Below are 144,179 nucleotides of genomic sequence, written 5' to 3'. Positions count from 1 at the left end.
GTGCCGGCCGTGCCGTGCAGCGGGAGTCTTGTCCACCGGCTCGGAGCTGACCGTCCCGCAGACCGAGGAATGAGTCTGTCCGGAAATGCAAAATTGCATCCCGAACCCCTTGGCGGCTGTCCTGGGCGAATGTGTGCTAGCCGCACTGAAGTCCGCATTCCACATGGGCTGATCGGGGATGGCGATCCGACCACACGGGTGACTGGTCACAAGCAGTGAGTGCCGGCCGTGCCGTGCAGCGGGAGTCTTGTCCACCGGCTCGGGGGCTGATCGTCCCGCAGACCGAGGGATCCGTCTGTCCGGAGCGGCGGCCGTTCCTCTTGAACCACTAGGCTCCGGTCCTGCGTGAGGTGTGTGCTAGCTGCACGGGGGTCCGAGTCCATCACGGGCTGATCGGGGACGACGATCCGACCACACGGGTGACTGCTCACAAGCGGAGTGAGAGCCGGCCGTGCGGTGCAGAGTGTAGCTTGGTCCGCCGGCTCGAGGGCAGACTGTTTTACAGACCAGGGGATCAGTCTGTCAGGAGCAGTGGCCATCCGTCCCGAACCCCTTGGCTGCGGTCCTGGGCGACTTGTGTGCTAACTGCACGGTGGTCCAGGCCCCGTCACGGGCGGATCGGGGACGGCGATCCGACCACACGGGTGAGCGGTCACAAGCCGTGTGGGTGCCGGCCGTGCCATGCACAAGGAGGCTTCGGCCGTGGGCTGGGTGGCTGACCGTCCTCCATACCGGGAGATCAGTCTGTCAGGAGCGACGCCAATTCGTCCCTAACCCCTTGGCTGCGGTCCTGGGCGACTTGTGTGCTAGCCCTTCCGGGGTCCGGGTTGGACGGATCCGTTCCGGGCTCCGGATCCTGGATCGGGCGGATCGGGGACATCGATCCGACGCCAGTGGTCAGAAGCAGTGGGTGCCGGCCGTGCTGTTCATCGGGTCGCTTTTCCACCGGATCGGGTCTGACCGTGCCGCATACCGGGGGATTAGTCTGTCCGGAGCGGCGGACGTTCCTCTGGAACCACTAGGCTCCGGTCCTGGGTTACGTGTGTGCTAGCTGCACGGGGGTCTGAGTCCGTCACGGGCTGATCGGGGACGGCGATCCCACCGCACGGGTGACTGGTCACAAACAGTGGGTGCCGGCCGTGCCGTGCAGCGGGAGTCTCGTCGACCGGCTCGGCGGCTGACCGTCCCGCATACCGAGGGATCCGTCTGTCCGGAGCGGCGGCCGTTCCTCTGAACCACTAGGCTCCGGTCCTGCGTGAGGTGTGTGCAAGCTGCACGGGGGTCCGGGTCCGTCACGGGCTGATCGGGGATGGCGATCCGAACACACGGGTGACTGATCACAAGCGGAGTGAGAGCCAGCCGTGGTGTGCAGAGTGTAGCTTGGTCCGCCGGCTCGAGGGCAGACTGTTTTACAGACCAGGGGATCAGTCTTTCAGGAGAAGTGGCCATCCGTCCCGAACCCCTCTGCTGCGGTCCTGGGCGACTTGTGTGCTAACTGCAGGGTGGACCGGGCCCCGTCACGGGCGGATCGGGGACGGCGATCCGACAGCACTGGTGAGCGGTCATAAGCAGTGTGGGTGCCGGCCGTGCCATGCACAAGGAGGCTTCGGCCGTGGGCTGGGTGGCTGACCGTCCTGCATACCGGGGGATCAGTCTGTCAGGAGCGGCGGCCGTTCCTCTTGAACCACTAGGCTCCGGTCCTGCGTGAGGGGTGTGCAAGCTGCACGGGTGTTCGGGTCCATCACGGGCTGATCGGGGACGGCGATCCCACCACACGGGTGACTGGTCACAAGCAGTGGGTGCCGGCCGTGCCGTGCAGCGGGAGTCTTGTCCACCGGCTCGGGGGCTGATCGTCCCGCATACCGAGGGATCCGTCTGTCCGGAGCGGCGGCCGTTCCTCTTGAACCACTAGGCTCCGGTCCTGCGTGAGGTGTGTGCTAGCTGCACGGGGGTCCGAGTCCATCACGGGCTGATCGGGGACGACGATCCGACCACACGGGTGACTGCTCACAAGCGGAGTGAGAGCCGGCCGTGCGGTGCAGAGTGTAGCTTGGTCCGCCGGCTCGAGGGCAGACTGTTTTACAGACCAGGGGATCAGTCTGTCAGGAGCAGTGGCCATCCGTCCCGAACCCCTTGGCTGCGGTCCTGGGCGACTTGTGTGCTTGCTGCAGGGTGGACCGGGCCCCGTCACGGGCGGATCGGGGACAGCGATCCGACAGCACTGGTGAGCGGTCACAAGCCGTGTGGGTGCCGGCCGTGCCATGCACAAGGAGGAATCGGCCGTGGGCTGGGTGTCTGACCGTCCTGCATACCGGGGGATCAGTCTGTCCGGAGCGGCGGCCGTTCCTCTTGAACCACTAGGCTCCGGTCCTGCGTGAGGTGTGTGCTAGCTGCACGGGGGTCCTGGTCCGTCACGGGCGGATCGGGGACGGCGATCCGACAGCACTGGTGAGCGGTCACAAGCCGTGTGGGTGCCGGCCATGCTGTGCAGAGGGAGTTTCGTCCACCGGCTCGGGGCTGACCGTCCCGCAGACCGAGGGATCAGTCTGTCCGGAACTGTGGACTTGCATCCCGAACCCCTTGGCGGCTGTCCTGGGCGACGTGTGTGCTAGCCGCACTGAAGTCCGCATTCGACATGGGCTGATCGGGGACGGCTATCCGACCCCACGGGTGACCGGTCACAAGCGGCGTGGGAGCCAGTTGTGCTGTACACAGGGAGGCTTCGTTTGCCGGCTCGAGGGCAGACTGTTCTACAGACCACAGGATTAGTCCGTCAGGAGCAGTGGCCATCCGTCCCGAACCACTAAGCTCCTGTGCTGGGCGATGTGTGTGCTAGCTGCACGGTGGTCCGGGCCCCGTCACGGGCGGATCGGGGACGGCGATCCGACAGCACTGGTGAGCGGTCACAAGCCGTATGGGTGCCGGCCGTGCCATGCACAAGGAGGCTTCGGCCGTGGGCTGGGTGTCTGACCGTCCTGCATACCGGGGGATCAGTCTGTCAGGAGCGGCGCCAATTCGTCCCTAACCCCTTGGCTGCGGTCCTGGGCGACTTGTGTGCTAGCCCTTCCGGGGTCCGGGTTGGACGGATCCGTTCCGGGCTCTGGATCCTGGATCGGGCGGATCGGGGACATCGATCCGACGCCAGTGGTCACAAGCAGTGGGTGCCGGCCGTGCTGTTCATTGGGTCGCTTTTCCACCGGATCGGGTCTGACCGTGCCGCACCCGGGGGATCCGTCTGTCCGGAGCGGCGGACGTTCCTCTTGAACCACTAGGCTCCGGTCCTGCGTGAGGGGTGTGCAAGCTGCACGGGGGTCCGGGTCCATCACGGGCTGATCGGGGACGGCGATCCCACCACACGTGTGACTGGTCACAAGCGGAGTGAGAGCCGGCCGTGCGGTGCACAGTGTAGCTTGGTCCGCCGGCTCGAGGGCAGACTGTTTTACAGACCAGGGGATCAGTCTGTCAGGAGCAGTGCCATCCGTCCCGAACCCCTTGGCGGCGGTCCTGGGCGACTTGTGTGCTAGCTGCACGGTGGTCCGGGCCCCGTCACGGGCGGATCGGGGACGGCGATCCGACCACACTGGTGACTGGTCACAAGCAGTGGGTGCCGGCCGTGCCATGCACAAGGAGGCTTCGGCCGTGGGCTGGGTGTCTGACCGTCCTGCATACCGGGGGATCAGTCTGTCAGGAGCGGCGGCCGTTCCTCTTGAACCACTAGGCTCCGGTCCTGAGTTACGTGTGTGCTAGCTGCACGGGGGTCCTGGTCCGTCACGGGCTGATCGGGGACGGCGATCCCACCACACGGGTGACTGGTCACAAGCAGTGGGTGCCGGCCGTGCCGTGCAGCGGGAGTCTTGTCCACCGGCTCGGGGGCTGATCGTCCCGCATACCGAGGGATCCGTCTGTCCGGAGCGGCGGCCGTTCCTCTTGAACCACTAGGCTCCGGTCCTGCGTGAGGTGTGTGCTAGCTGCACGGGGGTCCGAGTCCATCACGGGCTGATCAGGGACGACGATCCGACAACACGGGTGACTGCTCACAAGCGGAGTGAGAGCCGGCCGTGCGGTGCACAGTGTAGCTTGGTCCGCCGGCTCGAGGGCAGACTGTTTTACAGACCAGGGGATCAGTCTGTCAGGAGCAGTGGCCATCCGTCCCGAACCCCTTGGCTGCGGTCCTGGGCGACTTGTGTGCTAGCCGTTCCGGGGTCCGGATTGGACGGATCCGTTCCGGGCTCCGGATCCTGGATCGGGCGGATCGGGGACATCGTTCCGACGCTAGTGGTCACAAGTAGTGGGTGCCGGCCGTGCTGTTCATCGGGTCGCTTTTCCACCGGATCGGGTCTGACCGTGCCGCATACCGGGGGATTAGTCTGTCCGGAGCGGCGGCCGTTCCTCTTGAACCACTAGGCTCCGGTCCTGAGTTACGTGTGTGCTAGCTGCACGGCGGTCCGTGTCCTTCACGGGCTGATCGGGGACGGCGATCCGACCACACGGGTGACTGGTCACAAGCAGTGGGTGCCGGCCGTGCCGTGCAGCGGGAGTCTTGTCCACCGGCTCGGGGCTGACCGTCCCGCAGACCGAGGGATCAGTCTGTCCGGAACTGTGGACTTGCATCCCGAACCCCTTGGCGGCTGTCCTGGGCGACGTGTGTGCTAGCCGCACTGAAGTCCGCATTCGACATGGGCTGATCGGGGACGGCGATCCGACCCCACGGGTGACCGGTCACAAGCGGCGTGGGAGCCAGCCGTGCTGTGCACAGGGAGGCTTCGTCCGCCGGCTCGAAGGCAGAGTGTTTTACAGACCAGGGGATCAGTCTTTCAGGAGCAGTGGCCATCCGTCCCGAACCCCTTGGCTGCGGTCCTGGGCGACTTGTGTGCTAACTGCACGGTGGTAAGGGCCCCGTCACGGGATGATCGGGGACGGCGATCTGACCCCACGGGTGCCCGGTCACAAGCGGCGTGGGAGCCAGTTGTGCTGTACACAGGGAGGCTTCGTTTGCCGGCTCGAGGGCAGACTGTTCTACAGACCACAGGATTAGTCTGTCAGGAGCAGTGGCCATCCGTCCCGAACCACTAAGCTCCTGTGCTGGGCGATGTGTGTGCTAGGTGCACGGTGGTCCGTGCCCCGTCACGGGCGGACCGGGGACGGCGATCCGACAGCACTGGTGAGCGGTCACAAGCCGTGTGGGTGCCGGCCGTGCCATGCACAAGGAGGAATCGGCCGTGGGCTGGGTGGCTGACCGTCCTGCATACCGGGGGATCAGTCTGTCAGGAGCGGCGCCAATTCGTCCCTAACCCCTTGGCTGCGGTCCTGGGCGACTTGTGTGCTAGCCGTTCCGGGGTCCGGGTTGGACGGATCCGTTCCAGGCTCTGGATCGGGCGGATTGGGGACTTTGATCCGACGACAGTGGTCAGAATCAGTGGGTGCCAGCCGTGCTGTTCATCGGGTCGCTTTTCCACCGGATCGGGTCTGACCGTGCCGCATACCGGGGGATCAGTCTGTCCGGAGCGGCGGCCGTTCCTCTTGAACCACTAGGCTCCGGTCCTGGGTTACGTGTGTGCTAGCTGCACGGGGGTCCGTGTCCGTCACGGGCGGATCGGGGACGACGACCTTCCACACGGGTGACTGATCACAAGCAGTGGGAGCCGGCCGTGCCGTGCAGCGGGAGTCTTGTCCACCGGCTCAGCGGCTGACCGTCCCGCAGACCGAGGGATCAGTCTGTACGGAACTGTGGACTTGCATCGCGAACTTCTTGGCGGCTGTCCTGGGTGACGTGTGTGCTAGCCGCACTGAAGTCCGCATTCGACATGGGCTGATCGGGGACGGCGATCCGACCCCACGGGTGACCGGTCACAAGCGGCGTGGGAGCCAGCCGTGCTGTGCACAGGGAGGCTTCGTCCACAGGCTTGAAGGCAGACTGTTTTACAGACCAGGGGATCAGTCTTTCAGGAGCAGTGGCCATCTGTCCCGAACCCCTCTGCTGAGGTCCTGGGCGACTTGTGTGCTAACTGCAGGGTGGACCGGGCCCCGTCACGGGCGGATCGGGGACGGCGATCCGACAGCACTGGTGAGCGGTCATAAGCCGTGTGGGTGCCGGCCGTGCCATGCACAAGGAGGCTTCGGCCGTGGGCTGGGTGGCTGACCGTCCTGCATACCGGGGGATCAGTCTGTCCGGAGCGGCGGCCGTTCCTCTTGAACCACTAGGCTTCGGTCCTGGGTTGACGTGTGTGCTAGCTGCACGGGGGTCCGGGTCCGTCACTGGCTGATCGGGGACGGCGATCCCACCACACTGGTGACTGGTCACAAGCAGTGGGTGCCGGGCGTGCCGTGCAGCGGGAGTCTTGTCCACCGGCTCGGGGGCTGACCGTCCCGCATACCGAGGGATCCGTCTGTCCGGAACTGCAAAATTGCATCCCGAACCCCTTGGTGGCTGTCCTGTGCGACGTGTGTGCTAGCTGCACTGAAGTCCGCATTCGACATGGGCAGATCGGGACGGCTATACGACCGCACGTGTGACCGGTCATAAGCGGCGTGGGAGCCAGCCGTGCTGTACACAGGGAGGCTTCGTTTGCCGGCTCGAGGGCAGACTGTTCTACAGACCACAGGATTAGTCTATCAGGAGCAGTGGCCATCCGTCCCGAACCACTAAGCTCCTGTGCTATGCGATGTGTGTGCTAGCTGCACGGTGGTCCGGGCCTCGTCACGGGCGGATCGGGGACGGCGATCCGACAGCACTGGTGAGCGGTCACAAGCCGTGTGGGTGCCGGCCGTGCCATGCACAAGGAGGAATCGGCCGTGGGCTGGGTGGCTGACCGTCCTGCATACCGGGGGATCAGTCTGTCAGGAGCGGCGCCAATTCGTCCCTAACCCCTTGGCTGCGGTCCTGGGCGACTTGTGTGCTAGCCGTTCCGGGGTCTGGGTTGGACGGATCCCTTCCAGGCTCTGGATCGGGCGGATCGGGGACATCGATCCGACGCCAGCGGTCAGAAGCAGTGGGTGCCGGCCGTGCTGTACATCGGGTCGCTTTTCCACCGTATCGGGTCTGACCGTGCCGCATATCGGGGGATCGGTCTGTCAGGAGCGGTTTCCGTTCCTCTTGAACCACTAGGCTCCGGTCCTGCGTGAGGTGTGTGCAAGCTGCACGGGGGTCCGGGTCCGTCACGGGCTGATCGGGGACGACGACCAGACCACACGGGTGACTGGTCACAAGCAGTGGGTGCCGGCCGTGCCGTGCAGCGGGAGCCTTGTCCACCGGCTCAGGGGCTGACCGTCCCGCATACCGAGGGATCCGTCTGTCCGGAACTGTGGACTTACATCCCGAACCCCTTGGTGGCTGTCCTGGGCGACGTGTGTGCTAGCCGCACTGAAGTCCTCATTCGACATGGGCTGATCGGGACGGCGATCCGACCCCACTTGTGAACGGTCAAAGGCGGCGTGGGAGCCAGCCGTGCTGTACACAGGGAGGCTTCGTCCGCCGGCTCAAGGGCAGACTGTTTTACAGACCACAGGATTAGTCTGTCAGGAGCAGTGGCCATCCGTCCCGAACCCCTCTGCTGCGGTCCTGGGCGACTTGTGTGCTAACTGCAGGGTGGACCGGGCCCCGTCACGGGCGGATCGGGGACGGCGATCCGACAGCACTGGTGAGCGGTCACAAGCCGTGTGGGTGCCGGCCGTGCCATGCACAAGGAGGAATCGGCCGTGGGCTGGGTGGCTGACCGTCCTGCATACCGGGGGATCAGTCTGTCAGGATCGACGCCAATTCGTCCCTAACCCCTTGTCTGCGGTCCTGGGCGACTTGTGTGCTAGCCGTTCCGGGTCCCGGTTGGACGGATCCGTTCCAGGCTCTGGATCGGGCGGATCGGGGACATCGATCCGACGCCAGTGGTCACAAGCAGTGGGTGCCGGCCGTGCCGTGCAGCAGGAGTCTTGTCCACCGGATTGGGGCTGACCGTCCCGCATACCGAGGGATCAGTCTGTCCGGAACTGTGGACTTGCATCCCGAACACCTTGGCGGCTGTTCTGGGCGACGTGTGTGCTAGCCGCACTGAAGTCCGCATTCGACATGGGCTGATCGGGGACGGCGATCCGACCCCACGGGTTACCGGTCACAAGCGGCGTGGGAGCCAGCCGTGCTGTGCACAGGGAGGCTTCGTCCACCGGCTCGAAGGCAGACTGTTTTACAGACCAGGGGATCAGTCTTTCAGGAGCAGTGGCCATCCGTCCCGAACCCCTCTGCTGCGGTCCTGGGCGACTTGTGTGCTAACTGCAGGGTGGACCGGGCCCCGTCACGGGCGGATCGGGGACGGCGATCCGACAGCACTGGTGAGCGGTCATAAGCCGTGTGGGTGCCGGCCGTGCCATGCACAAGGAGGAATCGGCCGTGGGCTGGGTGGCTGACCGTCCTGCATACTGGGGGATCAGTCTGTCCGGAGCGGCGGCCGTTCCTCTTGAACCACTAGGCTCCGGTCCTGGGTGACGTCTGTGCTAGCTGCACGGTGGTCCGAATCCGAAATGGGCGGATCGGGGACGACGATCCGACCACACGGGTGAGCGGTCACAAGCAGTGGGTGCGGGCCGTGCCGTGCAGAGGGAGTCTTGTCCACCGGCTCGGGGGCTGACCGTCCCGCATACCGAGGGATCCGTCTGTGCGGAGCGGCGGCCGTTCCTCTTGAACCACTAGGCTCCGGTCCTGCGTGAGGTGTGTGGAAGCTGCACGGGGGTCCGGGTCCGTCACGGGCTGATCGGGGATGACGACCCGACCACACGGGTGACTGGTCACAAGCAGTGGGTGTCGGCCGTGCCGTGCAGCGGGAGTCTTGTCCACCGGCTCAGCGGCTGACCGTCCCGCATACCGAGGGATCCGTCTGTGCGGAACTGTGGACTTACGTCCCGAACCCCTTGGCGGCTGTCCTGGGCGACGTGTGTGCTAGCGTCACTGAAGTCCGCATTCGACAACGGGCTGATCGGGGACGGCGATCCCACCCCACGGGTGACCGGTCACAAGCGGCGTGGGAGCCAGCCGTGCTGTACACAGGGAGGCTTCGTCCGCCGGCTCGAAGGCAGACTGTTTTACAGACCAGGGGATCAGTCTTTCAGGAGCAGTGGCCATCCGTCCCGAACCCCTTGGCTGCAGTCCTGGGCGACTTGTGTGCTAACTGCAGGGTGGACCGGGCCCCGTCACGGGCGGATCGGGGACGGCGATCCGACAGCACTGGTGAGCGGTCACAAGCCGTGTGGGTGCCGGCCGTGCCATGCACAAGGAGGCTTCGGCCGTGGGCTGGGTGGCTGACCGTCCTGCATACCGGGGGATCAGTCTGTCAGGAGCGACGCCAATTCGTCCCTAACCCCTTGGCTGCGGTCCTGGGCGACTTGTGTGCTAGCCGTTCCGGGGTCCGGGTTGGACGGATCCGTTCCAGGCTCTGGATCGGGCGGATCGGGGACATCGATCCGACGCCAGTGGTCAGAAGCAGTGGGTGCCGGCCGTGCTGTTCATCGGGTCGCTTTTCCACCGGATCGGGTCTGACCGTGCCGCATACCGGGGGATCAGTCTGTCCGGAGCGGCGGCCGTTCCTCTTGAACCACTAGGCTCCGGTCCTGGGTGACGTGTGTGCTAGCTGCACGGTGGTCCGAATCCGTCACGGGCGGATCGGGGACGGCGATCCGACCACACGGGTGAGCGGTCACAAGCAGTGGGTGCCGGCCGTGCCGTGCAGCGGGAGCCTTGTCCACCGGCTCGGGGGCTGATCGTCCCGTATACCGAGGGATCCGTCTGTCCGGAACTGCAAAATTGCATCCCGAACCCCTTGGCGGCTGTCCTGGGCGACGTGTGTGCTAGCCGCACTGAAGTCCGCGTTCGACATGGGCTGATCGGGGACGGCGATCCGACCCCACGGGTGACTGGTCACAAGCGGCGTGGGAGGCATCCGTGATGTGCACAGGGAGGCTTCGGCCGTGGGATGGGTGGCTGACCGTCCTGCATACCGGGGGATCAGTCTGTCAGGAGCTGCGGCCGTTCCTCTTGAACCACTAGGCTCCGGTCCTGGGTGACGTGTGTGCTAGCTGCACGGGGGTCCGGGTCCGTCACGGGATGATCGGGGACGGCGATCCGACCCCACGGGTGACCGGTCACAAGCGGCGTGGGAGCCAGTTGTGCTGTACACTGGGAGGCTTCGTCCGCCGGCTCGAGGGCAGACTGTTAAACAGACCACAGGTTTAGTCTGTCTGGAGCAGTGGCCATCCGCCCCGAACCACTAAGCTCCTGTGCTGGGCGATGTGTGTGCTAGGTGCACGGTGGTCCGGGCCCCGTCACGGGCGGATCGGGGACGGCGATCCGACAGCACTGGTGAGCGGTCACAAGCCGTGTGGGTGCCGGCCGTGCCATGCACAAGGAGGCTTCGGCCGTGGGCTGGGTGGCTGACCATCCTGCATACCGGGGGATCTGTCTGTCAGGAGCGGTGCCAATTCGTCCCTAACCCCTTGGCTGTGGTCCTGGGCGACTTGTGTGCTAGCCGTTCCGGGGTCCGGGTTGGACGGATCCGTTCCGGGCTCCGGATCTTGGATCGGGCGGATCGGGGACATCGATGCGACGCCAGTGGTCAGAAGCAGTGGGTGCCGGCCGTGCTGTTCATCGGGTCGCTTTTCCACCGGATCGGGTCTGAGCGTGCCGCATACCGGGGGATCAGTCTGTCCGGAGCGGCGGCCGTTCCTCTTGAACCACTAGGCTCCGGTCCTGCGTGAGGGGTGTGCTAGCTGCACGGTGGTCCGAATCCGTCACGGGCAGATCGGGGACGGCGATCCGACCACACGGGTGAGCGGTCACAAGCAGTGGGTGCCGGCCATGCCGTGCAGAGGGAGTCTCGTCTACCGGCTCGGCGGCTGACCGTCCCGCATACCGAGGGATCAGTCTGTCAGGAGCGGCGGCCGTTCCTCTTGAACCACTAGGCTCCGGTCCTGCGTGAGGTGTGTGCAAGCTGCACGGGGGTCCGCGTCCGTCACGGGCTGATCGGGGACAACGACCCGACCACTCGGGTGACTGGTCACAAGCAGTGGGAGCCGGCCGTGCCGTGCAGCGGGAGTCTTGTCCACCGGCTCAGCGGCTGACCGTCCCGTATACCGAGGGATCCGTCTGTCCGGAACTGTGGACTTACATCCCGAACCCCTTGGCGGCTGTCCTGGGTGACGTGTGTGCTAGCCGCACTGAAGTCCTCATTCGACATGGGCTGATCGGGGACGGCGATCCCACCACACGGGTGACCGGTCACAAGCGGCGTGGGAGCCAGCCGTGCTGTACACAGGGAGGCTTCGTCCTCCGGCTCGAAGGCAGACTGTTTTACAGACCAGGGGATCAGTCTGTCAGGAGCAGTGGCCATCCGTCCCGAACCCCTTGGCTGCAGTCCTGGGCGACTTGTGTGCTAACTGCAGGGTGGACCGGGCCCCGTCACGGGCGGATCGGGGACGGCGATCCGACAGCACTGGTGAGCGGTCACAAGCCGTGTGGGTGCCGGCCGTGCCATGCACAAGGAGGAATCGGCCGTGGGCTGGGTGGCTGACCGTCCTGCATACCGGGGGATCAGTCTGTCAGGAGCGACGCCAATTCGTCCCTAACCCCTTGGCTGCGGTCCTGGGCGACTTGTGTGCTAGCCGTTCCGGGGTCCGGGTTGGACGGATCCGTTCCAGGCCTTTGATCGGGCGGATCGGGGACATCGATACGACGCCAGTGGTCAGAAGCAGTGGGTGCCGGCCGTGCTGTTCATCGGGTCGCTTTTCCACCGGATCGGGTCTGACCGTGCCGCATACCGGGGGATCAGTCTGTCCGGAGCGGCGGCCGTTCCTCTTGAACCACTAGGCTCCGGTCCTGCGTGAGGTGTGTGCTAGCTGCACGGTGGTCCGAGTCCGTCACGGGCGGATCGGGGACGGCGATCCGACCACACGGGTGACCGGTCACAAGCAGTGGGTGCCGGCCGTGCCGTGCAGCGGGAGTCTTGTCCACCGGCTCGGGGCTGACCGTCCCGCATACCGAGGGATCCGTCTGTCCGGAACTGTGGACTTGCATCCCGAACCCCTTGGCGCCTATACTGGGCGACGTGTGTGCTATCCGCACTGAAGTCCGCATTCGACATGGGCTGATCGGGGACGGCGATCCGACCCCACGGGTGACCGGTCACAAGCGGTGTGGGAGCCAGCCGTGCTGTGCACAGGGAGGCTTCGTCCACAGGCTCGAAGGCAGACTGTTTTACAGACCAGGGGATCAGTCTTTCAGGAGCAGTGGCCATCCGTCCCGAACCCCTCTGCTGCAGTCCTGGGCGACTTGTGTGCTAACTGCAGGGTGGACCGGGCCTTGTCACGGGCGGACCGGGGACGGCGATCCGACAGCACTGGTGAGCGGTCATAAGCCGTGTGGGTGCCGGCCGTGCCATGCACAAGGAGGCTTCGGCCGTGGGCTGGGTGGCTGACCGTCCTCCATACAGGGGGATCAGTCTGTCAGGAGCGGCGGCCGTTTCTCTTGAACCACTAGGCTCCGGTGCTGCGTGAGGGGTGTGCAAGCTGCACGGGGGTCCGGGTCCGTCACGGGCTGATCGGGGACGGCGATCCCATCACACGGGTTACTGGTCACAAGCAGTGGGTGCCGGCCGTGCCGTGCAGCGGGAGTCTCGTCCACCGGCTCAGCGGCTGACCGTCCTGCATACCGAGGGATCCGTCTGTCCGGAACTGCAAAATTGCATCCCGAACCCCTTGGCGGCTGTCCTGGGCGAATATGTGCTAGCCGCACTGAAGTCCACATTCGACATGGGCTGATCGGGGACGGCGATCCCACCACACGGGTGACCGGTCACAAGCGGCGTGGGAGCCAGCCGTGCTGTACAAAGGGAGGCTTCGTCCGCCGGCTCGAAGGCAGACTGTTTTACAGACCAGGGGATCAGTCTTTCAGGAGCAGTGGCCATCCGTCCCGAACCCCTTGGCTGCAGTCCATGGCGACTTGTGTGCTAAGTGCAGGGTGGACCGGGTTCCGTCATGGGCGGATCGGGGACGGCGATCCGACAGCACTGGTGAGCGGTCATAAGCCGTGTGGGTGCCGGCCGTGCCATGTACAAGGAGGAATCGGCAGTGGGCTGGGTGGCTGACCGTCCTGCATACCGGGGGATCAGTCTGTCAGGAGCGGTTGCCGTTCCTCTTGAACCACAAGGCTCCGGTCCTGGGTGACGTGTGTGCTAGCTGCACGGTGGTCCGGGCCCTGTCACGGGCGGATCGGGGACGGCGATCCGACAGCACTGGTGAGCGGTCACAAGCCGTGTGGGTGCCGGCCTTGCCATGCACAAGGAGGCTTCGGGCGTGGGCTGGGTGGCTGACCGTCCTGCATACCGGGGGATCAGTCTGTCAGGAGCGGCGCCAATTCGTCCCTAACCCCTTGCCTGCGGTCCTGGGCGACTTGTGTGCTAGCCGTTCCGGGGTCCGGGTTGGACGGATCCGTTCCGGGCTCCGGATCCTGGATCGGGCGGATCGGGGACATCGATCCGACGCCAGTGGTCAGAAGCAGTGGGTGCCGGCCGTGCTGTTCATCGGGTCGCTTTTCCACCGGATCGGGTCTGACCGTGCCGCATACCGGGGGATCAGTCTGTCCGGAGCGGCGGCCGTTCCTCTTGAACCACTAGGCTCCGGTCCTGGGTGACGTGTGTGCTAGCTGCACGGTGGTCCGAATCCGTCACGGGCGGATCGGGGACGGCGATCCGACCACACGGGTGAGCGGTCACAAGCAGTGGGTGCCGGCCGTGCCGTGCAGCGGGAGCCTTGTCCACCGGCTCGGGGGCTGATCGTCCCGTATACCGAGGGATCCGTCTGTCCGGAACTGCAAAATTGCATCCCGAACCCCTTGGCGGCTGTCCTGGGCGACGTGTGTGCTAGCCGCACTGAAGTCCGCGTTCGACATGGGCTGATCGGGGACGGCGATCCGACCCCACGGGTGACTGGTCACAAGCGGCGTGGGAGGCATCCGTGATGTGCACAGGGAGGCTTCGGCCGTGGGATGGGTGGCTGACCGTCCTGCATACCGGGGGATCAGTCTGTCAGGAGCGGCGGCCGTTCCTCTTGAACCACTAGGCTCCGGTCCTGGGTGACGTGTGTGCTAGCTGCACGGGGGTCCGGGTCCGTCACGGGATGATCGGGGACGGCGATCCGACCCCACGGGTGACCGGTCACAAGCGGCGTGGGAGCCAGTTGTGCTGTACACTGGGAGGCTTCGTCCGCCGGCTCGAGGGCAGACTGTTAAACAGACCACAGGTTTAGTCTGTCTGGAGCAGTGGCCATCCGCCCCGAACCACTAAGCTCCTGTGCTGGGCGATGTGTGTGCTAGGTGCACGGTGGTCCGGGCCCCGTCACGGGCGGATCGGGGACGGCGATCCGACAGCACTGGTGAGCGGTCACAAGCCGTGTGGGTGCCGGCCGTGCCATGCACAAGGAGGCTTCGGCCGTGGGCTGGGTGGCTGACCATCCTGCATACCGGGGGATCTGTCTGTCAGGAGCGGTGCCAATTCGTCCCTAACCCCTTGGCTGTGGTCCTGGGCGACTTGTGTGCTAGCCGTTCCGGGGTCCGGGTTGGACGGATCCGTTCCGGGCTCCGGATCTTGGATCGGGCGGATCGGGGACATCGATGCGACGCCAGTGGTCAGAAGCAGTGGGTGCCGGCCGTGCTGTTCATCGGGTCGCTTTTCCACCGGATCGGGTCTGAGCGTGCCGCATACCGGGGGATCAGTCTGTCCGGAGCGGCGGCCGTTCCTCTTGAACCACTAGGCTCCGGTCCTGCGTGAGGGGTGTGCTAGCTGCACGGTGGTCCGAATCCGTCACGGGCAGATCGGGGACGGCGATCCGACCACACGGGTGAGCGGTCACAAGCAGTGGGTGCCGGCCATGCCGTGCAGAGGGAGTCTCGTCTACCGGCTCGGCGGCTGACCGTCCCGCATACCGAGGGATCAGTCTGTCAGGAGCGGCGGCCGTTCCTCTTGAACCACTAGGCTCCGGTCCTGCGTGAGGTGTGTGCAAGCTGCACGGGGGTCCGCGTCCGTCACGGGCTGATCGGGGACGACGACCCGACCACACGGGTGAGCGGTCACAAGCAGTGGGAGCCGGCCGTGCCGTGCAGCGGGAGTCTTGTCCACCGGCTCAGCGGCTGACCGTCCCGTATACCGAGGGATCCGTCTGTCCGGAACTGTGGACTTACATCCCGAACCCCTTGGCGGCTGTCCTGGGTGACGTGTGTGCTAGCCGCACTGAAGTCCTCATTCGACATGGGCTGATCGGGGACGGCGATCCCACCACACGGGTGACCGGTCACAAGCGGCGTGGGAGCCAGCCGTGCTGTACACAGGGAGGCTTCGTCCGCCGGCTCGAAGGCAGACTGTTTTACAGACCAGGGGATCAGTCTGTCAGGAGCAGTGGCCATCCGTCCCGAACCCCTTGGCTGCAGTCCTGGGCGACTTGTGTGCTAACTGCAGGGTGGACCGGGCCCCGTCACGGGCGGATCGGGGACGGCGATCCGACAGCACTGGTGAGCGGTCACAAGCCGTGTGGGTGCCGGCCGTGCCATGCACAAGGAGGCTTCGGCCGTGGGCTGGGTGGCTGACCGTCCTGCATACCGGGGGATCAGTCTGTCAGGAGCGACGCCAATTCGTCCCTAACCCCTTGGCTGCGGTCCTGGGCGACTTGTGTGCTAGCCATTCCGGGGTCCGGGTTGGACGGATCCGTTCCAGGCCTTTGATCGGGCGGATCGGGGACATCGATACGACGCCAGTGGTCAGAAGCAGTGGGTGCCGGCCGTGCTGTTCATCGGGTCGCTTTTCCACCGGATCGGGTCTGACCGTGCCGCATACCGGGGGATCAGTCTGTCCGGAGCGGCGGCCGTTCCTCTTGAACCACTAGGCTCCGGTCCTGCGTGAGGTGTGTGCTAGCTGCACGGTGGTCCGAGTCCGTCACGGGCGGATCGGGGACGACGATCCGACCACACGGGTGACCGGTCACAAGCAGTGGGTGCTGGCCGTGCCGTGCAGCGGGAGTCTTGTCCACCGGCTCGGGGCTGACCGTCCCGCATACCGAGGGATCCGTCTGTCCGGAACTGTGGACTTGCATCCCGAACCCCTTGGCGCCTATACTGGGCGACGTGTGTGCTATCCGCACTGAAGTCCGCATTCGACATGGGCTGATCGGGGACGGCGATCCGACCCCACGGGTGACCGGTCACAAGCGGTGTGGGAGCCAGCCGTGCTGTGCACAGGGAGGCTTCGTCCACAGGCTCGAAGGCAGACTGTTTTACAGACCAGGGGATCAGTCTTTCAGGAGCAGTGGCCATCCGTCCCGAACCCCTCTGCTGCAGTCCTGGGCGACTTGTGTGCTAACTGCAGGGTGGACCGGGCCTTGTCACGGGCGGACCGGGGACGGCGATCCGACAGCACTGGTGAGCGGTCATAAGCCGTGTGGGTGCCGGCCGTGCCATGCACAAGGAGGCTTCGGCCGTGGGCTGGGTGGCTGACCGTCCTCCATACAGGGGGATCAGTCTGTCAGGAGCGGCGGCCGTTTCTCTTGAACCACTAGGCTCCGGTCCTGCGTGAGGGGTGTGCAAGCTGCACGGGGGTCCGGGTCCGTCACGGGCTGATCGGGGACGGCGATCCCATCACACGGGTTACTGGTCACAAGCAGTGGGTGCCGGCCGTGCCGTGCAGCGGGAGTCTCGTCCACCGGCTCAGCGGCTGACCGTCCTGCATACCGAGGGATCCGTCTGTCCGGAACTGCAAAATTGCATCCCGAACCCCTTGGCGGCTGTCCTGGGCGAATATGTGCTAGCCGCACTGAAGTCCACATTCGACATGGGCTGATCGGGGACGGCGATCCCACCACACGGGTGACCGGTCACAAGCGGCGTGGGAGCCAGCCGTGCTGTACAAAGGGAGGCTTCGTCCGCCGGCTCGAAGGCAGACTGTTTTACAGACCAGGGGATCAGTCTTTCAGGAGCAGTGGCCATCCGTCCCGAACCCCTCTGCTGCAGTCCTGGGCGACTTGTGTGCTAACTGCAGGGTGGACCGGGCCTGGTCACGGGCGGACCGGGGACGGCGATCCGACAGCACTGGTGAGCGGTCATAAGCCGTGTGGGTGCCGGCCGTGCCATGTACAAGGAGGAATCGGCAGTGGGCTGGGTGGCTGACCGTCCTGCATACCGGGGGATCAGTCTGTCAGGAGCGGTTGCCGTTCCTCTTGAACCACTAGGCTCCGGTCCTGGGTGACGTGTGTGCTAGCTGCACGGTGGTCCGGGCCCTGTCACGGGCGGATCGGGGACGGCGATCCGACAGCACTGGTGAGCGTTCACAAGCCGTGTGGGTGCCGGCCTTGCCATGCACAAGGAGGCTTCGGGCGTGGGCTGGGTGGCTGACCGTCCTGCATACCGGGGGATCAGTCTGTCAGGAGCGGCGCCAATTCGTCCCTAACCCCTTGGCTGCGGTCCTGGGCGACTTGTGTGCTAGCCGTTCCGGGGTCCGGGTTGGACGGATCCGTTCCGAGCTCCGGATCCTGGATCGGGCGGATCGGGGACATCGATCCGACGCCAGTGGTCAGAAGTAGTGGGTGCCGGCCGTGCTGTTCATCGGGTCGCTTTTCCACCGGATCGGGTCTGACCGTGCCGCATACCGGGGGATCAGTCTGTCCGGAGCGGCGGCCGTTCCTCTTGAACCACTAGGCTCCGGTCCTGCGTGAGGTGTGTGCTAGCTGCACGGTGGTCCGGGTCCGTCTCGGGATGATCGGGGACGACGATCCGACCACACGGGTGACTGCTCACAAGCAGTGGGTGCCGGCCGTGCCGTGCAGCGGGAGTCTTGTCCACCGGCTCAGCGGCTGACCGTCCCGCATACCGAGGGATCCGTCTGTGCGGAACTGTGGACTTACATCCCGAACCCCTTGGCGGGTGTCCTGGGCGACGTGTGTGCTAGCCGCACTGAAGTCCGCATTCGACAACGGGCTGATCGGGGACGGCGATCCCACCCCACGGGTGACCGGTCACAAGCGGCGTGGGAGCCAGCCGTGCTGTACACAGGGAGGCTTCGTCCGCCGGCTCGAAGGCAGACTGTTTTACAGACCAGGGGATCAGTCTGTCAGGAGCAGTGGCCATCCGTCCCGAACCCCTTGGCTGCTGTCCTGGGCGACTTGTGTGCTAACTGCACGGTGGTCCGGGCCCCGTCATGGGCGGATCGGGGACGGCGATCCGACAGCACTGGTGAGTGGTCATAAGCCGTGTGGGTGCCGGCCGTGCCATGCACAAGGAGGAATCGGCCGTGGGCTGGGTGGCTGACCGTCCTCCATACCGGGGGATCAGTCTGTCAGGAGCGGCGGCCGTTCCTCTTGAACCACTAGGCTCCGGTCCTGGGTGACGTGTGTGCTAGCTGCACGGTGGTCCGAATCCGTCACGGGCGGATCGGGGACGGCGATCCGACCACACGGGTGACCGGTCACAAGCAGTGGGTGCCGGCCGTGCCGTGCAGCGGGAGCCTTGTCCACCGGCTCGGGGGCTGATCGTCCCGTATACCGAGGGATCCGTCTGTCCGGAACTGCAAAATTGCATCCCGAACCCCTTGGCGGCTGTCCTGGGCGACGTGTGTGCTAGCCGCACTGAAGTCCGCGTTCGACATGGGCTGATCGGGGACGGCGATCCGACCCCACGGGTGACTGGTAACAAGCGGCGTGGGAGGCATCCGTGATGTGCACAGGGAGGCTTCGGCCGTGGGATGGGTGGCTGACCGTCCTGCATACCGGGGGATCAGTCTGTCAGGAGCGGCGGCCGTTCCTCTTGAACCACTAGGCTCCGGTCCTGGGTGACGTGTGTGCTAGCTGCACGGGGGTCCGGGTCCGTCACGGGCGGATCGGGGACGGCGATCCCACCACACGGGTGACCGGTCACAAGCGGCGTGGGAGCCAGTTGTGCTGTACATTTGGAGGCTTCGTCCGCCGGCTCGAGGGCAGACTGTTAAACAGACCACAGGTTTAGTCTGTCTGGAGCAGTGGCCATCCGCCCCGAACCACTAAGCTCCTGTGCTGGGCGATGTGTGTGCTAACTGCAGGGTGGACCGGGCCCCGTCACGGGCGGATCGGGGACGGCGATCCGACAGCACTGGTGAGCGGTCACAAGCCGTGTGGGTGCTGGCCGTGCCATGCACAAGGAGGCTTCGGCCGTGGGCTGGGTGGCTGACCGTCCTGCATACCGGGGGATCAGTCTGTCAGGAGCGACGCCAATTCGTCCCTAACCCCTTGGCTGCGGTTCTGGGCGACTTGTGTGCTAGCCGTTCCGGGGTCCGGGTTGGACGGATCCGTTCCAGGCTCTGGATCGGGCGGATCGGGGACATCGATCCGACGCCAGTGGTCAGAAGCAGTGGGTGCCGGCCGTGCTGTTCATCGGGTCGCTTTTCCACCGGATCGGGTCTGACCGTGCCGCATACCGGGGGATCAGTCTGTCCGGAGCGGCGGCCGTTCCTCTTGAACCACTAGGCTCCGGTCCTGCGTGAGGTGTGTGCTAGCTGCACGGGGGTCCGTGTCCGTCACGGGCGGATCGGGGACGGCGATCCGACCACACGGGTGACCGGTCACAAGCAGTGGGTGCCGGCCGTGCCGTGCAGCGGGAGTCTTGTCCACCGGCTCGGGGCTGACCGTCCCGCATACCGAGGGATCCGTCTGTCCGGAACTGTGGACTTGCATCCCGAACCCCTTGGCGGCTGTCCTGGGCGACGTGTGTGCTAGCCGCACTGAAGTCCGCATTCGACATGGGCTGATCGGGGACGGCGATCCGACCCCACGGGTGACCGGTCACAAGCGGTGTGGGAGCCAGCCGTGCTGTGCACAGGGAGGCTTCGTCCACAGGCTCGAAGGCAGACTGTTTTACAGACCAGGGGATCAGTCTTTCAGGAGCAGTGGCCATCCGTCCCGAACCCCTCTGCTGCAGTCCTGGGCGACTTGTGTGCTAACTGCAGGGTGGACCGGGCCTTGTCACGGGCGGACCGGGGACGGCGATCCGACAGCACTGGTGAGCGGTCATAAGCCGTGTGGGTGCCGGCCGTGCCATGTACAAGGAGGAATCGGCAGTGGGCTGGGTGGCTGACCGTCCTGCATACCGGGGGATCAGTCTGTCAGGAGCGGTGCCAATTCGTCCCTAACCCCTTGGCTCCGGTCCTGGGCGACTTGTGTGCTAGCCGTTCCGGGGTCCGGGTTGGACGGATCCGTTCCGGGCTCTGGATCGGGCGGATCGGGGACATCGATCCGACGCCAGTGGTCACAAGCAGTGGGTGCCGGCCGTGCTGTTCATCGGGTCGCTTTTCCACCGGATCGGGTCTGACCGTGCCGCATACCGGGGGATCAGTCTGTCCGGAGCGGCGGCCATTCCTCTTGAACCACTAGGCTCCGGTCCTGCGTGAGGTGTGTGCAAGCTGTACGGGGGTCCGGGTCCGTCACGGGATGATCGGGGACGGCGATCCGACCACACGTGTGACTGGTCACAAGCGGAGTGAGAGCCGGCCGTGCGGTGCACAGTGTAGCTTGGTCCGCCGGCTCGAGGGCAGACTGTTTTACAGACCAGGGGATCAGTCTGTCAGGAGCAGTGGCCATCCGTCCCGAACCCCTTGGCCTCGGTCCTGGGCGACTTGTGTGCTAGCTGCACGGTGGTCCGAGCCACGTCCCGGGAGGATCGGGGACGGCGATCCGACAGCACTGGTGAGCGGTCACAAGCCGTGTGGATGCCGGCCGTGCCATGCACAAGGAGGAATCGGCCGTGGGCTGGGTGGATGACCGTCCTGCATACCGGGGGATCAGTCTGTCAGGAGCGGCGCCAATTCGTCCCTAACCCCTTGGCTGCGGTCCTGGGCGACTTGTGTGCTAGCCGTTCCGGGGTCCGGGTTGGACGGATCCGTTCCGGGCTCTGGATCGGGCGGATCGGGGACATCGATCCGACGCCAGTGGTCAGAAGCAGTGGGTGCCGGCCGTGCTGTTCATCGGATCTCTTTTCCACCGGATCGGGTCTGACCGTGCCGCATACCGGGGGATCAGTCTGTCCGGAGCGGCGGCCGTTCCTCTTGAACCACTAGGCTCCGGTCCTGGGTGACGTGTGTGCTAGCTGCACGGGGGTCCGCGTCCGTCACGGGGGGATCGGGGACGACGACCCGACCACACGGGTGACTGGTCACAAGCAGTCGGTGCCGGCTGTGCCATGCAGCGGGAGTCTTGTCCACCGGCTCGGCGGCTGATCGTCCCGTATAGCGAGGTATCCGTCTTTCCGGAACTGTGGACTTGCATCCCGAACCCCTTGGTGGCTGTCCTGGGCGACGTGTGTGCTAGCCGCACTGAAGTCCGCATTCGACATGGGCTGATCGGGGACGGCGATCCGACCCCACGGGTGACCAGTCACAAGCGGCGTGGGAGCCAGTTGTGCTGTACACAGGGAGGCTTCGTCCGCCGGCTCGAGGGAAGACCGTTCTACAGACCACAGGATTAGTCTGTCAGGAGCAGTGGCCATCTGTCCCGAACCCCTTGACTGCGGTCCTGGGCGACTTGTGTGCTAGCTGCACGGTGGTCTGGGCCCCGTCACGGGCGGATCGGGGACGGCGATCCGACAGCACGGGTGAGCGGTCACAAGCCGTGTGGGTGCCGACCGTGCCATGCACAAGGAGGCTTCGGCCGTGGGCTGGGTGGCTGACAGTCCTGCATACCGGGGGATCAGTCTGTCAGGAGCAGCGGCCGTTCCTCTTGTACCACTAGGCTCCGGTCCTGCGTGAGGGCTGTGCAAGCTGCACGGGGGTCCGGGTCCGTCACGGGCGAATCGTGGACTGCGATCCGACCACACGTGTGACTGGTCACAAGCGGAGTGAGAGCCGGCCGTGCGGTGCACAGGGTGGCTTCTTACGCCAGCTCGAGGGCAGACTGTTCTACAGACCACAGCATTAGTCTGTCAGGAGCAGTGGCCATCCGTCCCGAACCACTAAGCTCCTGTGCTGGGCAATGTGTATGCTAGCTGCACGGTATTCCGGGCCCCGTCACGGGCGGATCGTGGACGGCGATCCGACAGCACTGGTGAGCGGTCAGAAGCCGTGTGGGTGCCGGCCGTGCCATGCACAAGGAGGCTTCGGCCGTGGGCTGGGTGGCTGACCGTCCTGCATACCGGGGGATCAGTCTGTCAGGAGCGGCGGCCGTTCCTCTTGAACCACTAGGCTCCGGTCCTGCGTGAGGGGTGTGCATGCCGCACGGGGGTCCGGGTCCATCACGGGCAGATCGGGGACGGCGATCCGACCACACGTGTGACTGGTCACAAGCGGAGTGAGAGCCGGCCGTGCGGTGCATAGGGTGGCTTCTTACGCCGGCTCGAGGGCAGACTGTTTTACAGACCAGGGGATCAGTCTGTCAGGAGTAGTGGCCATCCGTACCGAACCCCTTGGCTGCGGTCCTGGGCGACTTGTGTGCTAGTTGCATTGTGGTCTAGGCCCCGTCAAGGGCGGATCGGGGACGGCGATCCGACAGCACTGGTGAGCGGTCACAAGCCGTGCGGGTACCGGCCGTGCCATGCACAAGGAGGCTTCGGCCGTGGGCTGGGTGGCTGACTGTCCTGCATACCGGGGGATCAGTCTGTCAGGAGCGGTGCCAATTCGTCCCTAACCCCTTGGCTCCGGTCCTGGGCGACTTGTGTGCTAGCCGTTCCGGGGTCCGGGTTGGACGGATTCGTTCCGAACTCTGGATCGGGCGGATCGGGGACATCGATACGACGCCAGTGGTCAGAAGCAGTGGGTGCCGGCCGTGCTGTTCATCGGGTCGCTTTTCCACCGGATCGGGTCTGACCGTGCCGCATACCGGGGGATCAGTCTGTCCGGAGCGGCGGCCGTTCCTCTTGAATCACTAGGCTCCGGTCCTGGGTGACGTGTGTGCTAGCTGCACGGGGGTCCTGGTCCGTCACGGGCGGATCGTGGACGACGATCCGACCACACGGGTGACTGGTCACAAGCAGTGGGTCCGGCCGTGCCATGCAGCGGGAGTCTTGTCCACCGGCTCGGCGGCTGACCGTCCCGCATACCGAGGGATCCGTCTGTCCGGAGCGGCGGCCGTTCCTCTTGAACCACTAGGCTGCGGTCCTGCGTGAGGTGTGTGCTAGCTGCACGGGGGTCCGGGTCCGTCACGGGATGATCGGGGACGGCGATCCGACAGCACGGGTGAGCGGTCACAAGCCGTGTGGGTGCCGACCGTGCCATGCACAAGGAGGCTTCGGCCGTGGGCTGGGTGGCTGACCGTCCTGCATACCGGGGGATCAGTCTGTCAGGAGCAGCGGCCGTTCCTCTTGTACCACTAGGCTCCGGTCCTGCGTGAGGGCTGTGCAAGCTGCACGGGGGTCCTGGTCCGTCACGGGCGAATCGTGGACGGCGATCCGACCACACGTGTGACTGGTCACAAGCGGAGTGAGAGCCGGCCGTGCGGTGCACAGGGTGGCTTCTTACGCCAGCTCGAGGGCAGACTGTTCTACAGACCACAGCATTAGTCTGTCAGGAGCAGTGGCCATCCGTCCCGAACCACTAAGCTCCTGTGCTGGGCAATGTGTATGCTAGCTGCACGGTATTCCGGGCCCCGTCACGGGCGGATCGTGGACGGCGATCCGACAGCACTGGTGAGCGGTCAGAAGCCGTGTGGGTGCCGGCCGTGCCATGCACAAGGAGGCTTCGGCCGTGGGCTGGGTGGCTGACCGTCCTGCATACCGGGGGATCAGTCTGTCAGGAGCGGCGGCCGTTCCTCTTGAACCACTAGGCTCCGGTCCTGCGTGAGGGGTGTGCATGCGGCACGGGGGTCCGGGTCCATCACGGGCAGATCGGGGACGGCGATCCGACCATACGTGTGACTGGTCACAAGCGGAGTGAGAGCCGGCCGTGCGGTGCACAGGGTGGCTTCTTACGCCGGCTCGAGGGCAGACTGTTTTACAGACCAGGGGATCAGTCTGTCAGGAGTAGTGGCCATCCGTACCGAACCCCTTGGCTGCGGTCCTGGGCGACTTGTGTGCTAGTTGCATTGTGGTCTAGGCCCCGTCAAGGGCGGATCGGGGACGGCGATCCGACAGCACTGGTGAGCGGTCACAAGCCGTTCGGGTACCGGCCGTGCCATGCACAAGGAGGCTTCGGCCGTGGGCTGGGTGGCTGACTGTCCTGCATACCGGGGGATCAGTCTGTCAGGAGCGGTGCCAATTCGTCCCTAACCCCTTGGCTCCGGTCCTGGGCGACTTGTGTGCTAGCCCTTCCGGGGTCCGGGTTGGACGGATCCGTTCCGAACTCTGGATCGGGCGGATCGGGGACATCGATCCGACGCCAGTGGTCAGAAGCAGTGGGTGCCGGCCGTGCTGTTCATCGGGTCGCTTTTCCACCGGATCGGGTCTGACCGTGCCGCATACCGGGGGATCAGTCTGTCCGGAGCGGCGGCCGTTCCTCTTGAATCACTAGGCTCCGGTCCTGGGTGACGTGTGTGCTAGCTGCACGGGGGTCCTGGTCCGTCACGGGCGGATCGTGGACGACGATCCGACCACACGGGTGACTGGTCACAAGCAGTGGGTCCGGCCGTGCCATGCAGCGGGAGTCTTGTCCACCGGCTCGGCGGCTGACCGTCCCGCATACCGAGGGATCCGTCTGTCCGGAGCGGCGGCCGTTCCTCTTGAACCACTAGGCTCCGGTCCTGCGTGAGGTGTGTGCTAGCTGCACGGGGGTCCGGGTCCGTCACGGGATGATTGGGGACGGCGATCTGACAACACTGCTGAGCGGTCACAAGCCGTGTAGGTGCCGGCTGTGCCATGCACAAGGAGGCTTCAGCCGTGGGCTGGGTGGCTGACCGTCCTGCATACCGAGGGATCAGTCTGTCAGGAGCGGCGGCCGTTCCTCTTGAACCACTAGGCTCCGGTCCTGGGTGACGTGTGTGCAAGCTGCACGGGGGTCCTGGTCCGTCACGGACGGATCGGGGACGGCGATCCGACCACACTGGTGACTGGTCACAATCAGTGGGTGCCGGCCGTGCCTCACGGTGTTTCGGTGGTTCTTTCCTGTCCGTAGCCGGCGCTGCTGCTGTGGTCCATCTATGGTGGCACCCACATGGCTCCTGTACAGTCACGGCTTGGAGCTGCTGCTCACGTAGGTCTTTTGGGCTCTGCCCTGCCCAGGCACAAACTTTAAGTTGCTCAACGATTGGAAGGTCAAAAGACGGCACCTTGGGAGGAACAAGCCCAGCACCAGGACAGGCTGTGGGTACGCACCTTGAAAGGACCCTGTCATGTCCCCATCCCAGTCACTGTCTCACTGCGTGTACCAGTGCCGCTCTGTGGCCTGGTGCCATCTCCAGCCCATCTCCGTGGGCAGGCAGGGAGCGGACTGAGAAGTGAGCTGATCGACCGGGCTTGTGGGCTGGAGGTCTGCGACATCGAGTCCAATTGGAGGCCATCAACGAGCAGAATGCTCCAGGGTCAGTGCTAGCTCCAGTTCCGTTTAACAGCTTCATGAACGGTCTGGATGATGGGGGAGCGCAACGTCAATCAATGTGGGGATGACCCAAAACCTGGGCATTGGCTGAGTCTCCAGAAGAACACTCCCCAGAGGGACCAGACCAGGCTAGGCTGGAGAAATGGGCTGGTAGGAAGCTGCTGGGCTTCACTGAGGAGCAGAGCAGAGTGCTGCACTTGGGGAGGAGCAAGACCAGCGCCTGGAAAGGCCCCAGGAGTCCTGCTGCACACCAAGTTGACCAGGAGCTGCAACGAGACCTGGCTGCACAGCAGGCAAATGCTGGCCTGGGCTGCATTGGGCCCGGTGTTGCCAGCATCTCCAGAGAGGTGGTCTGCTTGCTCAGCTCTGGGGAAGCCACAGCTGCAGTGCTGGGACCGTGCTGGGCTCCCCAATCTGAGACAGACCTGGGCACACTGCAGTGAGTCTGGTGGAAGGCCACCAAGATGCGGGAGGGACTGGAGCAGCTCTGCTGCGAGGAGAGGCTAAGGGAGTTGGAGAAGAGGAGGCTCAGGAGGAGGCCATCAATGTATGTCAGCACCTGCAGGGAGGCTGCAGAGGGGACAGAGCCAGGCTCTCTCCGGAGGTATGCAGTGCCAGCACTGAACACCAGGAAGCACTGTTTCACTCCTTCCAAGGACCACCCCAAAACAAGAATATCAGACCATGAGTCTGTCCAAGAGTGTTGTCCAAACACTTCTTCAATGTCAGTAGGCTTGGTGCCTTGACCACTTCCCTGGGGAGTTTGTTCCAGTGCCCGACCACCATCTTCGGATGAACTTTTTCCTGATATCCAGCGTGAACCTCCTCTGTCACAGCTACAAGCCAATCCTTTGGATCCTATTGCTGTATACCAGAGGGAAGAGATCAGCGCCTGCCTCTTTGCTCTCCCTCGTGAGGAAGCTGTAGACCACAGTGTGGTCTCCCCTCGCTCTCCTCTTCTCCAGGCTGAAACAATCCAAGTGACTTCAGCAGCTCCTCATACGTTCCCCTCTAGACCCTTTAGTGTCTTTGTTGCATTCCTTTGGATGCTCTCTAACACCTTTTTATCGTTCTTCTTGCTCTGCAAGGAGGAGAAGATCCCCGAGAGCCAGCCAGGGACTCCTTGTGACCTCATGTGGGAGGGACCTAGTAATCCCAGAGTGCTGGGCAGCAGTGCTGGAGATGGGGAGAGCGTGTACGACTTTGTCCTGCGGCCTCCGAGGGAAGCGTGCAGTTTTTTGGCAGAAACCCTCTTGCTGTGCGTGCCTGTGGCTGTGTGCCATAAGCAGAAGGGCCCAAAGGGGCCCTGGGAAGACATGGCCAAGGCCTCAGGGGCTGATATGAAACACCAGTGCCAAGCCCACAAGACGCAGTGGATGCAGCTGGCAGTGGCACTGTGGAAACCCCAGTAATGTGTGCTGGGGCTGGAGAAAGTGCTCCAGGTGAGGAGGTGCACAGTGATGGCACAGCGACGGACTGGGACATCCCGGTGGTGATGTCCCCAGCTGGTGGGCCGTGATGTGCCCGGCAACTGTCTGTGACATCCTGCTGATGTGCTGGGCTCTCTCCAGGTGACGCTTTGTAACTGTGTGGCCCTCACTGCTTAAATCTGGGCACGGCAGCTCAGCCCAGTGGTCTGTGCCTCCCCTCCAGCCGAGCGGTTGTGCGAGGACTGGAGTGCTGTCTTAGGCGTGCCTTGGTGCTGTGTCGCGGTCTCAGAGCTGCTTCGTTTAGCTCTCAGAGGTTCACGTCCCCAGAATCACCTTGATTTTCTCCCAGCCCTGGTCCGACCAGGCAGCTGGGACATCCAGGAGGAGCACCTCTATCTTCCCGTGGAGGGATTCTCCTTGAGGAACCCTCCCCAGGCCAGAGAATGACAGTGGCCACTCTCTTCCTCTTCCAGAGCGACATCCGCTGCTGCAGCATCTGGACCAGGGAGCGCATCGTCACCTGCTGCTCCCCACAGCCCACCGCAGCTCGTGGCAAGCATGGCCGCGGCATTGGACACTCGCAGCATTGGACACATACCTGCACACCTGGGGCAGCCCCGCGTTCACTGTGCCTTGCTGCCACCGATTTTCCTTGCCGTGCATCCAGCGGTGTGACTCGGGCTTGGGCCCGAGTGCCCCCTCTGCAATCGGAGGCTGACATCGATCGTGAACTCAGTGCAGGCTGATGACAAGTTTGAGGAGCTGGTCATCAGCCCATCGGCAGCGGCATCCATCAACGCCGACAGCTCCTCTGAGGCCCAGGCAGCGTGGCCGTGGGCTGCATGGGTGGCACCCAGCCCTCTGGTGGGCGGCCTCCCCGCGGACACCTGGGGCCAACTCTTCCGTGAGCACCCTGCTCTGCTCTGGCCCCTGCTCTCCTGGCTGCGCCGGGAGCTGGGGTGCATCTGCCAGACACAGTGTTCGGAGGTGCTCCTCTTGGAGAATGCCATCAGGAGACCCTGCACCTGGTCGGACTGGAGGAAGAGATGCTGCTGCAGCTGGTGGAGGAAGACCTCGGCAAGAACGCGGCAATGTTTGTGTGTCACTTCCTGGACGTCCCCATGCAGCGGTGCAGCAGGGAGGCCCACTGCCTGCTGGGCCTCAACAAGCTAGGGAGGCCAGCCCCAGGCCAGAAGCCGGCCCATCCGGCCCCGACGGAATGCCTCCTGCACCTGTGCCCTCTCTCCATCCTGCCAGCTCCAGCAGACTCCAGGGATGAGGCACATCAAGAGATGCCCTTTGACGGAATGCCAGCCGCCCTCACTCCCCGCCAGCTGCAGTCCCCATGGAGCAGGCAGCACCTGAAGAGGAGCCACAGGAGGCTGCAGCAGGGCCCTCCACCACCAGGCGGGGCAGGGGCTGCCCACCGCAGCTGGTGGCAAGCATGGCAAGCAAGGAGGGCCGACACCAAGCCCGAGTGCCCCTTCTGCACAGTTCCGTTTAACAGCTTCATGAACGGTCTGGATGATCACATTATCACAGAACTATAGTGGTTGGAAGGGACCTCGAAAGATCATCGGGTCCAACCCCCCTGCCAAACCAGGTTCCTCAGAGCTGGCTGCCCAGGTAGCCATCCAGACAGGCCTTGAATATCTCCAGAGAAGGAGACTCCACAACCTCCCTAGGCAGCCTATTACAATGCTCCGTCACCCTCACCGTTAAGAAGTTCTTTCGCATATCAGTGTGGAACTTCCTGTGTTCTAACTTGCAGCCATTGCCCCTTGTCGTATCTCCACAAACCACTGAAAAGAGGTTGGCTACACCCTTCTGTCCCACACCCATCAGATATTTATCTGATGGGATCCCCTCTAAGTCTTCTCTTCTCCTGGCTGAACAGACGCAGGTCTCTCAGTCTTTCCTCATAGGGAAGATGCTCCAGGCCCCGTATCATCTTTGTGGCCCTCCACTGGACTCTTTCCAGGAGATCGCTGTCTTTCTTGTACCGGGGTGCCCAGAACTGGACACAGTACTGCAGGTGAGGCCTGACCAGGGCAGAGTAGAGGGGGAGGATCACCTCCCTTGGCCTGCTGGCCACACTCCTTTTAATGCATGCCAGGATCCCATTAGCCCTCTTGGCCACCAGGGCACACTGCTGGCTCATGGTCAACCTGTCATCCACCAGGACCCCCAGGTCCTTCTCCGCAGAGCTCCTCTCCAGCAGGTCATCCCCCAACCTGTACTGATACTTCGGGTTGTTCCTTCCCAGATGCAGGTCTCTACACTTGCTCTTATTAAATCTAATTTGGTTTCTTCCTGTCCATCTCTCCAGCTAGTCCAGGTCTCGCTGAATGGCAGCACAGCCTTCTGGCAGGTCCGCCATTCCTCCCAGCTTTGTGTCATCGGTGTACTTGCTGAAGGCAGACACTATTCCCTCATTAAGGTCGTTGATGAAGATGTTGAACAGGACAGGACCCAGCACCAACCCCTGGGGAACACCGCTAGTCATAGGCCTCCAGCCAGACTCTGCTCCACCGATCACCACCCTCTGAGCTCACCCTTGAGGCATTGTCCTGCCCCAAGAAGGGATGGGTAACTCTTATCCAAGCAGGGACCAAAGAGTCCCTGAGGGCACAGCCTATATGATTCCCTGCAAACCCCCTGAGACCTGAAGAGTGCCAGTGTCAGAAGGAACACAGGGAAAGGACAGCAGTCACGTGTCCTCTGGGTAGCCCTGGAAGCAGGTGTTCGCCTGCTCAGCCCATCAAGGCAGGGTGCTAAGGCATGACAAGGTCTCTGAGCTGTCCTTAGACCTTGACTCAACCTCTAGATTTTCTCTAGACTGTTTCTGAGGTTTAGGTATTGATGAGTTACATAGCCCTCCTTATCACCTTCCTTTATCACCTTCCAGCTACATTCACAGCTACATCATGGTTTCTAGGGAGAAAAGGAAAGATGGGAGGGCAAAAATATCGCCAAATGTCCTGGGCTTTTTCTACATGTTGTGGGTATGGTCTTTCACCATTTTCCTAGAGGTCAGTCCTTTTTATTAAATCCGGTTAGGCTTGTGGCTTATTTGTGGTTGCTTTCTTGAAATCCCCAACTTGATACAAAACCAGTTGCTTCTGAAGACCCCTCATAAGTTTTTGATAGATTCAAACCTTGCTGAAGACCACAAAGAAGAAAAAGCACTCCACACAGACTGATGAAGGTGATCTTTAAAGCCAAGCACTTATTTGTGATTATGGCCAGGCACCGTAGATCCTGTCACAACTGATATCTGACCTCTGGATTTCTGTGGAAGACTGAGAGTTTTCTGTAGTTTGGTACACAGTCATCTCCCCCCAAACTCGTCAGTTCAAGACCTGGGTCAGTAATTGTTTGCCTGTTCTACCAAAGGCTCTACTTAGCCTTCGTGACCAGACTGGAAGGATAGTCATTATTGCACTGTGGTGACAAGGACTCTTCTCATTTTGCTTTAAGAGGAAAGTGGACAGGGGAAGGATGACCCCCACTTAAACTGTAATGTATGGTGCCTTTTACCCTAAAACTCTTTAAAAATGGTGGAAGTGATCTAAACACATCTGAATATCTCAGATGAATTGTGGGCATCCCACTCTCAATCTCCCACACATTATACTTGTCCTACCAAGGTCAATATCCTGCAAAGAGACAGAGGGGCAAAACATGAAATTGCTTTTCCTGAGGGACTGAGCATGCCAGTTTCATCAGGAAAAGAGAAAAAAATCTGTTGCTTACTGCTCGGGAATTTATCATAAACAGGTAGGTCTGAAAACCATTTTCTAGCAGTGCACAGCTACAAACACAATATTATGTCTAGAAACCACCCATGGCCTCAGTGCTGAAAGATGCAGAGGGGCCTCAGCATGAGGAACGTCAAGTTCTCATGTTCCAGACTGCGGTTTCCTTACACCTTTCCATTTTGGCATAACTTTGCAAAGCCACTCTCCATTTTTAATATTTAAATGTTAGCTGATGCACCAAGAATATTCTTGGAAAATGGTGTAGCTGCAATTTCAATAGGCATAGCTGAAAAGGAGGGAAGTAACGTGGCTGTATAGCTCATGACAAATAGGGCGATAAGCTACATGAGCCAGGAAGTTCATTTTTGCCTCTCCTAGAGAGTAAGTCTTATTTTTGCATCAAACAATAAAGATGCTAGTTAAAATTAGATGATTCATCTTGATTCAGTACAGGTTTTTTGAAAAAAAAAAAGCCTCTCTGACCAAATTCTTTAGTGGGCAGGAGAGCCTTTGTTAAAAACAAAAAGAAAACAAAACAAAAACACAAAAACCACCACAACATGCACACACATTCACACACACTTAAAAGTTACTGTTTTTTCCCCTGGAAAATGTGGTTTCCCTAATTGAGGGTTGAAAAAAGAAAAAAGCTTTTCAAGCATCCCACTTGATTAGTCATTTCAGGGTGGGTCAGTCTTATCATATCACGTGATGTCCAGTAATGGTGATGCAATGAAACAGATGCTGTCCAAATTTTGTGCCACCAATCAGCAGCAAAACTATACAAATCAAACCATGGTCCTTTTCTAGAAATTCCAAAACATGCCATCTCCTCCAGGCTCTGTGTTTAATAGTCTCAGCCTTCCCAAACAAACTAAATACATAATTTCTTCTTCAGAAGAACATGGAAAGAACAAACTTCAGACTACTGAAAACCCAGCTGAACTGAAATCCTCCTTGCTTATAGAAAGAGGGGCACTCCACCTACTTGAAAGAAGAGGTGCAATAAAATAGGATCTCCACACATTGATTGCAGTCTGGCAGTATTTATTTTCTGGTAACCACTACAGTCCCTAGAATCTCCTATTGAGGCAGTATCAACCCTCCAAGACACTGTATTATCCCTGGAAATTTTCACCCAAGAAAAGTAAGATCACAAAATGTTTCTCATTCTATTTCTATTTTGTATATTTCTCATCTAACTAATAAGTGGATAAATAGAGAGGCAAGAGTAGTGCACTGTACTGTTAAAGTTAATAGCTACTTACAAGTCTATATAAGCTTCCAAAATTGCTTGAAATATTTAAGTAAACCCTAATGGGATTTTCCCTATTGGGATAATGTTCTCCATCTTGCATTGCATTTTAAAACTATGTAGATGTGTTTTTTATAGCTAAAGAAATGGTTTCCAGAGATGAATTCTTTTGTGTGTGTAATCAGTGCAGAAAGAAAGAAAAGCAATGTTTTCAAAATACAATCCGGATCTCATGGCTGTAATGAAAGGACAGTTACCTGATGGCAGTGGTCATGTGGCAATAGAGATAACAGCAGCAGGGTCAACAGGTGCTGTCTTAAATAAACCTCCTGAAATGCAGATAACTCCAGATAACTCACTTTTAACTCCAGAAGTTTGTTCAATTGCCACAAAGTGTACTCGTCAAAGAAACCAAATGATCTACACACACAGTTGTGTCAAAGCTGAATCCTCCCAGGACATACCCTCCATGCTTCAGGAGATTCGTATTCTCTTTTGCTGTGAGCAGTGATGGTGACTGTGTAAGGCTGAGACAACAGAAGCTTACTTGAAAACAGCTTTTTGCCCTCTAGCATCTGATGAAGCAAGTGTATGGTCTGTTCGGAAAAAAATTAGGACTACAAGACATTTTGAAGGGTCTCCAAGCGCTGGCCCTGGAGGATGGTCTGTGAGTTAGACTGGACAAAGCCTGGGGTAAAACCCAGCAGAAGGTAATGGGGTTTAAATCCCTGAAGAAATCAAGATTGGAGCAATTTAGTGTTGGGCCTAAGTAAGTGAAATAGAGAAACAGACTTCTGGCAGGTTTTCAGTGGAGGAGGAATAGGTGTTTTTTTCCAATAGCTGAGGTAGTCTAATTTACAGTAGACTGACAGAGCTGATGAGGGCTTGTGAAGGCAAACATGCTGATACCATTTTTTATTTTTTTTTGCATGACACCTTTCCTAGGTGGTCAAAGGTCTCAGCAAGGTTTGCAGAAAACCTGCAATATTACCTTTTTGTACCCTTGGCCTGCTGTTTCACAGCAAGTCCTTTCTCCACCAGTCTTGATGAACAGCAGCTGATGTCTGAAGGCTGAGTCTGGCTTGCCCAAAATGATACCCAGGAAATGGCTGCCAATATTTTTTGTTCATTTGTTTGTTTTTATTTTTATTTTTTTAATATCTCAAAACAGAGAATGTCCTTCAGTCCCTGTAACCATGCACTCCCAGATCCTCCTTAGAAGAAACTCCCCATGCTCGGTGTGAGGCATGGCAAGTTAAATCAGCTGAGCAGAAAACAGCAGTGACACAAGAAAGATGTTAACCTGAATGATGACTGCTGTATGCAAATGGTTTTAGGAACAGGAAAAGCAGGAACTGAGACCTGGCAAATGAAGTCTGAAAGAGAACAGAAATTTTATTTCCCTCAAAACAAACAAGGAAACAAACCACCACACACATGCACACACACAAACAACAAAATGAAGTTTTAACCAAATATTTAAATAGCCCTTTACAAATACAAATTGGGGCAGCTTATCGCAGTCAGAAATGGACGTGTCATCTTTATGCGTTCACACAAATGAGGCTTAAAAACTCCATAATATTACTCTCTGCAACCTTTACTGGAGTCATCAAAGATCTGCAGTCATGTGATGCTTAATTTGGGAATGAAACACATTTCCTGGATTGCTTTTTTTTTTTTTTTTTTTGTATATATTGTTTAAGAGAAATAGTCTAGTCACATTAAACGTTTGACCTCATGATTTCAGCCAGGTGAATGTATGAAACAATATAGAACAAGTGATCAACCACTCTGCTTTGAAGAGGCATTTGCTTAAGATTTTTGGAACAAAGTGGCAGAGTCTTACAAATGCACCATGTTGTAGTGACATGCTGTGTACTTAAGCAAGGTCCATTTACATGCAGCCTATTAGGTTTAATTTTCTGTTTGCAAGACTGAATGCAATGAAGGAATGATTCTTGAGTCTTTAATTTTGTCACCATGTCAAAATGATTAAATTCTGAGGTTCAGAAATGACCATATAACATGTGAGGTCCACAACAGCAATGCTGGCTTTTCCACATATCTCTGTAACATTTAACATTTTTTGTAACTTTCCTGCCTGCAACAGTATGAATTAAAATAACTTTTTGGAGAAGTACTGGAATCTAGAAACATTCTATAAGGTAATTTGGCAGAGAATATTATCGCAGCAAAAAAAAGAAATTGCTTTTCTAGGCTTAAAAATAGCTAGTATTAACAGGTCTCTAATCTTGCACATATCTGTCGTTTGGGCAATGTAGTCATAAAATTGAGCACTAATCACTTGCATTCTGATGTTTCCATTTCTTAATAATTTAAAGTGCTTGCCAAGCATAAGGAAACTTAAAATCCAGAGATGCTCTGATCCTGTGTCAAAGAGGAATCAATCATTTTTCAATAGATGATGTCCAGGAACAATTCCTGCCAGAATCTCAGTAGGAGGCTCTGAAGGCATATTTTGTGTAAGCAGAGGCAGAGGCCAGCTTATTTTACAGCCAGATTAAGTTTTCAAAGTACCTGCTTTGAAGTAGCAACAGCACTCTCATCTTGCTTTCTGTAATTCCAGTATTGGGTTATTTACCTTCATTCATTTCCAGCTCTCAACTGCAGCGCTTCTGAGTGGCTAACAGCAGTTTATTTTGTAGGAAGGATGTTAGCCAGTGAGCTGCTCATGGATTTGATCACCCATCTGTGGCTTCTGTGTACTGAAAATCAGTGTGGACTCATGGAATCCCTTGGGCAGGAAGGGATCTCAAGAAGTCTCCAGTCCCACCTCTTGCTCAAAGGATCAAGGCTGAGTTCAGACCATGTTGCATGTGACTTTGTCCAGATGGGTGTTGAAATCCTCCAAGGTGCTGACCTCTTCTTGGTAACCTCCACTTGCATCCCAGAAGGCTGCATTGAGGTCCTGCACTAGGTGACCCTGCCATGTTGCTTTGGCCTGAGGAGCCAAGTTGGATGTTGCTGTACAACCAAACATTTGGGCAGCATTATATACATTCAAAAACTTCCCCTACTTTTGGGTCATGTCTTCCTCTGTCTCATGTCTTTACAAATGTTCATTGTCAGTGGAGAGGATGTCTTCTGGAGGTTGGAGGAGACCTACAGATTCTCTCAACTGGATTTATATTTTAAGATGGAAAAGATATAGGAGGGTGCAAACACACCACAGTCATGATAGTAGGACACCACACATAAGCCTTCTGAGGAAGAACAAAATACTTCAGAAAAACAAAAACACACACAACTTTTATCACCTCTTTGCTGAAAGTGACTTGTCTTTTTGTTTTCTACTCGTACAGCTGTGGAGTTGGACAGGCAACGGAGAAAACCTTCCCTTCCCAGAAATTTTAACCAAGCTGGATGAATTTCTGAGAGACAGCTTAAGTGGCTGGGAAAGATAATCAGTGCTAGGGTGAATGCTTTACTACACTGACTCAGACATTGCTCAGTTAATGTTATGTCCCTGAAAGATCCCAGCACAGCCCTTGTGGCTTTACCCATTGGTTTACTTCACTGGATATCAGTTCCTGGTAGGACCAAAGTGGAAACAGAAGAGATGCAAGCACAGACAGTAGCAAGTAATATGGGCCTCCACAGCTGAGCTGTGCTGTACAATAAAAGAAAGCAAAGAAGTATAAACTAGGCATTAATACATTTAAGCTGGAAAGTGGAAGGTGTCTAATTATTAAAAAAGGGAGATTTTGCAACATCCTTTTCATAGGAGCAGCAGGAGGGAAAATAACATGATTATTTTTAAGATGGAGCAACTCTATGCTTGTGAAAGAGAGTTATGTTAACAAAAGAACTAACTGTGGCAGGAGGGACATGGCCCTCATGTTCCAAGAAATGATCCTTTATCCATCAAAAAGATGTTTAAGAAATTCATATAGGGCAAAATAAATTCTTTTTTCTATTTTCCAGAGGTGTGTTATGCAATAAATGCCTGTAATATGAATGAGTGTGTAATATGAGTGTCTACTCATAGCTTCAAATGCAGAACACTTCATTGAGGAATGCAGCCTCTGTCTTTTAATTTGGCTTGTGGTTAATGAAGCCCTGGGAACATTTTCCTTGCCCAATTAAGTATCAGTTCAAACAAAGTGTTTGAACATAAGTGTCATGTTTCTGGGTCTTACAAAATAGAAAGAAAGAAAGCGAGGGAGGGAGGGAGGGAGGAAAGGAGGAAGGAAGGAAGGAAGGAAGGAAGGAAGGAAGGAAGGAAGGAAGGAAGGAAGGAAGGAAGGAAGGAAGGAAGGAAGGAAGGAAGGAAGGAAGGAAGGAAGGAAGGAAGGAAGGAAGGAAGGAAGGAAAAAGAAAACCTTCAAAAACAACTGTGTTGATGTTGTCTACTATTGGGTAAAATGTCTTGGACTTTGCGGTTTGGGATTTTTTGACCTGTTTGCACCACAGAGTTACCAGCATCTAAGGCACATCTGGTGTTTTCATTTTGTCTTATGTACATGTATAAAATACATAAATATGTATTTTTTTAAATGTGACTGCTAGAACACTTACCCTGTCCTCTCTCACTGCTGGCACTGGCACAATTCAAGATGCACCACAAGAACCTCCCCATATCTCTGTGTGGGTGTTCTGCAAAGCCTCCTTTACGTCTTTCTGGCCTTCTACTGAGAGGTGGTCTTCTGCAGCCACCGAGCTAAAGATCAGTGATACACTACTTACCATCAGGGTGTGCTATTGGGAATTCAATTTAATCCCAATCTAAAACAACAGTCCAGATGGTCGATCTATAGCTGTCTAACTGGGTAGTGTTCACCACAGCTACTAATTACCTTTCTCTGCTCTTAGTTGTCTGTAAAACTGGCTTAATTTCCGTCTGTCACAGACTTGTGGACAAAGCAAAAGCAGTAGGTTTCACATATGTTACATGTTTCATGTAACAGTCATAAATAAGCTAGGAAGCACAGTCAGGATGAAATGACTATTCTATAGGGATAAAGCTTCTAGTAAACTACATTATCTGCAAAGTCAAAAGGTAGGTTGAGTAGGGTTTTGCAGGGGCATAAACCAAGTCTACTACTATACAACATTTTACTAAATGACCTGATGATAAAGTATGGTATTAAATTTGCAAATGACACCAAGCTGGGAAGGAGGGCAAGGTTAGAATTCTAAAAAGGCATGACAAATTGGAATCATATTACAGAATCAAAACACTTCTCAATATGGACAAATGCAAGGTATGCAGACACAGAGGAGTAATTACTGTCTGTACAGTAGGAAATCACATCAGTAGGAAAGGGACTACAAGCTGAACATGCATCAACAATGTTGTAGAGCTACAACAAAAGCAAAAGCTGGGCTGTATAGACAAAAGGATAACCTATAAGACACATGGATGGAAAAATCCAAACATTTTGCTACAGCATGAAGCTCTGTGTCTAGCTAGAAAATGCAGCTTTTGAAGAACAATTGAATTTATTTGTTTCTCCTAAAGAAGGGATGGCTAAGCAGGGCCATCGCAGGTTTCTAAGTCATGAAATGCAATGGTGAAGGGAATAATCATTTTTTCTGTACCCAAAGGGTACAAATGATTGTGGCCTAAATATCAGCAGGGAAACACCATGGAGTATGGAAAGTAAAACATGGGCTAGATAATCAGAGGAGGCAGTGAGGTCTTCAGCCTTGGTGGTTGCTAGGAGCAGGCTGGTTAAGCACTGATTGGGAATGATACAGAGCTGACTCAGCTGTGGAGTGGGACAAGCAGGGTAGACGGTCTCCTGAGCTACCATCCTACCATCCAGTCCTGCAAGCTGAAACTCACTGACATGGTAAAACCAACACTGGGAAATGGATGAGTTCAAAACTATTTTAAAAATGAGCCCATCCCACTTCAAAGACACTACAGCTTCACAACCCTATTTCATGCCTGCCTGGAAACATCGTACAGCTGTACTGTGGGGAGATTGAGTTCTGTGATACCACTTAAAAGCGATTGCCAGAAAGCAAAATTTAATGCTTCCAATTCAATGGCAGCAATAAAAAGTTTCTGTGTTAGTCTCTGTTTTTTCACCATTGCAATATAACCAGGAAAACATTTTTTTCCACATCTTAGGTTGAAACATTTGACCTTAAGATAAGAAGAGAAGCAGTAATGAAAAGACACGGAATTTCGTTTGTGTTGGTTTATGTGTTGGAACATGAAAAACATAGTAGGTATGTCAGAAGGACCTAGAAGAACACAGAAACCAGGTCCTTCGATAACTTCAGAGGCTGTCATCAAGCATGACTGCCATATAGAAAGTTTTCAGTGTGCTTGGGCTCCTTTCAAGTCCCATGCAGACTTAACCAAATAGCAACGTCAATCTGAGGACTATGGGAAAAAAATGCAAGATCAAAATTAGCCCTGTGGATCCTGTGGTCACCAGATCCAGGTATTCATAGCTAGAGCTGTTCCCAGCACAGCTTTGACAGCTGGAGAGCTGCTGTCCCCAAAGGCTTTGTTAGACAAGGCTCTCTCATGGTGTGAAAGACTGAGAGGGGAACACTTCCATGAGTAAGTCCCAGTAGAGCATCTTTTGGGCCATCTCTATGTGATATGTGATGTGTGATACAAGATATGTAGCAAAACGCCTCTCAGCAAAGACTGAAGATTTCCTAGTACATTATACCACAGCAGACTGCTACAGTGTGGATGAAAGAGATTTCCTCTCTTCGTACCTACAACTAGTTTCAGTGTCAGCAGAACCAGTAAACAAAATCCTGCACAGGAAGGTATTGCCAAAGCGGTCAACATAATAAAGGTCCAATAGGTTTATGAAGCTGCATGAGCAGGATTTTACTTTAAGTAAGATTTCTGGGCTGAAAAGACATACAAAGCCCTGGAATGCTTTCATTGCAACCAGATGATATACAAGGCAGGGGAAACGTCAAGTGGGAAACAGTTAAGAGATGGAGGTCAAATATTAACCACTGAGGTGGTAATATCTGGATGTTTAGTAATCCTATGTAAGAAGAAGTGAAGAGGTCTCTCAGAGAGAGTCCTTCATTTTCAAGTTAAAGAAGTGCATAGATGATGGAAAAACTTGTTCACTTCTTACAGTAACAAAATCAAGCAAACTCTTGTTGTCTGAATAGCAAATTATTGTTGTCCGAATAGCAAATTCTTGTTGTCCGAATAACAGTTCTTTTGATGATCAGCACCTTCTATATTTGAGTGTTAAAATTTTTCGTCTGTCTGATGGTTAAGTTGATGAGGTTTACAAATCAGTCTTTCAGCTCATTAATACATGACATCTCCTAGACCTTAATGTGGCAATATCTTCTTTTTCTCCTGCTTCTTTTTAGAGCAGTGAAAGCATAAAATGGCATTCTCTGTAGTGTCAGAATTGAGTTTAATGAATTTACAGCTGCTAATTGAAAGAGAGCTTATTTCACAATTTCTGTGATCAGAAGCATAAGGTGATGTGAATAAGTCTGGTTCTCCATTAGCCCCAGCTTATATTGCTGTGGACAGTAATAATGCCTTGACAGCCCTCACTCAGAACTTGAGAACATTTTTACCTATTACATGACAATTTCTGTCAACTATATTCTCCTAATTCAAGGTATACTGCAAATGATTTCATCAGTGTGAAGTCTTACAGTGATTAGTCTGAGTGTCAGACCAACAAAAAATGGAAACACGATGATCAGAACTGCGTAGTCTTCCAGGCATATCTGGCATATTTCTATTCCATGTAACTTTTTGATTTTGGCAATGAGGTTCCTCTGGGAGCTCTCTGCATATGGAAGATTCTTTTTTTTTTTTTTTTTTTTTTTTTTTTTTTTTTTTTTTTCCTTTTTTTTTTTCTTCTTTTATCTTGATGTAATAAAAAAAATCTTTGTAAAGGATATTATTTTCTTTTTACATATGGGATGCTAAACCAGAGATCACTCACCTATGAGTGATCATGATAGATTTGGGAAGCTAAGAGGAGCCAGGAGGAGCCAGAGTCAGCCAGGTCTCTGAGGTCCCAAATAGTATTTAGTTTCCTAACTTCTTGCTGAGTGCAACAGAAAATAAGCTGTCTAAAGAACTTTTTTTTTTTTTTTTAATTATGTTTTGGTATAATCTCTAGACTTTTACAACCACATTCTAGGTTAATGGAAGGTTTACTTAAAACACGCTTTTATACTAACACATAAAACTATCTGCAAAGACCTTGCTACTAAATATTTGGGGAGTAGTAACACTATCAGACAATAAATTCCTTAGTTGCTATCTCAGTTAAAATAACCCCCTTCTCCCATCCAAAATAAATGGACTGTCCAAAAGAAAGAAATATATCTCTGATGAACAATTTTAAGGCTCCTCTTGCATATGCTACCTTTCTTGATAGCTACCTGAAGGTGAAGTCCTTACGTGTAATACATATAAATGAGTAGAAAGAGAGAATGATGAAAAGATACAAATTTCTCTAAGTAACTGGAAAAAGGGTCAAGGGAGGAAACATTTTGTTGTCTTGAAGTTGGTTTGAAGCAGTTTTTGAAATGTCTTATGCTTTAATAATATGGCTGGGGGAGTGGGAAGTTTTTGCCTAGAATAAAACTGGAAGAATGATTCACCACATGTCTGCAACTGTTCCTTGATCCTAGTTAAGTTTGACACCACTAACACCTATGAGTCAGTGGAGGCTCCTTGGGATGGGCTTTGCCTGCCCGGTTTTGAGCCTGTTACAGTAGGATCTTTACCCAAGGCTGGAAGTTGGCTTCCAGCATTGCCTGTGTCAGTTTTTCCTACCCACTATCAAATACCACCGACCTCCACTAAGAGCAGGGATCTATTACTATATCCCATGATCTCTGCAATACAGCTATAACAGTCTATACTTTATTGTTTATGTCCAGGACCTTGATACCATTTATCACTTCTCTTTAACCATGACAATGGATATTCTCATAGGGACTTTGACATGATGTTGAAGATGAATGTCTGGACTGGTCAACGTAGCCTAAAAAAAAGACAGCAAAAATACCAGCCAGGGAAGGATTTGCATGCCATGCCTGAGGATCCTTTGCTCTCCTTGTATTTAATATGCTTTGTGCTCAGGCTTAGGCAACAATTCTGCTTCTAAACAAATATAATGTAATTCTGAGATTTGGCAAAGTAGAAAACAAGGGAGTTCTTCCATATATGATTCCATGTTTTTCACATCTTACAATATGTCTTTTAATATCTTGTTGAGATCCAAGATTGCTCAGCCTCTGAGCAATTGTTCAGCTTTCTATCTTAACTTGGCCTACAAATCCCTAGGCAACTGTTACAACGTTTAAGTTTTTGGCTTATGAGCAGGGTTCTATCTTCTGGAGCCATTTTCCAAAAAATGTGATGAACAAATAGTAATGGGAGTACTTGGAAGCATATTTGATGTACTTGCTATGTTTATCCAGAATTAGAATACTTTACAGTAGTCCTCATGATTTATTTTAGTCCTATACCTAAACCTAGTTTTGTGTTTTGCTTTTATTTTATTTCCTTTTTGGGCTGGAGGTGCGGGTGGCTTGTTAATGACTATCTTACTTAGCAGTCTTCTATACACAGCAGTAGGATTTAAGGCTGGATGTTCTGCAAAGTGAAACCATTTTTGACAGCCACTTTTCTACAGATTTAAGCATCAGCCACCATCTCCGATCAAGTTATTTTATAAAACCAGCAAGAAGTCCCCTTATTAAAAGATAAACATTACCAAATAATATTAGCAAATAATTCAATATATGTGTAAGCAAGACCAGTTTAAACTGTTTGCCAATAATCATGGCAAGTCATCAACAGGTCTGGAATGGAAGACAGATTTTTATGTGAAAGCAAGTGTGGATGTGTCTTCCAGATTTCACTTCAAAGTATTCATTGCAACATGAAACATTGCACAATGTTAACAGATAGTCCAGATAAGAAAAATAACAAGGTTTCAGACAAATCTGTCATGCTTGCTGTGTACATATTAATTGTAACAAATTGACACCTAAACTAAGACCAGCTTTGGGAATTCATTCTCAGAGCACACAGACAAGTAAGGCATTTGGTAAGCATTCAGTGGATGGTCAAACAATTCTGCAGAGCTCTTTAGAGGAAAGATTATCTGCTAAAATTTTTACTTTGCTAAAGGTGATAAGTAGTTTTCCATGTTACTCAGTCTGAGTAAGCAATCTCCACAGTGATATTACCTGGAAAAGCAATGATTAAGGGTTAGCTAACATCCCTGTCAATCATATATAGTCATTATTGTTGGTGGTGACCATGGGCTTCTTGTGTAGAGGGATGATTTTATTCCTCATTTATTTGCTTCAGACTGAATTACTGCAATGTACCTTGTACACACTTACATCTGACACTTTTTCTGAAGCCAAAAGCAGTATGGGATTCTGGTCAAAGCTGCTTACTGAAGGCTACATCTTTCCAAGGTCCATCATGCCCATGTGGCTGGAATTTAAACACTCATCTCTTAAATGCTGAGTAGAGTTTTGTCATATTGGGTTTTGTTCATAAAGCCTTTAATGGGGCTGAAACTTATTTATCTTGGTCTGTATCCCTTCCTGTGCTATGTGGTTTACAGTTACGGTCAGAGTTGGATTCCTATTCACTGATAGTGTATATAGCTTTCTTTTGGAGAAAGAGAAAAAATCCACTGACATTTTGCTTTCTGGCTTTTTTGAATATACACAGCAACTCTGTTGCATCTGACTTCAAAATATGCACTAATTTTTTAGCTGTTTTTCCTTTGATTTATTAGTGAATGGACAGAAACAGCATTTCTGGAGTGGATTATTTATTTTTGAAAAAAAAGTCAGGGAGCATCAACAGGAAAAAATGTTTATGAAATGCTTACATAAAAAGCTTTATTGCTTTTAATTGCCTTTAGAATTTATGATCTTAAATTCTGACATTGAGCACATCCTGTATGTGCTTATGTTGCCCTTGAACTTCTATCATGTCTTGAAAAAGGAGGGAAAAGTACATTGGTTCCAACAGTCATGCTCTTTTTCATTCAACAACTTGAAAAAGTTTTAAAATTATAAATACATTTTCATTTTTAAAATGTGCAAACATGATTCTCATCTTGTCTGCTCACCACTTGTAGATGTAACACTACAAGCTCAAATTCTCTTTACAACCCTCTAGGATTAGAACTGTAAATGATTACATCCTTACCAAATCATAATCATGGGAGAAAAACAGAGGTCAAATTTAGAAAAAATAGTTCCTTCACTGCAGTCTGGGACTTTTAGCCTTCTTCAAACCTGTTCAAACCTCCTACCCATCTGTCTACTCCTCTAGTGTTTTCTGAGGAAAAGACTGGGTGCAGAAACATTTCCACTAGTCTTATAATGAGTTTTGTCTTTGAATTGTAACCTGTAACTTGAAATCTCTTACAAGTAATGCTGACTTTGGGACATATCATACCAGCTGAGGAGCAGCAAGGGCTAAAAGACCTAGTTGTTCATCTCCTTCTTGCAAGGAGCAGAAATATAGACCAGTAAATATTTCCAGGCTGCTACCACTCTTTAATTTGACAGACAGCTTCCATGATTACAGAGAATACCCATGGCCCAGCTTTCCTTAAAATCCTGCTTCTCCATTTGAGATTGTATACTTCTACATGAGAGACTCTTTCTAATTGCCCAGAGAAGCTGTGGATGCCCCATCCCTGGAGGTGCTCAAGGCCAGGCTGGATGGGTCTTTGGGCAACCTGGTCTGGTGGGAGGTGTCCCTGCCCATGGCAAGGGGTTTGGAACCGTGTGATCTTTAAAGTCCCTTCCTACCCAAACCATTCTGTGATTCTATGATTCTAATTATATATGAATTTAATTTCTCTGTCAAGACCCTCTCTTAACTTGTGCCACCATTGCACAAACACTTTCCTGCAGGCCAGCATTTCTCCCTGGAAACATTAAAAAACATTGTGACATCCCATTTGTACTTTGCATTTTTTAAATCTGGAATTTGAATTTCCATTTGCAATTAATCAAGGCAGAAAGATTAGAATAATTCAAAGAGGATCATGAGGCTTTCATAACCTCAGAAGAATGAGAGAGAAGAGAGAGAATAGCTTTGCATGGCTTTGCTTTAAACTATTCTGAGGTATTACTTTGGGATAAGGTCTTTTAACTTTTAAGGTAGCTTTTCTAGTGCTGTAGTTATTGCTCTCTAAGGTTGCACTGTTATAATTTATTTGCAGGGACTTTTGGATGTCTCCATATTAAAATATTGTTTTTTTTTTACAACAAAAGGCCTCATGTGACTGTTAAATCTGTAGGAAAGAAGTTCAACAAACTTGTTTGTTTTCAAAGGGTATATAAAAATAAAATGTTATGAAAGGGCTATTTGTTAGGAATTTAAAAATACTTCTGCCAAGAAAAATTACTTTTGGAAGCTGATGGCAAGGTCAATATTTAAAGCTTTTAGTCTTTAACTTTTTTTAAATAAGTCTTTTCAGTACATAAAAAGATACTCTATCATTAACCATCCTCTCTGAAGCTTCTGCTGCATTTTCTCTCTCATAAATCTGAAGAATGGTTGTAAGTCTCCATAAAGGAGGGCAAAATTTTAATAAGCCAGAAATGATATAAAAGAGCTGGAGGTGAAACATTTACTCCATCAGAGGGTCTGATATTTCAAAAATAAGTGGCCTTTTAAATGACACACAAGAATTTCCCTCCAGACTGGTCTTGTGAAATGTAGTGGCTTTGTCTCTGTCGTTGTGTGGGTTGGAAATCTTTTGGTATTTTTTTTTTTTTTAATTTCTAATCCAATTACTTTTTTAGGTGCAGTTTCATATCTATTGTTTGCATTACTTCCTTGGAAATAACAATACAGTGAGTGCTATATCCTCAGTGCAAAATAATAATAATAATAAAAAACTACTTTGTGGCCAGTAGATGAGGGGGCAAAGGAATCCTTCATGAGGAGGCATTAGAAGTGCAAGCCACTACAGGTGTTTAGCATGTCCCTTTTCTTTCAAGAATGTGTGGTAATGATTTCATTAAAGTGGTACTAGCAGAGTGGATACTACCTACATTTCTGCGAGGACCAGTATCATTCTTCCCATCCAGCATGGAATTCCTCCACCTAGGTCTTTTAAAACAATGCTGAACACTCAAATGTTTTGTTGCAAATCTGTAAATAACTATCTGCAGCCATAGCATAATGCTGCATAATGTTGAGTGCCATTGTACTGAAGAGCTTAAGTGCTTGTTATAATGTTTCAATATTTATTTTAATTACAAGAAAGGTTCAGAGGAAACCTGAGCATGAGCGCTAAGGTGCTGAGGAGTAGCTTGTAGTTTCTTGCCTGCCTGAGGATGGCAGAGCTACCCTGGCCTGGAAGGTTAGGTTTATTCTCATGCATTGTACAGTATGGCAATTTGCGTCTGGAAACTTCTTAGGTTGTTGGAGGAAGTGAAAAATAAATTTGAGGAGAATGCTTGGTCTCCCTAATTATATACTCAGGTGCTTTACTTAGTTCAGAGGTGGGTGAACACTCACTTCAGCTAGAGCAAAATACTTCCATATTAAATTATTGGTTATGAATTCAGAATGGGAATTTACATCAGCCACTGAGGTTATGTTTAGAAAAACCGCTTAAGTTTAAAACTAAAATTTGCCTGACTTTTCCAAGTCTCTGTTCTCTATATTCTTGGGAATTATATCTTTCTGGATCCCTTCTCTCTTTCTCTGTCTCTGGCTATCCATCAACTTCAAAAGTTTGAATAATAACTTAACAGCAGCTTTTACAGCTTGGATTCAGGTAACACTCTCAAGTGAGGAAAATTTATAGAGGCACTCAGAAGTAGAGCCATTCATGCCTCTGTATCAACTCAGCATTATTTTTTCTTTAATTGCTATCGTCATTAAAGAAGTAAATCATTTTCTCCAGCCTAAGCCACAAGCCTTTCTGCTTCACTGCATCAGAAACTGGAGTACTTGCTACAGAATATTGAAATTTTCGTTCTTAGAGGCTGTTGCTCAGTCTATATGGAAGTGAAAAGAGGTCAAGTAAATCAAAATTATTTTCCTCAGTGATCTGAATGGAGTCAACTCTGATGACTGAACTTTGTGATACTTTGGAAATGTCATTTGAATTTAGAAGACCTTGCTTTATAGTGACATTTCTGAAAATGTAACTGGCACTATTGACACTTATTTTCAGGATATTATATTATTAAAGAGACTAAAGTAGGAGACCATAAATTACTGTTCATTTTACAAAATAAGTCTGTCCACATGTATAGCTTATCTTGCCATATCTGAGGACTTTGTTGAAACTGTCTCTTCAGTCCCTTATGGGTCAAAATAGGAATATTATTATGTAACAAAACAGCATTTCAGTCCTGAATTCACTTGAAAATTGCATAGATTGGTTTCAAAAGAAAACCAGTCAATGTTGTGACATACCAATGAAAATGTAGGAAAGTTTTAAACCCTTCAGATTTTGTGGAACCATTTCATCAACTCCCTTTCTTCCTACTACCCATTTGTTCACACTTAGGGGAAATAGCGAAGGGGACCAAGGTGCAAGATTCACAGAATCACAGAATTTCTAGGTTGGAAGAGACCTCAAGATCATCAAGTCCAACCTCTGACCTAACGCTAACAGTCCCCACTAAACCATATCCCTAAGCTCTACATCTAAATGTCTTTTAAAGACTTCCAGGGATGGTGACTCCACCACTTCCCTGGGCAGCCTGTTCCAATGTCTAACAAACATTTCAACAATGTTCCAATGTCTAACAAACTATTCAACAGCCCAACCTTAATAAATCTCTTTGCTGTGCAACACTTCAGATCACTGTAAAGGTGTCAGAAACATTTTTGTACCCAGATACCTGTGGAGTCAGGAAAAGAAATGTGTTTCACAGGACCTTAGGCCCTAGGAGCTCTTGGTACATACCAGAAACAGAGGGCTACTCAGAGTGCCCAAGGTGGAGAATGATCCACGGAGGCAATTGGTGTCACATACCCATTGAGTGGTTCGTGGGGGCAATTGGTGTCACATACCCATCAAAGTGGTATCTTGGCTAAGCTGGGCATGCAAAGCAGGCAAAGGGTGAAGATAATTGCTGTCCTCCACCCCATGGTCTGGCTAGAGAGTGGACAGAGCCAGGTTCTCTGAGATGCCCAGGGAAGGGCAAGGAAGCAATGGCTGAGAGATGCAGCAGAGGAAACACTGGTTGGACGTAAGGGAAAAAAATGACCATGGGAGTGCTGCAGCTGTGGATGAGGAAAAGCTCCATCTGCAGAGATGCGTCCTTTGGAGATGCAGAAGACACAACCAGCCATGGTGCTGAGCAACCTGGTCTCTCTTTGGAGGTAGTTCTGTGTTGAACACTGCTGAACTTGAGGACCAGCAGTGCTTCCTTTTAGCCTCAAATATCCCATGGGTCTCCGTAGTGTTTGCACTGCATTGCACAGCGGAAGAAAGTAACCTGCACCTAGGCCCTCATGACAATAGGCTTTCTCCTGAAGCATCTTTCTTGTTGGACTAAAGACTCAAACATAAGATATTCAGATAATACAGAGATGTAAAGAATGAACAAAACATTCTCAAACCCTTACCATGCCAGATCCATAAGATGAAGGAAGAGAAACATCTCCAAAATAAAAATTGAGAACTGAAAACTCATTCAGATCCTCAGGTTATAGAAATTCTCCATAATGTTCGGTCATGAGTGCACTATGCAACATACAGTGAGAAAGCAGTTATTGTCTGAAAGGATTTAGTTTGTATCTTTAAGCCAGTCAGCATGCTTGACAACACTCAGTATTAAGAAGACAAAAGCTGTTGCTGTCTAAGCAGAACAGATTTGAGAAGCCCTCTTCCAATTGTTTATGGTATTGTGGGTTTCATCGTCATTTAAGAGAAAGCTCTAGCTAGAAAACATCCACTGTATCCGTAATGATGATATTGTAATAAGCTTAAAAGAGTGCAATTTTCTAAAATCCTCAAAAATGTTCTACCATATTTTCTTTTTGCAAGCTTCTTCCAAAAGTAACCGTCTTTACTACCTTTACACACTCTATTCCTGGGGAAAAACAAAACAAAACAAAACAAAGTAACTGTAGTGAGACAGGAGGAAATAAAGCCATTCATAAGAGAAGTGATGAACTTCTTCAAGCTGAAAATAGTCTGAAAAGAAGACAGGTAAATCCTTTCCTAAGCCATGGTATAAACAAAAGTTCCACTGTCTTTATTTACGATTCTGTGATTTATGATATCTCATGCTAACGTACGACTTTATGAATATCAGTTCCCTATGAGATACTCAAGCATAAATGATCAGTTTTATAAATCTGAAGTCCCACCTAGAAAAGAAGATCATGCTTGGTAAAATTATGATGTAAAAGTAAATTAAAAGCCTGACTTTATGAAGGAGTCCATGAGTAATGACTTTTTATACTGCTTAGGCTTAAAATTCCTCAATAACAGTGGTTAAAATGTTTTAAGTGCTAAATTACAAGTTAGCTTCCCAAACTAATTCAAGGGGATGGTACAGCAGATTGAAAACCAAAGTTTGCATCTTTTCCTTGAGAGACTGGTCCAAAGCCAGTTGAAGCTAACCAGAGTGCTTCCAGTGAACTTGCTTAAGCTTTGGAAGATAAATAATATGTAAGTGCTTATGCCTTTTTAATCCCCTTCTCCTCCCATGCAAGATAAACAGAGAAATAAGAAACCAAATTGCGGACAAAAACTTCAGATTGTTTGGTCTGACATGCAGAAGTGACACATCCTAAATATCCCATTTCAGCAATGTGGCTAATGATACGTTCAGTCTAAAGACAAGTATTAAAAACCATCTTTCTTACTAGATAGACAGTCCAACATTTTAGGCCGTAGTTCTTACAGAGGCATTGGGTCATCTTCCAGGAGAGCAAAGTCCTTTCTTGGATCTGTCCCAAAACTTCTAGAAGGAGGACCAAATATATCCCAAGGTGCATCAAGCACAGCATGGCTAGCTGGTTGAGGGAAGTGATTGTACTGCTCTACGCTGTGCTGATGCAGCCTCACCTCGAGTACTGTGTGCAGTTTGGGGCACCACAGTATAGGAAAGATATAAAACTGTTATAAAGCATTCAAAGAAAGGCAACAAAGATGGTGAAGTGTCTGGAGGTGAAGATGTGTGAGGAATAGCTGAAATCACTTGTGGTGTTCAGCCTGGAGAAGAGCAGACTGAGGAGAGGCCTCATGGCGGCCTGCAGCTCCCTCAGGAGGAGAGTGGAGGGGCAGGTGCTGAGCTCTGCTCTCTGGGGCATGGAGCTGGGACGGGGGAGGGTCAGGCTGGGTGTTAGGGAAAGGTTCTTCACCAGAGGGGTGGTGGGGCACTGGGACAGGCTCCCTAGGGCAGTGGTCACGGCACTAGGCCTGTCAGAGTAACCAATAAATGGTTACACAATGCTCTCAGACACATGGTCTGATTTTTTTGGGTGGTCCTTGGGGGACCCAGAAGTTGGACTTGATGATCCTTGTGGGTCCCTTCCAACTCAGGATAGTCTATGATTCTGCTTAATATACTTGCAGGAGACATCTGCAATACACCTGAGCTTTAGCTTCTTACTGGTAGCTCTAGGTGACTGCGTGCTGAGTTTGAGCTCTTAGCTTAGCTTCGCGAAGCCTGATCCCAGGATTTCTAAGTGCATAAACTACAATCTTACATCTTAACATGTCAAAAGACTACCTGAAACTAAAAGATGTTTTTGATGCTCACTTGTCTCAAAGATACTGATATCACAGGACAATCATCCAGTTTTGTAATTCTTTTATTTTTTCATTAAAAAAATGCAGTCACAGAGCAGGAAAGGTGGAGGAGGTGGAGTGGATGCAGAAGGTTTGTAGGAGGACAGAAACTCTGGAGAGCCTGGTCTTTTACTGCTGGAAGTGGGAAGGAGAGATAAAAGTGGGGTCTGTCACTGTTGGGAGGCAGCATCCTCATCCATACCCCAGACACTGTAACCCGCACCCCATGCTCAGCCTGATGCATTTGTGCAGTATTTTACATCTGAAGAGTGTGGGGTCATGCCTGCTTTAGGTGGTAGGGATTGAACTATATGAAGTGAAGAATCTCCTGCCTAAACTGCTCTCTCTGCTAATCACTACAATTCCATAAAAATTAGTTTTAAAAATGCATTACATTTTAAACTGGTTTTGCAGGATTCGTGGCTACCAGATCCCTAGGAATTTAGGAAAAATAAAATAAAACAAAACAAAGAAAGAAAAGAGAGAGAAAGAAGGAAAGAAAAGAAAGAATGCTCTGAAATGTTGGGCATCTGCATCCTATAACAGAAAAAATGCAAGTTTAAAACTGCACTCCTGTCTGCTCTAGCTCATGATGCACAGACCTGTAGCAATGAGAGTGTTTCCCAACAGATTTCTGGGGATTTAGATGAAGTTCAGTGGCAGTCTTGGCGATAGATGCTCTGACGTAGTTGAATAATTGATGAAAACATCTGCTATGAAACGATTAGCTAGTCACTGAAATACACCTCCTGATCTTGCTTCTTTCATTAGAAACACTTGCAGAAACCAAACCCGAGCCCTCCCCACCACCTGATGCTGAGCTAATTGCCTCTTGCCTCACATGACAAACTTCTCTCCCCTTGCTTAATGCAAAACTGCTGACTTGGCTCCTTTTCCCCCACTCTGCTCTTCAGTTTTAACCAAGAGCTGAGTGCAATCCTTTTGAGGTTGCCAGTGTGCACACTCACTCTGACATTTCAGTATAGTACCATCTGATTTGTATGCACAATCTCTAAATATTAAATGTGACTCCTAGATCATTCTGATTTTTTTGTTGTTGCTTTGTTACAGCATTTTAAATTTTTATTTATTTATTTATTTTGAAGGAATCCTAAGCCTGGAACCTCAGCTGCAATGCAGTGAATGTTTACAATAAACTTCACTTCCCTAGCCCCCAAGCCCACTCAGTCCCTAAAAAGCCCAGACCATTACAGACGTATGCTGGTGGGCAGACCTGGAAAAAAAATGTCTGTGAGTACAAAGCCACATACACAATGAAAAATTTCTAGCTTACAGGGTGATAGTATAATTATGGTGTTTCAATTTATTATTATTATTATTATTATTATTATTATTATTATTATTATAACTTAGCTGTTGGAGAGTTGGAAGTGTTAGAACTAGCTACAGTCTAGTTTTGCCTAATGAGAAAGGTTAAGGTGTGGGACAGACTGAATCTTTTAGGTTGGAAAAGACCTTGGAGATCATCAAGTCCAACAGTCTGACGTGGAAAAGTTGGGCCATAACTACTGGGACTGGAAAGCTGGCCATAACCAAGATGGTCTCTGGGCAAATGTCTCTTATGGGTCCTTGAGTAAAATACCAAATCTAGATAAAAAATCTTTTGAAAAAATAAACAATTCTAATAAAAAGGAGCCTTCTTCTGAAAATTATAGGTAGGAAAATTCACATAGCAGATTTAGATAATTCCTTTTTTTTTTTTTTTTTTTTTTTTTTTTAGATTTTGTTTTCAGTGGATATAGGCTTTTTAGGACCTTGATATAGTTCATGTAGTGTACAATAAGCAGCTCTCATAAAATAAAACGACCCTTTTAAAATGCTGATTCACTTCTTGCAAAAGTTCTTTTAAAAACTACTAAAAGCATTCAAAACATGACTTGTCATTCCTCATCAGAAGCTCAGAAGCTTCAAAACACACTGAAATGGACATTTAGAATTTATTTATTTATTTATTTATTTATTTTGGGGGGGGGAGGGGTATGGAGGAGAGAGGGGAGGTTGTATCTGGGACAATTTTATCTGTTTCACACCCAATGGTGATCTCGGCGGACAACATGAGGGCTTCTCCCTGCTCCAGGAAGCCTGCTGATTTGTCCACAGAGGTTCAGCTGGGTGTCAGCACCTACTCCCAGCTGCTTGCCCCATTTGATGTAGACACATGACAAATGCCCTCATACTTCATGGCAGGATCCAGACATCGCCTCACTGGTCCTCCTTCAACAGCACTTCCTTAAATATCAGCTACCTATCAGTCATGGTCTTTTGAGCCAGCTTTCCAGGAAGACAAAAGGTGTCTCCCCACCAAAGAAAACTGACAATAATCAACACTGGGCACATGGACAGAGGAATGCTGTCTGGGCAAAATACAAAAGGCAGCAATAAAACATCCTGCTGCTGTAAAGTGTTCCCGTCCAGCCTTGTGGAAGCCAGCCTACAGCCAGAGAAGCCTGTCTGTGAAAGAGGTGGAAAATTTCACAAAGTGAGAAAAGCTTCAATCTTTGAGAAGAATTTGGGTTTGCCCTTCAGAGCAGAGTGATAAGCATCAGTCCTGCACATGGCTGGGGATGGTGGTGGGGGGAATGGTCTCAAGTTTCCATTATGGTCCTGTGAAAAAGATATTGGGTCTGTGTGCTGCAACCACGGGGTGCTGGCAGGGGCCATCAGCTGCTAGCCTTCCTCCCTTCACTTGCCTCAGGAGCCTGCAGGGCTGCACAGTAACTTGGTACATGGGAAGCAGAGTGCCTTTGGGGAAGCAAACAAGATTTAATCATAACATCTTCCTAGAGGGAGCACCCAACTCCACTTGGCCATCTTCTCATCTTGCCCCACTAGTGGGAGCTGTGCTGTGTCTTGTAGTATCTTCCTGTCCCTCTCTGGCACAGCAAATCTCACACCACCAGGTAAGTCCAGGAAAAGCAAACTCCCTTTGGGAAACCTTGTCTACATTAGCCTGCAGGAATGTCTGACTGTGAGTTGTAAGAAACATCAGCTAGTAAGCTCACACACTTTAATTTTAGGTGGTGTAAGCCACTCTCATTTTATCTAGGAGTAATTTTTCTTGATATTTGAATGGCTGGGGCTGGCAAAACAGCCTCAATGGTTGACATTTGGCACTTCATATATTTTCCATGCAAGGTGAGCCAACAAACCCAAGGAAGCTGGGGCTGGCCAAGTCCTCCTCCCTGTTGTGCAGACTCACAATGTGCCAAGGAAGTTCCACGAGTAGCTGCATGAAGGTGGGAAGACAGCAGGGGGGAGAGAAAACCTTGGCTGCCAGTTTCACTGCTCCTCAAATGGCTCCCATCATCCAGGAAGAGACACTGTGGTGGAAACCTCTCTCTGTGCCCATAGCCTGGCTAATGGGAGACCTTTCTACTCCAGCCCAATATGTTATGGTCCTTTATTTGGATGCAGTTTCTGTCCCACCCCCTCACCACTGGTGATGACAACCCCCAGATTTGTCCCTGAAGCAGTGTACCTGACTGTGTGGAAAAGGACAACCGTCTGCTGTGGAAAGAACAGCAGATTGGGCTGTGGTTACTGACCCTGTCTGCGGCTGAGGGCTCTATTGATAGAGGAGCCTCCGTCTAGCCCTCAGTGATGCTCCTGCCTTCCAGAGGTGGCTGGCAGATGTTGCTGATGTCTTTGGCTGCCCTGAGTGTCCCTTGTTCAGGCCCTGAAGAAAATTATCTCCTCTGCCAAGAGATTTTTAAAAAAATGAAAAAAGAAAAAAAGAAAAAAAAAAAAAAGAAGAATTAGACTTACATTTAAAAAAAAACACTTTGGAAAATATGTTGCTTAAAGTCAACCCCCATTTAAAAAAATTAGTTCAAGATGTTGTCACTTCCCAAGCCAGGAGACATTGGGAGCACAATGCAGGAAGCCCGCTTAGCCCTGGCACTCCCCTCGGACAGAGACAAGTTATTGTAGCGTGGGTGAGATAAAAAAGGCTTTGAGCACCCAGACATTTTCCTTTGGCTGTGTGCTGTGTATGTGTAACCCTGTATGTGCCCTGCACTGACCAGGGGGATGGAAGAAAAGTTCATGGTCCTTTCTTGACTATAGCCCTATGAGCTCACCTGTTTTGGACAAATTAGAAGCAGCAACATGTACCTGTTTTCTGCCATGTCACCGGTGGAACATTATGAAAGATGGATGTCATGGACACCCTTCAGCACCCCAGCTAAGGGCTGGGCAGGCTTACAGCCAATCTCTGGCTTACAGCAGTGAGCAAAACCCTGCTGCAGCATCACAGAAAAACAGCACTGCAAAAAAAGCACCGTGACACTGTGTTTGAGGCTCCCGTTGTTGTCTGAAAGCATGGCAAAAGGTATCTGGGAGAGCTGATGGAGGAAGGCAGCAGCATGGTGCAAAGAGTGGAGCAAACTGTAGGACTGTCATGTAGAGATGCCAGTGGGATGTTGATGCCAAGGAATGCAAAGAGAAAGTGACCGAAGCACAAAAGACTTAGGAGTAACTAAATGTCTTAAGTAAGCAAGAATACTGCTCTGTACATGTGAGCACATGCTAGAAGCACTGAGACATAAGGTGCCTGTTTATTATCTGTTATCACAAAATATATCTTCCAGCGTGACAGTGCAGTCACGTTCATGATTTATTTTGGAAGGGGGAAAAGATAGGAGAAATAGCTGTTTTTTTTTTTTTTTTTTTTTTTTTTTTTTTTTTTTTTCCCCTTACCATTTCAGGACTAGATCCAAGTCTAAAGTCAATGGGCACCTTTCCAGTGCTTTCACTAGGTTTCAGCACACATCCTGATTGCAGTAGAGCAACCTGGCATTGTTATATAGGCAGAAAAACCTCCGACACCTTTAATTAGTAGTAGGTTTCAGTGCTAGAGAAACATAATTCATATCTGGGAATTGGCATATTACTTAACAACTCTCTGGCAACACAGTATGTGCTTTTGGAAGACTCCCTAGAACTGAACATTCCAATGAGAGGAGAAATGTAACCTGGCATCTGCGGAGTGTAATGTGTTGCTTCCAAATGCCCTTTGTTTTTCTTTTCTTTTATTCACTTTTTTTTTTCCCCTTCTATTTTTCTTTCTTTTTCTTTTTGGTCATTTCTATAGCCTGCCCAACCTTTCCTTTTATCACAAGTTTATTATTTTGGTGAGCCAATGCTCAGTGTGTACAATATGGACTCCAAGGTGAAATTTTTGGTAACACAGTTTTAAGGCAACACAGATTTGATTTTTCTTCATTCATTAGCATTGCAGATATTTCAGTATCTTGTACATTAAATATATGTTATTACAATATGAAATAATGAGTTATATGACACAGCTGAAGAAGTGTAAGTTCCATTCTTAACACATATTTTAGTAGACAGAACCACGTGTTCATTAACTTAAGGAACTGTATAATTTAACAAGAAATGTTAATTGTTTATAAGGAGAACTCAGAATTATTTATTCTCAATTCAGTCTGTATACGTTTCTGAAGAATATAAAAAAATTAGTTTGAAAAGTCTAAAGAATATTTTAAAATAACTTTTAGATATAAAATATTATAGTATGACTTTGGATCTCCCAGGATCCTCCAAGGACAGTATTTTCTACTTTTAGGGTTATCAGAGTCTTGACTGTAGTTTTTGAAAGTGAATGTCACAGGTTAGGTTTCAAGTTAATTTGCTGGCATTTGATTTTATTTTTTTTTTTCAGGAGTGAACATTTAAGAAACTACTGCGTTTGAAATTATCTTATTAAGTACCTAAACAAGAACTTAAGAAGCTGAATTTTGAGAGTTGGGTGACATCTCTTTGGTTTCATTTAACTTTTTTTTTTTTTTTTTTTAAGATTGTTGGCTGCATTGAAATATTGGTTGATTGGAATATATATCTATAAACAGACAAGGTTTAATTTCATAAAGTGATTTGAACAAAACAAGTGTTTTTCTCTCTCACTTAGAGGCAATGCATCACAGAGATTTGCAAATATTAGATAATTGCCTCCTCAGCTTTTGTTAAAAAAGGAAACAATCAAATAGTCATTTTCTCACTGAAGTAAAAACCATCTTATTTTATCCTCAATTGTAGGGGTATTTGCTCCATATTTAAGTGAATGAAAACCCTGGCTACAGACTACAAGGTTTTAATTGCAGTTCAGGTAATAATGATACTAATATACTAAGAAAACAGTTATGTGATAAAGAAGGATGGAAACAAAAGATCTAGAAAATGAATCACTACACAGTGTAAGATTTGTATCGCTATCCAAGGGGGAAATCATAGCAAATGTTGTTAAAATATGCAGTATAAGGCAATAATACTTGCACCAAAAAAAAAAAAAAAAAAAAAAAAAAAAAAAAAAAAAAAAAAAAAGAGTTTGGGTGCCTAAATCTGGGAATTTTGGGCATCCAATACCCTTTAGCAGTAAATGGAAAAGAGACAAGATTCTTGTGGTCCAAGGGAGATGTCACCAAAGTTGCTTGTATTGCAGTAGATGAAGAGATTCCTTTTTAGTCAATGAAGATTACAAACAGGCATTCTGAGAGACTAATTTGTCTCTGCCTAAAGCAGACTTCTCACCTAGGTCATATAGCTTACTCCATAAAGTACGTCTTTGTATTCATTACCTCCAAAGAGAACCGAGATTGCTCAGCCACATGTAGATCTTCCCATGCTGGTATCTAAAGTTAGGTACAATGAATCCTACCAAAACTGTCCAGACTGTGTGTGTAGCTTTGAAAATATTAGAGCAATTTTTAATTGAGAGACCTAAATCTTCCCCTCCATTTTTTTTTTTAACAGATGCTAAGTTTAAAAATTCTTTCAGATCTGAAATATTTGTTTATTTTCATTAGAGAGATATGAAATGAGTCAAGAAGTCTTTGACCTAAATGCCTGCTTGTTTGCATAGGTTTTCTCCAGGAAATAAAACTAAAAATAATTGTGCTTTAGGTTCTTTTTCAAACTATATGCTACTTTCCAAATTAAATGCCAGAAGAATTTCTAATCAGTTTTACATTTCTATTGCTTGCAGTTGCTTTGCCCTCTCTTTCATAGGCACATCTGTACTGCGCATTTCTCTCATAAAAATAAAAATAACTTCCGATCAAGTTTTCTTCCTAAATCAAAAATATAGGCAAACAACATCAGAAAAGAAGAGGTTAAGAATAATTTCTAACACTACAAAATCATTCAAGACATAAATAACAAGGTGATTTGGATTCTTAGTGTTTACTTTGAATGTAAAACTGATAGAAACAAGATTAAAATGCCAGAAAGTTGAAGGTTGTTAAGAGCTGGGAAAAGCAATCAGAATTTAGATGTTAGACATGAGGTATAAAACAAGCAAAAGCTGTGCTAGCTCTGAAGAAATAAAGGTCAGGAGCAAAACTTGCTGAGTTTATGCCAGAGAAATGCTCGTTTGAACAAATCATTCCGTGAACTCTATTGCATGTCTGTATGCCAGCAGCTTTCACAAAGGCAAGACATCACAGCAGGAAATTTTCCTGCTTGTCCCATGCAATCTAATATGCCATGTTTTAGATATCCAGTTCAGACTGAGACGTGTCATGCCAGGTGCCACAAAACCAAAAACCAAACCAAACCAACCAACCAACCAAAAAAACCAACAAACCAACAAATGGGAATACTTGCCCAGAGCTACCATAAAGGTCTCAGGTTAGTTCCTTTGGCCTTGAATTAGAGGTGCCCATTCCCAGTTCTCTGGTTAGAATTTGGGCTCTTTTTTTTTGGTGTTCATTTACACTGAATGGGTGCACAGCTCTTTATCTTGACATCCTCATGTCAGCACAGGTTTTTCAGTGGCTTTTCTCAGTTTTTCTGTTCTGGTTCAGGTCTTCCCCAGGTATCTTTACAAACATCTTTGTGGCTGGAATTTTGATTCTCTCCAGACATTTCCCGTGAGTGGAAGAGATTGTTCAGATTATTAATAAAGGATCCCACACGCTGCTTCAAGAAGCAGAGGTCTCTTGGATTTGCATACATGCCAGTACATGCACTACACTTTGGAAAGCCAAGAATTGATTATTCTGTTTTATTGGCTTGGGACTACCTTCTGGGGAGCTCCAGATGCACAGAGGTTAGACCTGTAGGGTCTGAGCAACAAAGAAAACCAGATTTGTGCAGAGGTCCAGCTTGCATGGCTTCTGAGCCTTAACCTTGTAAGACGCATGGCATGTCAGAAAGCAGCTGTTTGCTTCCCCTTTCTTTTTCACTATATCTGTGGCTTTAATAACAGTGACTGCCACCCCTGAGTGGTCCTGCATGGGTTTGTTAGGGGATGCTGAGCTCCAGGCAGCCTCCTGCCAAGAGTTCATTAATTACAAGAACAGTAGTGCTGCCTGTGTGCTGCGCCAGTGTGCGGCTTCCAGGTCTTTGATGGCGTGTGTTTATGCAACTGTGGGCAGCTCTGGCGTCCACTGTGCCTTGCAGGGTGACAAGGAAATGACAGTAAATTTAGGGGTGTGCTTTTGCTTGTGCGAAAATGTCCTGCTTTCATCATGCCGGAGAGGGGACAATGTCAGTGCTCAACGTCACAAGGAAACTTCACTGGTGTCATGTCCCGTGTTCCCCAGGGTGGTTGCCTGGACAGAATAGCAAAGTTTAGGGGATTACCATTTTGTCTCAGGGAGTTGACCAACACGCCACTCTTTAGTTCGGTGAAAACTGAGATAAAACTCTGCAGGCTGCGTAATGGGGAGCTAATTTGGCCCGCAGAGCTCCCTTGCATCTGTAGCCCAGATAAGCTGTCCGCCTGGATTTCACAAAGACCAAATGGTAGATAAGAGTCATCTGCTTGCTCGGTGCCAGCCAGCACAGTTCCCCTGGACACTGTGGACTGACTCTGGTTTGTGCCATGCAAGGACCTGGTGCATCATCTTTTGGGCCTCCTGATTGCTGTGAGTCATCCACATTCCAACTGGAAAATAAACTCATTTTAAGACAGTTTAAAAATGTAAAATTAGTGCTTAGTTTCTTGACTGCTAGCACCAAACCTAGCCAAGGCAGCTATCTGTAATTTTAGAACGTCTCAAGAAGATTTATAGATCTCATGAAAACACTCTTTTCCATCTCCCTGGTGATTTAGCCTTCCACTTGCTTTTTAACTTTAGTCCATCTTTAGATCCAGTGGAAACAACACCAAAGTTAAACACAGAATGAGAATGAGCACACACCATCTGCAAAGACTTCTCTTCTGGAGATGCCGTGTTTAACTTAGGAAGACCCCTACCAGGGCAGCAGGAGTTCAAATGAAAAGCTTTCTGTAATAAATGTATTTTAAGGGTGTATACAGTGATACAAAGCATCATATTTGCTGATATCCTTGCCAGGATTCACTACAAAGGAACGTGAAAATAGAAATGAGTTTCATGAGCAGAGGTCAACCTTTTTTTAGGTGTTAGACCAAAACACAGTTTTGCATTAAAAGGAAAATATAGGAATAAGATTGGATAAACTCAATGCAATGACGATAGCAGTGGTGCGCTTTCAAACATAGTGTTATAACCATTGTGTGTGAGATGAGCAGGTTTCTTAACAGTTCTTATGTAAATAACCAAAGTAAAAATGATTAGCGCTTTTATACTTGGCAATTACATATGCTATCCTTACATGTAATGCACATATAGATATAACATTCATCTATTTATATATATATGTGTATATACACATATAATATGTTGCTAAGGTTGTGGGTTGAGGTGTTCTCAACTGTCCTCTGAAAAGGGATTGACCGTTTCAATACCATAAAATGAGAGGGTTACGATAAGCCTGTGAGTAAGGTAGCAAAATGCCTCATTCCCTGTCCATCATTCAGAAAATGGAAGCAGTGGGATGGAGTAATAGGAAAAATGAAGTGGTATGAAAGAGCTTGAAGCAGAGGCCAGCCATGACAGGGGTATAGAAGAAAGGACTTTTGACAGGAAAAGATAAGCTGAAACTTCAACAGGTGGCAGCTGAGCTCTGCAGCTACCACAGTTAACTTGAAATAAAATACTGGGAGCTGCAGAGCCAACAAGCCTGTGCTCTTCTGAGAACTGCATAATTTTAGGACACTGGGTTTTCTTTTTAGAGTTTTCCAGTCTTCCAGAAATAAATTTTACAAGGGAAAATCAAAACCTGCAATGAATAATGAACAATCAAGGAGCCCAAGTCATTGCCATATTGAACCTGTAATCAAAGATATTTAATATTCTTCGTCATCAAGCTCCTTTGCGTTCATCTGAAGATTACAAAGCCCTGAAGGCTCCTGCTACTGAATGTTTTATTTTCAGTCTTAAATTGTCTGGTGGGATGTCATACTTGTCAGGAAAACATGTGGATGAATGTCTGATTTAAAGCTAACTACTTTACTTCTGTTACCTGATGCTACTCAACGGGCAACACTAACTTTACACTGTTACTCAATGAAATACAAGAACAGACCCCTTGCATACATTTTCCAAAATCTGGTATGAAGAAGATTTGAAAGTCAAACTAAATTGTCCATGGCCCTGTACTTGTATAAACTCATATAATGTTTAAGCTTTCTAGAGAAATTGGATAATATGTTAGTTCCAGTGCTATCCACAGAAGGCTATATTGGAAGTATATTACCCTTACAACTGGTGAAAAAGAGCTGTATTCTTGAAGGCATTCTCAAACTTCCTTTTTGCAGCCCAGAGAAAGTTAGCCAAGTATGCTACTCCAGCAAACTGGTGGTGGAACCATGTGTTTTTATACAGATGTGTTTATTTACAAGTCTTTTGTTGCTTTCATAAGTCAAATAATGATGAAACTGTGTTTTGCCTGAAATACCATGGGTTTTTTAGCTCCAGAATCATGTTCAAGGCCGCATATCAGAAAAGTTTCAAGTAGTAACAGGATTTTATTTTATTTTTCTGAATCTCTTTCTGAATTCCATCTTCTGAGCTATTCAGAACAAGCTGCAGCCAAAAAAAAAGTACCTAGAAAAGTTCTTCCAACCCTCCTTGAACAACCCTAGCAGCTCTACATTTCTATTTACTGTGGATGGGAATATGAGCATTGCTCTTTTAACAGGTATCTTGCATCTTAGGTTTATTGCTTCCATTTTTGAGTGGTGGAAAGGAGGTGACACAACCTGTTAACTTCACAAGTACTTTATAAGTGCTCATTTGCTGGTATTAAAATACTAGCTGCCTACTCAGATGGTTGCTGTAACAGCTGCAATATACTTTAACACACACACAACAACACACAGAGCTTGGGATTCATGGGAATCAACTCAATGTGCATGTGTTGCCAGGAGCAGGCTGATGCAATCCTCATTTCAGCTTGAAAAAACTATCACTTGAAGTCTGGCAAAGTAAAGTCATAGAGCTACAGAAAGTTGCAAATCCTCTACGTCTTGTGGAGAGCTGTATGCTACAGAGACAGCACAAGGAGTACCCATTTCTGTCTCATTCATGCATCTCTTGTGACAAGGAATTAACAGCACAGCTAATATCCAGAACAATAGCTCTGAACTCCACCTCTCCAGCCACGTTTTCCCATAGAGTTTCTTCCAATATCTTGAGTTATGGGGTTTTTATCTTCCTTGTGAATGTCCTTCACCCAGGCATTGCAGAAAATGAACATGCTGGTCTGTAAACATTCCTTCATAGGACGTACTTTATTTTGAACACAGTTCCTTACTGAAACCCGCCTTGTAGAATAACCCAAACAATGGGACTGCCTGGAGCCGAATGAAGGGATGTCAGCTGAACCCAGCCTCCTTCAAATCAGAAACAGGCACTGGGTCATCCCACAGGCAATACAGTAATTCTGAAAATATGCAACTGATATTGAAGAAGGAAAAAAAAAAACAAAAAAAAACAACCCACACCTATAAAATATTAACTTTTGCCAGAAACAGGAAAACAGATAATTGATCAATGAACAGAGAAGGCTCTCTCTACAACAAACTTAAAAGTTTTAAGAATGTGATATTTTTTTTTTTTTTTTTAAGAGGGTAGTGAAGGTTTTTCACAAGTGTTTTTATTTTGGCATTAAAGAAAAAATTCCTACACATGGTTTATAACTATTTTCTCTCGTGTTTATAAATTGTTTTTTCTCTTAGCCTTTGAGAAGAAAGGACTTGACCAATGCCACGTGTCACTTAGGATGTGAAAACTCAAGGTTCATGGCAGCATGAATGTAATCCAAGTGATCACTGTCTCCCAAAGAGTAAGAATTTGAAAAATTAGGAGTAGTACTGATTGCATACAGAAGAGCTGTGTGGTACTGCGCTGTGTTTTCAAAAGTGTTATGCATATCAATGACAACCATATTTCTTACTTGAAAAAAAAAATAAAAATTCTCTGTTTTGTTGTTTGGTCAGTTCTGCATGAAAACCACTCTCATGCATGCATACTCCCATGGTGAAGAACCTTAAAGGAGCCAAGCTGGGGAAGAAAGCCATTGAGCATGGACAAAAGCAAGTTTAATATCAAGAAACTCAGATTTGAGCAGGTGATAGCCATGGTTTCATCCTTTTCATCTTAGGTAAGAAAATTTAATTCTAAATGAAACCTGAATAGTTTTCCAGTACTTGCAATAGGTTTGCTACTGGTGGAAGGCTACTGACTGCTGGGAATTCATACTAGGAATGAGCCTGGATGTCCCTCCTCCAGACAGAGAAATGTGGATTAAAGATAGAGTCAGGTCTTAATTACTACTGGAGAAGAGGTTTAATCCCTTTCTTTCATGATCTTTTTTTTTTTTTTTTTTTTTTTGAAAGAATAGTTTAGCACCAGTATATTTCAGATGTTTTATGGCATGGGAAGACTAACAAATAAATACTGGACATGACTTGTTTGTTAATTCCTACATGGATTGTGCCAGTTGACTTGTTTCACTGGCCATAAATGTGTCCTCTGTAATTCTGCCTTGGAGGAAGGCTAATGCCGGCTCCCAGATACAAACCTATTGTTGCTGCTTTTCTCTCAGGCCATGGCAGAAACCAATGTTGCAGCCAACAGACTGCCCCACTAGCCAGCCCTTCTCTGTGACAGAGCTAACGTTCACAGGGCCATGCAGTGAGAAGAACCAGGGACATGATCTGGCTGAAAACAAATCCTTTTCCAGAGGTAGGGATTATTTCGGCTGCCACAGCCTGGAAGAAAGCGAAAGTATAACCAGAGACATAGGTTGGGATGGATGGTGCCAATAGACTGCAATGGAAATAATACAGGGTTTTAAAAAAAAATGAACGGAGGTTACACCAGTGTGGTTGAAAGGTTGGTAATTTTCAAACCTAGAACATCTGGATCCATGCCCAAAGCTCAGTGAGGTAAGCTACGACTCTTCCAAACTGTAAAAATAGCCCATTGCTACTATCACCGTGACATCACCTTTTCTGACTGAAACCAAGCTGTGCAACTCCTCTATTAAACACACCTATTGGCTGTGTTTGTATGGGATACAATATGTGCTTCGACCGTGTGGTAAAACTTTCATAGCTCATTTGTGCCTTTAACCTTTTTGAGAGCTATTTGTCTACCTCATTTTGTGGGAAGACGTTCAGATCTTATATAAAACCCTGACAAATCTCTTACTCCTTTAGGATTTCATATTTTTAATACTGGAACAGGAAGAAAAGTACTATTCTTGTCATTTTGTACATTTTTGAAAAAATTCATATGTACATTCAGACTATGTAAATAATGGTATTTATACCATATACATTTATTTGGTTGTGGTAATGCCCAAGGTGAAAGATAGGGTTTTGTTTCCTCTACATAATTTTTTGCAGAGACATAGAAAGCTTGCATGATTTTCTCACCATCCTTCACCAATGTATCAGTGACATTTGCTACTACACTGTTTATGATGAGGTCTGTATCTTGGAAAGAAGCAGTGAATTGTTTCATGTTCTTTACCTTATTTTTCTTTGCACTTTTTCCTCTTTTGGTCTTAATTCCTGAGATCTTCATGAAAACTGACTGTAGCCCTCTCAGTCTTTGTCTTGCTCAGAGTCTTCTTTCCTTCCTCTATAGGCCGTCTGTTCCCCAGTTCAACTGCTTAGCCTTGGTCTTCATCCTGGACTAAATTTATCTTTCTTGAAGTAGAGTAGTGAGAAATGTTTATAGCGCTACATGAGTTATCACCAGAGCTTTGCACAATGCTTGCCCTTGCTACAGAAATATCTTGCCTGATATATAAGAATACATTTGCCTATATCATCTTCCTGGCTTATAGTCACCATCTGATATACTTGTTAGAATTGAAGTTTACTCTCCAGGAGTATGAATAAAAGTGTTTTTTTTTTTTTTTTTTTTTTTTTTTTTTAATGAACTCTGCAAGTATTTAGAGAAGAGGAAGGTTGTTCTAATGAACTGGCTGTGAAGGTGACCATCTGACTCCAAAAGGAACTGCCCCTCTTCTTTAACCTCTATGAGGTTATGCAGATACAAAGGAACTTTTGTTTTTGTTGTTATTATTAATAATAATAACAATAAAAGAGACTATGAAAAGCAATCTTCTAGTACACACTTGGTAATTACTCAGTTTGCCAAACTGGTGCAATTAGTGCAGAAAGCTGCCAGACTATTTCCATCTTAGGATTTTGATGTGAGCTCAGTGTAAAGAATGTGTCTAAACATAGATCTGAGAGATCAGCAGGAAGTATGAGGCTAAAGAGCAATTTCCCTGCCCCCTTACCATGAGTGCCCTCTATCCAGAGGGCTTATAGGAAAGACAGTCTTTAAGTAGTGAGTATTTCAAAATATATAGAATTAAACTTGTGGTTTCAGTTCTGCTTGAAAATAAAGTCAGTGCTCTTTAAGACCATGCTTTCTTCTTTGTGAAGGGCCCCAGAAAGCAAATGAATGCTGAAACAGCACATCCTGAAATAATTAGCTATAACTGTACTAATTGCATTCTTGTACTGTGCTGTATATAACAACAATCCAGACTGGAAGTAACAAATTCCTAGATAATTGCATGGACTGCCACATCAAAAAGAAAGGTCACATCTTTTAGCCAATGTAGATGGAAAATATTTTGGAAGTGCAGGTGTTATTTGGCTTTCTTCTTTCTTTAACAATCCCTTGGATTTTTTTTTTTTTTATTTTTTTATTTTTTTTTAACTATAGCCATCAATTGCCAGATCTTGGTTTTATATCTCATCCCAATGTTTTCCTATTAAATCCTATTGCTCAACAGGGTACTTCAGTGTGATGGTTTTCAGTATGAAGTGAGTGCTGTTTACAGCACTTGAGTGCAACACTTCTGCAAACACCCGTGGGTTCAGGTGGCCCAAAGTTCATTGTAGTGCTTGAAACACCTGACCAAACAGACGCCACATATGTCTTCCTCTTCTAAAGCCCTTTGACAGCCACGTTTCAAGCAGCTGCTGTAGAAATAAAGAAGAAAGCTTTAAAAATGTATTGTGTTTGGCCACTCTTGTATGGTGCTTTTGGCTGGCCGGGCCACAACTTGCTGTGGAGGCATTATCCAACATTTCCTTCTGCTCTTAAAAATGATCCTCCAGAGAGGGCCATTTCATTAGTGAGCAACACATTTGACATCATGCAAGCACTGCTATAATATACACAATGTTAGCACCAATCTTTGAAGTGTAGCAGTGCTTTGCTTTCTGTGGCTTAGTTTTTGTGATTGCTTGTTTTGCAATTGCAGCTCCAGTGTCTCTTATGATGGAAAAGGCAGCAGGTGCATGGGAACTTGTCCTGCCTTGTTCCATTCTGGACTTCTCCCTCTGGTTATTTCTTATGATGTTTCCCATAGGGATCTTCTTTCCTTTTAATCCACATCTGTAAGAGTGAAACTGCTGGAAAAAAAAAATCCTAAGGGCAATATCATTTTGGCAGCATGAGCTAGCACAAGGTGGAAATTAAATGGAAGGGAGTTAGGTGCTTCTAATGTCCAAATACAGCAGCTCAGTTAAGAAAACTTTTATTGGAAAGAAAAGAACAGGGTCATACAGGATGACTGTTAATTTCCACTGACTAGATATGATTTCACACTCAATCTTCACACTTCAATGGGAGGTGCAAATGTTTGGTACTTCCTTGAAGTGAGCCTGAAAGGTCAAATTCTCATTGGTGTAAAGGCCACCCAAAGCATCCTTCCTTGTGTGGGGCACCCAAAAATCTTGCACTTGTCCCCACAGAGGCACTGAGTGAACAGTGTCTATGTGAGCAAACCTCATGGGTACTCTGTCTGGGTGGTTGCGACTTTGGATTTTCATTGCCTGATGCTGATGTTTAGGAACCTTTCCACTTAGAATTCGTCCCCTATGTTGTTTCTACAAGCCCATATACAGACTAAGAAAGATAGGCAAAGACAGATTGATGTCTTCTCCACGCTCCCCTTTATTTAAGGATGGGTTGACTGGTTTCTGGGTTATTAGTTTGTTAGAATACTTTAGTTTTGTCTATTTTCACTTCTTTTTTCATCTTTCATTGCTGCTTTTCTCCCATTATCTCCTACATAGGCGATGATCCCTATAGAACCCTAAGTGGGATTTCCAGTCTAGGATGCCTCTGATGGCAGAAAACAGGGAAAATGTCATTGGTTTTGGTAAAATTTGTCCCATGGAAAGGGATGCTGACTGTTGCTCATAGGCTGTTCTGTGTTCAAGCAAACATATTTGACCAAAAATATCCGGGACACCGTAAAACATAATCTTTCTTGGTAATTTGCAGAATGCTGGGTGTACACACAAGTAAACAAACCCTATCACTTTGATAAGACAAGGTTTGTAGGAAGAAGCAGTAGCTTTCATTAGCTCAGCTGGTATGGTTGGAAGAAGTAGCATACATTAGGCAAGAGCCTATCTTCCAGTCCACAACAAAAGCAGCATCTTTCAAAGCAGAATGTTAATTGGGACTATTTATTCACAGTTCAGTTCTTCTGACAAGCTTTATTTCTTATGTTAATGATTTGAGAAAGTATTCTTATTATCAAATGTTGATGATGCAAACTCATGATTTGCTCACCTGAGAAGATCCACTTGTAAAGTAGAGAATTTATCAGCAAATAAACATACATTTTATTCAGTGAGATGGAATTTCAGATGGGTAAAATCATTTTACCAGTTAGTAATACAACATTGTCATTGATCTCCTTTGTCAATGGCATCTGGTGGCCTGCAGCTACCAAGGTGTAATAACAACACAAAACTAAATGATATTCCAAAATTAGCAATTCATTTCATTTAAAAATTCCCTCATCTACTACAAGTGCAAAGCTAAACAGCATTTGTGGGCAGAAAGCAAAACACGGGCTACATGTAGAGCCTCATAAGGGTCCTGTGGCAAGCACAATACCATATTTTCTGTTTTTTGTAGCCATGTGGGCTTCACTTTGAGATCTTCCAAGAAATTACTGATTATTTCTAGCCTGTTCTGTTCAAAATTAAGGCATTTTTCCATCAAACACCTTAACTGGATGGAAAAATATATTTTTAGCTGTCATCCCACCAAACAACTTTGAAAGTACTTGCTTTCCTCTGAATTCTTCACTTTCCACTTGAAAAGTATAAGTTCTAAGGCTGAAAAACTTAGACTTTTTTATAGATACAGTTTTTATTTCACTACAAGTCTTTGCAACTTTTTGCACACTATTTCTTTAACTCAGAAGTCTACATTTTCTGTCTATAACTAACTTTTATATCATTTCTGTAGAAATGCATTAGGAGAAAGCATCTGTTTTTCTGTCTCTCTATTGAAACAACTGCTCAAGAGGGAGCCACAGTCATGCATATAGGCTTCTGGTCATGTAGCACAACATGCTGCTTTCATAAATTAATGCAATGCCCTGCAAAACTCCCACATCTGCTTTGGAGAGGTGTGGGGTATTTATTGGGTTTAAGCACCTCCAGAGCCCCATACCTAGATGTTCAACTGTAACATGGTACTTGGGCTACCAGTGACAGGCTCTCTGCTGTCACCCATCATGATTTCCACTACTTTGCCATCTGTGTTCTTACTAGTGCAAGATGCTAACAGCACCAAGGATATCTATTTCTACAGAAGCCTCAGCTGACAAGCGCTAAGTAGGAGATATAGCAGCAACAAGGAAGGGCCGCTAGCTGGCACCAGGAGAGTGGTAAAAAAAATGCACGCTAGGCATCCCAGTGTCAAATTGTCCCATCAAATTAACAGAAGCAGTTCTCAGATGAAGAAAAAAACAACCATCTGAAGCAACCACATCAAAAATGAGTGTTGAAACACAGAAGTGGGGCAGGGATGCCTGCACACCTTTGCTCACACAGAGGGAAGTGAAGAAGGTCCTGTGCCCTGAGGCCCCTGCTTCTCCTGGGGAATGTGGGGACAGAGAGGGAACACTGCGGGACTGGCTGAGGAGCACTGTCCAGTGAGAGATGGGGGCCATGGGAATGTGTGCTCCAGTGAAAATGATAGTCCCTGGCCCGGCCTGCAGGATAATTTTAGCACGGGGGTGAAACTTGACCTTCCCTTTGGTGAGACACCAATGCCAGCAACTCAGCTACCACTGTTTCAGGAACACCAGAGCTGTTTATCAGAGTTGGACAAACTTGGGAAAAAGCCCTGCAGGGTACAGAACAATCCTAGTAAATTTTCCTCTCCTTCCCCTTGGCCCAGCTTCACTGAAGCCCGTTCTGAGCCCAGTTAAAAGTGATGGCTGTGAGCTGAGCTCCGGAGCAGGAACCCAATACACTTAGCAAGCACATGAGTGCACACATTCAAACACATGTATAACACATGTGATTTTGTCACATGTGGGAAGGAAGGCGCTGGGGACCCTCCCTGACATTGGCGTTGCTGTAGCAATGTCCATAGGCCTGTGTGGGCCCTGTTGTGTAAGGCGATGGTGTGGGCCTACAGGAGCAGTCAGGAAGACAAAAACAGGACCAAAACTGTGTTTTTTGTCCCTCTTGGCAAAGCAGGAAGATGCTGAGCCTGAATCTGATTCCCATGGGTAGGGGGTTGTAGGAAGAGTAACTGTGTTGTCCTCTGAGGTGCTCAGAGTCTCCTTTTGGAGGGGGATATATATTCCTGCAGCTCAGCAGGCAGGCCAGCTGCCACTCCCTCATGCCTGAAAAATGCACTCTACTGGGCCTTTTGTCCTCACCTCAAATGAAATACTGTACTGTAACTACGTGCATTATTTCATTCAGCACACAGCTTCAGGATTTCTGATGAAAGGGCCACAATGAACTGCATGAATCTTTGCCCTAGAGCATGTTAAATTAGTGTGTACTAATCAAGTTTGGAAATGTACCCCAGCAGTTTCATAGCAACCTCTTATTCTACATCTGGTGCTGTTTTAATGAGGATAATGGCTTTCAAAAGAGACCATGGGTCACTAAGACTGTCAGAAGAGACTGGATCAACAAATGCCAGAAGTTTTAGTTTATTGTAGGAGAAAGGATTAAGTACAGAAGTCAGCAGTGAGAGGTGGGCCTGGATGGCCTTTCTGGTGGTTCACAGGGACTGCTTCCTAGATTGCAACCTTTGCCCCTTCTGCTTAAAGGAAGTAAATGTTCAGACATACTTTAAAAGTCTTCAAAACTCAGTTAATCTGTTCATGTGCGTAAATGCAGATGTGAAGATTAAATCTGTATGTGACCAAGCCCATGCTGTACATGCAGTCTCCTGGAAGGTTAACTAACAGAGACTTCAATATCCTTACACTCAGGGGCTTCTAACTTTTTGAGTGGCATCTGGGTGATGTTTTTTTAAATCTTTATTTCCCACAGTTAAGTATCAGTTGAAGATTTCACTACATGCCTTTCTGCCATGTGGGAAAGCATTGCAGCTAACCTCAGGCACCAGCTTGTGACAAATGTGATGCAAGAGCCATTCTGAGGCCTCTCATCTGTCTGGATTTTGGGACACTGACAATTGCTTCTAAGCCAAGGCTGCTCACACTGTTGGTCACCTGAATGTGTTTCAGAGATGCCTTGTTCACATTTTGTTACAGCTTACCTCTAGACTGGATTGTTGTATTTTTTCCTACAAGCTTCATGAAAGAGCCTGTTGGCATGACCTGGTAAATGGCAGTACTTTCACAGTGTGCAGCATGGCTTTAGGCAGCAAAATCTGGCCCTAATACTTGAGTTAAGCAAACTGTTAAAATAGGAACTGAACCAAAGGCCCAGATCTCCTCCCAAAACTCAAACTAAACCTGTTTTGAGGTTCAGGGATGTTTGGATAACTTTAAATAAAACAATGTTGTATTTCTACACATCCTGCTTTCAGCTAAGCCTCCAAGCAGAAATACAAAAAAAAAGTATGGCAGGCAGATCTATATTTGCACTGTTTCTGGCCCAGCTGAAACCAGGAAGCACTCGAAAACTCACAAAAACAGCTTTGTCTGACAGGCTATCCAACCCTGAGGTCCTGTTACTGTTACCTACTATAATGTATCTCATATAAATACCAATTTATTATAAATTTTCTACCATAATAATTGTGATTAAAAATATCTCCAGACTACTAGACATAAGAAAGCCTCATTTTTACTTACTGTAACAGCACAGTATATATCTACTTTAAAGTCATTTTATGTTCATTCTAACTGAATCGTTGGTATAGTCACATAAAGACAAAATGTTTCTTGAGGTACATGACAACAAAGTGCAGCAAATGGTAACAAATCAGGCCCAAGCATTTTGTGCATCGTATTTGGTTCATGGCTAATTTACAAGAAGTAATCAAAAAAATCTGTAATTTGTCATTTTTGACAACTCTCTTTATTAAATTTTCAGAGCATAAAGACAAAGACAACAGCATTGTTTTAGAGGTACATATTTAGCCATATAAAATCACCCTGGATGTCACTGCAACATTTTTAAAGCATTTCTGTGTAACAGACTTCTAATTCATTTTTAAAGGAACATCTAATATTATTGCTAGAAATTATATCATTGTCAGCAAAATGTAATATAAGCACTCTGATTACTCAGCTGTCTTGTCTACCACAACAAAGTAATCCCAAACAATATGGTACCACAGCTTCATGTTTGCAAGCCATATTTATTATGTCTTCCAGATTCCAGCAAAAAACAGATATTAAGAAATACATGTTAATCATTGCCCTAATGAGAACAATATGCAGTTGGTTTTTAGGTTGTCACAAAATACAGAAGACCGGTACAGACTAAATGCATCTTAAGTTCAAGGAAACACCCTCCTTTTTCCCACTAGCACATTTCAGTTAATGGTCTTTTCTGAGAGAAAATTTTTAATGAACTATCTAAATTTTAGTGTATATGTTTTCACTAGGCACAAGGCTAAAAAACAAGCCTGACCACAACTGTAAAAGGAAAATAGCCATGGTATTACTTGCATATGTATAAAAAGCTGTGAGCTTATAAAGCACTAAAAGCCTGCCCAGCATCTCTCTTCCAGAGATGGTGAAAGCCTTTAGTTTTCCTCAGTTATGGTACTATCAGACAGTAGTAAGTTGTGTATCCTATTTATGCAAGACTTCCTATCATTGTCAACTTGGATAATTTTTCCTCACTAAAAGGTGCCCTGGAAAAGCGCACTGTTTGTGGGGAAGAGTCCAGCAGCCTCTAAGGAAGAAGCAGAACTTGGTAGCTCTGCCCAAAACCACACTAAACCTCCCAGTGTTGCACTATTTTCAGCTAGACAACTTCTGGAACAAACTACTACCCAGCACGTGCAAGAGGACAGGAACCTGGCTTTAAATATGCAAAGTAAAGGATGTAAAGGATGCATAAAATGCATGCCTAGACTTATAGAATGGAATAATTAATTTCATTTTATAAATGCACAAAATCCATCACCATTCCATGCTTCTGATGACCTGCAGGTGCATGCAGATTTGGTCTGAATTTGTTAAAGCAAAATATGTGCACCTCTTGCACTATTTTGGTTATTTATTTCCCTTACAGAAACTTTCACTCTGCCCACCAGAAAAGGATGTGGAGATGACAAGGTTTGAAATGCTGACTGAACAGCAAATATGGTAGTTATCAATAGAGGAGGTGCAAAATAAAGCAAGATTGGCACTTCAGCTTAGATCTCAGTGCCTTCCCATCACACCATACATAAGACATCTAAAACCTTTCTCTCCAATTTCTCCTTCCATCTCCTTGCACTGGTCAGCTTTGTCTTTCCCAACATTGTGAGGCACTATCTGAATACTAATTTAGGCTTTCCTAATTATGTACTAAGAACACTTTTTTCCACTTCTGTATGGAATTACAATGGTATTTCCATACTTTTTGAGTATACAAAGACTTTTGAAAATATTTACAAAATATTAAAGCCATTTAGAGTGCAGTATCTCTCAATCTTTTTGCATAGGTTAAAACTAGTATTACCTCAAAAAAATGAGTGCTAAAATAAAATATCATTGAAAAATGTCTAATTGTACCCTTCTGGAATACTTCACCAAAAGTGTAGTAAATGCAAGAAAACTTTGGCCTATTTTTTGGGGTTGTCCCTCTCCCTCTTTCCCTTCCTTTCATGCCCTTCTCCCAAGAAACAGAAAAGGATTTTTTTGCATGTCAGCCAGCATTATGTGAATAGAACTACTCTAGCAGAAAGCAAAAAATCATCTCAGACATCAGGCAACAAAACCAAGGGAATGGACTTCCATACTTTTGATGTACATTGTACAAAATGGAATATTTTTTGGTCTTACCCAGGACATATTTCCCCTTCTCTCGAGTCCCCAGAAGTAACAACAAAATCTAGCTTTTTCTTCATGATGTTACCATTATTGCAGTCTGCTTATGCTTTGTCTTCTTGAAAAAATAAATAATAAAACCTTTGCAAAAGGAAAATCAGCCATAGTTTAAATAAATAGTATCTATAAATATTATCTTAGTGGTAACTATATAGTACTTCTAGTGCATCACTGAACAGATTAACATGATGAAAGAGATCTTTTGTGTTACATATTTTATTCAGTTAAATGTTTATGTTCTCTTTCAAGTGAAAACTTACAATTCTGCAAAAGAGCAACAATAAGCTTGAAAAATCAGGCTAGACGTCAGCAGTGGACTATTAATAACCATCCTCCTGGCTATATTTGTTTGCCCGGGGCAGCCAGTTTCCATAATCAGCATTCATCTTTCATTCTCCTTGTCTGAGCTGTCTGGCAGGTGCTGGGTGGGGTAAACACTGATGGGTCAGCAATACCTAGCTGTAGATCAAAAAACCGAGTGGAGGTTGTCACGCTGTAGTTCTTTGTATAGGTTTCCTGTACTGGGTAACAGTCTTTGACTGTATAAACGCCAACCCAAGATTCCACTGAAACAAAGCAGAAATTTGACTATTTTAGATGACAAGCATGAATGAAAGTGTCACAATGAATTGGCCGTATCTCAAGCAAAACCTACAGGCTGGAACTGCCCATATTTCTTGATCGGGCCTATCTTTCTGACAATCTTAATGAAGAATTGAGAAACAATTTAACAGATCCTGAAGAAATTTTGGAAAATCCAGTGGTACTTGCAGTGAAATAGATTGACCTGTGCTATCCTACAGGCCAATAGTAGCTAAGCAATTTTAGGTTTCTATGCAGTCTGCTTACCATGGCAGCATTCCCTATCAGAGGATGCGTGGCAATACAAGAAAGGCCACAAAGCTAGCATAATTTGAACACCACAGTGATCTTAAACCTTAACATTTTGGTGTTGAGCACATTTCAAATCATGCTACCAACACCTTTCAAGTTTACCTCTTTTGAAGGAATGTCACTTCTGCTTAGTCACAAATTTAGTTGTTTTGCACAAATCCGATCTTTTCTAACCTTTCATGCTACTTTTATGTCAGCACTTATTCGCTTCACCATCAAACCAATGTAATGCTCAGTGAGTTGTTCTCCTAGAAAGCAAATTTTGGTGCCTCCAGCTTGGGTAGCATGGGGACAAATTGTTTTACATTCTGCTTTTAAGAAGTTGAAAGGTATGAATACTGAGAACTTGTGGTCCACATTGTTGGGCCTCAACACAGTCTTCAACACTCTAAAATACTGAGCTCCTACAACTATTTAAGACATTCGGTTCCTTCCTGTGCCTGGTTCTGCACCCACCTACACAATGAATTGCTTGTCTTCTGCTGTGGTTACATCCTGCCTTCACAGCCATCTGAAATCTTAAGCACCATTTGTATACTGATGATACTCACCACATTTTAATTTAAATAAACATGATGCTTTTTCTGTCATATTGTCACAAGCACTGGAGTTTATCTTGGAAGAACAGTAATATTTCCAAATAAAACTCCTCTCTCACCCATCTCTTAACTCATTCCTTCTGTTTACCAGCATCTGCTCATAACATCAGTATCATGGTAACTATAAACTTTTGTAATTCCAATTCCCCTCAAACATTTCTACTGGGTCACTCATTACTTCAAGAATGCACTTAATGCTGATCTCCTCCATGTATGTGATGTAGCAAGTCTGTCCATTTTTTTAAAAGAAATCAGTTTAATTCCATGCGCTTATCTCAAGAGTTGTTCTGTCACTCTTTTCCACCCTTGTCCTTTGCTATCACCTCTATCTACTTCTGTTTCTGCAGTTTCCTTTGAACACACTTCACTTTTAAAACCTCACTTTAAAATTTATTTATCACATACACCCCCCTTCTGTGATCTTTCTTTACCCCTTCCATCATACAGCACTTCATCCAATTGTTTCATGTATTTCAGATCTCTTGATAGCAGAAACTCATGAGGTTAAAATATGGTTCCTCCGAGTACCATCTGTATGAAATTTTTCTAGTCACAAGGAGGCTTATTTTCTCTCACTCAGCAGCAATCAAACATACTTATTTTCTATCCTTCCAGTACATTTCATATAGTGTACCACAATGGCATTATTGGAAACAGACAAGTTCTGACATGAAATGTCTGTGCAGTATCTAAAAAAAAAAAAAAGAAAAGGTGTCAAACTAAGCAATATTTGAACATACTTCTCCGGGTCATCCTAATATACCAAAAACATCCTGATCTCAATGAGTTTGGTTTTGATTTTCCAGTAATGGAGGGTTCTTTTCCTCAACAAGTCATTTATCAGAATTTTGAATAAAAAAATAAGGTAAAATATAATGCTACCAAGGTATTATGTATCTCTGCTATAATCTTCACAATTTTAACAATTATAATTTCTAGAATCCAAACTAGTATTGTCTGAAAGGTAGATGGGCAGACAAATTTAAGACTTTTTTTTTTCAGAATGATCATACAGAAAAGCACTGGAAATACAAAATACTACAGGATAAAAATCACACATCATTAACTGAAGGTATCTGGATATTAAGTTCCATAAAAGTTTCCAAAATACTGGATCAGAAAAACAAAATTCTTGGACTGGGTGATAATTTGTCTCTTGTAGAATACCAGAGGATATAGTGACCTAGTTATAGAGGTCTAATGACCTTATCCTTCATTTTCTTTCTACTTTTATTCAAGAAAGAAATATTTTCCCCTGCCAAAATGCTCAGGTTCATAACCAGCCCATATATTAGGTGGCTATAACCATAAGTATTGCATTAGCTGAATAATGCCATAAACTTCATGGCTTTTTTTACATTATTTTTATAGTTGTCTGGGTCATCTCTAAACCATAGATGAAACTGAAGCCAATTTGCTAATAAATTGCTATGCATCCAAAAGCTAACATACTCTACCTTGGAAAATTCAGCCTACTTTCTTTTACGATGCAGGTGTTCAGCTGCCAAGTGCAGAACTAAGCCTCAGGAGCAGATGTTTCTTACTAGCATTGTGGATAACAAAACTTAGGTGCATATTTACAATGTCCATTGCTGCAGAGCCATGTTTTGGATGTATTTTATGACAATATTAAATATTAGAATGCAGACACACTTTGATACCTGTTTTGCTTCTATTATGCCTTTTACCAGAGATACAATGAATGCTAGTTTGTGTTTCTAATTATATTACTGATTCTTCTATGGATAAATTTTGCATACAGGCTGCTGGATTCAGATGCAAAATAATGCTCTTCCGTGCCAAAATCTGTATGGTACAGAATAAAATGCAAACAAGTCCCTTGGACATATTTGATCCTACTTAGATACAAAACATTTTCTTAATAAAATAAATTTGATAATAAAACAATATGCTGTACATAGGGGATATTTATTATGTCTTCCAACAAACTTCATAGAAATATGGAAGGCTGGGGTGAAACATGAACAATTTTACTTTTCCCTGGGTAGCAGAGACAGTGATTATTATTAAGATGAAACAAAAGTATGCACATACATTTCCTGGCTGGTTTTCTGTCAGACCATTCCTGTACCATAATTTGATCTCCAGGTCCCCCAATGTAGTACTGATCTTCATATGTTGAATTGGCGGGGATATCATACGGATCCCATGGCTCTGTCAGAGCAATCTTCGAACAAAGCTTTGTAACTTGCTCAATCTGAAACATCACTGCATCTTTATAGAGCAATATATACTCAAAGAATCTGAAACATAATAATAAAAAAAAAGTTAATGTAGATAATCTTTTCCTATACTAAACAAGAAGCACTGCTGATAGATAAGCTTGCCTTTGACTTTCAGTATAAGACCATTTTCACTTGCTTTTAACTTTGCCAAAACTTTGAGAAAGGCTAACCAGTTGGGCTGAAATTTCCCATGCTGGAAATTCGTCTCAGCTGACTCTTTCCAAAATAAATAAATCAGGCTGAACCGGCTCAGCCATTTCTGAGAACAACAGAACAACTTTTCTGAGAACAACTGAGAGAAAAACATCTTATTATTACCAGTTTTGTTTTGTTTTTTAATAACCTTTTCATTAAAAAGCTCTAATGCCTCCATGTTTTGGAGAAAGAACTTGAAATTTGGTAGGAGAGAAGTTTTTACAAGAAGTTGCCCGTATTTGGCTGAGTTATAAGCCTTTTGAAAAAATCTGTTTGCATAGGCTGAATGAATGTGGTAGAGCCTTTCTTTGTGCTGGTTAGATGTGGTATTTGCCACTCTCAAAGATGCTCCTCAATGGAAACACAAGTAGCTTAGTGTGATATGCTGCTGAAGCAGAGAACACGTGGTTCCAAATGCAGAACTGAGAAGCTCTCCCTCCTAATGGCAAAGTTTCTCTTTGGAAGTCACCAGACCCACGGCAGTAATTAAAGCAGGAAGGAGAGGAGAGAAAAAAATAAGGCAGGGATAAGAAGAGGTGTGGAGATCAGTGAAATTGAGAGGCCAGAAGGTGAGGTCAACAAAATCAGTTGATTTAAAACTGATCCTTTATATTTAGAGTATAATACATTTAGAGTGACAAAGCCCTGCTCTGAGGGGGAGATGGTAAACATCTTCATGAACCTTTCCATTTACTTCATAGTTACGATAGTTGCTTCTACCACAAATACAGTGACTTCACCTATAAAAGAAAGTGATATCATCCTTACCTTATAATGAGATAAAAACAGAGAGAAATTGAAATTATCACAAACATCAACTGATTTTGAATATGCAACCAAAATGCAAAAGGCTTAACTTTCCAGGGTACTTAACATTACCTATCACACAATGAGTTGTTCAAAGCACAATTCAGAGCATTCTCAGGAGTGCTCTGTACCTTTGGCCAAGGAGAGTCAGGATCCACACTCTAAATCCCCTAGAACTGTACATTCATAATTAGAAGCATCCCATGAATATCTCAGCTGAAATATTTGGCTACAGTCTACTATCATTCAGTGACTCTAGAGAAAAGAAAAGGATGGGATTAATTCCCTGGCACAGCTTCATCTTGTCCATATGTAATAGTGTCTCCTTCCATCTGCAATTCCTTGCCCTTGTCTTTTCAGGGGAAAGTAAAGTTTACATAAAACAGAGTTGACATCAAAACAATTGAAAATGTTAATTATTGAACTGTACAACTACATTAGATAGGAATCACTTCACTTAAAAGCATGTCAGCAACAGTGCAGAGCATACTACTGAAGAACTACCTGATTCCCTATATAAATCAAAGCCTGTTATCACATAAGTACATCCATAATTTTTACATCATACTCAGTCTAGAGAACACAGTCACAAGAACAATAACATACACTGATTTTTGTTTGCAGCCAGACTGTAATGACTCAACTACTGTTCAGCTGGTGGCCTGTTCACTCCCATGAAAGCAGGATACGGAATGCCTTACAGATTAGCCTAACAACATTTAAAATATTTGAATGACAATGCAGTCATTTTGTGAAAGGACAAAACCCCAATGTTAATTAAGCAGTACAAGCTACTGGAAATATAATGTACACATTTGCATTTATTTTTTAGTTTAAATCTTCAATTAAAACGTATCTCCTATGATTTTCTTTTTTTTTATATATATATTTTTAAACATTTATTTCCCACATTTTCTTTTCCTTATCATTTCCTTTAGAAATTATTTCATGGAGCCAGTATCTTTTGTTCTAAATTTTGTAACCTGAGAATTGACGTAGTTGCATGAGGGAGACATACCGCCTTTACACAAGTGAAGCAGTAGTTCAAACCTCAATCTGACAATGCAAACATTTAATTTCCAGCTCATGAATAGCCACTGTGGCTTCAGTAAGATGACCTCAGTACTTGCAGAAGTAGGGCCACAATCCAAAGAAGCCTAGTCTTGAATTTGCCTCTTGCATGCAGATGGCAACATGTGTGTAAAAACACGTTTTTATACCCCATCCTATGCCTCATGCACTTTGTACACTATGCCCTTACTAAGACTCTCTCATGCTCCGTAATGCTCTCTTTGTCTGGGCCTGAAAATGGATAAATTTGGTGAGAAAAAAAGTCATTAGACTTGAGACCATGCTATCTGCTCTTCTTCAGGTGCCTCTGCACTGAGTCCTGCCAAAAAATGCCCAGTGCTCTTCCCAGTTGTAATTTCTGAAGCATGCAAGTCAGCATGCCATCCAACATATCTGCACTACCCGTGGTGTCTACTTCTACACTTCCACAGGATTCTCTCAATTCTCAAGTCTAGAAGGAAGCTGGCTGCCTAATTGCCTTTGTAATGAGACAGAGGAGCAGAAGTGCTGGTATCAGCATGCATGACATATTGAAGCACATCAGACAAGATCATTTGCTAGAGAGAAGCAAAATAATGGTCTGAGGCTGAGACAGGGTGAAAGAAATTCCTTGTGCTCTAAAACTGGCTCTGCATCATTTCACTCTGTGGCTTTGGACAAGCAACTTACAGTACCGGAGCCTTAAGATTCCATTCCTCTTACTCCTTACTTTTTGATTGCTGTAACACCAAAGAGCCACTACTCAAGAGATCAAGAATCAGTTGTGCTAGGCATTGTATTAACAAAGAACAGAAACACAATTCAGAAAACAATGGAACAATAGCTCTTGTAAAACAGATGTTCCTTTCCTGCAAAGACATATGGGGTTTTATGTGTCCGGTATTTTAACCTGTTGACTCAGTTTTCCCAGCTGCAGTTATTGTGTCCTTAAAACTCCCACTCACATTAGCCAGGATTTATACTACCTAGTAATTATTATGAAGCAATTGAAAAAATGGAAGCAAAATTTTATGCATTATTTGTATCAGAACCGTTGTATTGCTCAGCAGGGAACAGTATTTGATATTTATAATATCAAGTTGAGCTCACTGCAATTATTCCAAAGCTAACTTTGCCTTCTTTTTTTAAGATTAACTGAATGTGTGGAACATCTGTCTGCCAATGTTGTATTATTTAATTCTTTACCATCTCTATTTGTAAAAAGATGCTTTTAAACACTCTGAAAGAAGTTAGAAACACTTCTAACTAGATGAAATTCCACTAGAAATATCCCAAACAAATCCCCTGTTCTTGTGAACATAGGTACAAATCTGTAATTCTAGTTATCTTATACCCTCTTGATAACATTGCCCACAACATTTTGTGACAATACTGCTTTCTATGGAGTTGTTATCCAAGAAAGATGTACTGAGTGAATGGGAACCTCTAGTAGAAGGATGACTAACAAATATCATCTTCTCATCTCTTCAGGTTAAGAAACTTTTCAAAGGAGCAGAACTGCTAAGCAGACATTCGGACAGTTGATAAACACTCTTCAGGTCAAGAACATTCGTCTGCTTTTGGAAAGCTCTGGCTAGCTCACTTAAAGACTGAGAAGCATTCGTTTTTCAGTATATTTCTGGGAAATCTTTTCCTCTTTCCCATGAAGTTTCGGTAATTTCAGACTTCTGTTTTTCTTCTGGTGTATCAGACCTCTACAACAACAGTAATTTACCATATTTGATCTCACATGTTTGGCAGTGATGCTGGATTATGGTATATTGTATAAATATAGTATTGTGCAAATACATGTGACAGCAAATGTAATCTGATATTGTGTAAAAGCAGTATTTTTTAGACTGACTTAAATCATTCACAGATTGTAAAAGCCTTTTTTATTTTCAAGATGACCAAGCCCTCTGTATCAGGTATGTAATTAGCAAGGTATCTGAGGAACTCTGACAGTATTACCAGTTTCCAAAGCAGAGAGAATTAGGCAGTTTACATCCTGTTAATGATGAAGTTCATGTGGAAGGAAGATCTTACATATAGGAATCAAAATTTGGAAGTCAAAGCTATATTAACTGAAGAATTACATATTTCTGTGACTTTAACTACAAAACTTATTAAAAATTGTGCAATGTCTTATTCTTTTAATTGTTTTTCCATAAATTAGATTAGCTACTTGGCAAATACTAAGGGAAATAAGTTCTTCAGCAAGAACATTGTTTCCCTGGCTGTTCTTTTTTGTTTGTTTGTTTGTTTGTTTTTTCAGTTTGACATTCCATAATAAACAGCCTGATCCATCAAGTGGTACCCCTGAGAAGAATGCATTCTAATTAAGTTAAAATTCGGGAAAACAATAAAGCATTGTGTTTAAGGGAGTTGTGTTTTACAAGGGGCTAAAAGATGTACTGTCTCTAATAGAGAGCATTTGTGTGTTTCCCTAAACAATGGAAAATGTGGCCAGAATACCACAATGCTTTCCAATTAATGATATCACCTTCTAGGGAACATGGTATATCCTAGTAGAGACACACGACATCAAAATATACTTGAGGTCAGGGATTATTTTCCTGTTTGGCTTCCATAAAGAGGCTTATGAGGTAGGTTAACAATAATACAGGTTACTAGGAAATCACAGCAGGCTTGGAGAAGACCCTAAAGAATGAGGAATGCCAGGACTTCCATCTCAATATTTATTAAAGACCTTAGGAATGGCAGAGGAAGAAAAAGGAAAGAAATGATTGAGGTACATTATCATTTATTATTACACTTCTCATCTTCTTTGCATTATATACAGAAGGGAAGTAAATAACTCAGTTGAAGGAGTGGCTTCTTAGAACTGAGATGTGAAAATGTTCTTTTGAGCATGCAGTTATATTAAGGCACTCTCTAGGCTTGGAAAAATGTAAAATTAAAAAAAAAAAAAAGGAAATCTAACATGTAGAGATAGCCAGAAAAATCATGGTTACAATAATTTAGAGTATTCCCAAAAAGAAAAAAAAAATACAGAAAAGACATACCTGTGTTTCTGTTTTTAATTTTACTTCTAATTGTCAGATTTATCTGGAGTTTTTACATGTTTCTCTGAAATAGGCTCAAAGACAAGGTATTAAATTGTATCTTAGCTCTGCCCCAATATAATATCTATTGCACATATAAGAAAGTCATAAAAGAATGAAGTCCACGATCACAAATAACTAAGCTTAAACAATCTCCCTTTTCCAGGCATTTATTTTGGAATAATAATAATAATAATAATAAAAAAATGCTTTTTCAGCTAGGATTGGGCATTGCAGCTTCATACACATCTTTACTTCTATATATAAACAGAGAAGAATCTTCATGTACTATATGAACAGGGATACATGAAATTCAAGAGAACTATGTTACTCTTCGTTAAGACTGAAAAAACTATCACCCACATACTTGGCCAGTTAGTTGCTCTTCAGTATGAATTCCCATATAAAAAGTAGTAACAAAGAAGTTTGAAGAACAGATTGCCCTTTAAAACAGATAGGGAGTAGGTCCCTTTCTGATAGAGCAAACTTTTACTTTGTGGTGGAATACTCTCTGGAAAAAAATTTGTGAGGATACTCACTTGTACCAGATTACTTCCCCAAGATGTAATGATTTCCACCTTCCATCTGCAATGATTTCCTTAAAAGGGATGATTCAGGTCTTTCAGATATCTGTCCAATGTAAAAAAATAAAAAATAAAATAAAAAAAAACACTAGGTCTATTTTCAAGGGATTTTGGAAATCAGGCCAGCTAGGCTAATCAGATAACACAGTCTGAAACTTAAGTACACTATAACTTTCTAACATCTTTATCCAAAGACCTGGGTATAGCTTATTTTTAAATAAACTTTGTGGAAGATGGAGATTCACTTCACTGAAAATAAATGCAACCTGAAGTTCTGGCATTGCACTTCATTCTTCCTCCCCACCTCCAATGTAAAAATAACTTCATTTCTTCCAGAATTCTTTGTGTGGGTCTTTTTCCTTCAGCAGCTATAAATCACAAACAATATTGTTTGCTGAGTGCATAAATTAGTGACTGGATTCAAATACAAAGAGTCGGGGCATGAAAAGTCCAGGTGGAGTTGACTGCAAGTGTGCAAAATAAAAGAATTAGGGGAAAAAGGGGGAATGTCTGTATGAGAGAAAAGGCAGCATTAGAGACAAATGTTAATTGCTCCATGGCTATAAAGCAAATGGTATTTTAAACATATATCCATTGATCTGTGGTACAATAAATGGTAATGCTATAGGAAGGTAAGCCTACAGATAGCGCTACCTTCACCTCAGGCAGAGAAGGACTGTATGCTTTAAAATGGAACAGATTTAAAGCTGAGAAGGGACACTCAGATCTCAGCAGGCAGGAGCACAGCAGAGTGCAGTTCCTCACAGCCCTGACTGTAAGGATCACATCACGATTAGAGGTTAAAAGCAGAGAATTACAGCCTTTGCATATCTGCTGAGTGGTGTCTTGCCTTCACCTATCCCTCTGCCCACATCTCCATAAGCATGTCCACAAAATGCTTTTGCTTCTTCCCTATAATCACAGAATCACAGAATCACAGAATTTCTAGGTTGGAAGAGACCTCAAGATCATCGAGTCCAACCTCTGACCTAATGCTAACAGTCCCCACTAAACCATATCCCTAAGCTCTACATCTAAACATCTTTTAAAGACTTCCAGGGATGGTGACTCCACCACTTCCCTGGGCAGCCTGTTCCAATGTCTAACAAACAGATACATCAGATATTAACACAGGCAGCTCACAAGCTCTATTGATACAGACGTGAATTTGAATTATTTTTGTTTATCCTTGCAGACATTGTATTTACTGTCAGAAACTGGGAGCTATTGGCCAACAGTTTCTGAACAGAAGGCTATGCTGGCTACTATCTACAAGCTAGCAGTAGGTATTCCAGCTCATGTGAATGTTTCCAACATTAAGCTCCCAACAAGTTCTAAAAGGAACAACCTTTTACTATTGGAAAAAGAAACAGATTTGTTTTCAGATAACAGTGATTTGAGGAATGGGGTCACATTGAGATGTAGATGAACTGACAAAATCTTCTGTCCAGTCTAGGGACTGAATGCCTTTACTAAAATACAGAAAAAAAAAAAAAAAAAAAAAAACAACCAAACAAACCAAACCAACCAAACAAACAAACAAGAAAAACCTTGAAGGTTTTTCCACCAAGGATGATCTTCAGAAGTGGGAAACCTTCCTTTAATTCAGTAACAATTCAGTAAAAAAGTAAGCATTTAAGTAAAAAAAGTCATTATTTTGGAAATTTCACAAGCATCCTCTCAAGATCATTACACAGGGACATAAGTGCACTGCTGTAGTTTCTAAATCAATCAAATGAGAAGGATTGTATGCTTTAGTTATTGTCTGTAGTGATATCTGAAAGCAAATGCATTTGATTGCTAATATTGGTCCCACTGAGACCCCACTCATGACTGAATATTATGAACTACCCTCTCAATAAGTTTTTCCAACCAGTTTTATATCTACCTTTAAATATTTTTCCCTGTGTTTTCCTGGATTGCTTATGAGAATATCATGGGAGACTTTTAAAGCCAAAATTTATGGCATCTGCTGCTTCTTTTCTTATTGACAAGATGTGTTTTTCTGTCATCTAAAACTCCTGGAACTGAAGAGTTTCATTTGAGAAGGTCAATTAAAATCCCTTTGCAAAGAGGAAGTCATTGAAACAAATGTTTTAGCTAGTCTGTGAAAAGGCCATTTTTGTCGAACTTTATGAAAGATGCATATTTTACAAATAGAAAAGAACTTCCTAATTGTGATCTTTTTCCTTACCAGGCTTCAGGTCAATGTCCACAGTTTCTGATATTCTGAGACATGAGTGCATGGTGCTGGGGCAGGTAGGCTTCATTTCACTGAGGCCCACATCTAATATCAAACAATTCACCCTCCAACTCATAAAAGATTCTGCTCTTGAAATTTTTGGTCTCATTGTGTGTCAAAGTTTTAACGTTACATTTTCTGTTGTGCAGAATGATGTTACAGTTTCTGCTAAAACTCACAGAGCACCGAAACCTACAGAGAAACCAAAGTATTTCAATTGCAATTTTGGCAGAGATTAATGTAATACTGACTCTCTATCTATTATGTCTCCCAAATGCATGTTGTGCTAGTTTCATACTAAGAAGTGAATTTTTTACTCAGTTTGTCACGTATAGCATGGTGGGGAGGGAAGCAAGATTATATCTGTGTTTCTGTTAACTGCATGCAGTACATCAATGGGCAGAATTTTAATAGAACTGAAAACAGTAGGAAGAATGGAGAAAAAATATCAATTATTAGTAAAAAATACATAAGAGCAACCTCTGGCTCTGGGCATTGCTTTGCACTTGAATCTTCTCTTGGCAATATTCAGAGATTTTCACTATGTTGACCAGACAAAATGTTGTGTTAATTATTGCATGTGTCTATGGGAGAGAGCCACAGCATGCTGAGGCCTTCTGCTTTTGTGTTATACCAAAGCCATGCTATAACAGGGCAAAAAAATCAATTCATAAACATGACAAACACTGGCTGCTCTCTGAAGGATGAAAAGAAAAATGGTTTGAAACACCTTTAAAACCTGTTGTCATAAATTACACAGAAGGGTTTTTAGACCAAACCTGGGCTAGAGAAGAAAGATCTATTGGTCTCTTCTACCTTTTACTATTTTGCCTTCCCTTGTATGGCCCTGCAGTTTTTCTGGCATCTCTGCTAATGGTAACTGTTTATAAGCCTGTTGTAGCTTCCATTACTCTGAAAGAACTATTTCTTTCTAAAGGCACCCAAAGATAGAGTGTGCAATTGAGAAGCGATTTTCAAACTCAAAGGAAGGAGGAAAGTCATGTTAACAAAGATGCTGGAAAAGGAACACTAAACATTTCTGATTGCCAATGTTGCTTTCGTGTGGCTGGTGCCAAGAGATATCGAAATCAATGTGAAGTGCATGCTCTTAGCATTTTTCTCTGGCTGAGTAGCCACCCTACTGAAAGCTAATAGTACATTTGGGTGGCAAATGATTTTGTGTTCTGGATGGAGCCCTGAATCCTGTGCTGAAATTCAGCATTGTAGTAATCTCCATTCCTTTATCCAAACATTTCCCTCTGTGTCACTTGCTACTTTCCCTTCTCCTCTAAAAATGTTGGTGGTGATGGAAAACCAAGTACAAACCCTTACTTCAAAAACTGCAGTTTTTTAGTGAGATACTTAATTCCATTGAAATCACATTCTTTTATTGTCAAGCAGTTCAGACTTTTTATTTTAACCTGTCTTGAATAAATAGCTTACTCTGTTGAGTACTGGCTTATAGATGTCTTTGCTCTGTAAGAAAATTTTGATCTAATTTGTATTTGGTGAGCTGAGAAGCTGTAAATGACCATATGCGTCATCTTGGAACATTATAGCTTTATGCACTGTGTTCGACTAGACGAAGGATCCATTAGTGACCCAATGGAGGTGTTTTAGAGCAGGAAAGGAGAACTCTACTAAACACCATCTGCTCATACTGTTGCTTGTAAAATGATGTCACATCTGCTGCTCTAAAAACATTATGCTGATCTCTTCTACAGTACAAGGCTGTTGCACTCCTCTTAGCAATGGGAAAGGATAATGTAATGAAGCAAGTTCAAATCCACAAGATGCTGTATTGCAGGGAATGAAAATAGCTACAAGTTTTCAGTATCAATACTGGGAAGCCCTTTAAAATGGAGATACCTCCCTCCCCGAAACAGATTTATCTTGGGCCTGGTTGTAGTCATTAAAGGCTTTTATTGATGAAGAACGTACTTCACTAATGAAACCCAGTCAGAAAGGGTCACAAGCACTTTTTTAAAAAAAAAAAAAAGATCAGTTTTATCCAGATTATCAACTTCAATATATATCAAAAATTTATATACAGCATCAACAAGTGCAAGTTGTTAAAGAGGGCAAGGATCACACACATACACATATATAAAAAGTGAAATAATTACTAGGACAGCGGTTCTGAACAAGAGCATCTGTGAGTCCTGTAAATCATGGACTAAAGATAAAACAGGACATGGACCTGTTACCAAAAGGAAAGCTTACTCTCAGACCTACTAACAGCATCATGATATGCAAGACATGGGAGGTCATTTATTTTATTCTGCTTAGCCCTGGTGAGGTCAGAGTGGTAATGCTCTTTCTGGTTTTGGATGCCACACTTAAGAGAACAGATAAACAGACTGGATATAGTTCAGAGAACAGCAAGAACAATGTGATGTTTAAAAAACATGACCTGTGAAGAAACTGGGCCTGTTTAGTCTACAAAAGCAAGACACAATAAGCTTGCCCAGTATATAAGAAGTTAAAAAATAATACCAATCATTCTTCTTGTTCACTGAAGGTAGCACTGGAAGAAAACAGCATCATTTTCATCAAGAAGGGTTTAACTGAGATATTCTTTATGTGCAGGCCTTGCAGGAACAGGTTTCTACAGAATCTTCTTAAGTTCCAGATTTCACAGGATAAGCAGGGGTCAGAAACATGCCAAATAAAGCTTTGCTTCCCCAGGATGGAGGAGCAGGTTACATGGGACTCAGAGACCTTCTCTGCCTTACATGTGGGTCATGCTTGAATACTGATGGCTGCTCCACTGTTCTGGTAACAGGTAAGCTTAACAAATTAGTCCTGAAATTATCAGTTCTATGACTGACTTGGATCCTCGACACCGCTGCCTACCCAGAGGTGCTGAACAACCTTTGGTGACAATTTAATAGCTTTAAACTAGAAGAGGGTAAGCTTAGATTAGATATACGGAAGAAATTCTTTAATGAGAGGGTGGTGAGGCACTCTAACAGGTTGTCCAGGGAAGCTGCAGATGCCCCATCCTTCGAAGTGTTCAAGGCCAGGCGGATGGGGCTTTGGGCAACCTGGTCTGGTGGAATGTGTCCCAGCCCATGGCGGGGGGGGGGGCGGAATTGGGTGATCTTTGAGGTCCCTTCCAGCCCAGCCATTCTATGATTCTATGATAATTTTCCAAGACCTTCCAAAAGCAATAGTAGTGACTGTCCATCCTCTCTGAGGAGTCTCAGCAGAAAGTTGAGCCTCTGTTTTTATTTCATGGGGAGCCTAGAGATTTGAAGGACAGTGTCATGTCATAAATTGTAGGACTACTCTTTGAGCAATATCCATGATGCATCACAAGAAACTAACAAGGAACCACTGGCTACAAAGTGGTATAGAGACAGAAACATGTAACAGCCTGATTTGGTTTGTTTATCCTGACAATCTTACTACAGATTCCCTAAAGCAATACCCTAAGGAAGTGGCATGTAAAGGCAAAAGAAGAGAAACTGCAAGAATGAGATTCAATGTAGAGTTCATCTAAAGAAAATAAAGAACTATCCATCTTCAAACATGACACTGTGAATGCTATTGCAACAAAATTGTTGCACCAAATCAGTGGCTACACTGAAAACGGTCACCTACATATTCTGTATTGACAGAGCTCAGTATGTTCTTAAAAATCAACTGGAACGCAAATACATAAATACTTAATAGAATTATAGAATCATAGAATCATAGAATATCCTGAGTTGGAAGGGACCCTTAAGGATCATCAAGTCCAACTCTTGACACCGCACAGGTCTACCCAAAAGTTCAGACCATGTGACTAAGTGCACAGTCCAATCTCTTCTTAAATTCAGACAGGCTCGGTGCAGTGACCACTTCCCGGGGAGCCTGTTCCAGTGTGCAACCACCCTCTCTGTGAAGAACCCCCTCCTGATGTCAAGCCTAAATTTCCCCTGCCTCAGCTTAACCCCGTTCCCGCGGGTCCTGTCACTAGTGTTAATGGAGAAAAGGTCTCCTGCCTCTCGACCCCCCCTTACGAGGAAGTTGTAGACTGTGATGAGGTCTCCCCTCAGCCTCCTCTTCTCCAGGCTGAACAGGCCCAGTGACCTCAGCGTTCTTCGTACGTCTTCCCCTCCAGGCCTTTCACCATCTTCGTAGCCCTCCTCTGGACACTTTCCAACAGTTTCATGTCCTTTTTATACTGTGGTGCCCAGAACTGCACACAGTACTCGAGGTGAGGCCGCACCAGCGCAGAGTAGAGCGGGACAATCACCTCCCTTGACCTACTAGGGAGGTGATTGTCCCCCTTCCTACCTTTAAACTAGGTAGGAAGGGGGATGGGGCTGAGGCTAGGATTGTTGGGGCTGTGCCAGGGGGAACAATGGCAAGGCCGGAGGATAAGGCAATGGCCCAGCTGAAGTGCATCTACACCAATGCACGCAGCATGGGTAACAAACAGGAGGAGCTGGAAGCCATCGTGCGGCAGGCAGGCTACGACTTGGTTGCCATCACGGAGACGTGGTGGGACCAGTCTCATGACTGGAGTGCTGCAATGCCTGGCTATAAGCTCTATAGAAGGGACAGGCAGCATAGAAGGGGTGGTGGTGTGGGCTCTCTATATTAGAGAGTCTTTCGAGGTTGTAGAACTCGAGGTTGGGAATGACAAGGTCGAGTCCCTTTGGGTTAGGATCGGCAGGGACAACAAGGCTAGTGTCCCTGGTCGGGGTCTGCTATAGACCGCCGAACCAGGATGAGGAGACGGATGAGGAATTCTACAGGCAGCTGACAGAGGTTGCAAAATCATCAGCTCTTGTACTCGTGGGGACTTCAACTTCCCTGACATATCCTGGAAGCACAACACAGCCCTGAGAAAGCAGTCTAGGAGGTTTCTGGAGAACTGGAAGATAGCTTCCTGACGCAGCTGGTTAGTGAGCCTACCAGGGGAGGTGCCCCGCTAGACCTTCTCTTCACAAACAGAGAAGGACTGGTGGAGGACGTGATCGTCGGGAGCTGTCTCGGGCAGAGTGACCACGCAATGGTGGAGTTCACTATTCTTGGCGAGGCCAGGAAGGGGACCAGTAAAACCGCTGTATTGGACTTTCGGAGGGCTGACTTTGAACTGCTCAGGACACTGGTTGGTGGAGTCCCTTGGGAGGCGGTTCTGAAGGGCAGAGGGGTCCAGGAAGGCTGGGCGCTCTTCAAGAGGGAAGTCTTCATGGCGCAGGAACGGTCTGTCCCCACGTGCCCAAAGACGAGCTGGCGGGGAAGAAGACCGGCCTGGCTCAACAGAGAATTGTGGCTTGATCTTAGAGGAAAAAGAGGGTTTATAAGCTTTGGAAAAGTGGGGCAGGCCACTAAGGAGGACTTTAAAGAAGTAGCGAGGCTGTGCAGGGACAAAATTAGGAAGGCCAAAGCTCATCTGGAGCTCAATCTGGCTACTGCCGTTAAAGATAACAAAAAATGTTTCTATAAATACATCAACACAAAAAGGAGGACTAAGGAGAATCTCCATCCTTTACTGGATGCGGGGGGAAACTTAGTTACAAGAGATGAGGAAAAGGCGGAGGTGCTCAATGCCTTCTTTGCCTCAGTCTTTAGCGGCAATACCGGATGTTCTCTGGATACCCAGTACCCTGAGCTGGTGGAAGGGATGGGGAACAGGATGTGGCCCTCATTATCCATTAAGAACTGGTTGGTGACCTGCTACGGCACTTAGATATGCACAAGTCGATGGGGCCGGATGGGATCCACCCAAGGGGTACTGAGGGAACTGGCAGAGGAGCTGGCCAAGCCACTGTCCATCATTTATCAACAGTCCTGGCTATCGGGGGAGGTCCCAATCGACTGGCAGCTAGCAAACGTGACGCCCATCTACAAGAAGGGCCGGAGGGCAGACCCGGGAAACTACAGGCCTGTCAGTTTGACCTCAGTGCCAGGAAAGCTCATGGAGCAGATCCTCCTGAGAGTCATCATGCAGCACTTGAAGGGAAGCAGGCGATCAGGCCCAGTCAGCATGGCTTTATGAAAGGCAGGTCATGCCTGACGAACCTGATCTCCTTCTATGACAGAGTGACGCACTGGGTGGATGAGGGAAAGGCTGTGGATGTGGTCTACCTTGACTTCAGCAAGGCTTTTGACACTGTTTCCCACAGCATTCTCCTCAAGAAACTGGCTGCTCTTGGCTTGGACTGGCGCACGCTTCGTTGGGTTAGAAACTGGCTGGATAGCCGGGCCCAAAGAGTCGTGGTGAATGGAGCCAAGTCCAGTTGGAGGCCAGTCACTAGTGGCGTCCCCCAGGGCTCGGTGCTGGGGCCGGTCCTCTTTAATATCTTCATCGATGATCTGGACGAGGGCATCGAGTGCACCCTCAGTAGTTCGCAGATGACACCAAGTTAGGTGCGTGTGTCGATCTGCTTGAGGGTAGGAAAGCTCTGCAGGAGGATCTGGATAGGCTGCACCAATGGGCTGAGGTCAACTGCATGAAGTTTAACAAGGCCAAGTGCCGGGTCCTGCACCTGGGGCGCAATAACCCCAAGCAGAGCTACAGGCTGGGAGAGGAATGGTTGGAAAGCTGCCAGGCAGAGAAGGACCTGGGAATGATGGTTGATAGTCAGCTGAATATGAGCCAGCAGTGTGCTCAGGTGGCCAAGAAGGCCAACGGCATCCTGGCTTGTATCAGGAACAGCGTGACCAGCAGGGCTAGGGAGGTGATCGTCCCCCTGTACTCAGCCCTGGTGAGGCCGCACCTCGAGTACTGTGTTCAGTTTGGGCCCCTCGCTACAAGAAGGACATCGAGGTGCTTGAGCGGGTGCAGAGAAGGGCAACGAAGCTGGTGAGGGGCCTGGAGAACAAGTCCTACGAGGAGCGGCTGAGGGAGCTGGGCTTGTTCAGCCTGGAGAAGAGGAGGCTCAGGGGTGACCTTATCACTCTTTTTAGGTACCTCAAGGGAGGCTGTAGCGAGGTGGGGGTTGGCCTGTTCTCCCACGTGCCTGGTGACAGGACGAGGGGGAATGGGCTTAAGTTGAGCCAGGGAGTTTTAGGTTAGATGTTAGGAAGAACTTCTTCACTGAAAGGGTTGTGAGGCACTGGAACAGGCTGCCCAGGGAAGTGGTGGAGTCACCATCCCTGGAAGTCTTCAAAAGACGTTTAGATGTAGAGCTTAGGGATATGGTTTAGTGGAGGGCTGTTAGCGTTAGGTTGGAGGTTGGACTCGATGACCTTGAGGTCTCTTCCAACCTAGAAAATTCTGTGATTCTGTGATTCTGTGACTAGTGATGCCGTGCTTGATGCACAATAGATGAACATACATTTCAAAATCTTTCCCTTCAACCTATTGAGTACTCATGCTAGTGTACGTCTGTGTATTCAATGGAGAATTTACAGATTCTGTTAGTCCATCACAGAAACAACAGCTCCTGAAGACAGGAATCACCTAAAGTAAGAGTAGCTAAAAATACAATTCTATTTTAAGAAAGTTTATAGCCATTTTAATTGTATTAAAAACCTGACATATTTATTTTTCATTCAAGGACAGTTCTAAGAAACAGTAGTAAGGAGGACAAGACCTGTAAATAATATTGGTATAAATATACTGCACTGGCACAGCTGAAAGTTTTCCATGACTCAGGGAAAGGTCACTAGGACTTATTGAACATGTTTAGACTACCCATGCTGATTAAAACATGACAGAAATAGGTTTACCATTTAGCATGTGACACAAATACAAACCAAAGTCTTTAGTGAACAGGTATGTCTACCCAAATTTTTTAAAATTTGTTTTCTTCCCAACAGAGCTCATGCATATGATACTGGTAGGGAGTCACAGTTTTATTTGAGCTTCCTTAATTAATGTGAATTCAGAACTTCTGTATATACAAGAATTAGTTTCTTTTACTGTTCATGTAACAGATACTACCATAAAAAATAATTTCTGTTTTCAAAGCTCAAATGACTTTATTTATAATTTAAACTACATTTGCATATTGTAGCTTTCTGGTGTTTCTAATTGCATTTTTACACATTTAATGGGCAAGATTTTCAAAACTGACCAGTGATTTTGAACATCTTCATAATTTGAATGCCCAACATTAAGATACATGAAGAAGGCTGCTTTTCAGAGGAACAGTAGTCAGTGTTTTCTAAAATTCATTGTGTCCGTGTAGCCATTGCAAAATTGAGGTGCCCAAAATTACTAGACAATTTTTGAAATCTGTGTAAGAAACGCCTGAATTCTCTCCCCAGGAAAACACATTTACACAAATCACTCTTGTATATACCAGATTTTCCCTGACATCTCTCCTGTTTCCCCTGGCTGTCAGAAGATGGTTGTTCTTCCCACATTGTAACAGCAGATCCTCATGTAACTGCCACTGTTTACAATTTCCATCTGTCAGCTACATAATTAGAGATAAATCAGGCCATATAACTCCTTCTCCAAAATTATATATTAATCTGACCCAAAACCTCATGAGATCAACCAGAAAAGTTTCACTGATTTTTACAGATGTTAGATCAGGTGTTTATTACTAGAATGATTTGGATAGAAAGGAACCTTAAAGACCATCTAGTTCTAACCCCCATGCCATAGGCAGGGACACTGCCCACCAGACCAGGCTTCCCAAAACCCCATCCAGCCTGGCCTTGGACACTTCCAGGGACTGGGCATTCAAAACCTAACATAACACAATTTCCAATTTATCTAAAATAGGTAATCTCTGGAGATGCTGGAAGGCAAACGTAACATGTTTTATGCAGTCTAAACTCCCCAAAATGTATCTCCACAAGTTAAAACTGACTGAATATTCTGGGTCTTATGATATTTCTTCTTCTCTTATTCATAGCATTCTGGGCTTTGTTTTTAGGTAAAGTAATTAATGTATTTATATTGTTTATATATATTAAATTATTTGAATCTTAAGTTTGTAATTTATATTAATTATCATTATATTGTTAAATTACATTATTACTTTTTATTAAATTAAAAGCACTTACATTTTTTAAACATCTTTTGTCATAAAAACAAAACAAAACAAAACAAAACAAAACAAAACAGAACAAAACTATTTGGGGCCTTTTTAATGCAGTCGCTTGGTACAGCTAACTTGACAAAATCCTAGTACTGAGAGTGTGGAAACTCAGAAAAATGAGTTCAGTCATGGAAAATCCTTGCAGCGTTTTCATTTATCTGCTTTCTCTGGTCTACTGTGTCTCTTGGGGTACTTCCTCTCCTACATTCTTTGTATTGCGTTAACCCTGTAGATGGATTCATTTAGGGGCAGAGCTATTACAGTTTAGGTGGGTTGAGGAGCAAAAATCAGGGAGGAAACTCCCACTGTGGGTGAGATGGCAGTTCTGCTGCTCTTCACCTCCTTTTCCCTTTTATCATCCCAGAAATTCTCCCAACCCTTAAAGCTTTAGAGGACAGCAAACAAAAGCTATTTTTTACATCATGGTTGTGACAATATGGTCCATCTTCCCCAGCAAACTGCTTATCAGTGCGGCCAGGCTTTGGGCACAAGGCTCAGAGGGCCACATCAGTGCACTTTTTCCTGAAGTAGCTGGAGAAGCAGAGGATGCAGAAGGCTGCTGGATGTAGATCCATTGAGCCCCTCCAAATAACAGGTATATCCCAAGTCTGAAAGCTCATGGTGGCACCCAGAGGCTGCTCTGATCAGCTGTAACAAAGTATAATTTCTACATGAACAGTTCAGATTAATAATGACTTAAGCAGAATTTTGTTGATATATCTGATGTTTGTTCAGACACCACACTAACTTTTTGGCTAACAAAATATACATATTGTTTTCCCCCTTTTCATAAGATTCTAAGTGACATTTTCTAAAATGCAGAAGTTTTCTATGGATTTCTACAGTACAAAACTACATTCAAATATTTTTGGGGATAATTACGAAGACCAGACTGATTATAAATGCATCTGTTAATTGCAGACAGCAAGTAATTCATTAGACCAATGTGTCAGAGAATACTGGATATTTGAAGAATACTTCCATGGTAAAAAATAATAATAATAATCCAGAGGGACATTGAACACACTTAACAATGTTTATAGTTACTATTGCTACAGTATATAAGCATCTCAGTTACAATACATATCCTGCAGAGACATACAAGCTTTCTAAGTGAATTTTTCCATTCTTTCAGAGGAAGGAAATTCAGAGAACCAAAGTGTGTTTCAGACATATGTGAGACTTCCAAACACCGGTAAAAGAGGAGAGCCCAGATGACCCACTATGAAGCCATTCACAGGGACCCAGCTAAGCAGATGTGCTACCAACACTTGGCAGTGCCTCAAGCAGCAGCCTGTGCCTCCATGCCAGGCTATGCGTCACTCAGGCCTGGCTTGACCACGTTAAGGAGCGGGTACCCTGAATGTATCTGAATTACACCCAGTTCTGCCTCCACCTCTGCCTGACCAACTGTTTTCTATTTCAAAGACTACGTTACTTCACATGAAGGATTTATGAGCTTAAAATACCCTGCCTATGAGGTATGTATGATGTGAAAACATATTCTCCTAAAGTTAAGCAACAAACTAAAAACTGTGAGAAATACAAAGAATACCTGTAATTGTATTGAGAATAAATATCTGCATGCTTACACTTGGTTTTGGAGACAGGCAACCCAAAACAGTAAGTTAAAAAAAAAATAGCAGTCTTTCTTCTTCTGCTACACTGAGGTAATTTTTCATTTTCACTCTTCAAGAAAAAGGGGAATAAACAAAATGCAAGGCGTATGTCCACTCTCCACCATTATCTCCTTTACTTGTCTCCTAAATCATTTTTTCCTCTATAAAAAGTACAGTAGAAACCACACCTTCACACTTTGTCAAGCATGTTATCCAAATTTCACTCTTTTCTGAGAAGGGTGAGGTAACAGACTGGTCGGACTTTGCAAATCCATCTGTGTTTACATGCACAGGTATTTGAAGTGATAAAAGGAGGCTTCCCAGTCCCCAGATGCCACCACAGATAAGGAAAAAGATGTGTTTCTTCTACAAAAGATTCAGGCCAAGAAATCTGGATCAAATTAAGTAGTGATACATTAATTTGGGAACTAATTGTAGTAAGAATTCCTCATCCTGTATGGAGCTCTGTTTTCCAAATAATAAACATCCTCTGAGAATTACCATAACTGCATAGCATGAGTAAACTTTCCAGTGCTGGCTGCCTAACGGTATGGCAGAATCATAATTTTCCTGGCAAGAAAAGTATCTGAATATGATAAAACCACAGTTGCAAATGGTATTAGGAATGAAAGAATGGTATTAGGAATGAAAGAAAAATGGTATTAGGAATGAAAGAATGAAAAATGAGATCTCTTTGCTGCTCTCAATACTTCAACTCTGTGCCCCATACAAGCATTTAAAAGTCCTTAGCACTGCCATGCACTAAAATTCCCTTTGAAAACTTTGGGAAAAATCTGGCCGTTCCCTCTCAGAAACCTCCAATTCTGAAACAACAGGTATCCATGCAGACACGACTTAAAGAAAACAGGTTGCTGAGAAAGATGTGGATGCCCCATCCCTGGAGGTGTTCAAGGCCAGGCTGGATGGGGCTTTGGGCAGCCTGGTCTGGTGGGAGGTGTCCCTGCCCATGGCAGGGGGAGTGGAATTCCATGGTCTTTAAGGTCCCTTCCAACCCAAACCATTCTACGATTCTATATAATTCTCAGCTTTTTGGGAACTATACACAATAGTAGCCTTGCACCAACCTCCTTGTGCAGAGTTTTACCCAAACTCTTGAAAATAAATGGCAAATGCAAAGCATGCCATGTGTTCAGGAGCATTCGCACCTTCTGAGACACATGATTTTCAGATGAAGTAGTGACCTTGCCCTGAACTCCCACAAAAAAGTGACAGGACAACACACATTGCTTGCTAAGCATGACACTACCCACACCAGACAGAAAGGGCAACATCAGAGACTGAAAACCTCAGTGGAAAGTCCTGTAAGGTCACCACCTTCATTGCTATCCTACACCATTTTTGCTCTGTAACTAGTCCCAAGCTCAGAATAAGAATGCAGCGGGACAAAAGCAGAGATTTTTGTTCCTTATCTTGATGGTAAAATAGTAGTACCATTCTGCAGTGATTCTTTAGGGAAGCCCTTCTTTCTCACCTCACTAAAGCTTTCAGAAAAAATATTACTTCTTTAAAAAAAAAAAAAAACTATTAGAAAACAGTTTGTTCCAATAGACAACTTGGGATAATTAGTTACAGATGCCATAAAACTTTTACTGCTTACTGCTAACTTCAGTGAAGATGTTGACACGTGTTTTGAACATACACTCAAAAATATGAAATATATTTGGCAATAGCTGTAAGAAGCAGATTCTGAAGAGCACTTGACTGCACAAGAAGTCAACCAACAAGAACCGGTGAAGCCATTTTTGGAATGCATCACTTCTGAACTATTCAAGTGACCAAAAGGTAAATATGCAGGGCCTCATTACAATGTTATTTTTTAAATAGAGCAAAGAAATAAGGTTTATCATAACTGCCTTAATATGTGATGTTGCAATGCATGTGGTAATTTTGGTCTTCTACATCGTTTTGCTATCAGTCACAATATCACGTTTCATTATGAATTATCCTCCAGATACATACTACATGTAGAAAATAAAATACCCAGTAAGCATGCAAAGTTACCTTCCAGCTGAGAAGGACAAAGAAGTTTAATGAAGTTAAGAATTAACAACTGCTTGAATATTCACTCTAAAAGACAATTTCAACTACAATGAATAGATTGCTTTTACTTATAATTTAGGGAGGAGCTAGAGGAAAATTGCTTCACTGGGTTGGAACTTCATAAGATCCAAAAGAAGGCAGCAATGAAGATTTTCACTACTACTTCCATAATTCTACAAATCTGATGTTCCTCTGTATCCCGTAGCTTTTAGATGGCTCCTTGGAGAAATAAGGGTTGAATCAGACAGTTATGCATTTCCACACATATCTCCATTAATTTTTGAAACATAATATTATTTATTTACAAAAAAGATCCAGAGAGAGCTCCAGATTTAGATTGATTTGGTACCTGACTATACCATGATATCTGATAATCCAGGTCTTAACCACTGAAGTCTCCTTTTTTTTTTTTGGACAGACAAGAAATTAAAAATATAAAAATAACTAAACACTGAATTTTTTAATATACAAAATAAATATGCTATACACATGTAGTGTGGCATCTGCACATATAACCATTGACTTTTACATTACTTTTCCAATATAGCATTGCCAGACAACTATGGAAGCAGTATTCAGCTGGGAAAGACAGCCCCTCTGGGCTGGATTTGGCCCACATAATAATGATAGAAAAAAGAGTAAATTTCATTCCATAAGGAATGAAAGGGATAAAATAGGCTTTCACAGAATGAACAGTTAAGTAGCTCCTGAGGCATGTGAAATCATAATAGCTGAAGACTGAAGAGCTGTAATGACTACCGTATGAGTACTGTACAAAAGAAAGTGCCTGCCAAATTCACGTTCTGATGCCAAAATTCAGAAAATCATGAAAACCTAAAAGAAAATTTGAAATAGCAAAAATATGCAATTGATAAGCTATAAAAGCAACCCTACTGACTATTATGAATACTACTAAGAAAATTACTAACAAAAGAAAGAATTCAAAAAAAATACTATTACCTTGTTCACTTTTTTGTGCATAAGGAAGTTTCTTTTAATAATCAAATGGGACATAAAGCCAGAAGTATATGCATAACCTTTAAAAAATGATTAACTGATTCTCAAATAAATGTTCTAAATGATCTATATTTATAAAACATGAAAACAAGTAAAAGTTCAGATGGAAACAACTGATTCTTTCTTTTTCACTACCACCTGTCATAAATTAGTTTTTGGACAAGGACAGCTGTGCTGCTGTTGAAAACCCCTAATTTACTCTTGCGTATAAAAGTATAAAAGGTACAAACTCTGGAAACTAATACACTACTGAACACAAGGATTGTCTCACATGCTGAACCTCCTGTTCTTTCATGCACGGGAATGAACTCTTGGCAGAAAATCCTGTCCTGACCTATGACTCTCAGGTATCAGAGAGCAACCACGCTATTGGAAAAAAAAAAGCCATGGAAGGACACAGTTTCCTATGGAACCTAATATCTCTTCTCAACATACATGCACTTCCCTCAGGGCCATAAAAATAAGGCAGTAAACAAAAACAGATGAAACAAACAGGTCTGTTTGGAAGTAATGAGAACAATTTTCACTGCCTGGTGCTACTTCAGGTTATGCAATGCCATGCAGGCATAATGCTCCTTATTCTAAGGGAGCCAAAATATTGCACAATGTGGCCCTGTTCCACACAGACATCACCCTTCCCCAGTGTGCCAGACACTATACCATACTTGAAAAACACTCTGAAGAAGGAAATAATTTCTATTTCTAGTAAAGAAGAGCAACAGGTAAAAAACAACAACAACAACAAATTGAGACTGAGAGCTCAACAAGATGCAAGCAAGAGATTCTTTGCAAATTTACAGGGAAGGCCAAGCTGAAGGTCCTCTGAAGAAAGCTATGGAGTTGAGCAGTGTACAGGTAAAGAGTTGGACTTCCGCTGCTGCAGCTACACACACCTACAACCCAAACATCACTGGCCACAGGTCATGGGTAACAGAAAGCAGGCCTAGCATGACAGGCATGAAAAAAAGCTCTCTCATGACCTGCATGCAGTTAACAACATAACTGACTATCATTTCACTGACTTATCTATAAAAATTTCCTCCACCTGAAACCTGTCCCCCACAGTTACTAAATGGCCAAACCTGTTGATATGTAAAACAAACCAGTCTTCAGCTGGAGGAAATTCTCATAAGTTCTCATCACATGAACAAATCAATAGCAATGCTAACCAGTCAACAGTAATAGGATAATATCATGAAAATGAGGTACATTAGTAAACAAATGGACTAAAAAATGAAAGGCAGGGAAGGTAAACAAAAAAAAAAGGGGGGGGGGGGGGGGGAGACGGGGGAATTATTTTTTTTTTATAATTAAAACATTCTGCCTCCTTCCCTGATCACTTTATCTCCCCTAACTGGCAATTGCCTACCAACATTCATCCCTGGAAGTGCTGGCAGAGGCAGGGTGTGGACCAGATTCAGAGGCACACGTTTTATCACCACATCTCCCAGTTCCACTCAGATGACACAGTACTGAAAGCTGTCCACCACAGTTTTACCATTGCTGTCATCTATAAGGCTGGAGAGTGAATGATGGCTTCATTTTTGGCAATGTGGACCAACCTCAGGAATTGAGGCTCAGTTTGAACTGGAAATGGAGAAATGTATTTCTTGTATATACCTCCCACATACGTTACAGATGTGGATCTAACACAAAGTCCTGGGATGAGATCCTTGTGCCAAAGGCAAAATTCTCATTGACTTCACTAAGTTTGCAACCCTGAGTTACAAAAGTAAGCAAAAATTCATGAAAAGATCTTTTTCCTGTTAACCAAACATATAAAACCCTTCTCTTTCTGGTATGTCAAGGAAAATACAGGTCCTCTGCATATGAAAGACAAATCATGGGACTGAAAAAATCAGTGTGTCCTCAGGTCCTATGGCTCTCTCCAGATTCACATAGGCAGCAGTAGCTCCTAAGTTCTGATCCCAGGACCATGCCCCAGCCACTTTATACCGGAGCAAACTCCCTCACCCTGCAATGTGGGAGCCCAGGCATGCACCGCACCTACCCCTCAGCCTAGCAGTGGCCACAAAAGAAACCAATGGATACACATCACTAGGAATAAGTTGTGCTCTAAATCCCCATCATGTCACATGCTGTGACATTTTCCCCTCTGATTTCTCTAAAATCAATGTACAGTCAATTCTTTCTCAGCTCACAACAGTGAAAGATCTTCTGTATATGAGAAGGCTATGGGTGTATCCTTTAAAGATGCTTTTTCAGACAAATGGTATTTGGTCCTGGGAGAATAGGTGTGATGTTGCCAGTCATGCCATCTGAATTACATCAGGCCTCAAGATGAATAGAGCCCAAATTAAGATCATGAATATAAAGATTCCTTTCATCATGTTTATTTAGCTGTGCAGTCAACTCCATCAACTGTTTGCATGCTGTCTGTGAGCACAGAACAAATTGTGAACTTGAATCTCTCTCTCTATAAATTCATTTGCATTCTGTCTTCCAAAAAAAAGAAAAAAAAAAAAGCAATACAATAAAATAAAAATGACAGTGATTTATCTTATGAAAACTCTGGTCCCCTGATTTGAGTTCCAGAAATGTAGGTGTACACCATCTTCAGTGCTACCCTAGTGTAGCTTTAAGTTTTTAAGTTTTTTCTGTTACATCCAATGTTACAAAACAAGCCATAAATTTCAATGTCCTGGACAGTGCAAACACACTTTATCCCAGAGTTCAAATAGACAAGGATGATGTGATAAGAGGGATGAAGCATTCCCATAACTTTAAAGGGTTTAGATGGATAAAAGGCAGAGGCCAATATCCACTACTATCAACAGCAGCAGCATGCCAGTGGCTATCGTTTAACAATGTTTTTTAGAAAAACAAAACCTCATCATGAGGAACTCTGTTCTTTTAAGAACATCTGGTCAACAGCATTTATAACTGATGGGTGTTGAAGACCCCACTGAATTTTTTGACAGCAGTTTCTAAACACACTGACCAGCACCCTGTCAAATTATCAGTTTGAGATCACTGGACATTGGCTATCTACATTTTCTTTCCAGCTTTAAAGGGTTTTGGATCCTGCTCTTTCAAATTTAAGAGACAGTTTATATTTTTGCAGCACGGGCTGGTGGTGTGTTTTGGTACAGCACATAACTGCTCCAGAATACAGAGAAGAAAGAAGGGTTTTGAGAGCACTATGCCACACCAAGTGTGGCATCTCATGCAGCGAAACTGCTTTATTCTTACTCAGTTATCCTTGGTTTTCCTTTTCTTTTTACACAACTCTGACAAAGATGTTACAGGCCAAGGAAGTTATCAAAAGCATAAAATAGAAGACAGCAAAACCATTGCTAAGCCAGCAGCTCCCAGCTTCCTTTGATACAGTCCACTTGCTTTTTAGCACAGCTGCTCAACGCCTGAAGACATTCACCCTCCTCTGAACTGTGTTTTCATCTCTTTCCACCCAGCCCAACTGTAACAATGAAGGCAAGGAGCTTCACTGCCTCCCTGAGCTGTGTAGCCTGGCCAACCTCCACTAAGACTGAGTACTTCAAAAAGAAAATGTCTCTTGCTTCTCATATACAGAAGCAAGCAGAAAGAAAAGTCCAGGCGAGATGCTTCTCTGTTCATTCCCCCCCAGACCATGGCCCCTCTTTGAGAATTGGTCTTCTCCAGAGAACTGGCTGCCTTGTCAGGAAGCATCACTTAGGGACTCAGTAAACCAATTCGGAAATCGACTCACGCTAGGAAGGCAAAGGTTAGTGCTTGAACAGCCAACCCTCTGTGCCCCAAAGGCAGACAGCTCTCACTAGCAACTGCTGTATGCTTGAGACTGCTGCCTGGCATCCAGCCACCAGCCCCATGCATCACAGCAGCTCTCTGGTGCTGGCTTCTCCAAACTCAGACCTGTTAGCAGCACCTGAAAGAATTTGTCACCCATGGGAGAAAAGTAAACTGCAGAGGTTGGAGTACCTTCCCTTAGTTCTTATTCTCAAAAGTGAACGCACATGTAAGTATGTGCGTGTTACATCCACATCAGCTTATGAAGCATTTTAGATCCCAAGAATTAGATATAGAGAAACTGCTGAAAACTCAGTTCTACATTTCACTGCAAATTAAGGGTCTGAGAAGTCTGCACAGTCTACATAATCTTAAAAAATGGGGTTTGGGTTCCCAAGTCATTTGGCCAATTTTGAAAATTTTACCCATGACCATAGATCATTCCCCTAAACGTTAAGCTGCAGAAACCACTCCCAAAACCAAGTCTGGGAAACAAATTTGCAGTTGCTCAGTGTAGCACAATACTTAGCCTGTTGAGTCACCATAATGACCACAGAACGGATGGATTATATGATTTTAATAGGTCAGACACCACTGTTTTTTCCTTTACAATCACACATCCTAAAACAACTAAGAAGTAGCTTGAGATAAGTCAGACACACGTGCTCACATGCTGTTTATTCTCAAAACTCATCACCTCTTCTCCTGACGAATGCTCTTATATTTGCACCTGACCAGACAGTGCTTCTCTTCAGTCCAGGACAAGGATTGACACGTCTACACAAACACCCTGCAGGAATGATGGATGTATTTCTCTAAACACAGCTTTGTCACTCCTCTGTCGAACTATCAGCTTTTGCTGCAGAGTGAAGGAGTTAATCCTGTTCATGGCTGAGCCTGTCTTTTGCAACTACAATCAAAACTGAAGAAATTACCACCATTCAGCTCTGTTTTTAAACAAACACTGATATAATATCTTTGGGCTGATTTTTGTTTGGTTTGTTTAGGTTTTGTTGTTGGCGGATTTTGTTGTAGTTTTTTTTCCTACTCTGCAGTTATGGCTGTTACGAAAACAAACTTTGCAATCTCAAATGTGCAGGCATCTCAGTGTGCTGCACACTGCATAACAAATGCAAATGTCTCACGGTAATTCCTGTTAGAAGACACTCATAGAAGAGATAAATTAATTTTCTTCCTCCTAGTGATGTTGCTGATCACATGGAAAAATGTTCTTCCCCACCATCACCATGTCTTATAGGACAAAGTGTTACTGTGTCTCCTCTGAATATCACTCTGCAAAAAATAACACGGAAGCTAAGAGTGAAACTCTATGAACACAGCATGTAACACCCCAACCCTCAAACAACACCTGCATGGTCTTTTGCTCCCTCCCCACCTCATGCCTTCCTTCCTTCATAACCAAGCACTAATACCTCTTGAGTGGCTTCAGCAGTGCCAGGATGTGTTTCTTGCTCTGTTTCCCCCCCAAAAAAAAAAAAAATAAGGTGATGCAGGACATCTGGCATTCTGGAGGAACAAAACTGGCCATGCTGCAGTCAATGTGATTTGGGGTTTAGACCTTGATAGTGGCAGGGCTTAGAACAGTTTGCAGTGATGTCACACTCAAATCTGAACCCAAAGGAAGACATTACCTTACAATGACACAAACACCTGACATCCCAACAGCAAAACTGTGCTGATGACTGCTACCTAGCCAGTGAAGTGTTCAGAGACGACGGCCAGCAGAGCATTGAACAGGAGCAAGAAAAGATTGACACACAGAGGACACAAGAGGAAGTAACTCCATGCAGTAGAAAATAAAGGATTAAAAAACACCTCCTGTGTTTAACACAGACCTCTTCCAAACAGGAAAAGGCAATTTCTGCTCAATAAAATCTCCATTTGTTTTCTTTTCTATTTTCCTGCTGGGTGCTTCAGAAAACCAAAAGAGAAGACTGTCCCTGCTCTCCTTGTCTATGCCCCAGATTTTGATCCTAAAGGGGAAAGAAGCAGTACGCTGGAGAAAATGTAAGGTGAATAGAGAGATCCAGAATATAGCTAAGGCTGGAACTGTAAAAGAAGTGAAAAAGAAAATTTAGAAATGAATCCAACCAGAATGGGTTATTCTATAAAATTCTCAGCCTAAGATCACAGTCAGGAGTTTTCTACGCTCTAAGGAGAAGCACAAGCAGTTAGCAGTGTTACCCACAAAGACCACACCACTGGCGATGTCTTTCATCGTTGTGTTCTCCCATGAGGACGATGGCTGTTCAGATGGGTGGTGACAAGGTTGCAGCTGATCGGATGGGGAGAGCAACACAGCAACAGGATCTCAGGTGCCCATGTGATGACTGGTGAGTAAAGAACTGATGTTAATGTAGCAGCGATGGGCAACCTACCTTACGGTTACTTTCAGGAGTTTAATCAAAACACTGTGTTGATGTAGATATGGAAATGCCACACAGCAAATGACATGAATTAGAAACATATACCTACAAGGAAAACTGAAAGCTTTTGGTTTTCCTGTGGTTAGGAGCTTGCAAGCCACTGCATATAGGCAGATCTTTGTGTCCCTGATTAACCTCAGTCAACTAGCTTCAACGAGGCTGCATCTGATTACGGCCCACATTTGTAAGATTCAGAAAACGCTTTCTATAAAAATTTGGTCTTTGGCCAACACTGATTGCTGTGTGTAAATTACATCTGATAGGAGCAAATGTGTCTGTCTGTGAGAATTTAGACTGAAATTCCCCGAGACCAAGATAGCACTATTTTTCTTACTGCTTTTGTAGTCACTGCCCAGTGTAATTATCCTTTTCTTGCCAATGTCAAACCAGAGTGGGAGAGTTTTTTTCTCAAAAGGCAGGATAAATCCCCTCGCCTTTAACTTCTGAAGGGTTCAGTTTATGACTCACTGTGTCCAATGTGAAATGAAGTTGTGATCACAGCCCCAGACCTGATCCAGCACACACTGAAATCAATAGGAGTCCTTCCGTTGACTTCAATGGAAGCTGGGTCACACCCTTAGCAGACACAAGCTGCGCTCATAACAAAACCACCCTCTGGTCTTGGATGACAGAAAACACGGTCAGCCCAGGAACAGCAGGGATGCCTGAGGTCAGAAATTGTCTACAACAAAAAATTAATGCAGGCAAGACCAACAGTGGGACGCGTCCAGTGCACCTGCCTGCACTGTGCCTCTCTCTAGCACTATCAGCCCAGACAGAACTGAGTCCAGAGAAAATATTTACCAAAAACCCAAAAAAGAGCAGATCTTGGCAAAGGCCAAAATCTGGCCCTGAGTGGAAAATGTATAATAATTGTTCAATCTTAAAATAAAGTCTTCAAATAAAGCAAACATATGCTTAAAGAAATGAGCTCAGTACAGCTTAGGAGCTAGAAAAGACTTGCATCGGGCTTTGTAGAGCAGTTTTACCCTTGTCAAATGTGAAGGTTGACCTGGGACTTCTCAAAGAAAGTGACTATGAGCATGGGCAACATCAGACTGTATTTTGTATATTAGCAGACCACCAACAAACCACTGTAGGTTACCTTTACCATTCTTCATATCGCTCCTATTTAAAATAGTAATAAAGAAAAGCAAAAAATCACACTGAGGGAAAGTGAACCTTTACCACAAGATTCATATAAAACTATTTCTAGAGCCTGTTTTGAGACTGTCAGAGAAAACACCCAGGGGGAGTACATGCTTCAGAAAGATTAAAACACTGACTATATGATGTTAGCAAAGAGTTGATTATTGGCAGGAACAAAGCCAGGAGCAAAAAGGAATATTGATCTCTCAACAGCAGAGAACTTTTGGGCTGGATGACACAGCATTTCTAGATTGGCCTTCACCTTGGCTTACTCATCCCCAGTTGTGATGCACTATTATTTGAGCAATTTTTAGGTGGGAGAGGTGGAGTGGCTGCCTCACAGCAGATATGTCTCGACGCGGTGTCTGCGTGTGACCGACACTCAGCACCTTGGGAGGCCTCACTGGCTGGATCGCATCTTGCTGTCAGGGCCTGGGCTTGTCAGGCTGGGGAGACACAGGCCCTTCTTCAGCCGGCGTTTTCCTGCACTTATTTTCCATCAAATCAAGAAATGCAGGATGAAGGAGTGATTCTGTTGTGTTGGCAGACACAATCAACTCTAGTTAAGAACAGTGAGGTCTTCTGGGGCTGGGCAGCTTGTGCAGTGTGATTGAGCCCCTGTGCAAAATGGGCAAGCCCCTGTGTAACATGGGTGAGCCCCTGAACAATGTGGGCAAGCCCCTGTGCCACAGGTAATGGAGGTGCCCTCACCCTCGCTGTGGTGACTTAGCATTTGTAGGCACCGGGAATGACTGGAGAAAAACATGACTCAAACTTGTCAGCAAATTACTAAGCTAGAACACCCACCCACCCCCCAACATCATGGATCTGAGGGTAATCTTTCCACATTTTACTGTGCATTTGGGGGATATATTTTATTTTTTCTGCTCCATTTAATATAATAATAATAATAAAGGGAAGGGGAAGATGAAGGGAAAGGGAAGGAGAAGAAGGAGAAGGAGAAGGAGAAGGAGAAGGAGAAGGAGAAGGAGAAGGAGAAGGAGAAGGAGAAGGAGAAGGAGAAGGAGAAGGAGGAGGAGGAGGAGAAGGAGAAGGAGGAGGAGAAGGAGAAGGAGGAGGAGAAGGAGAAGGAGAAGGAGAAGGAGAAGGAGAAGAAAGAGAAGGAGGAGGAGAAGGAGAGGAGGAGGAGGGGAAGAAAGCAGCTGTGGAGAGCAGTATCTGTGCAGCAGGCAGGCTGCAGGCCTGCTGCCAGCCGGTCCCTCCCCAGACACCACCGTGCGGGTGCCGGGCCCCCTCCTGCCCGGCGCAGGGGGCAGGTCTCTGGCTCCCCCGTCCCGCCGCGGCCAAGCCGCCCCCCGGGGCCGCCCCCCCGGCATTCCCGCCTCGCCCCGAGCCCCGGGGGGTGCAGGATCCCCCTTCCCCCCGCCCAGGGGCCGCCCGCCCCCACCCCTCTGACCACCTACTTCTTGCAGGGGATGAGCGCCTTCCTCTCCTCCAGGATGCGGAGGCGCTGGTTGGGGCCGTCGTAGGAGACGGCCGCCCTGGTGATGCGGCCCGTGCCGTGCCGGTAGAACACGGTGCGGCCTTCCCACTGCCCCGGGGCCTGGCACGGCTCGGCCCCGGCCCCGCCGCCCGCCAGGAGCCCCCCCAGCACCAGCATCAGCACCGGCACCGGCACTGGCACCGGCACGGGCACGGGCAGCGCCATGGCTCCGCCGCACCGGGAACGGCGGGGGGGGGAGCCGGGAGGAGTGGCGGGGGCGGCCCGCCTCCAAACCCGCAAGGCCGCAGCCTGCCTCCCCCTTCCCAAAATTATTCCCCCCCCGCTTCCTCAACGTCGCCTGCTGGCGGCCGAGGTGGCACCTGCCGTCGGGGGAGACCAAGCGTCAGCATCCCGGCCCCCCCCCCCCCGGTGTCCCCAAGCCCCCCTCACAACACGGCTCCGGCACCACGGGGAGACGAGGGGGGGGTGGGGGGGGCAGGGGGCAAGTCACTTCTCGACGACACGGAGGGAAGATGGGGGAAAAGGGGGGGGGGGCTGGCCCCCATCCAGAGTAAAGAGAGCAAAAAGTGAACACTTCCCCCCCGCATGCCCAGACCCCCGGGGCTACCCCCACAACCCCCTAGACGGCAGCTAGCGCCGCGTCTCTCTAAAGAATAAATAAATAAATAAATAAATGTATATCTATAAAAGTTTCTGCGCCGTGTCTTTCGGAGGAAGGCAGGACCAGCCCCCCCGGGAGACGGGGTCAGGTCCACGCCCCCCCCCCCCCAAAAAAAAAAAAAAAAAAAGAGAGAGAAAAAAGAGGATGCTTTTATGCTTTTGCTTTGCTTTGCCCCTCCCCCGCCCCCCCCCCCCCGAGGAGCCCCCGAGGAGCGCGGTGCTGCCGCCGGGGGGCTCCGGGCGGGTGGCGCTGATGTCACGGTGCCCGCACACGCACACGGGTCCCCCCCCGGGTCCCCTCCGGGCCTCCCCCGGGCCCCACGTCACGCGTGCCACCGGTATAAAGCCCGTGCCGCGATTTCCATGGCCGAGCGCAGCCGGGTGCCGGCAGGCAGCGCCGCTCCGCGCCCGTCGGCCGCCGCGACCCGCGGGGAGGCGGCGGCCGAGGAGGAGGAGGAAGAAGAGGAAGAGGAGGAGGCGGGGGAGGATGCTGCGCGCCTTGGTGGCGGTGTCCCTGTGGCTGCGGGTGAGCCCACGGGCGCAGGGTGCGCCGTGCGAGGCGGTGCGCATCCCCATGTGCCGCCCCATGCCCTGGAACATCACCCGCATGCCCAACCACCTCCACCACAGCACCCAGGAGAACGCCGTCCTGGCCATCGAGCAGTACGAGGAGCTGGTGGGCACCGGCTGCAGCCCGGTCCTTTCCTTCTTCCTCTGCGCCATGTACGCCCCCATTTGCACGCTGGAGTTCCTCTACGACCCCATCAAGCCCTGCCGCTCTGTCTGCCAGCGCGCCCGCGACGGCTGCGAGCCCATCATGCGCCGCTACAACCACAGCTGGCCCGACAGCCTGGCCTGCGACGACCTCCCCGTCTACGACCGAGGCGTCTGCATCTCCCCCGAGGCCATCGTCACCGACCTGCCCGAGGGTGAGCCACCCCCTGCCCCGCCGGTGCCCCCCCGAGCATCCCCCCCGAGCATTCCCCCGAGCCACGTCTCCGCTGCCCTCTGTTTGCAGATGGGAAGTGGATGGACTTCACGCAGGGTGTGCTGGTGCCCGACGGACCCCCGCAGACCGAGTGCAGGAGCCGAGGCCAGGGTGAGCCTAGGGGTCCTCCCCATGTCCCCCTCCCCTCTGCCAGACCTACACCTGCACCCCTTAACCGCTTCCCCTTCTCTTCCTCCGAAGAGCGATGCAGGTGCAAAAAGACAAAGCCCACGCTGGCGACCTACCTGGCCAAGAACTACAGCTACAGTAAGTCTGGGAGGGTTTTCCCCACTTTCTTTCGCCTCCTCTGTGCCCCACCACATGCTTGCCCCCTCTGCCAGGTTCCATCCGAAAACCTAAGGGTGCCTGGGCTTCCCCTTCCAAACCCAAGCACGTAGCATTTTTCCATGGGAAGTGTCAGTAGTGTGCACTGGGATTGACAGGTCGCCCTGCAGAAACTGTTCTTGCTACTGTAATGGTCACTAGCGAACGCAGCAACAGCTAATGTAAACCTGGCGATGTGCTGTTGGCCAGCTCCTGTTTTTGTCCGGCAGGTGGGGTAAACAGAGGTTTTTCACCTAAATAAAGCTCGTAAGTGTGCATGAGACCAAAAAAGGGTAAAACTTTGTGATTTACAAATCTGTGTATCCTTTCGCTCACCACCAGAGCTTCAGCTGGTTGGGAACTGTCACAGATTAATTGAATGCAGTGACAATTGGCACCGGCCTGGCAAGGAGTTGGCCCATAGTTTTTATGTTGCATGACAGAAAACTTTTTATGTTGCAAGATATATTGGCGATACAAGTAAGTATTCATCCTGTCCTCCCTACCCTCCCATCCCCACTGCCAGGTTTTCTGATGGTAAGAGTCTGGAAGAATGGTAGCTAACATCTGATAAATGCCAGATTAAATATCTGCAATGTCAATAGAAAAATCCTTATTAACCATTAATTTAACATGCAATACAACGGTCTTTTGCACTGTATGGGCTTTTTCTCAGAGAGAAGCTGTTTCTTCAAGGGAAGTACTATATTTTTTTGCAATAGGAATATTATACCCAGTCAATTCCTGTTTGTCTGATATCAAATGAAAGTAAGTTTTTAGTTATTTGCTTCTTTGTTAGTACCTGGAAAAAAAAATCCAAATCAGTTTGGTGGGACTAAGCAAACTGAGCATTTAACTTAGAAAGGAGTTTATATACTTTCTTGTCATGGCATTTTGGTACATTTATGAGATATATTCTTTTTATGTAATGCCTTAGTCCTTCTCAGTATGCTGTAGGGATGTGTTCAGGTGGGACAATTAACTTCCCCACCTGTCTGAAATACATGAGTAAAAAGTGCTATAAAATGACTGTTCAGAAATGAAATACAGGTGTTAGCCACACAAATTCTGATTCCGGTGACTTCTGTGGAGTGTTGCTTGAATAAAAACTATGGGTTGGGATTCAAAATTTAGAAAGATTGAAGGATTTCATTCTGTTGAATTTGCAAAATCAAGATTTTGGTTTTGACTGGTAGATTTTTATTCAGCCTCCACTAAAATAATTAGATGTTCACACTGAAAAGGGATTGAGAAACAAGACAAGGGAGAACAAGCTGCAAATAAAAAAAATAAAATAAAATTCCTGAAATCCTTTAAAGTAATATATATAGACAAATTGTATTTCTATCTGGTCAGAACTTTTTTTAGTTGTCAAAACTGAGAGCATCAGAGCTGATTACTGGCCCATAGCTATACCCTTAGGTATAATTTCAAAATGTTTTCATAAATCACTCCCTGCATCAAATATCTTTTATGCTAACAGTGCAAGGCCAATACTGGCATTCACTGCTGAAAAGAAAATTCCACCTAAATTTCTTGTAAATACTATGGGTAAACATTTTAAAAAATAAAACCGAACACGCCTGTTATGCAGGAGCTGAAATACTACTTGGCTTTAACCAGACTTGAAAATGGATGGTGAGTCTCTAAAACTGAAATTCTCTTTCTTCTTTCACAGAAGAATGTTGTGATTGATAATAGGACCCTTCTTATTTTGACTTTTCCCAGAGACAAAGTCCCTCATGTAAAATTTTTGTTTCATTTCTGTGACTTGGTGCTCACCTCAGGACAGTGGCCGATACCCCCAGGGTGCTGAGGGAGTCACACAGTCGGTCAGGTGTCATCCTCAGAGAAATCTGCAGAGTTTCTTCTTCTTGTGGCTATGCAGATTCTTCAATAAATGATAAAAACGTGAATGCTTATGTGTTCAGAATGAGAAGAACCCTCTTCAGAGTTTATTTTATGTGAGAATCTTACTACTGATACATATCTGAATGTAAAAGTATTTGAAAAAGGTGTTAACTGGGTGCATCACAGAAATGCCAAGCCTCATCGTTTTTTAGTACGTGTTTCAAACCCTCCTTTCTTTCTTACACTCAAGAGAAGACTTGAGTTCCTGGATGCAACCTGCACTGAAATGACTTTGCTATTGCAAAGGCTGGATTCAGGTTAACAGTCTGTGAGGTAAATTATTCATCGCTTAATTGGCAGTAGCAACACGTGGCTATAGAACAGCTCTGATTTATGCGAGGGGTTGTTCATGGCTGAGTCAAAGGAGCTGTTTGTGCGTGTGATTCCCGGCTAGATTGCTTGGCCTGATCTGGCAGGGATTTAAGCACATGTTTAATTTCACAGTTGTCAACAGTCCTGCTGAAAACCAAATTGGGATCATGCCTCTGTTATTCTAAGCCACTGTATGTGCCCACACATGGAGAAGTAGTTCTGGTTTCACAGCCAAAACAACAGCTTTCAATTTAACATGTTTTATTTAATTTTAGGTTGTGTTTAAGTTTCTGAGACTGTTTGTTGTTCTTACGCCACTTTTTTTCTAATTGCAGTCATCCATGCTAAAGTAAAAAGTGTGGAAAAGGGGAACTGCAATGAGATAACAACCGTGGTTGAAGTAAAAGACATTCTGAAGTCTTCAATGCCGATTCCTCTGTCCCAAGTGCCTCTTATTACCAATTCCTCCTGCCAGTGCCCACCTCTGCAGCCGAAGCAGGATGTCCTCATCATGTGCTACGAGTGGCGCTCAAGGTGAGCACTCGCTGTGCAGTTCAGAAAGGTGTTATTGCTGGCTGTGGTGGGAGGGAAGGAGGGACAGCACAGCTCCCTTTCTGGTCACGAGCCTGGTTGGCAAGCCTATAGTCAATATTACACCTACATGTTTCAATTACCTTTGCGATTAACTTTTTCCATGTAGTTAATTTCAGTTCTAGCCCACAGCGTGGTGTTACAAAACCTGGCTCACAGATGGAGTGCAACCCCTGGTATCATTTGATGCTGGTGGCATGCTGCTTAAAGCACCTCCAGCTGTTTGGCAGGGTGTTTTAGGACCACTGGCCACTGGCGTGAGAGGCTTCATACTCTATGAGCCTGATGGTGGTCCGTGCTGGTAGGACTGTGCGGTGGCTCAAGGGAAAGCAGAGTTCTGCCTTACTAGCTCCGGGGGGGGAAGGGGGGGGACACAGGAGCCGAGGGAGCCGGCAGAGCAGCTGCAGTCAGGGCCAGGCCTTCTCTGCTGTCCTATCCATACTTCGGACCGATGCCATCAGCGAGATGTTTCTGATCCCACAACTGCGCTGGGACCGGCCAAAGATGCAGCCACTGGAGCTCTCCTGCCCGGATGGCAGATGAAAAGTAAATACTCTCAGTGCAGCTTGCCAGTTCTGCTGTAAGATTAAAAGACAAAACAAAACTAACTTTACCAGACCTTGCCTCTGGCAGTCAGCCTAGCCCCAGGCACGGAAGGAAATCCAGCATGCTGGTCTGGAGCAGAAGGAGTGATGCACTGCAGGATGCTTTTCTTTCTGGGTTCTCGAGGCAGAAGGCAACATCCCATCCCTGTTAGCACCCCAAGGGTACCAGTAGCAACAGATCCCAACAGGACAGGTTGTGGTGTGATAGGTACTTTGGTTTCCATGCTGTGGGTTGGAGGTAAGTTTTTTTGTAAAATGTTCAAGCTATTTTTGCATATGACTGATAATGGAATACGTGCAGCTCTAAGGATCATAAAACTTTTGCTTGCAGAGCTTGATGGGCCATAATCATATTTTCAGTCATGATATTTTAGAAGTCTTTTACAGGCATTTCTAACAGTTGTCATATCATACCTTATTACCATAACTTTTATATATATATATATATATATATTTTGTGTGTGAGCTAATGGGCTTGCAAACATTATATTATTATGAGTATTTGTATTATCATATAACAGCTTGGCCCTCCAGATCTGGAAGTATTTCACAGAGATTTGTTTAGAACCCTCTACTTGTGTTGGCCACATTAGAGAGAGATACCCTGGGTCAGCCAGAAAAGGTATGACCAAGATACCTATTGAGGAGCTCTGAGATGCAGAGCTTTGCCAGAGCAGACCCTCAGGAGGTTCTTAGGGGGAAGAGATTTCAGAAGTGAAAGATCCCAATCAGCTTCTCCCCTACTATGGAGAAAACACAGCGATCTCTAAATATTTTGTGATGTTTTTTAAAGGTCACTGAGGTTTTTAATTTTATATGGATTTGCAAAAGAAACATAAGCTATTATATGTGTTTCCTGTTGAACTCAGTGGTATGTAAACGGGAGGTTTTGAGTTACAGTAGCTTTTTAAAAACATGTCAGAGGCAAAATGGGAGGAAGCTGCAGCCTTCCCAAAGTCAATAGCGAAACACCCCTTTCCCATCAGTAGGAATAGGATTTCACTAGATAACTTGACCTGAGCAGGAGCTGCATCAGGTTGTCCATCAGGTGTACATTGTGTCACAGTTTCATTCATCATGCTGTGTCCATGCCTTCAGTCCTGTACATTAATTCTCCAACCTCTCCTCGGAACGAAGAGGAGATGTGGATCATGTCAGTCTTGGTTCTCCAGAGCTTGTGCTCACTGTGGCCCTTTCATGTTTGGGCAAAGTGGGTGCACAGTGACTAGTGGCTATGAGTGGGAAAATTTCGTACTCCTGTTGAACTGCTGTGAGTGACAGCATTGCTCATGGACACTGGGGAGTCAGGCCCCGCTGTGCTGTGTGAACCTCACCCACCAGCAAAATGCTGTACAATGGCATATTAAGGGCCAGTATCTCAAAACAAACAAACAAACAAAAATTAGCAGCAGAGAAGATACAGAAACTGCATCAGCAGCCCTCTTCTACAAAATAGTTGTTTCAAGCTTAGGACTTAGAAAGTGTGCTTTAGACTAAACTACTTTAGAAGCTTTTTAAGGCATATACTATTTCATAATTACACTTTGGTTTCATTCATTTCATAATATCTAGACTCAGTATTTTATACAGGAGATGGCCAGAATTCATTGCTAGACAAATAGCAATACTCATACATGTTCCAAATTCACTTTAAAACACTCATTAAGTAGCTATGAGTAGCAAATACATAATACCATCCTAGTGTACATGTATTAATGGAGACAATTATAAGTGGTTATGTAATGTTACCATTTGTCAGAGGAGCTGTATGATGTGGTGCATATTAACCTAGCTTTTTTTCCAACTCAGAAGTCAAATGCATTCATTTAAACTGCTCTTCTACACATACACACATACACACACACACAAACATATATAGTGAACATAAGCAGAAATCTATGTGAAAGATGTTTAAACAGTTTCACAAGATGTTACCCAACCCATCACTTTTTGCTAACTGCAATCAAGACAGGACAATTTTCCACCACTGAATAGTTGCAGGTGAAGACAGAGGACTCTAAATGTTTTCTCAGTACTACTTATGTGCTGTAGTTTTGGCTATAAAACCTGAAGGAAAGTGATGGCTTTTATGTTTATTTATATATTTATTGTTTGTTTCTTGAAAGTCTGAAATATGTTTCTGCCCATCTTCCTATATCAGTACCAGTATCCAATGGTTTGTTTCAACCTCAACCAGTGCAAATTCATCTGGAATGACATCTCGGCAATCAAAACTAGAACTATATGTAACATCTATTGTTTCTTAATTTTCAGGTTGATGCTTCTTGATGGATGTCTAGTTGAAAAATGGAAAGATCAACTAAACAAAAGATTTAAGGTAAATACAATCAGAGAAAAGAATGCTGATATTCTTGATAAAAGTTAAACATCTTTGTGCATTTTTTGTCATTGAATATCTTGCTTAACATTTAGATATGTAGAACACCTCTGGGTATTATTACTTTCACTTCAACATTTTAATACCTCCAAAAGTCAGGTTATTTTTCTATGCATACTTACATATAAATGTAAGTGAAAATGAGAAAATTTTAGTCTTTTATTTTAGAGTCTCTAACATTTTATTTCTATTTTATTTGCAAACTGTCCCTAAGTAGTATGTTGGATGACTTTTGTGTGAGCTCTCATTACAACAATTATGCTAGGACTTTATAATCACTGCTAAGTGAAGTAACTGCCAGGTGATATGCAGATGAATATATAGTACACACTATTTAAGAAGAGTAGTTAAAATCCTGATAAATGGGCTTTGCTGCATTAAAGACTGCAGGCTTGAGACACAGACTTCTCACCAGCTATTTCCAACTGAAGACCCACTGAAGGTATTGAGCATCCTCTCACTGTTTTCTAGGAATACGGAGGGAAAAGTCTATACTACAGCAACCTGTGAGACAGAGGCAGCGGATTCCCTCACTTGTTATCATTCCCTGCTTGTAAACTCTTTCTAATGGAAAGAAGGGATTCCTCACACTTTTAGAGATGAAAGAAAATTATTTCTGTATTTCAGAAAAGGTTTCAGAGCCTTAAAGATATGTAGGTTTACAGACTTTAATTACGGCCCATGGATAGATGTTAGGAGGAAAAGGGTTACATGTTTACTTCAGTAGGAGCTTTTAGATTATGTAGCAACTTCTTGCTGGGACCTGTATGACGCTTTTATCATTCCCCCTTTCTCCTCTTTTACTCGTGTTAAACCTATGTGTGAAAAAGAAAATGTGATTTAATTTTTTAAAAAATAAATATATTGCAATTGCAGGTGATACCAGATGGGATTTAGGAGAATACTGACACATGACTTGGACTCCTGAAATCCGTTAGCTGTAAACTTAATGGCCTGTTGCTGGCAGACAGTGTGTTTTAGTGGGCTCTTCACACTGTTTTTTCATTTCTAATTGTATCCTGAAACCTGGTTGGACATTCATTTGCAGACAGTCAAAATAGACACATGACTGCAAAACAAACTATCTCTCAAAGCATGTGTCTTTCCTTCTGATACTAATAGCTTCATAAATTAAATCCTCATTTAAACATGTTTGAGTGGGACACGCCTAAATGCTGGCTGATAGTTTTCGTTTTATGAAGATGTGTATAATGACTCTGACTACATGAATATAGCCACCACGGAGCTAGGTGTTGCAATCTTTCCTTCTGAAGACTTGCATCTTTTGTCTCTGAAGACTTGCATCCAACATTTATCTTGAGTTACAGCTTAAAGTGAATGTTTTCAGTGGTCTGTGGACCACATAAGACTGCTACACATCTGTTAACATAATCACAGCATGGCTGATCTCTTCTCTAGCCAGGCCAAGAGTCTGAGTAGCAACAAGGTCAATGCAGAGAAAATAAACAGGAAAGCTGCAGAGCATTTCTCTTCCTCTGATCACTGGGCAAAGCCCCTATCTTTGTTTCAGACAAGAAAGTTCATTATTAGAGGGGAAAGGTGAGACCCCCTCCAGCTTCTACTATCTACCTTGCTTTCCTTAAAACAAGTGTTTCTCTTTCTAAAGGTGAAAGACTGCAATCTCTGCCACAGTGTTGTGGATCTCTCCATATTTTGAACCACCTAACCACTTAACCTCTCTTCAAAAACCTGTTTTCTAGCCACTGCACTTTGGGGTTTGGTAGTCTAGTGGGCTCATTGACCTAACTGCTTTCCAAAATTTCTCCATGATGCTACTGAGTAAAGCTGCAGATACATTATTCACAATTGCAGACTTTTCTTAGGAAAACTCAAGTAGCACCTTCAATAAGACAACAAATAATAGTTTTGCAAAATGAGTCCCTGGAAGCAGACCCTGTCTTTTTGATGGCATGATGCCTACTTCCCTGGATTTCTGGAAAGGCACGAGAAGCACGCTCACATGCAGCATGCAGCCAAGATGTGCAGTTGTCATTTTCATCAGCTGATATTGTGGAAATTCCCCCACCCAAGAATATGTCAGGTTCCCACTACAGCCAACATACATACTACATACTGAGATCGATGGCTCTGCCGAACAGAGCACAGAAATGTTAAGACTGGTATCAATGGTGCTGGACAATTATAAGATGCAATTACTTGCAATGTCTTTCTCTAACTCATCCTCTTTTTCTGCCCTTCTACAGAGGTGGGAACAGAGACTGCAAGAACAAAAGCTGCGAATGGCCCGCAGTAAGAACCAAAATGCAGGGCGCAGTGGTCGGAGCGGGCCCCCAAAACCAGCAACCAAGAACACCAACCCACTGGTCAGTGGCCCCAAAAAGGCCACTAAACCGAGAAATGGCCAGAAAGAAGCCAATGCTAAAAAAGTATGAGTGTGACGTTTCCAAAAGGAAAGACTTTTCTTGTATGATGAGGGTCACAATCTGGCTTGACTGGCATGTTTTATTAATCCAGAACTCATCGACTTAAAAACTCACTGCAGTTTCTACATAGACATTTTTGCTGCACTTTATTTTTAACGGTTTGCTTTTCCTTTCAAGCCACTGCAAGCCATAGAGCATAGGTTTGCACTAAGAAGTGGTAGGCATATTCAGGCTGACTGAGCTTTACAGGGTTTACAGGTAACTTACTTGCAGTTCTAGATGGCTTTACCTTGGCTGCTAGAAGTTTTATCCCCATGTCCAGGTTGCCTGCCCTGTTACCCTCCAGAGGCTGGGAGAGCTGTGTGGTGCCCCTCTTCTCTGCTCAGAAAGTAGTGTTGGCAGTCGGGTGTGTTAGCTGGAGGGTTAGTCTGGGTCAGCCTGGTGAGTTGGGGACCATGGCAGCTGAGGAGCAGTAGAGAGATGGTAACTTAAGGCAGAGAGCTGGGGCAGTAACTACTCCAGCTGCCGGAGCTGAATCTATCTGCTGTTTGGAATCATGGCCCTTGTTCAGAGCATTCAAAAGCATAGCTTACCAATAAGCATCTGGGTATGCATTAAGTGATTATTATTTTTTATGTGTGTGCCAGAAATATGCTCACAGTGTTAGCATTTGAGTTTTTGAGTTTGTGTAGCAAAAATGCATTGAAAGCAAACTAATTTTTTTTTTTTTTATTGTACTTCAGGCTGGCTTCAGTTGTTATAATTTCAAATATATTTAAACATCTAATTGAAAAATCAGTATTTTTTAAAAGGACATATTAAAGTGAAGCAGATCTGCAAAATTCTTTAAAATAGCACATATTTTTGCTGTAATATAGCTTTGTTACAAAAACTGGAAGAGAAGCATTATTGTAAACAAAACTGACAGCTACTGTACAGTATTAAAGAAAAGATAAGGCTTTGTGTGGCTCCATGTTCACTTGGATCATTTTTTATCATTTGATACCATATTTCTAAATCTTGCTCTGATACCAAATACACAAATAAATAAATAGATAAATAAATAAGATGGCTTGTTCCTATTCATGAATAAAACAACTGTCTAGCTGCAGTTTTGCAGATTGTGAGGTAACATTCACCCTGCAATATGTCACAGGCAAAGCAGATGCTACTATTTATGTACTAAGATTTACTGCCCTTTTAAAAATAGCAAAGATCATATAAGCCTCACTGGCATTATCCAAGATGTCATTTATGCTGTTCCTGTCCAGGCTTTACCTGGAGGAGGCAGTACAGCTAGCGCAGTCAGATTTCTGTTAACAAATAAGGAGATTTCCCTCATTGACATCATAAAAGTTCATGATGAATGTCTTAAAGACCTTCAAGAATTACTACAGCAAAACTAAGGTCTAGACATGGTATTTCTGATATCTATAAAGCAAACCTGCAGTTTATAATGTAGAGATGGTCTACATCAGAAAATTTAAAAAAAAAAGAGTTCTGTGTAGGTTAACGCAAAGAGTTAAAGCTGATCATGCCAATATGTTGATCTATGTTATTACAAGATTTCCAATGAAATTTGCATACATGAATTTTAAAACAGAATATGCCAGAGTGATTTTGGTAGTAGCATTAACACATTCGGCAATATGCTAAACACAGGCCAAAGACATAAATTGCAAGTTAAAATGCTTAAAACAGAGGGACAGAAGTGGTAGAGAAAAATTGAAAAACAGCATGCAGGGTAGTTCAGGGAAAACAAACAAACAAACACAATGCAGGTTACATGGTCATTGGTTGTGTTTTGAACTGTCAGCTAAAATATGAGAAGGCCAGCATTTTTATGTAGGTCAGTACTGCTAATTCTGGGCAGATGCAGAAATTTATCTCTACAGAACATCTGCAGAATTGGATCCAAGATTCAATCCAGGTGCCAGAAATGCTGAGCATATGCTGCATCCATTGACTTCAATGAGAATTGGGTGTGTTTATGTCTAAAAAAAAAACAGACCACAAACTTTGGTGCCTAATTACAGACTACAGGTGTAATCTTAATCCTGTGTGATGAAATGGAAAAACTGAAACTGAAATCAAAGGAGACAGAATTTCACTGCAGGTGACTAAACTAGGCAAGTTTGAAAATGATAACTTAAGTAAGCATGTTCTAAAAGATCAGTATGATTGGAAAGTTTCTAAAATAATTTTTTATACTGTGCAGCAGGAGATCTTAAGCTTTGATCAACAACACTATTGATACCAATTTAAGTACCAAATTACTGTAAAGGGATATCCATTAAAACTGAATGACAGTCCTACCAATGTGATGTTGAAACAACAAATACAAAAGTCATAATATTTCACTTTGTCAAGTTTTATTGTGAATATAGCCCAGTGTGGTCATTGAATGAACCTTTTGGAACAGCTAGCTAGATTTCATAGCAACTTTGCATACTGTTTTTTTTTTTTCTACTGTTAAAATAAAACCTTCTTCATTTTTTGATATCAAAGAAGTAAAATGCAAAAATTATTTTCTACAGAGAATTTTCAGCATTCCTGTTGTAAGCTACCATCATTACACTAAGTGTTTCATTATGCTGGTATAAACTTTTATGTACCAAGCCCAGTATTTCCAAATTCCTTGACATATTTATGTATGCTGACTTAGGTTGACTTTTATTCTGATGTGGTAAAAATACTGAAGATGGAAAGGCAATACAACAAAAAGCAGGAGATAGCACAATATAAAGAACAGATGTGCGAACAGGAGAAATGGATTATTAAGGTAGTGTGTTCTCCCAGAATAATTTTCTCTATTTTTTTTTTTTTATGAAGCCATGAATCAAACCAATTCAGTACTAATATAATTCACTCTAGTTTGAAAATCTCTTACACATATTAATTCACTGTGACATCAAATGCTGGCTGAGTCCAGATCCAGACCATCTCTGTCCCCCAGCCTGCTGCCCTTCCCTTACAAAGGTGCGAAGCAGATGTTGGATCAGCAAGGGCTGTTCAAGCAGGCAAGTGCATCCTCCTCCACCCTCACATGGCCAGCTCACCACTTTTGCGCCCTCACATGTGGCAAAACTTGTCTCTCCTGGTGCACATCCGTAGCCATATGTAGTCACTGCCATGTCAGTGCACCCTGGCACCAGAGTCACAAAACCCAGATTTAGCAGAGTGGACAAACAGTGTCTATTGAGAGAAGGAAGTAATTATTGTAGCCATTTATAGCTGAAAAATTAGCAGGCCAAAACTTGAAGTGTCAAATGCTTTTTCTTGTTATTATAGCCACCTTCCTACTGAGGGGCTTTTTTTTTTTTTTTTTTTTTTTTTTTTTTATTTTAAAATAAAAATGGCCTGGAACATCTGGAACATTGAACAGATGTTTCTAGAGAGTGTCTTGCTACCTCCCACACACATGTACCCGGTTTAGTAAGAGCTGCCATTGAATATTTTTACTGAATGTTCTAACCTCAATTCCAAAAGAATGAAACCTGAAAAAATATTTGCTCTAATTGTGAATAATTGGCACTATTTTAGAAACTCGCCATAAATGCAAATCAGAACTCTTTTATGAATGACATAAAAAAGAAAAAGAAAACCAAGAACAACAAAAACCCATAACCTTCCCTCCAACAGGACCTAAATGACCCGGTCACTTTAATTCAGTTCAATGTTGTAATTTTGTTACTTTTGACCAGTCACTGCATATAACTGAGAAATACTTCCTGTACAAACAAAAAGAAGATTTTCCAGTCCAAAATACTCAAACAGCTCTTAAATTATGTTCTCTACCATTGTAGCCTAGATTCCAAATGAATGAAATCTGAAAAAATATTTACTGCAATTATGCAAAATTGACCCACATATTTTGGTTGTGCCTGGTGGTTGAATGTAAATGCACATTTGAAAATATTTCCTCAACCAAAGTTTTCTTGTAAACCACATCAACTCCAATTAATCATACAAATAAATACAAATCCTTCAATATGGGTCAGCAAACATTAGAAATTGTTTACATTTATAGTAAAAAACAATAACTTGCAAGAACCTGCAAATAAGTATTTTGTTTCTATAGAGGTATATTACCTCTAATTAGTCCTAGTCAAGGCTCTGTGGCAATACTACATTTAATTTCAACTGCTGCCACTATTTTTCCTGTAACATCCCTGAAATTAAACACCAGCCTTGTTAGAGGATGAAACAGTATTTAAAACTTGCTTGTTAGATATGTAGGAAATTCAGGGTGTTCCATGTAATCTATTAATATCAGACTTGCTCCTGTTGTTACTGTCAAAAGGCTTGTGTATCAAACAGTATGGCGATAAGCACAAAGAAAAACATCTGCACAGGAGGACACACTCTCCTTCTCTAGATAAGAATACTAAAATCAAAACATAAATGTACCTTATATGCCAGATGTCATACACTACAGATAGAAGGTTAACGGATATATCAGAGTGATAAAGACCCAAGTAGACCAACACTCTGGGTATTTTGATTCTTTTTAGTTATACAATATGATGAAAACTTTTGCTTTTAGATATTCAGAGCACATCAACATTTGTCCTCTGAGCAAGGTAATCAGAAAGTTAATCATTCAGTCACAAAGGACTGTGGATGAAGATAATAGATACTTGCAAGTTCTGACCTGCCCATGTACCTCCTTCATTGGAAAACCACTATTGCAGTGCACATCCACAAGCTGATCAACTCCATCTTCTTCATGGGGAAAAAAGCTTTCTTTCCAGTTCCCTTATTTTATATGAAGTAATACAGCACAAATTCTCACTACAATAAGGCATATCAATTCTTCTTAACAGCATTTTGAAATTTAGAACTAGCCTGTTTATCATTTTAAAGTAAAACAGATATTTAAAATAATCTTACTGACAGATTATGATTTCATTAATGTTCCTAAGCAAGGAAATATGTGGTCTATTATACAAATAAACATTCCCTGTGGTTCCAGTTATCTCCTGCTGGGACAAAAAATTGAAGAAAAGTATGTTATCTTTTGTTAGTGTTGGAAGAATTTTCATCACATCTCTGCAACACCTAATTCTACAGTGAACCACACAATGTTTTCTAAATAAATGGTCATGAAGGTCACATTCTCTTTCAGTCTGGCATTTAGATGGACAAAAGGACTGAGCCAGACTTTCTGTAAGATTGTAGCCAGAGGTACTCTATAAAGGTAATTTCAAGAAGATTTTCATCTATGATACTCAATGGAGTTTATGTTGGAACACATTCCTCCTGAGTCTGTAAATGCAAATGCTTGTCTACCTCATCACAGTGCTCAAACTGTTAAACATCACATCCGTGTCTATGTCCCAGTAATATAAAACTTAAAGAACAGCAGATGTCAGTCTAAATTGTGTGTACAAAATCTAGATGTTGAGTTAGACTTTTAAAGAGGTAAAATAATCTGTTAAAATACTGTCAGTATTTCAGTTGGCATGCTTCTGAATTTTTGGCATTTTGATAACTCTATAGAAGTCTTAATCTCAAAGAGACACAACCTTCATGAATCTGGATCTCCATCAGCTTATAGAATTATTTTTATTGTTTTGAAATGTATATTTTAAGTTACTTCTTTACAAAGATGCTAAAAGACCTTAAGATCAAGAAGATATTTAGTAGAAGCAAATATACATTAACAGAATCATTTTAACCAAGCACAAAACAGGGATCAAAACTGACACACATGAATATATGAACCCAAATAAATGCAGTCCTTCAACAGTTCAACCAAACAGAAAAAAAATGCTTGAGAGTGTTGTAATAGAGGATGAAGAGCAATAGTTAAAAAAACAAGAACTCGGTATATGCAATTATATCACAGTTAACCATGCAGAACTAGTGTACCCATACAGCTAACTGAAATTTCTAAAACCAGTACACTATGTAATCTACAGTATTCAAATCTTGTGTATGATACGTATAGGCCATGTACTATTTGGCTGTGAACTTACACCAGAAGTTTAATGAACTTCTAGTAAGACATAAACATAGACATAAACATTGTTTCAGTATTTCCTGTCCTGTCAAAAATCAATCCCATATAAACTTTCAACATTGTATTTGCCCTGTTGGTAGAAAAGCCAACTCTATAAAAACAAAAATCTTGGGAAAGAAACTGAATTGATACATCTGAAATTGCTCTACTCAGGCCATTTCTGGGACTGCTTCTTGGCTTAAGGTATAATATGCCAACACCCAAAAGACCCAGAGTACTGAAATAATGCCAGGAAGAACAGTTTTAATTGTTTTTTAAGTTGAAAAAAAAAAAAAAGCCAAAGAACATACAGCAATTCTGAGGTATGCTTCTCAGAAGTCAGCTCACCGAGGTGACATATAAATTCTGCACTAATCAAAATTTCCTACAGGCTTGCCTCAAGTAGAGTTTATTGCAGTAAAGCAGCTGTATGTGAAAATGGGCCACCAGGAGAATGCTCAGTCCAACTTCTGCTAGAGGAATTTCTGTAATAACAAATGCCCCATCACAACATAAATATTTGTCAGGAAGCTTTTTAAAACAGCTAGTCACATCAAATACAATAGGAACAGTAAGAGAAGCGTGAGAAAACTTCATTCATTCTGGACTTTGCACTTTTAATCAATGCTGTAACATAAACTGCTTTAATTGAATACCATTCTTTAGCATCTCTACCTTCCACAGGCTTGGACAGTAAAAGTAAGAATGTATTAGCTACTGAAGAATATTTGTGTTCTTCTTGAAATCCAGCCAAATTAGACTGAGACAGGATACAAATTCACTAGTTTGGCAAGGATGTATATTTCAAGAGTAGCTGTACGTAAGAGGTGACTTTATATTTTGCTTCTTCTGATATATTTGCATTGAGCAACTGGGCTGGAAAGGGCCATCTAGACTATTATCCTGCTTGTGATAGATACTATTAGATATTTAGGTCAACAATAAATAAGCAATGCATTTTTTTCTAAGGGCCCTGAGGGACACAGTAGGCCTTAATAGCTCTGAGCAATCTCTTGTGTTTCACACCCACGCCAAATGGGCCAAGGAGCCCCTTTAAGCTCAGACCTGGGCTTAATCCTGAGCTATGTTGTAGTACCTGTCTCTGGCTACCTTGCCTGTTGCTCTTGACTAGACCCTTGAATTGGTGCTGTACCTGGTTCATAACTTGCTTTGTCTGGGGCTGTTGACGGACTTGTCTACCCAGTTCTACTAGGATCCTGGCTCCCACCAGTGAGGGCACCCCCTGTGTTTCAGTCATCAGAATGTGGCTCCTGGCCCATTCTCACTTGTTGAGTTCCCACACGCTGCCAATGTTGTAACTGTACCTCCACTACCTTTTAGTATTTCTCCTTTGTAGGCTGCTTGAACTGAAGGACTCTTAATTACATCACAGCAGATGTATCACAATAGTGTTTTCAGGACCTTTCTTTATTGACCCGGTTTTTAAGGTAGCTATACAAAAAACACTCAGACTCTTGACTATTGGGAAGGCATACATTTGTTTAAGTGCTAGAAGAAAAACTCTCTACCAAGCATATATAAAGAAACCATTACTAACATCAGACTTCTAGCAGGCATTACTTGTTACATTGATATGCTCTACTATATAGAAATTGATTGATAACAAAAAAAAAAAGATAGAGTATGGAGGAGAATGGGTTTGTATATGTATGTGCTAAATACAGGTAGTTGGGTAGACAAATGTATCTAATAACTTGACTATAACTTTTCAGAGATTGTGTCTTAATTGTTCAATCTATATAAATCTCACCAAATATACACTCAATGCTTTCCAGTGCATGTTCTCTAGTAGACGATCCGTGAACAGCATTAGACAAAATATCTTGTGCAAACTGAGCCCGAATTGATTCAGGAGAGCTCTCTTTTGCCACTTCTGGATCTGTTGGACCCATTAGTTGCCTCCATTCTTGCACAGCATTTTCCTTTGTTAAGACCATTACCACTGATGGGCCCCTGTAAAATCAATATATGACAGTTCTTCCACTATTCTGAGAGGCAGAGTTAGCTGTAACTTCAGAGGTACTGTGAAGGGTTATGTTAAGCGTTATGCTATCTGAATAATGTTAAACTGTTTAAATTTTAAAATGTGATTCTGGAATGTTTTGTTTAAGACAATATAAAACTTCTGATATCTGTATTTGAAAATCACGAAGATTATGATGATCAGCTATTTGAATTTGGACTTCTTGTCCTAAAAATGCTCTTACTAAATAATTTCTGAAGCAAGAAAACACACATCATTATCACAGCTATACTAAAAGTATTACGAGATAAATATTTGTCCCTCATGGAAAAACAAGGATTCCATCAAAAAAGAGTTCTTTGAGAAGCAAAGCCAAATAATAGTCACTGTCCATAAATTTGGAAAGAACTGCAAATTTTCCTTTTAAGGAAGGGCATTCCATGCTAAAAGGTAATCATAAAACTTAAAAAAAAAAACAAACACACACCATTAAACTTGCCAGAAAGAGTAACAGAGTGTAACATCCTCAGCCCACTTTGAGTGTTGCATGTTTTGTTGGCTCTGTAAATTCAAAGTTATGATGCATATTTGCATAACTGTAGCTAGACACTTACTCAGTCATACGTGCCACTAACTCTTCAAAAAAAGGTTTTCCTTCGTGATGCTTATAAAACTGTGTAGCCATTTCACGAGTTAAAGCTTCCTCTTTAATCTTTGAGATGGTAAACCCAGCATCTTTGACTTTTTGCATGATGTCATCTAGGTGAATAACAAGCAAATTCATTCTTTCTTGATTAAAGAAGTTTAGATTGAAATGTACAATAAACCACTGTCAATGGACTAAATTATCTCTATACAGGTGACAAACTCAGACTGTTGCAAACTATACTAACAGCATTCATTGTTATTTCTGACTTTGGACAGAATGTGGAATGTAGTAATAATGCTACATTACACACCAGCTGGCCTGATAAAATCAATCTGGATTGTAACAAGAGGGGAAGAAAGACTTATAAAAGCCAACAAAGAATTAACAATTAAAAAGACTACTAAACTTGTCAGGGGAGAAAAGAAGAATGCCAACAAGAGGCTTTGAATACAGTGGTAAAAACAAAACAAAACAAAACAAAAAAAACACGCAAGCAAAATTTTAGGTAAGATTCCAAACTTAAAAAAAAGTAAAACTTAACTTTTAACTTAAAACTTAAAAGAACATAATGTTCTTTTTACTTTAACCTTTCCTTCTTATTCCCTTTGTCTGATGTCAAGTTAAGCCAAGTATGGGAATGCATCTAATCCAGCAATGGCTTCTTTTGAGTCAGTAGAGACAACTGTCTGAAATCAGTAGCATGATTTCAGAAGGCCTCTCTCTCTAATAAAAAATGCTGGACAGATAGTTTGGACAAATTCTTGGCTTTTAAACATTTTAATTTAGCTGAGAACTCTCTCACTTCAATTCACCAGTATTCTTGTGAAGAAGAGCTATAGGCTATTTAAGCAAAGGAAATGTCATATTTGAGATCTCAATATGAATTATGCGAGCCCTGTAAAAGCACTTATCTGCTTGGTAAAGCACCTCAGAGAATAAAAAAAAATGCATCTGACATGATTTTCTGTGGTGTATATTGCTAATATTTTGGATAAATAACATCTGGAGGCATAGCCCATGCCTTCTAGATCACTTACCTTTATGCTTCTTAGCAGCATCAGGTTTGATCAATGCCAAAGTGTGCTCCTGAGGGAAGAAGAACTCTAATTCTTTCTGAGCATCATTAGGTGAAGAACTACCATGCAGCTGATTAATTGGTACGTTGTCGAGTGCATACTGTGCACGTAAACTAAGAGTCATGAAAACAGGGAAATTATGTAAAGGAATAGCCATCCTGAGCTTTAGCTATGACTAACCTGAACCCAATAAATATAAATAGAAGTTGATTTGGCCACTGAAGTGCTTGACAGTCTCTCTGTAGATGTAAGAAGCATTCACTGTCTACAGAAAGAGCAATCAACTTTTTAATTAACCAGATGAAATATGAATACTTTCCTTCCCAACTGTCATTCTATTATATTTCCAAGATAATACCAGGTCTTGCTTTGTGAAACAACATTTCTGTCAACAATAAGTATTGTGATACCACAGCAGTTTCTTAGGACAATACTACAAGCAGGTGAAACCAAGCTATTTCTTTATAAAACATGTTGAAGAAACAAAGCCACAAATAAAATAAATCATCAATGAAAGGTTTTCATTTAGCTAAGAAAACAGGCATCCAGACTAAAAAATATCAGTGCAATAATTACAAGAAAACCTTAACAAGCTCCAGAAATATACATCAGCTTCCAGACGATGGCACTATAGTTACACCAGCTGGAATGTGGTATTCATTGACTTGAAGAATATGAAAGTAAATTAAAACTGTGAACGATGGTATAAGTATTACCTGTTTGGACTTTCCTTCTTAGCCTCTTCAACAGTCTTTGGACCTAATAAATTTCTCCAGTGTGCTACAGCATTTTCTCGTGTTTGAGCAAGTACAAGAGTTGGACCACTGTAAAGTGGAAAACTGGCATTAAGAACACCAAATATTAAACTCTTTGTAATTTGTAAAATAATTTAATTCTATACAGTCCAGACAAGGAAAACGACCCCTAGTACTGGAGGATTTTAAAATTATCTCTGTTCAAACAGCTACAGTCTGATAAAACCTTAGGGAGATTAAATGAATTTGTATTTCAAAGTTACTCAATGTTACCACAACACCAATAACATTACAGAATTGGGCTATGTCTTTATTACTAGACATAAAAATGCTGATCAGCTCCTAAACTTTTGTATTTGTCCCAGGTATGTTCCAACTTCACGTGAAGACAATATCCAAATATGATTTATTTTCCACTCCAAGGAGTCCAGCACACGATCTAGATAAAGACTATAGAGTCCTCCTATAAACAATCTAAATGAAACCTTTCAGAGCACAGCTCAAATGTTTTCACCCAGATCAATGGAATTGGCCACTGACTTCAACATCTTACATATGGAGGTATGGAGTCACTAGAAATTTTTAAAAATCTGATCTGTGTACTGTATTTGGGAATTATCTCATTATCTACAGTTTTCTGATCCTGTGTTGAGTTTTACTAAACTCTCAGATAAGATGGTATCTTACAGCCCTAATAATAATTCAGGTTAATTATTTGTTGTGTGTGTTCAGTCTCATTTCTACAGCTGTAGTTTCATTTTTCATTCACCTTACCTGGTCATTTCCTCTAGCAGGAAAGGGAAGTAGTCTTCATTTTCATGTTCTTTATAAAATTCACGTGCTTGTTCTTCAGATAGGTTTATTTCTTTCTGCATTGCTATTTCAAAGCCATCATCCTTTATTCTTTGTATAATAGAATCTGTTTAAAATATTGAAATAATGCTAAATTACCATCCATTCATCAACTAAACACTTTTGCAGAAATGACACGGGCTTTCTAATAACTATCTTAAATTTTTACAAATTAATTTCTTAACTGAAGAACAGAAAACTAATTTAAAGAAACTGCTAGAAGGCTTCAGCAGTTGCCTGGACACTCACGAAGTTGATGTGGAAGGCAAAATGGCTTTTCTAAGCAACATACTGTATAGTGATCAAGAAAATAAATATACAAGGAGAGGCCAAAATTGTAGTCTTTCAGATCTCTAAATTATTTCCAGTACAGAAATTCTAGAATTAGAACGGAGCTAGCTAGATTCTAGTAAGAAAGGCAAATATAAATTAGAAGAAAAGTAAACTTGTTTGGATGGAGCTTCATACTAATGCAGCAGATTTTCTGATCCAATCTGTAAAAATCTTATCTGTATAGGCCTATGTATGCAGCATAGAACACCCTGGGTCAGATCTTTTTCACTCTTGACATTGATCTACCTGCCAAGGCAAGGATCAACTACTACATTATGGTTAGAAGTATGTTTCCTTATAGTATACTTAAATATGCTAACTTCTCTGAGAGGTTGTCTATAAAAATTTCATCCAGATATGCAACCTAAAGATATTATTGAAAAGTCAACCAAAGGAACAAAATAATTTTGACGTTTATATTCTAAATTTATCAAACATATCAGCCATGTAGCTTTTTTCATGATAAAGATTACTGTTAACTTAAAGCTGAGAAAAAAAGATAATCTAACAACATTTCATTAGTAGTGTTAGAATTTCTGAAATTCAAAATGAGACTCTTTATGCCCTTGATAGAAAATTAAGTTATTAAAACCTACCTCGTCTTTCTCTTAGGAGACAAGGTCTAACTAAGGCCAAAGTCTTTTCAAATTTTTGCTCTGTCTTATTTTGACCAAAATTAGGGAAAAAGAAGGCAAGTTGCCTGCTGGCATCTTCTATACTGCTTTGCACATCACACATATTTAATATACTCTCAGTTTCTGGAGTTTCTTCCAGTCTAATGAGACAAAATTTTATCATATTTAAGTCCCTGTATGCATTTTGATGTTGTGATAACAGCTGACTTGATGAAAATGTACTTTCTTAAAGTTTAGTGAAACAAAAGAATAGAAAACCAAATGCAGATTTTATTTAATTCAGAATCATAATTAAAGTAATGTTTCTGAGAAATATTTCTATTGAGAAATATATCTCAAAAAGTTCATTGTCATATGCTATAAAGAGAAATCTGTCATGCAGCTTTTCTAATTCCCCTCTAGCTTCTTCAGAATAGTTTCTCTGTTTCACTAGACAGAATTACTACTGACAAGTGTACAGTGTATAATGAATGACCAGAAAAAGGATTATGCTTAATTCATGTAAAGCATTATCCTAAGAACTATTGCACTACAAAATTCTCTTTATCAGAGATTCTTTCATTGCCTGTAACTCTAAGGTTTATTTAGCAATGTATATACACTCACTCTAGACCACCCAGAAAAAATACAATATTCCCTGGTTGCACTAAATCAACTCAAAAAGGGGTTCAGCAGGTATCAACAAAAATATAAACTATTTCAACAGGTTCTTTTTTGGAACAAATTATGCAAATTTTTGCTGCTTTCTGTAAATAGCAATATAAAACTTGATCCCAAATTTGCATTTTTGTGAACACTCTATTGTCTTGTGCTGTGTATATTACTAACTTTCCATTATAAATTCTTTGCTAAATAGTTGGCATAAGAGAAAGACAGACTTTCCAAGACACCATGGTTGGGAACAGCAAATCCTTACAATGTATTTATGTACCTCAACAACAACAACAACAACAACAACAAAACAGCCCTCCCACTTGTTTGCTCACTTTTACAGAGTGGTGCCAGGGAGCACAGCATGCTTCAGGTGTCCCCAGGTGTCAATTGGGTCACATCTACAGGTTCCCAGCATATATAAAAGTAAACATGGACAACATTCATTTGGCAGTGCTGGCAGTCACTTCGTCTTGGTGAATTAGTATGAAGTGGAACTGTACGGACCACACCAGCTCTAAGTACAGCACAGTTCTCCATGGACAATCCACTCAAATTTAGTTCAGAATGCGCATGAGATCAGTGCCCTTTGCTTATTATCTTTCCCTAGGAATCACAGAGTGTCTATGTTCCCAAAGGATCTATGATTGCATCTGTAGTGATGGTTCTGTGAAAGACCAGGTAAAGAACTTTGCCAGCTCCCTGGGCCCTGTGCACACATATGAATATGAGTCTGTAAGAATGTTACTTCTATGGTGTATTTAAAATACTGTAACTTAATCACATATTCCAATTTTCATTGTTAGTTACCTTTCTGGCTTTCCTGACTCATCAGGAATGCTTTCAAGTGATTCATATAGTTTTTTCCAGAGAGGAATAGCATCAGTTCCTTTTTTTTTAGAGATTACCAAAATGTGGCATGGTCCACTCATCATGAACTGAACAAAATCATCAAAATCAGGCTAAAAAACACAATTATTACTATATTATTATTATTATTATTATTATTATTATTATTATTATTATTATTATTATTATTATTATTATTATTATGCTATGAATTGCAGTACCTCTGTCTTTATTATCAGAAATGAGAACATCCTTTTGTAAGTAACTAACGACACTCCCTTTTTACAATGGCATTAGCATATATTACTCAAAATCCTGTCAAACTGTTTGAAAGGGTTTTTGATCAATCATTTGAGCCAGGAAAATTATAAAATGCTTAAAATACAAGTAACTGAGATAAATGAAGTAATAAAAATACATTACAAAAGTAGTACATGTTCTTTGAGGTTAAAGTGCAAACAACAAAAGAGAAGAAAATTATCTAGAAACTTGATGTGATCAAATGCTATGCTTGCAGTAGCACTTATGTGACATAACAAATTGCAATACAATTCAATGCAAATTTTTTGAAACTAAAAATCAGGTAGCTGGCTAAAAATATAGAACACTTAAATGTTTGCAAGACATTTGTAGACTTTTCTGTTATTCTCTCTGCTATGTTCTTTTCACTCATCCAGTCTCAGTCTTCAATGCTGTGGATGGACATTTTCATCAGAAAATACCTTTGCAAGCTGTTGTAAGTTTTTCATCTTTTTTTCCTTTGTATGTCATCTTTCTCTTCAATATTACCAATTTCCTCAGATAACCTTCACTCCTTCTATGCATTTGACTAAATCTTTTCTTTACCAGACGCCCTCATCTGATTGTGTATGACATTTTTCCTTTAATAATATGAGGATGGAATATTCATATATATTGCTTTCAATTCATTGCTTTTCTCTTTCAGTTAGCTTCATATCTACACATCCACTTAACCCACTTCACAAGATGAAAAACCTCAAAAAACACAACCCTGATTGCATGCAAACACAAAGACATTTAGTACAATGTATAAAGTAAGTATAGTGTTGTGACTTCAAAAGTACACGGGTTCATGTTAGAAGAAATCAATGTAGCTATTAGATGTGGCTATGGTGGTTTCATCATTAAAAAGAAACAATTTCTGCTGAAATATCTGAAGATACTAAGTCTATTAAACTTGATTCTCCATTCTGTTATAATAGGCATCCTCTGAACCTTTAACAAGATTGCACAGTGTTAAACAGGGAAGAATCTTTCCCACTGAGCACAAAGAAAGCTATATTCTATATTGTCACTTTAACATATTTATTTTTCAGCTTAGAATTACACTTAAAGAATGGCAAATGATAGCTCCTCAATATGTACAAAGTCCTCTGAACTGCTTCTCATAGTTCACAGTAGTTTTGTTATTCTCACTACCCTAATGTTGGCTATGATTTACTACAGCTACCAAGCTATATTTTTATAAGGCTCAGTAAGAAAAAAAAGAGAGATAACATTTTCTTTTTTGTTCTGTGTACTCCAACATATTAAAAAATTACAAGATTTAAAAGCACATACAGTAACAGTGATATATTTTATCTGCTGTTTTTCTTTATGTTTTTAGTGTTTGTTTTATTTTACCTGTGCTTTTTTCTTGGTATAGAATTCTCTGACTTGTTCTTCAGTTAGCATTTTCTCTTCTGATGCTGCAATGCCAAAGCCTGCATCTCTAATCTGCAATTATTCAGTTATTACTCAGTGGCATTTGAAAAAGGATACATACAATATTATACGTAAATCTAAAGATTGATTGACTTTGTATGGTATCTTAAATGCAAATTATCTGAAATATTCCAAACATAACTGCTATGTTCGCCTAACTAAAGTTCTAGCTTTTCAAAGCACTTTGATGAATTCAATAACAATGTCCACTATGTTGAAGTTTTTGGAAAATACAGTGTAGTTCAATGTATGCATTCATTCAATGGTTAATAATTCTTTTTATTTAACATTGAATAAATATTTTTTACCATTGTGAATGATTAAAATTCAGCTACTTCTAAAATTGTTGTTATAAATTGTATGATAATTGTAATAGTCATATTACTGCATATTTGTCAATAAATGTTGTAATAAAAATAGGCTAAACTTTTTGGCCACCATTATAAAGTTGATATACTTTAGAAACAGAAAATATCAAAACTAAAATCTATTTTATGGTTATCTATTTTAAGTCACATTACTATACTAAATTAAAGTACGTATGAGATGCACACTTACACAACCTGTATCAAAATTCATAGTCCCACTGATGTGATATTTATAACATATACCTATATTTAAACAATGAAGACGCTATCCAGCCCCAATATTGATCATATGCCAATGTTAGTCTGCTTACCGGCACTCTCCTCTTTAAAAGTCCCTATGATGCTGCTGAGTGTTTCCAGATTGCCTTGACAAGGTTGAATGTGGAAACAGTATGGTACACACCTCACAAGGCAGTGTAAAGACAGATCCAACTAGCAGCTGCTCAGCTCCATTTAAATTGCTTTCAAACACTGCCTGCTTTTTTTGTCTTTATTGAACCTTTTTCTTTTCTGGCCAAGATAGAGTAAATGCAGAAACAAGAAATACAACACTCTGATTTTCTATCCTGCATACATCACAGACCCTCGCATCATTTTAAATTTAACTTTTATTCTTGATATATATAATGTTATGATATTATTATTATTATTGTATCAGAATCAGTGCAAAATTCCTGTAATTAAAGTGAAAATAAATATAGTATGATATTTTGGAAGGAAAGAGAATTTCTCTTTCCTGTGTGATTGCTTACATAAATGCTGAATCCATCAATGCACTGAGATTGTTATTATTAGTATACAGTCTCTGATTATAGTGATTACTAGTGCACATAAATCACCCTTTCCATCTACAAGCATGTGTTTAGTCATTTGTGAACACAAATATTTCCACAATGAACTGATTAGTTGTTTTAAATGTGCCTACATTTCTTAAAGATGCTGCACAGTCAGAAAAGGTATCTTCACCTGAAAGAATTAACTTCACCACCATAGTTTCTAGTCCTTATCTCTACTGAAATATGAGGGAAAAAAAGATCTACTTCTGCTTATAGATTTCATGTATCATTGATCTCCACAGTATGCCATAACTTACTGGCACAAAATATTAAAGCAACAGTATCAATTGGAATACTATATTATTTCAGGGCAAAATACTTGTTTTTACTATCCTTAACAGAGAGCCATTAACAAGCCTTTTTCTAAAACCTGGGAATAAATTAGGATCTATTTGATCTTCCGTCTTATTATTATTCCACTGAAATAAACAGGATGAATGAATCTTTTCAAATTTTGTCTACCTTTTGTTTAATTTCTTCTACACGTCCTTCTAAGACATCATCAGGTTTTATAATTCCAACAGAGTATGTGACTTCTTCTGAAAATTTGAAAAAATAATATGGCAATTAATATATTTATCAAAATAAATACACAACCAAATTTTTCATTACTTGCAAGTGAGTTTCTTTTAACACTTCTCCACTTTAATACTGAGATAGCCAAACAGTGGTTGCAATAAATAAATTACTCCAGCACTTAAAGCATGTCTCAGAGTGTGAGATAGTACTTGGCCATCCCTGGAATCCACATTCTGGGTGAACAACTTGTGTTTTGGGTCATACGGTAGAGACATGTTCCACGTGCAGCTAGGTGCAGTGGAAAAACTACAGTTTAAGGTGGATGATTTCTCTAGGGAGCTTTCTATGTACAGGACTAGAAATTTGAAAGGAATTAATATTACAAAGGAAAACTCAATAAGTTAAAATCTTGTATGAGTATTGATTTCCAGTAAAATACACATTCCTTGTCATAGTAGATGTTTGATTCCTTAGCATTGTGGATTCTGAACTCATTTGCAATAAATAACTGCCGAAGTATATAAAAGACTTGCTCTATCTAATCTTTAAAGCAAGAGGTGTTCCCAGTCATAGGCATACTATTGCAGCATCTGTAGCATACACATAACCACTAAATGACAGAAAGTGATCAAAGAAAATACAAACTATAAACTTTCTGTGCAGAATCTGAGGTTTACAGTTAAAGTGTTAGAATGTAATTCAATCAGATCTCAAACACTGTAGAAGCAGTTAATGGTAGCTGTAATGGAATTGCAGGACTAGTACTTCTTGCCAATACTAGAAAACGCTCATAGGCACCTGCAGGTGTTAAGAAACATATTACCACAGTGTTGTGCACTGGGGCTTCTGAAGGACCCTAACCTGAAGCTGAATCCAAGCTGAAACTGTGCCCTGATTTACCTAAACGAGACCTACAGGAAAGCCAAGGAGAGACTCTGTCAGAGAGCATAGCGATAGGACAAGGAGTAATGGCTTTAAACTAAAAGAGGGGATTTTTAGGTTAGATATAAGGAAGAGACTTCACTGTGAAGGTAAAGGTGAGGGGCAGGTTGCCCAGAGGAGCTGTGAATGCCCCATCCCTGGAAGTGTTCAAGCCCAGGCTGGATGGGGCCTTGGGCAACCTGATCTGGTGGGAGGTGTCCCTGCCCATGGCAGGGGGGTTGGAATTAAGTGATCCTTGGAGTCACTTCCAACTCAAACTGTTCTATGATTCTATTTTGTAGAGTATTTAGACTCTGTAGATTAGTGAGAAGTCTGTATATAATTTCTAAAGGATTTATAATACTGTATTACTAAATCTCAGAGGATTTATAAGTGAAAAAAAAGGCTAAAGCTGAGGTCAGGAACATGCCATTTGAACCATACAATAAAGAAGATATGAAGGGGAACGAGAAGGTACATAACTTAATCCATGATAATGATGTAGTGCCTTATAACAAGAGAAAAAAGGAAGATAAAGAAGAGAGAAGATGGAAAAACCTATTCCATTTCAACTTCGTAAAATGATAGTCTGCACATATACAAAGCAGGAACTTTAGAAGCTTCAGTAGCCATACATAATAATAAGAATAGAAAAGACGTAGGTTCCAGCTCACAACAAGCTTGAAATAAATCTTAGATGTGAGCCTTAAATCTACTCTTGTGAAAGAGATAATTAAAAACAATCTGAGATACAAGGCATGCCATTCCTTCACTGATTAACTCTTTTAATCCTCACAGGTTGCACGTCATACTGTTGTGGGTTTTGTTTTTTTGTTTGTTTGTTTTTCTGTAGAACATCCAAATGTTAGCAAGCACCACCTCAGCAAAAGTACATCACTAATGCAGGGACTGTGTAGAAGTGAGTTTCAGGCACTAATATTGCACATGATGTGAACTGTTGGTTTGGAGAAAGGGGTTGAAAATAACTGATGACAGACCAATATCTTAATTCCTTAAAGAAGAAAACCTTCTGTCAGTTTGATATCCTCAGTCGTAACCTGCCATGTTATTAACTGAATCAAAGGACAATCTATTGGAGCTTGGTGTACACAATTCCTAATCAAATAATTAAAAATATGTTTGTTCTTTTTTTCTTTCTGTTAGCTTTTCTAAAATAAATCAAATGTATTTACCCTCAGGTACAGTCTCCTCAATAGAATCTTCTGATGATTTTTCTTCTAGGAAAGTAAGATCATCTACCTAAGGCAATTGCAAATAAAGGAGAAGTAGATTACCATCGTGAAGCTGAAGTCATCAAACACAGGTCTCAGATCTTTAAAACACTTTTTCTTCATGTAGCAACATATTTGCTATCCAGGAAAGCCTGCAACTTGAAGACATTGGGCTAGTCTGATTTTTCTTACCTGGGCTATAGATTGCTAAAAGTTTCCTTTTACTGAAAGCAGAGTTCTTTCATCTCAATTTTCACTCAAAAAAATGAGACATGACTATTTCCCAAGTCTTTGTTTCATATGGTGAATTCTTACTAAGTCATGTATGAAAAAATGTCAGTCCTTAAACATAAAAAGGATAATGACTAAAACTGGTTTATCTTCTAGACATTTTGTTAGCAACCCATCCCTCCATTTCTCTGAATAATAGGGTGATCTGTAAACTTCTTCAATTTCTAAAATGTACAATTTAAAAAAATAAATTATAAAAAGATCATGTGTCATTTATTACTAAGTAAAAAACACAAAAAAATAAACTTCGCAGAAAACACTATCACGAGCATTGAGAGAAACCACTGAAGTATAATAAAAATATTTAAATATATTTTTTTGTGAGTATACCTCAGGGCGTTCCTTCTGTCCAGCTACAATTTCCCTCTCTTCTTGTACTAGTTCTGTTATTTTCTTACTTATAAGAGGAGCATTTGCACCTCTCACCATTTCAATAATTTTGCCATTCTGTAAAAGAGAAAATAAAACTCTTAGTGAGTTTTTGTCACTTAGTTTATGCATTTCCTTGAGTTTTGGAACATGCTATATTTTGTGTCGTCTTTTTTTTTTTTTTTTTTTTTTTCTTAGCAACATCATAACTTGCTGTGCTCCCTAAAGATAACACCAAAACTAATGCCTTTGCTGGTTCAGAATTATTATTATTTGTTTTCCACTTCTTCATTTCTTTTTTTTGTCTCATTTTATGTATTTATTTTGAGGCTCATCAATAATAGTACAGTTCAAAGTAGATGCAAATACCTGAAAGATTTCTGAAGGTATTGGTGTTCTTAGCCTGTAGTTGCTGAAATTCAAATGCTAGCACTGCCAAAATGAAAAGAAAACCCACAAAAAAAAAAAAAAAAAAAAAAAAAAAAAAAACCAACAACAACAAAAGTCTTTCTGTATCCATCAATGAGAGACATTAAATGTATGAATCATTACAATTGCTAAAATGTGAGAAGGGCAATCTTATTTGCTTATTTTTTAAAAATTGAAGTGGAAGGAAATGTAATCTCTTTCTCTGAGGGAAAGTGTGCACAGAATAAGCATTTCAGTTAGCCAAATGCAGGCATTTTATGTGAGGCAACCCCAGAAAAACTTACTCTGATTTCTCAGCAACTACCAAAAATGTGGGTACCACAAATCTGCTGTGGCTATCTATATGTGCAACCACAATAAAAATGTGCTTGATAACTACAGATTTAGGCATGGGAAAGAGCATCAAGTAAACAACATCTGATAATATGATCCTATATAGTGTAAAATGTAAAGATATGACATATAGTTTCACATTTCTTTTTAATCTACTGAAACATTAATGTAAAAATAAGCAATGCATTAACAGAAAGCAATGTGGTGTACTTACAACACAAAAGAGAAACACAGGTTCACATCTATTCCTAAATGGTTGCAGAGTCTCAATACTGTTAGCCTCTGCCTGAAGTGAGATGAAGAAAATTGCTTACATAAGTGTTTATATTTATGCATATATTTGTATGTATAAAAAAACATTTTGCCTGAAAGAAAACTGCCATCATCTATTGTGTTACATACTCTCACTATAATCTTAAATACAACTAGCAGTATTTATGCCACCTGCTGGTATTGAAGGAAGGGCTGGTTTGGTAATATGGGACTGGCTTCCCTTCATATTATAGCAGCTACTCAAGGAAAAATGTTACTTTAGTACTGTTTTTCCATGTATAAACATACATAAATGAAGAAGTAGTATATGCAATCCTGACAAAAGAAATTTTCCACTTTATTAAGTTCTTTGTGATATGTGGTCCACTCAATGAAAAAGCACTTCAGATTACCTCTGAACATAACTTCCAAAAATTTCTGAACAAAAAACTGAACAAATAACTGAAAAAAAATTCAAGGAATTTTGATCAAAAAATGGAAACTTTTCAGTAACATTAGAATGAATGATCTTGGTCAGTATCTGCGAGGAACTGAATCTGTGAAACAAATGTATCTAATTTAAATATGATATATATGCCTCCTATATACAGGATATATATAGAATATACAGAATACCAACTGCTAGTGTAGTGGAATATTTCTACCACTATAGTTTTGTGATCATTTATTTTCAATTCCCCCTTTTTGTTCTTTTAAAAAATGAAATATAAGGAAATATTTGCAGAAAAGATGCAACACTTTTTCAGGGATGTAAGAGTTCTAATGTGATAATAATAAACAAAATTAAAACTAACAAACAAAACCATATAGCTTGGCTTTTGAAAGTTTCTGCAACTCTCATCAAGGAAAAGAAAAGCTTGAGGATATTAGCTCCCTTTCTATTATGATTACATTATTAATAATTATATTATTTGTTATTATTATTGTGAGCTCCCTTTCTATTATTATTTCTGGATGTGGTACTTAGGAACACAGCTGAGTGGGTGATAGTGGAGTTAAGGTGATGGTTGGACCAGATGATCTTGGAAGTCTTTTCCAACCATAATGATTCTATGATTCTATTATAATTTCTTCCATACATACTACCATTTCTAATCTACCTCTGAACAAAGCTATACAAGGAGATATTGAGAATAAAAGGCAACCAGGCCAAAATTGTAGTGACTCAATTGGTATAAAGAAAGTAAAATGACAACTCTGTAAATGCATGCAGAAAAAAAGATACATCTAACATAAACAAGAATTCAAATTCCATATATAAGTTACATACTTACCACTGCAAAATGCAACACATCATCTTCACTAAACTCATTCTTCAGTTTTCTGAATAAATTTACCACAGCTTTGCAAGGACCGCACCAAGCTTGATATACATCTATTACTAAAATATAATATTTTGGAATTACAGACTGCTGACTTGTGTAATTTATAAAATGAAACATACTTTGTGTGTTGGAATAGTACTGAGAAGGCAGTCACATGCATCCTCCAGTCCTCTTCTAGTTAATGGACACTTCATGTATACATCGATGTATTGATTATACTTCATGTATACTTCATGTACACATCAATATATACATATCATGGTTTCCTCTAGTACTTCAATTACTTCTGACATTAGCAATCTACTTGCAATAGTATTTGAGATGAGTAACCCAAACAGCTACATTTCTCTCTTATATTCTTTTTCTGTTTGATTCTTCTTTTTCTTTTCAGAATATTGCTTTTCCCCTCCATAAGCCCATTTCTTTCCCATCATCAATCTTGTAGATTTCATCCCACTATAGATTTGTTCCCTCTACCCAGATACAATTCCTAGGAAACCTAGGTGTTGTTATTGGACTCAGTGAACTGAAAACTGGGAGAATACAGCAGATGCGCTCTCAGAATGCTGTCTGATTAACTGCTGAGTATAACTGTATAGTATTAATATAGGCCCTATGAGATTTCAGGGAAAAAAAACTTCCACAGAAATGTCGTACTGCCTACCGTACAAAATACGATATTGGAATGGCATTTTCTAAACATCAGTGTATAAAACTGGATAAAATAATGGAAAGTATGATTTATGATGCATTTATTTATTATGGAAGATATAAATTATTCATAAGCACAACATACCCATTTAAAATATATTAATATAACCATTTAGAGGACAGTATGGCACTAGTCTTCTAGCTGTACGTATATTGTACCAGACAATATATGAGAAACTGTATACGTCAAGAAAGAATAATAGTTAGTACCTACTACACCTTTTGTCAGCAACATTTCATCCCACTGATTTTGATTGGTTATTGTGGTCTGAAATAAAATGGATTGTCATTTTAACATCTTTAAAAGGCAAGAAAATAATAATCTTTTCATCTCTAGAATTAAGTAATTAGGATTTATACCTGAAGTTGGATTTCTTTCTTCTTGCCTGCCATATTCCTGTGATTATAGGAAACATATAAAAACACAAAGCACATTTAACATTTTTTTAAAGAAAAGCAAGCCTTATCTGTGACATGTAGAACTGACTTATATGGATTTTTTTTCAACATAGTACTGTTTTCTGATTCCCTTAAAAAATTTAACTCCTCTGAAGTCCCTACTGCAATGGAAGTTAGCACTCTACATCAGCATTCTGTGTAGCAATATGCAAGTTGTGGAACCAAAATAGCACAGGAAACAATAAAATTCAGCTTCTTGACCTGTTAAGGCCTTTAGAATTATTTGGTCTCAAGCACTGCTCAAATTTATAATTGCTGTGATAAGAATGACCAAAAGGACCTGGATGTCAGCCGCTGTGACAGTGAACTATTTCAAAAAATAATAATAATAATAAATAAATAAATTAATTAAAGAGCTTTGACTCAAAATGACACCAAATCAGTCTCCCAAATCGTATTCAGGGATACCTGTAAAGCAATAACTTACATGTGCCTCATCACATCTGAACTGCCAAACTGAATGCTTGTGCATTCATCATTCTGCCATTAATAAAACATATCCTTCCTCTTTTTTTTAGTAGTTATTTAACTTTGAACTGGGCAGGCAAACTACCTCAGTAACATACTTGGGTGAAGATTGAATTCAGCTTTCAAATGGAACTAAGCTGAATAATAAAACAGCAAATGAAGTGGAGATTTCCAAAGTTCTTGGTTAAGATGGTACTCTTTGTCCTGGCAAAAAGAAGGTGCCACCGGGAAGGTCATCTCCAGTGGCAGTGCTATTTGACAACTCAACCAGCACATATGTCCCGAGGTTGAACTATTCAGTCAGTCACACTAGAGCTGCCTCTTTCAGATCACAGACAGAGGCATAATGGCCAATGTGAGAACTCTTGCCCTGATGCTTCCTCCTTTGACTAAATCATTTCATTAAAGACCTCCACGCACAGCTGCTCAGGCCCACTCTGTGAGCATGCCCCGGTGTCCATGAGCTTCCAGACACACGTATTGACCTGTCAGCACGTGTGAGGAGGCCCCACCTCACCTCAAGGACAGCTGCACACACCCAGCAGTCCCAGACAAACACACCCCACCACACAAATGCCTCCAGATCTGCGGGCCCACCCCCGACCCTCACCCACTCCTCGCCCCCGCCTGCCTGCACCCTGATGGCTCTAATGGCTGCCACAGTGCCCCACAGCCGTTAGCTCCAACCACCACTGGAGCCTGCAGCTCAGCGTCCCCTATGAAGCTCAGAAGATACAGGTAAAGTCGGTTTAACTTTCTTTGTGGAGTTACATGTTTAAGTACCTGCAAACGCCTGGGTATCTCTAAGGTATTTGCATCTCCCATATGCCTGTTGTTCTTGGTTCATAAAAAAATCAGTGATTCCAATTTACATCTGAAGCCCCGTCCCAGCTCAGTATGTGCTGCTATGTGTATCTCGTCTTGAGGAAATCTAGTTCTAGGTGTAGTGAGTTTACATGACAAGGCTTCAGAAGCATGGGGCTGCAGGGGTGGATTCTGTGAGAAGAACCCAGAAGCTGCCCCATTTTAGATAAGGGCCAGCTCCAGCCAGCTCCAAAGGGTCCCACTGCTGCCCAGAGCCAAGCCGATAAGCAAGGTTGTTTGCACCTATGTGAGGGCAGATTTAAGAAAGGGGGAAAAAAACAGCTGCACAACAGCAGCTGGGAAAGTGAGGAGTGAGCACCAGCCCTGCAGCCCCCAGGTGAGTGCAGCAGGAGGGCAGGAGGTGCTCCAGGCAGGCAGCAGCAGTTCCCCTGCAGCCCGTGGAGAGGCCCCTGGTGGAGCAGGCTGTCCCCCTGCAGCCCATGGGTCCCACATGGAGCAGATCTCCACGCTGCAGCCCCGCCGTGGGTGGAAGAGTCCCCGGTGGAGCAAGTGGATGTGGCCTGGAGGAGGCTGCGGCCCATGGAGAGCCCCCGCAGGAGCAGGCCCCAAGCCGGACCTGCAGCCCGTGGAGAGGAGCCCACGCAGGAGCAGGGGGTCTGGGGGGGAGCTGCCGTCCACCCGTGGGGGACCCGTGCTGGAGCAGTTTGCTCCTGGGGGATGGATGGACCCCGTGGTACAGAGCCGTGTGGAAGCAGTGCTTGAAGAGCTGCTACCTGTGGGCAGCCCCTGCGGGCTCAGTTGGGGAAGGACAGCATCCCGTGGGAGGGACCCCACAGAGAGCTGGGGCAGAGAGGGACCGTGAGGGAGTGGTGGGGACGAAGCGTCATGGACTGACCGTAGCCCCCATTTGCCATTCCCCTGCATCGCTTGGGGGGAGGAGGTGGAAGAGGATGAATGGGGGGAAGGCATTTTTGGTTTCTTTCCTTTGTTTCTGACTTCTCTAGCTTGTTAGTATTAGCCAATAAATTTCTCACATCTCCCTACATTGAATCTGTTTTGCCCATCACAATGTTTGAGTGATCTTCCTGTCCTTATCTCAACCCTTGAGCCCTTTTCATTGTAATTTCTCCCCCTTCCCTTTGAGTATAGGGGGAGTGAGAGAGCAGTTGTGGTGGAGCTCAGCTGCACAGCCACCACACTAGGGAATCTCTTGTCACTTTTCTTGAATGTTCCAGGACTGCTCACCAAAGCATGACTTTCAAAGCCCCACATTGAGGAACTCATTTTGTTTACTGAAACTAATATGAAGAAAAAAAAGTAGGGCAATGTCACTTAAAGGAGATAGAATAGATGTTCCTTCTTACAGCCAAATCATTCCAAGCTGAACTGTGTTCATTCTGCAGCAGGGGCATGAGGCAACATTTCCACAGAGCTGCAGAAGATTTCAGTGCTGAAATTGTGTTATGCCCCAGCTGCTTGGATTAGATCACATTTTTTCAGTGGAAAACTCCAGTGTTGGAACTAATAAAAACTTTGCATTGGCCCTCTTGGAAGTAGGCCCTTAAATAATCTTTCTTTTCCTGCATGAAGAAAAAAACAAAAACAAAACAAAACAAAACTTCTGACCCATAATAGTCTTACAAAATGAGACAGCTAACCCACCCTCCGTGTTACAAGTTGCCCCCTTAATTAATTTTCAGAGAGCATTGCATTAATAATAGAAAGGAATTTATTGAGTAAGCAACAGTAAGCAAAACAGCGCTGGGCGGCCGGGGAGTCTCGGCTCCGCCAATGGCGCGCACCTCACCCCCGCCAGGGTCCCTTTTTATATCTTGGTAATTCCGGGATTACGCAGCACATCCTGGTATATTCTGCGACTGCGCACACTGTTGCTAGGGGGTCGTCTCTGTCCGTCTGGTGGTCGTGAAGATGAAGGCCGTAGTCTTCCTCAGCGTTGTGGTTCAACTTCTTTTTTTATTTGGTCATGTTGGCCCAGCGTGAGACAGGAAGGCAGGATGTTGATACACTAGTTTAGCAACTTATCAGGAGATGGTTACATGAACTTTGAAGCAGTGTCTTTGAACAAAAGAGGCAACTGAGATGCAGAAGGAGAGAAGGGGAGGCGGTTCTCTTTTTTGTTACATTAAGCAAAAGAATTTTCATAGTGTCTAGCCAAGTATTATACATCTCCTTACTTCAGCAGGAAGCTTTTGCAACTCCTGCTCCTCAAATGGAACTCCTTGTTTTATAATACAAAAGGCAATGAACAAACATTTATTATGTATTACACTCCACATGGAGTTAAAGGCCATAAACATAAGTTCTGTTGGGGATTTCCTTTGAAAACTACTAATTTCTCTATCCAGACCACTTTCTTCATGAACATGCACCTTTTCATATATTAAAAAGCAAGTCTTGAAGAGAAACACTAGAATGAGGTATTGTTCATGTACCAAATGTTAAAAAACTGATAGAGCCTGTTCTTTAGCCACTTGGCTAAAAAGGATTATATGTATATTTTGGATATCACAGAATACTTAATGTAAAGGGAT

General features: G+C 44.6%; 3 protein-coding genes across 3 annotated transcripts; 1 reads left to right on the top strand and 2 right to left on the bottom strand.

The window, feature by feature from the left end:
- Positions 1 to 70,388: 70,388 nt before the first annotated feature.
- EPDR1 (ependymin related 1) lies at positions 70,389 to 106,780 on the bottom strand. The gene is made up of 3 exons (XM_032181228.1): positions 106,521 to 106,780; positions 75,927 to 76,135; positions 70,389 to 72,944 (listed from the first exon to the last, which is right to left on the bottom strand). Exons 1-3 carry the CDS (start codon positions 106,763 to 106,765, stop codon positions 72,754 to 72,756), a joined length of 645 nt encoding a protein of 214 aa, XP_032037119.1. The 5' UTR covers positions 106,766 to 106,780; the 3' UTR covers positions 70,389 to 72,753.
- An 832-nt stretch (positions 106,781 to 107,612) lies between these two features.
- On the top strand, positions 107,613 to 118,476 carry SFRP4 (secreted frizzled related protein 4). Its single transcript, XM_032183048.1, has 6 exons — positions 107,613 to 108,150; positions 108,240 to 108,320; positions 108,411 to 108,476; positions 111,092 to 111,290; positions 114,227 to 114,290; positions 116,576 to 118,476. Exons 1-6 carry the CDS (start codon positions 107,709 to 107,711, stop codon positions 116,762 to 116,764), a joined length of 1,041 nt encoding a protein of 346 aa, XP_032038939.1. The 5' UTR covers positions 107,613 to 107,708; the 3' UTR covers positions 116,765 to 118,476.
- A 6,034-nt stretch (positions 118,477 to 124,510) lies between these two features.
- On the bottom strand, positions 124,511 to 140,268 carry NME8 (NME/NM23 family member 8). The gene is made up of 15 exons (XM_032181073.1): positions 140,236 to 140,268; positions 140,086 to 140,143; positions 139,114 to 139,220; positions 137,781 to 137,852; positions 136,766 to 136,882; positions 136,106 to 136,172; positions 133,935 to 134,011; positions 132,188 to 132,280; positions 130,505 to 130,656; positions 129,005 to 129,183; positions 127,998 to 128,142; positions 127,185 to 127,292; positions 126,430 to 126,581; positions 125,358 to 125,502; positions 124,511 to 124,733 (listed from the first exon to the last, which is right to left on the bottom strand). Exons 1-15 carry the CDS (start codon positions 140,266 to 140,268, stop codon positions 124,511 to 124,513), a joined length of 1,728 nt encoding a protein of 575 aa, XP_032036964.1.
- Positions 140,269 to 144,179: the final 3,911 nt, after the last annotated feature.

Source organism: Aythya fuligula, chromosome 2, assembly GCF_009819795.1.
Source record: "Aythya fuligula isolate bAytFul2 chromosome 2, bAytFul2.pri, whole genome shotgun sequence".
Lineage (NCBI taxonomy): Eukaryota > Metazoa > Chordata > Aves > Anseriformes > Anatidae > Aythya > Aythya fuligula.
Note: the sequence above shows the minus strand (reverse complement) of the source record. Positions and strands in the feature narration are given on the sequence as shown.

Coding starts and splice junctions, on each gene's coding strand:
- SFRP4 (XM_032183048.1), top strand. CDS start 107,709: ATGCTGCGCGCCTTGGTGGCGGTGTCCCTGTGGCTGCGGGTGAGCCCA. Junction 108,151..108,239: donor CGTCACCGACCTGCCCGAGG/GTGAGCCACCCC, acceptor CTCTGTTTGCAG/ATGGGAAGTGGATGGACTTC. Junction 114,291..116,575: donor AACTAAACAAAAGATTTAAG/GTAAATACAATC, acceptor GCCCTTCTACAG/AGGTGGGAACAGAGACTGCA.
- EPDR1 (XM_032181228.1), bottom strand. CDS start 106,765: ATGGCGCTGCCCGTGCCCGTGCCGGTGCCAGTGCCGGTGCCGGTGCTG. Junction 76,136..106,520: donor GCGCTCATCCCCTGCAAGAA/GTAGGTGGTCAG, acceptor ATTATGTTTCAG/ATTCTTTGAGTATATATTGC. Junction 72,945..75,926: donor CAGAAAACCAGCCAGGAAAT/GTATGTGCATAC, acceptor GCTTTGTTTCAG/TGGAATCTTGGGTTGGCGTT.
- NME8 (XM_032181073.1), bottom strand. CDS start 140,268: ATGGCAGGCAAGAAGAAAGAAATCCAACTTCAG. Junction 139,221..140,085: donor GCTGACAAAAGGTGTAGTAG/GTACTAACTATT, acceptor ATTATATTTTAG/TAATAGATGTATATCAAGCT. Junction 126,582..127,184: donor AAGAAGGAAAGTCCAAACAG/GTAATACTTATA, acceptor CATGACTCTTAG/TTTACGTGCACAGTATGCAC.